Raw genomic sequence first — 132,264 nt, 5'->3', positions numbered from 1 at the left:
TGAACTGTGATGCATCCTAGGGTGTCGTGAGGGCCATCAGCCCGGCCACGAATAGTTCTGCCTGATGGCTGGAGTCAGGATGGAAAAGTGGACTGGGTCAGGGACGTGGAAGACTGATCTTCAGGTCTGGGAGGTCAGGCGGCTCTTAACAGGAGGGAGTTTGCTCAGAATGAAAGAGGCGTGTTCTTGGGGAGCTGTGAGAAGGCTTTGTCTTCAGCCTGCCCCTTCCCCCCACCCCAGCAGCTCTACAAGCCAGAGCGTGAGTGTTACAATTAATGTGCTTTGGTTATAAAAGTGATCACTGTTGATGAAGAACTTCCTTGGGGATCGGGAGGACAGAAGAAGGGAGGACAACAGAAGCTTCTCAAAGAATCTTAGGGGGCGGGGGGAGTTTATCAGGGAGAGGACGTGAAGAGGCTTCTGGACAGAAAAAAAAAAAAAGGGCTGAGGGAAGGTGCCTGGTTTGCAGAACAGTAGGTATTAACGATTGACTGTTCTGGAGTGGAGAATTTGACTATGGGGTGTGATGTTTTAGAGCTGAAGAAGTAGGAAAGATGAGGTCATCAAAGACCTCATACGCAGCGTCAGTGGCTTTACCATCTTGCGTGGCTGCAGCACCTGGACCAACTGCAGTGGCTCAGGAAGTTCATGCTGACCGCACGAAGGAGTCCTCGCGTGAAGATGCAGTGGAAACGGTGCTAGACAGCCAGCGGTGGGCTGGGAGGGAGTTACGGCCCTGGAAGTTTGAGGATGAAGCATCCTCAGGGCTTGAGGTTGGGTCATGAAGGGAAGTGAAAGACGGTTTCAACATTGGAGGTCAACAGTACTGGGATGTGTACAGAAGAAGTAGGCTTGAGGCTGGTCCAAGGGAGATGAAAGATGAGAGTCCAGGTTGGGGCATACCTATCTGAGGTGCTTACAGGCTCCTGGGTGGACAGAAATAATCAACAATTGTAAAAATGGTAGGAGGGTCATCCATGGTCATCGCTGTAGTAGCAACTGTTGGCAAAAACAGGATCTACCAGGAGAGAAGCCAGAATTGGAGACCCAAGGAGTTGCCCCTAAGGGGCATTGATATTTAAGAGGCTGGTTAAAAAACAAAAAAAGGCCACCAGGGACGCTGAAAAGGACTGCTAAGAGCCAGCAACATACCTGGGAAGAAGGCAACGTGCTTGAGGCAAAATGAAGAAAGAACTTGAAGGAGCACGCGTTAAACGGGTATATATTAAAGAAAGTTGCTGCTCAGAAACTGGCTACCTGATCCTTGCAGAAGTCCAAGCAAAAGAAAGACGTAAACCTCTGCAAGGTGATGGTGGGACAGGCGGAATAGATGTTGATGGGGTTCAACTGGATGGGGTTTGGTGGTTGATTAGATATGGGAGGTGAAGGGCAAGGATGAACCCTTGGTGGAGGCTGACAGAGGACGTGGGGGGAGAATGTCTGAGGGGGTTAGTCCAGGTGGATGGAAATGACCAGTGGAAACGGCCACTCTGAGGATTCAGGTCAGAACCGAGTTCCTACCCAAATGCTATAACTTGATAGTTGGCAGTTACTTAACCTTTCTGTTCCTGGTCTGCTGAATGAGAATGAGAACGTGTACGGTAAGTGAGGAGTCAATTTTTAAAAATACCTGTTAACCACACTCCTTAATATACAGTGGGCTTCCCTGGTGGCTCAGATGGTAAAGAATCCACCTACGATGCAGGAGACCTGGGTTTGATCCCTGGGCTGGGAAGATCCCCTGGAGAACGGAACAGCTACCCACTCCAGTATTCTGGCCTGGAGAATTCCGTGGACTACAGTCCATGGGGTTGCAAAGAGTCAGACACGACTGAGCGACTTTCACTAATATACAGCAAGCAACCTGTAACTTCACCCTGCTTCTCTTCTTTCCTCACTTCTTGCTCTCCTTTGTAGCAAAGTAACCCTTCTATTGACAGCTTGGTCCAGGAGTTGTCAGTTCACTGAAAACAGTTGAAATGGGGAGTCACAAAGCATTCACATTCATCCTGCAGTATTTTGAGGAAAAGTCAAGGCTTTTTTCACCGATTATAGATCCCTGAGTTCAATCTCAGTTTCTTTGCAAAAGCCAGTCTTATAATCTGGTGGTCTCTAGTTTCATCCTCTTTAAAATTGGAACAAGAACAGAACCTTGCGAAGATTTTTACTGGAGTGTTTTTCTATGTTTTACAGTTGCCTGGCTTGCCCCCAGACAGACAAGACTTTTTGTATCTTGCTGTTATTGCTGTTTGGGCATTCAGTCATGTCTGACTCCTCTGCCACTCCATGATGGTGGCCTGCCAGGCTCCTCTGTCCATGGGATTTCCCAGGCAAGAACCCTGGAGTGGCTTGCCATGTCTTCCTTGCCCAGGGGTTGAACCCAGGTCTCCTGCATTGCAGACAGATACTTTAGCATCTGAGTCACCAGGGGAGACCTCCCAAGTTTTTCAAAACATTTAACTAGGTTTTCATAGAAACAGCAACCCTTTTCTCACACTCATGGCTTGTTGTAATATTTAATTACATAATTACAAGATCTGAGATGACTGACCTAAGAAGGCTTGGAAACCGTTTGGGTTAAAAGTCATTTGGTGACAAAAATATGTGAACCGTACAAGAGTCTAACCCTCTATCCTTAATCATGTAGCCCACCCGGGGCAGAGACGGTGCATCTCACATACCGGAGCAAATGAAAGCCTCAGCGGGTATCTCCTCCCCCTTCCTGCATGGAACCTTCGCACCTGTGTGCTATCTCTTCTGATCCCCCCCACCCCCGCTGGCCCCACCCCTCATTCGAGGACAGACCCCTCTGCTGGTGTGACCTGAATTTCTCCTCCGGCACTCTGGATCCCTTTACACCTTTTCAGCCAAGTAACACTCGATGGCTCTCTGTCACCTGGGTCATCCTCTTCGACATCCAAGCATGTTCAATAAACACTCTGCCTCCAAAGGAAGAAGGAAAGGCCCCTCCGGCTCTCTCCCCTCACCACGCCACACTGGACTTCTCTAAGGACGTGTCTCCATGACCCTGGTGCCAAATCTGAGGGACAGTTTCCAGTCCTCAGCTTTGCCTGACTTCCCAACAGCATTCGTGTGGTTGGTTGCTCGTCCCTTCTCTGTTCCTTGAAGGCTTCTCCTCCTTTGGATCTTTCTTTGTGTATTTATTTGGCCACATTAGGTCTTAGTTGTGGCACGTGGGATCTCCAGTTGAAGCACGTGTGGTCTAGTTCCCCGACCAGGGATCGAACTTGGGCCCCCTGTATTGGGAGCACAGGGTCTTAGCCACTGGACCACCAGGGATGTCCTCCTTTGGTTTTTCATGGTACTAGATTCTGCCTCCATTGGTTTTAAGCCTTCTCTCGTTTGCAGGCTTATCCTGCAGTGACCTGTCCAAGCTCGTTGGGGCTACGTTCTCGCCCGCTTTTCCTTCCCGTCTCCCCGGGCAGTCCTGTTTGTGACTTCAGCCTCCGCCTCTCCCCCAGTGGAGCCACATTCCAGGCTTCTGAGACAGCGACCTCCTCGGCGTCTCCTCTTGGTTTCCTTGAACTGTGGTCACACCTCACGTCTTCAACCGCCTTGGACACTGACGTCTTACCAGCTTCCCTGTTGACTCTTGTGAAGCCGACAAAACAGGTGTCACTCCTGACCCATCTTTCAGGTCACTGATTCAGCCTATCAAAGCCTGGTTGATTTTGCTTCTGAAATAGCTCTTGAAACCTTCTCTACTTTTCTCCATTTTTTCCCCCACTATCTGTAGGCAATGAAGTGTAGTAGCCAAGAGGGTGGTCTCTGCAATTAGACCTCTGCGTGCCTCATTTTTCATCTGTACAGTGGGTGTAATAATAGTATCTGTCTCATAGGGGTCTCTGCAATTAGACCTCTGCATGCCTCATTTTTCATCTGTACAATGGGTGTAATAATAGTATCTGTCTCATAGGGTTTCTGTTAGGATTAAATGAGTGAACCCACACAAAGCAATTAGTGGGTATGTGGGGTTGGAGAAGGAAATGGCAACCCACTTCAGCATTCTTGCTTGGGAAATCTCACGGACAGAGGAGCCCAGCAGGCTTCATTCCATGGGGTCGCAAGAGTCGGACACGACTTGGCGACTAAAGCACCACCACTATAGTATGGGGGAATTCCCTGCCACTAATGCCCACCTGGACCTGCAGAGCAGCTCCTCAAATTCATTACAGTCCCTCTGCAGCCTTCTCCTTGTCACCAGAATAATCTTTTTGAAACTCAACTACGACTCTGTCGGCTCCTTGCATATAGCATGGGAATGGCTTCCCGTTGCCCCTAGAGAAAGGGTGGAAAAGCCTTAACACACTTGGGGACATGGCAGGACTTCACTCACCAGCTTCTCCAGCAGCATCAGGCACCCCTGCCTTCCCTGAGCCCACACTCTGCCCTGGGCCTCCTCTCAGCTCCACGATCACTTTGATCACCTGCACCCTTGTTCCCGCGTCCCTGCTCGGGCTCTCGCCCCTCCCCTGGTCTCCTAGTCATTTGTCCGGTTGCAGCTCAAAGTCGCTTTCTCAGGCAGCGTCTTTGAACACCACCCAGACCATTTCCAGGCAGTCCCTTGGTTACACAGAGTAGTCCTCCTCTCTTCCAGACAAGAGTCGGACACTTGGGCTTCCCTGGTGGCTCCGTGGTCGAGAATCTGCCCAGCATTGTAGGAGACACGGTGCGATCCCTAGGCCTGGAAGAGCCCATGGAGAAGGAGATGGCAACCCACTCCAGTATCGCCTGAGAAATCCCGTGGACAGAGGAACCCTGGTGGGCTGCAGTCCATGAGGTTGCAAAGAGTCGGACACGACTGAGCGACTAAACAACAAAGTGGATTTATTTAAGCTCCATTTCATTTTCCATATCCCCTCTGTTGAATTAATCAATGTAGCAGTATAAGATAGAACTTACAACTGCATATTCAATCTTTTGGTTGGAATCTGAGGGACTTAATTCCTGCTCTGTCAGCATCTCCTGAAAATGGTGGTTGTTTTGTTTAATCAACAAACGCAGAAGTGTATGTTACTGAGATGCTTAGTTTTCAAACCCCTGACTCCTGTGCGTTTTGTGTCCATAACTCCTCCATCCCTTCTGAGAAGGTCCAAGGAGCCCGTCGAAACGGTCGGAACAGCAGCTTCTGACCACAAGATGGCGTCAGATTTCAGGAATTAGCCAGAGTCCATTGCCTGTCGGGGTGTGTTCCTTTAAGAAGACGTTAAAGGGTTTGATAATTATGTGGCACCGTGTTTTGCGTCATAGGTATTTAGCTTAATCCCCTTTACCTAAAGCAGCTAAGTGAGCGTATAAATCTTTGATCAGACTGGAAGGGGAGGGGGGTTATTCATCACTAGGTCAGGACAGATGTAAACCAGGGCTATTCGGGCTGCCCAGGGACGTCTTTCCACTCCATTTAGAGCGGAGGCCAGCCAGATGACAATGTATTTACAGACCCTCCGATGAGGGCTTGAAGTCAGAGACAGAGGAGCCCTCCCAAACAGCGCCTGAACTCCACCGACAAAAGTGTGACTCCAGAAACCAGTCAGTTTCAGGAGGGGTGGGGAGAAGGATGCTTGGTCCAAAGGCCCCCATGTTTACTTGTGGGTGCAGCATCCTTACCTTGGGGATATGCCTTAGGACCATAAGGGCTCTGTGTAGATAGGAAGTGCCTTTGATTTGCCCAGGAGCCTGGCAGGCTGCAGCCCGTGGGGTAGGTTGCAAGAGTCGGGCACGACTTAGCTCACTAATAACTGCAGCTTAGCTAACTAAACAACAGCAACAGCAGTTTCATATCTTGCGTTCCTAAGCTCTGTGGGATTGAGGAAGGCAAGGAACATGTCACCCCTCCTTTATAAAAGAGATTGAGGTTCAAGCGGGTGAAGTAACTCGGCCGTGTGTGTGATGGTGCCAAACCCTGGACCCCCGCCTTGTTACTTAGAGAAGGGAAACTGTTTCTTTTTAATTTAAAGCATCCAAATCACCTTAGGTCATTCAGCACAGAGGAGAACGCGTAATGTTCAAATACAAACACGGCACGCAGCCCACACCTGTAAGAGCCTGCCCAGCGGGATAAGCTCATGGAGAAAGTCACCGTGTGTCTCCTTTCTCCTCTGCGCTCCAGACCACGGCCAGCCTCTGTGTCCTGAGGGCTGGCCTTCCTCACCTCAGGAGGGCCTCAGCAAGCTGGGCTCACTGGGGTTCTGATGGTCCAGCAGGGAGAGGGACCTGCAGTGGGTCAATGGGAAAGGGACACTTGGGGAGAGTGACCCAGTTGGCTTCCCGGGGACCAAAGGCCGAGCTGTGTGTCCTGTTCTCACGCAGCCCTGGGAGGTGGCAGGCCTCCGATGGGGGTGACCTGCGGGTTCTGGGGATCCGAAGGCTCGGCTCAGGGTTTGGAAAGTGCAGCCAGCTTTCCTCCGGCCACGCGGGGGCCGGGGAGTGATGCTGGGAGTGGATCTCATGGGGCGGATGGTGAGCATCTCAGAGGCAGTCCTGAGGGACTGAAGAGTGAAGGTTCCTTTTGCTGAGGTTCTGGCTCTCAGGGAGGGAGCTGGGTTGGCCTGTAGTGACTAAGACTGAATGTCTCACCAGCCGTGGTGGAGAGGCTCAGAGTCACAGCTCATTTGGTTTAGACAAAACAATGCAAAACAAAACATGAGACGAGTCTTGCACTGAGTGTTGTCACCTTAACCCATCCTTGCTAATGATTACAAGTAAGAACAAGCTTGCAGAGCTCTTCCCCAGACCAGAGACAAACACAGGGAGAACCCCACAGCCCTGGGCTTTCTTGTATCTTCCTTTGAATCTCACATCCTGGGTCCTTGCTCTGTGCTCTCAGACCCAAACGCGGGTCATTTTGCCTGGTCACCTCCTCTGGCCTTTAATTCCCCCCTTCCCACTCACCCCACTTCCTGGTTATCTGACCTGCTAGTGCCCGCAGAGTCACCAAGATGCTAAATGCAGACTCTGGGCCTCTTCCTCATTTCAGTTGACTTGACTCAGAGTCCCAGGCAGGTCAGAACTAAGAATCTGTGTTGTTAAATGTTCCCCCAGCCTTCCCTGGTGGCTCAGAGGGTAAAGTGTCTGCCTGCAATGCAGGAAACCTGGGTTTGATTCCTGGGTCAGGAAGATCCCCTGGAGAAGGGAATGGCAACCCATTCCAGTACTCTTGCCTGGAAAATCCCACGGACAGAGGAGCCTGGTGGGTACAGTCCATGGGGTCGCAAAGAATTGGACACGAGTGAGCGACTTCACTTTTGCTTTCTTTCCAGCTGTTTATGATCCTTTTTATTTAAAACCCCCAGTACTGGGTTGAATAGTGACCCTCCAAACTTTGTGTCCACCTGGGACCTGTAGATGAGGCCTTCTTTGGAAATAGGATCTTTACAGGTTAGCGTGAGGTCCTTCTGGGTTAGCTTGGGCCATAATCCAGTGACTGGTGTCCTTGAAAGGAGAGGGAGTAGCTGTTTGCAGTAGATGGGAACGCCTGTGTGCACGGCCTTGGTCTGTTGCGTTTCCGGAAAAGATTTCTCATGGTGGACATGTATTTTCGAACCTTGGAAACCCAGTGTACAGCACCTCGGGCCTGGTGTGAAATGAGTCCATCGCCCCGTCACCCCTATGGCTGTCATCCTCAGGGGCTGTCTCAACCCTGCCACTTCCTAGTAAATGTCAGATCCCGTTCCAGATGCATTAGCCAACCTGTTTCCCAGGTATTCAAATCCGTCTGGGCAGCTGCTTTTTACACTTTAGCAAAAGAAGTTGGTTCAAACTCTTAAGTACCATTGTTAAACCTCTGAGGCATGCTTTTGAATGACCCGAATGTACACGTGAGGAATTCAATTGAGAAAGTTGAGAACAGAGTACTCCCCCCAACAAATGTGTGGTTCAGTCAAGGGATCTTAGGTTTGGCAAGACGATTAAGGAGCATCAAGCATTTTCTGTGTCACAACGGTGGAAGCACATCATGCTCTTTTTTTGTTTGTTTATTTCTCTTGTTTATTTTTTCCCTTGTGTATGTGAGGAGAGTGACTCCTCTGGAAAAAGGTGCTTAGTCACTAAGTAAGTATCAAGGCAAAGCTTAGCGTTTTCTGAGAAGAGAATTACACCTGTGCGCCATAAGGAGAACTGAGGAGAGCTTAACATGATATGTAAATGTAAGGTGTGACTATGAAGTTACGCTACTTTGGGGGGCATGTTACAGAAACAAACTTTACTATCTTGTTAGATTTTTAGTCATAAAAAGTTTATGCTCCTGTTTGTGGAGAAGTACCTTTTCTAAACGATAGTTCAGACGCACCTGGAAACTTTTCGCATGTTGAAAAAGGGTGACTTCAAAAACTGCTTTCTCTGTTTTACCTCTATTTTTTTCAAACTCTGGGATATGGCCCATTAGGTAGATTGTGACATTATTTTAGGGTCACAAATAAGCTGAAATGTATGACATCACTGATATTTGATTTTTTTGATGACGGCGCCATGCAGTGTGTGGAATCTTATTTCCCCGACCAGGGTCAGAACCTGCAGAGGGAGGGAGGAGCCATAACTTCTGGACTGTCAGGGAAGTTCTTCTTTTTCCTCTTTATTGCTTTTAAATTTTACCTCCCATTTATTGTCATCAAATAAAGCTGCTTTTGGTAACAGAAGAGGTGGGGGATTCAGACCAACCCTCTTGCTAAAAATAAAGTAAAGCTAGAGAAAGTATAAAATGCAGTTTTAAAAATCATCAAAGAATCAACAAGGTGGAAGAAATTAATGACCAAGATCAGAGAAGACAGAAATCAAGAGTGAGGCTAGTATTGGGGGCCACTCTTGGCCTGGATCAAGCTATGTCATCAAATCATTTCTACAAGTGATTTTTCAAATACAAATGTCTAGCACACACACACATAAATTAGCATGGAAACACTTTTTTTTTTAACCCAGTAAAATATGTATCTGTGTGTGTGTGTGTGTGTGTGTGTGTGTATCAGTCCAAAAGCCAGCTTCTTATTCAATTGTGTCAAACACTTTCAGGGAGGCATTTCCTTCAAATCAGGAGGAAGGCAAGAATGCCTGTTACTTCTCCAGTTATTTAACATTGCATTGGAATGTTAGCTAATGCAACCAAGCAGGAGAAAACACGCTTGTAAGAGCTGGAAAGGAAGAGGCAAACTCTTTGTTGACAATATAATTACATATCTAGAAAAACCAAAAGAATCAGTGGAAAAGCACTGCAAACCATAAGATAATAAGGCAGCAGGACATAAAATTAGCCTAGTAAAATTGCTAGCCTTTGTAAATATAAACTATAAGCCACTAGAAGGTATAATGGAAGGGAAGACCCTGTACACAGTAACAAAATTTTAAATGCCTAGACAGAAACCTAGTAAGAAATATGCAAAAATAATAAGAAACCTGCAAAACACTAGTGAAAGATATAAAAAGAACTTTGAACAAACTGAGTAAAAAAAGCACCATAATCTTGAGTAGGGAAACTTAACATCATAAAGATGTTATTTCTCTCTAAATTAGTTTTATAAATTTAATGCAATCTCAATAGAAATTTCCTCAGGCTTTTTTTTTTCTGGAACTAGACAAGTTGATTATAAAGTTTATATGGATGAATAAACAACCAAGAATAGCCAGGAAATATTTGGAAAGAATATTTAATGCATAGCTAATCCTATTAGAGTTAGCAAAACATTTAACATCCTCTAAATTAAAACAGTGAGGTATTGGCTCAGGAAAAGACTTATAAACTAGTGGATCAGAATAGAATGCCCAGAAATATACATAAGGAAAATTTAGTATATGACAAAAGAGGCATTGAAATCAGAAGGGAAAACTGAATAGTACTGGGGCAAATGAACTTTGGTAAAGAAAAAGAAAAAAATTAGATCTTTTTCTCATAATGTATGCCAGGAGAAATTATAAATATATTAGAAATGTAAATGAAAATTAAACAACAACAAAAAAGAAAAATACTAGAAGGAAATATGGGTAAATCTTTTATGACCCCAAAGTGGAAACTCCTAACTAAAAAATCTAGACAATAAAAGAAATTTGACAACTTTGCAAACAACAAAATAAGTCACAAGATAATTGTTCTGTGGGTAAGTCATGTCTGACTCATGACCCCATGGACTGCAGCACGCCAACCTTCCCTGTCCTTCACTGTCTCCTGGAGTTTGCTCAAATTCATTTCCATGAGTTGGTGATGCTATCTAACCATTCTCACTTGGAGCATTCCATGGACGCAGGAGCCGGGCAGGCTACAGTCCAAGGGGTTGCAAAGAGTTGGACAACTGAGCGACTAACACTTTCACTTTAACAGTTAATTCAGTTCAGTTGCTCAGTCGTGTCTGACTCTGCGACCCCGTGGACTGCAGCATGCCAGGCCTCCCTGTCCATCACCAACTCCCGAAGTAATTACAAACTGGGAAAATTTCAACTTATATCACCAGGTACTTACTTAACCCACGTCTCCTGTGTCTTCTGCATCGCAAATGGATCCTTTACCTGCGCAGCCATCGGGGAAGCCTTAATATAATAAAGATTTCCTAAAAATTGAAAAGATCTACAACCTGACTTTTTAAAAGATTAGCAAAGGTGTGAATAGAGAATTCTCAGAAAAGGTACATGAATAGCCCTCATTCACAATAAGAGCATTGCATGTCAAAACTACTGAGATTCATCTCTCATCAGTCAGATTGAAAAAAAAAAACTCCCAAGTTTGACAATGTAAATTTTGTAAGGCTATATGAAAATGAGCACTTTCATACACTGCAACTGTGGACCCCAAATGGTACAATTTCTATGAAATGAAATTAGCATTATCTAGCAAAATTACATATGTATGTCCTCTTTGATCCAGCAATCATATGTCCAGGAGTCTATCTCAAATATTCAATTGCAAATATATGAAGACATATGCAGAAAGCTTTTCACCATGACCTTATTTGTTACAGCAAAAGGCTGGAACAACCCAAATGTTTCTCAGTAGAGAGTCAGTTAATAAGCTATGGTGTATCCATGAAGTAAAGTACTATGAAGTGTAAAAAGAAATGAAAAGACAACCCCCACTTCCTATGATGGAGTAGTTAGCAGAAAACTGTCTCTTCCACTGAGAACAACTGAAAAAGCTGGGAACAATTAAAATCGATGTATTTGAAATTTTCAGAGAGTCACTACAAGAACCTGAGTTGAAGGATCAAGACACCAGAGAGAGGAATTCCATGGCACCCCAGTGGTTAGGGCTCTGCGCTTCCACTGCACGGTGCACGGGTTCGATTCCTGGTCAGGGAACTAAGATTCCTTCATGGTGCGCAGCAAGATACCAGAGGGAAGGGAGACTCACTGAAGTGGGCCTCGCTTCCTGAAGCTGCTTTTCTCCTCTTGGCATCTTGAAACTCTTGGCGCTGAGAAAGAGGCTGAGAGGTTTGTGGAAGCGTCACCACTCCCAGCAGACTTATCGGTCTGAGGAAATAAAACCTGGAGCGCGGGGCTCCCACGTCAGCCAGGATTCCAGAAGCAAAGGTTCCAGAGAAAAAGGGAGGTACAGAGAAAGGAGCCTGACATTTGGTGGTTTTCACTTTGAAGTCCTTGGTGAATCTTAGTCACATAAAGTGAAAGGCTGAGACGCCAAGAAAAGCAGCTGGAAAACAGAGTGGAATTTTTGGCAGTCTTATGTTATTGTGGAGATAAAAATTGGAAACCAGGAACTGACCAGGAGGCTGCACTCCATAAATGCTGTAGGCTTTCAGCTGGGGTCCTAAGAGAGGGTGCCTGAGCATCAACCAAGCCTCACTACAACTCAGCCTTGAATCACCTTAGCTCCTGGCTGAACTGAGAAAAGCTGCCCGCCAGACCAGAGAGTGAACCTTCTCTGAAGTAAAATAACTTCATCCAGAGCTTTCTGTCAGGCACAGGGGTGAGCATCCCATCCAAAATTATCAGGATCCCAGATATAGAGCCAAGGGAGAAAAGCGAAACAGAATATACTCCACAGGTGTCCCAGATTACTGCCCTTACCAGACACAGATTTAAAAATAATTGTAATCAATGTGATCGAGAAAATAAATGAAAAAACCAAAGACTAGAGAGCTGGAATCAATATTTTCAAGGAAGCAAATAGAAGTTCTAGAATTGAAAAATATAATCAAAATTTGAACTAAAAAGTGGCATTTAACAGCAGACTGGACACAGCTGAAGAGAGGACTGATGAGCTGGACAGGCTACAGTAGAAAATAGCCTGACTAAAGAACAAAAAAAAAATTAAAAAGATGGAAACACAGAAAAGCGTACGAGACGTGTGACATGGTCTGTCATATAAGATGTTCTAGCAAATGGAATTGGAGTCCCTAAAGGGAAGAAAGAGAATGTAGCAGAAGCAATATTTGAGGAGATAATAACCAAGGGAATTTCCCAAAAGGGATAAGGAAATTTAAGTCACAGGATTAAACATTACAAAGAACCCCAAGCAGGATCAAGGCACCATATCTTACACTTTGGCACAACATAATCGAATTAATCAAGCAATCTCTGCGAGATAGTGGAGGGCAGAGGAGCGCTGCAGTCCACGGGGTCACAAACAGTTGGACACGGCTGAACAACAATCGAATCCGAAGAGAAATCGTGAAAGTACGTACAGAAAAAAGATGCTTTACTTTTTAAGACTAAAAGCTACTTCTCAGCAGAAATTATGGAAACCAAGTGATGAAACGATAGCTTTAAAAAACTAAAAGGAGATAACAGGCAGTTTAGAATTCCATATCTGGTGAAAATATCCTTCTAAAGAGGAGGCAAAACGAAGATATTTCCAGAAAAAAAAAAAAAAAGCTGAGGGTATAGATTCCTGTATTTCACAGGTAGACGTATTAGAAGAAATAGTAAGCGCAGTTTTCGTGTTTTGCATCATGACTGTGGTAGGTTCTCCTGATGCACTGAGGTACGTGATTCTTTTAATTTACTAATTTCTTGTTTAGGCTCGTTGCATCATTTGCATTCACTTAGACTATATTTCTTTTTTTCTTTTTGGTATTAAGATTATGTGAGATGAATTAGAAATGCATCTTTGTAGTCTGGAATATTCTGGAATAGTTTACTCACCGAAGGATTATTTATATCTTTTTTGATAAGACTCTTTAAAATCCACCTGAATCTAGTGTCGTATTTGGGGCTTGTACTTTGTAACTTGTTCAGTTTTTTTTTCCCCAAAGGATTAGTTTTCATGCAAGTTTCTGCCTCTTCCTGATTTTGATGATTTAAAATTTCCAGGAACTGTCCTACTTCATCCAGATTTTCAGACACATGGGCAGAATTGCATATAGTAGTCTTTCCTCTATACTGTGATAATTTCTCTTTTCCTATCTCATATTACAGATTCATGTTTTTTTTTTTTCTCTTTTCTTTCCTGCACACAGTTGCCAGGGATTTGTCTTTTTTGTTGGACCTTTAAAAGCAAAAATCTTGATTTTACTTATTAATTGTACTTTTTTGTTGTCTAATTTATTACTTTTGCTTTTATCTCTACCAATTCTTTTTTTCTCACTTCATTTTGACTTATTTTGTATTCTTAAAATTTTTGAGTGAAGATTAGTTTATTTAGTTCCTTAATTCCAATTACTTTTTTTTTGAGGTTCTTTATTTAAATGTGAATTTGAAGATAGATGTCTTCTCAAGAGAACTGAAAACATCATTTCCAAATTCCAACTGTGGTACTGTATGAATTGTTATCCCTTATTTAAGGAATCAGTCTGAGAGATTTCACGTGAAAATATGAAGTTAGATATACAAGAGAGAAAACAAGATTGTCGTTAGCCTTGTAAATTAGAAAGATGTGTCTTTATGAAAACATTAAGAAATGTGAATGACCGTGTTTCTCTTCTTTTATTCCTATTTGAACCAAGGATTATCCAAATTCCCATTTCCTAAAGTTGCTATTCAAAAAAGGAACACCTTTTCTGTTCCTTTTTAAACAAGGAACATCTTTCCTTTAAAATATCATCCTCTTTATCCCAAGTCTTGATTATTAATATTGCTTGTCAGATCTCATTCCTTTTTGACCAGCCAGTTCTCCAAGTTCAACCAACTTTGTTCAGAAACATTTACAATTTTTTACAATGTGGAAAAGCGATTCATTTCCATTGAAGAGAGCCTTTTCACAATTCCCGAAATGAAATTTGAGCTTACACAAAGAGAGCCTCAGACAGAAAGGGTAATTTTTCATAAACTACTGAAAATGAGATGCAGACTGGATGCTTGTCTGTGACCTTAGCCTTGTGGCTCCCGCCACGGAACTGAGGGGCTATTCTTCATTGTTCTGTGGCTCAGCCTCACGCATGAATACTTGTGTATGACAGAGGCATCCAGCAGGGCGATTCTTCACTAGTTTAAATTGTTTGTAGTCTCTTTTGTGTGTATAATTCAGAATTTAAACATCCCTCTAAGTGCATTTGTTTGTACGTTACTCGAGCTTCACACTGGGGCTTTGAGACGTCCCTGTGTACTATTTCTCTGTGAAATGCCTGCTTAGCGTGGATGAGAAGGCAGTAGTGGGGTGGAGAACATGACCCGAGGCCCCGAGAACATGCCCAAGGAACCCAGACGCCTGTGAGAACCCAGCGGGGAGAATGAGACGCTGAATGAAAAGTGGGGAGTTGGGGCAGCAGCATCGGGACGATACCCAGGACAGAGCCTGCTTTTAGGAACCGGACAGATTCGTGGGTGATGGGTGATCAGGATGAATTAAGAAGGAACGTGGTGGTTGTGTGCCTGGCAGGAGAGACACAGCGTGAGAAAGCTGGGAAGATGCGGGGGGGCTGGTGTGTGCAAAGGGGCTCTTCACGAACACCCGAAGCAAGCGTGGGCAGGATGCAGGGACTGAGGTTCCCGGCAAGGAGGGCCTTGAACGTCCCCCAGGTGGGCACTGAAGCGCCCCTGGGGGTGACCTGATCACACTGGGACTGGATGGAGGGAAAACCAACAAAGGTCCGTCTAGTCAAGGCTATGGTTTTTCCAGTGGTCCTGTATGGATGTGAGAGTTGGACTGTGAAGAAAGCTGAGCACCGAAGAACTGATGCTTTTGAACTGTGGTGTTGGAGAAGACTCTTGAGAGTCCCTTGGACTGCAAGGAGATCCAACCAGTCCATTCTGAAGGAGATCAGCCCTGGGATTTCTTTGGAGGGAATGATACTGAAGCTGAAACTCCAGTACTCTGGCCACCTCATGCGAAGAGTTGACTCATTGGAAAAGACTCTGATGCTGGGAGGGATTGGGGGCAGGAGGAGAAGGGGATGACAGAGGATGAGATGGCTGGATGGCATCACTGACTCTATGGATATGAGTGAGTGAACTCCGGGAGTTGAACTGAGGCAGCCCTCGCAGTGACGTTGCTGGTACCATGATAACTGGCATCAAGGGACTAGCCACAGGGATGATGGAAAGTGAATGAATTTGTGATAGAGGCAACATTCTATTACTCTCGGTCACTGGTTAGATATGGGGCCTAAAGGAACAGAATGACTCGTGATAAGCAGGCTTCACCAAGCAGGTGGCTGATGATGTTGTTCGCTGAGAAGGACCGCAGCCACCCAGGTCATCTGCAGAATGTGAGCAGAGCGCTGATGCATGCTGGAAGGCGTGAGAAAAGTGGAGACCACCCGAGAACCACACGGGACATCTCAGAGCCCCGAGCTGAGCGCCTGGTGCTGTATCGTAGGCTCCCATGCGCTATCTGTTTCACACATGGGAGTGTGTTTATGTCAGTCCTAACTTCCCAGTTGATACTTCCCTTAAAGAAGATGTGTTCCATATTTACAATGGAATATTACTCAGTCATTACTCAGTCCAGCTCCTGGAGTTCACTCAGACTCACATCCATCGAGTCAGTGATGCCATCCAGCCATCTCATTTGTAGAGATATGGATGGCCCTCGAGTCTGTCATACAGAGAGAAGTAAGCCAGAAAGAGAAAAACAATAATGTATATTTATGCATATATGTGGAATCTAGAAAAATGGTACAGATGAACCTATTTGTTGGGCAGGAGTAGTGACTCAGACGTAGAGAACAGATGTGTGGTTTTTCATAAGGGGTCCCCGCTGGTGGGGCTGAGTGGGCTTGTCCTGTAAAGTTCCCCTTGCCCTGCTCGCCTTGGCTGGGCCTGGGCCCCAGCCTGGGGTGAGGACTGGATTTTTCCCGTTGCCCCCTCTTCCAGCACTGATTCATGGGGAGGGCTTTGCTCTCAGTACCCCTGGTTGGTCCGTCACCCTGTGGGCTGACACTTCTTGTTACCTGTACGACTCTAGCTCCTAATATGTAGCAAAAAGCCACCTGGAAGATTTATTTACACACCACTGCATGTTATTGAGTTGAAGGAAGCTTAGCAGTCCATTCAGCCCTGTATAACTGCTTTTTAAGATGAGCAAGACTGATTCTTAAAATGGATAGCCAACAAGGACCTTCTGTACAGCACAGAGAATGCTGCTCCATGTGATGAGGCAGCCTGGACGGGAGGGAGTTTAGGGGAGAATGGGTACATGTATATGTATGAGTGAGTCCCTTTGCTGTGCACCTGAAACTCTCACACTGTTGTTAATTGGCTATTCCTCAATACAAATTAAAAAGTTAAAAAAATTACACACACACACACGCACACACAAAAGATGAGCAACTCAGGGTAAGAGGAAAATGAAGAGAGAGACAAGAAAGGGCCAGAGTATAGATGAGCTGAGTGGTATGAGGTCTGCTGGGGGTAGGAGGGAGTCTTGCCTTTGACCTTGAAAGTCCAGGGGTGGTAGCTGGGAGAGAAACACTCACGTTCCAAAGTCTACGAAGTTCCGAAGACTCATTCAGTAAATGCTTGGTGGCTTATAGCCATGCCAGGCACTATTTTTGCCTCTGAGATCACAACAGTGGGCGAGACAGAAGGATTCCTTCTCTCACGAGATCACATTAGGTGGAAGCAGACAGACTATAAAAGGCAGAACTATAACAGCTATTAATTAGAGTTCAGAGAGGATTAAGCGAAGTGAATGTACTTGAAGGTGGCCTGGAGGTGACCCTGAGGTCTGGGTGACAATGGGGAGCCTGATCTTGACCATCTGGGAGGGGAGCCCAGGGGCAGGGGGAGAGCTGGAGCAAAGCAATGACTTCGTCTTATTTGGGGACCAAAACACAGAGGCCTCCGTGGTTGGGACATGGAGGGGTCAGGGCGAGCATGGTCTGAGATGAGGTCAGAGGTCAGCAGCGATCACAGTGGGCTTTGCAAGTCAAGGTTGGAGTCACAGGGCAGAGAGGAGGCCTGGAGGGCGCTGGGCGGGCGGCTTCCAGGATGTGAGTCAGGTTTTCAAAAGGTCGCCTTCTGTGTGGTCTCTACACCATGGATGCGCCCGTGTGGAACGGTGAGCCCGGTCAGAGAGAGACAAATGTGGCTCCAATGAGGCCGACGAGCCGGGGTGAGACCCCGAGCAGAGAAGAGACAGACGGGCAGGGAATCCGGTGTTGTCTCGGTGATGGGGAGACCGGCTTGGGGTCTCCCTCCTGGAGGCACCCCCATCCACCTGCTGCTCCCCTGGCAGTGTTGCCTGTGATCACTCCACTCTGTCAAGCAGCTGTCTGATTTCTTCACCATATAATCACTGTTTCCCCCTTGCAACTCGTATGCAGTCTGTGAGCAGACTTGAGGAGCTATCTCTGCCACGGGGACGCAGCAGTGACAAGGTGGAAGGAAGTTCTTCCCTCCTGTGGGAACGTGAGGAACGTGGGGCTTTAGCTCCATCCACCTGGAACTGGGACTGCCCACCTCTGAGTTGCGAGCTTGCAGGTGTCACAGGGTTAGGGCTGAGAGAGAGCCCAGTAAGGGGCTTGGATGTTTCCAGGCAAGGATGACGCGACTTGCATCCATGAAGTGACTGGCATTCCTATGGTTTTTCCAGTGGTCATGTATGGATGTGAGAGTTGGACTATAATGAAAGCTGAGCACCGAAGAATTGATGCTTTTGAACTGTAGTGTTGGAGAAGACTCTTGAGAGTCCCTTGGACTGCAAGGAGATCCAACCAGTCCATCCTAAAGGAGATCACTCCTGAATATTCATTGGAAGGACTGATGTTGAAACTGAAAGTCCAATACTCTGACCACCTGATGCGAAGAACTGACTCATTTGAAAAGACCCTGATGCTGGGAAACATTGAAGTCCAGAGGAGAAGGGGGCGACAGAGGATGAGATGGTTGGATGGCATCACCGCCTCAATGCACATGAGTTTGGGTAAACTCCAGGAGTTGGTGATGGACGAGGAGGCCTGGCATGCTGCAGTCCATGGGGTCACAAAGAATCGGACATGACTGAGCGACTGAACTGAACTGAACTGAACTGAATGCCTCCTGCAAGAGACATGAATGGGTTCTAATCCTCAATCTTATCTTTAAGAGTTAACTATTTGATACCTGTCCAAGACCACATTTCAGGAAAGGGCTTTAGTTCCCCAAGGGGAGACTGGCAGCAGGAAAAAGGGACATCCACACTGGTCTCATACCCAAGCCTGGAAAAAGCTGCACCAAGATTGATCTGGGGCGTGAGAAAGCCAGGAGAGGAGCTGGCCCAGCCCAGCCCCCGGAGGGTCAGGAGTCTGTAGACGAGACCCGGCGATAAGCCCTGTAGGACAGGCCCCGTCCATCCTCCTGGGAGCATCTTGACCCCACAGAGGAAGAGGCAGTATGGATGCTTTATGCACCCCATAAACATCCAAGCTATTATATGCTCAAAATATTATACATGAACACATGTGATCTTAAAGATATTAAGTAAAAACAGAAGACAGGGAATACTTAAGGTCAAAAGGATGAGATGAAAAGTTAGAACCCAGATATTCAAGCTTCAGGTTACTAAATAGTTACTGACACTGGTTACTGCATTTGCCTTTGAACTCCTTGGCAGTAAAGGCAAAAGTGAAAACATCAGGTAGTTACAAAAATCTCATTTCCATGAGAAAAACCTTGTCTGTTACTCAGGAGAAACAAAACACACCCCGGCGTTTAAATATGAATACGTCTGCCGATAATTCGCTTACTGGTAATAAAGCTTTTCTTCCATTTAGCCTTTTGTTAGTTTTCTCTGTAATTGATTTTTACTTGTAGGAGCCATGGTTAAAACGTCTGTAAATGCTGGGATATGCTCAAGATCTGTGTATCAGGACAGGGAAGTAACAGGAATGTTGAGTTGTTTTGAGAGAGCACATGGGGTGATGTAACATCACAGTTATCCAAAACCATAGATTCTGAGTCCAGGGACTGAGGGCTTGGTCCAGTTACACCAACTCCGCATGGGAGTGCGCTGGAGCTGGCCCCGTGGGGCGCTATGAAACAGATTCTAACCTCAGGAACCAGCAACAGAGAAATCACTAGACTTCCAACAGCAACAAAAAAAGGCACTGCAGAAAATGATGGGAAATTGCTTACATAATGTGAAACAATGCGACAGTAACTTATGGACACTCAACCCTGCCCTTTGGAGAGATTTCAGGTCTTACTGTCTTTAAGGATTCTGCTAAGACCTTTTGTTTCAAAGGACTCCTCCAAATGTGGGATTAGTGGGGGGCGGTACTTGGAAACTGGATTCATTCACTCGGTCAGTTAGTCAGTCAACAAACCTGACTTGAGCTCCTTGTGTGAGCCTGGTCACGAGATGGAGAAGGGGAACTCAAGATGCTCTCCAGTCTGAAATGTAGAAGAGCACAGGGAGATATGCAGGCAGAGGCGTCTTAGTACAGCGGCGTGTTTGCAGAGCACTTAGGAATTATTTTCAATGCTTATTTTCACGTTGTCGAGCAAGGTCTGTTTAGGAACCCCTGTTTGCTGTGGCAGAATCTGGCAGAAAAACCAGATTGTGCTCTTGGGCCGATTTTCCCCACCAGACCACAAGGGGGTGCTGTGTGAGGCCACCCTGAGGGGTTCCAAGAGAACTCTGCTTTAGAGCCACAAAATGCAGGACCCTTACGCGAGAAATTTTGCCACCATCCTAGGAGGTGCCCACATGAAGGCCTTGCTCTCTGGGGTGAGGGGGTGCTGGCCAGTCACCCTGGGGGGACGTAAAGGACTCTTGAGGGACTCCTAACCACATCGGCGGCCTGGGACCCTTACTTGTCCACCCCTTCTGGGGAACTTTGCTCTAGAAAACTCCGCGTGGCAGGCCCGGACAGGCCCTCTTCTTAATGCTCCTTGCATTCCTTTTGTTTCTTGCTTATTGATTTTTCCTTTTGCAAACAGGATAGGGGTACCCACTACTCAAGGAAAACCTTCTTTTGTCAAAGCTCAGGCCTTCTAGTGTTGACTGGCTGTCTAGACAGAGAGGTAAAAATAATTGCCCCAGGGCAAGGACAACCTCAACTTCGGCGTCCATTTACATTTTTACATCTTCCTAAAAGTACACCTGCATCGTCCTTTGTCTTGGTGTTTTGACACTGGGCACGACCCAGGCAGCTGGCCCGTTCACAACCATCCTCTTTAGAGAATTCACCGCTTTTTAATAGGGACTTAGGGCCCTAAATCACAAAGGGTGACCCTGTCAGGCTCCCTGGGTCATAAAGAAGACTCATAAATGGTTCTTGGACGACAGGCCAGGGAGGGCTGGCTGCTCCCGGGAGTCTCACAGCATCCTGACTGCCCGGCTGGCCAGAGAAAATTACGGGTATGTTTTCACTGAACATCATTTCTTGCTGATGCTTGTCTGCCTGGAAAATTATCTGTGAGGAGACGGACTAAGGTGCCCTTTCTGTTAGCTCAGTTTTCTTAATGATAGTTGTTGGGGGATGGTTTAGACCATGACAGCTTTGGGTTGTTTTCCCCACTCCCCCGGCCCTCCAGCTACGGGGGAATTTTAGAGGCTGGTAATAGTCAGCTCTGAGATAAAAGTCAGTGTGTGCTCGGGGTTTTAGTTATCCCTTTTTAGAGGCCATCCCCCCCCCCCCCAAATGTTGGCCTCTACTCATTAAATCCCTTTCAAGATTGTTTTTCTTTTTTTTTTCAGCCACAAAATAAACCTGTGCCTACTTGTCCGGGACCTGGGAAGAAGGAAGGTGGGCCTAACATGGCCTCCTCCTGGTGCAGTTTTCATGTGTGTGTGTGTTTTTTTTTAAAATTATTGATTATTTTTTACTGTGCTGGGTCTTCATTTCTGGGCGTGGGCTTTCTGCAGTTGCTTTAGGCGGGCTGCTCATTCCTGCAGCTTCTCTTGTTGCAGAGCATGGGCCCTGGGGCTCGAGGGCTTCAGTAGTGGTGCTTCCTGTCGTGTTGGGACCTCCCCAGACCAGGGGTCCCTTGCTTGGCAAGGCGGATTCTTAACCACGGGACCACCAGAGGTGTCACTCTCTCGCCCTAGATTTTTCCCCAGCAGCCCCGTGTCCTAGGCCTGATGTGGATGGTGCGGTAAGCGTGGAGTTCACGCAGGCTGGTTCCATGGAGACGCCGAGACCGTGGTGCTTCCTAGGTCAGAAACGATCCACACCCAAGGAGATGCCACAGGAGGAACCCGCAGCCCGGCTCCCGCTCCATCAGATCCCCATCCAGCTCTTCCCGGACCGTGCTGACTCCCCTCCGGCAGACCTGGAAACTGTCCACGTCTACCTCTGCTCCTCCTTTTAAATCCAGGCTGCCTTTGCCTTTCACCTGGAATGGAGGAAAGAGCTTCCAAACTGAGCTGATTGGATCCACAAGCGACAAGGTCCCTCCTCTCGTCCCACACTTCAGAGGGCTGTTTTCAGAAGAGAGTGCATATTTGTCTTTATCACTGTTGGCCCCCTTTCAAGGAGCCTTCCCATGTATTAAACACCTCTTAATCTACGGCTGGATTGCTCTTCCCGTCTATACTGTGTTTTATATTTCTTTCCCTTTCTTGTGTCCAAGCTGCAAAGTCCTTTTATTTTGCAAACATCTCATATGACATATATACTATTAATACCAGGTATAAAATAGATCCCTAAGGAGAACAGACTGTAGGGCACAGGGAACTCTACTAAATGCTCTGTGGTGACTGAGTGGGGAGGAAAACAAAGAGGGAGGTGGTACATGTGTATGGATGGTTGATTCATTTTGCTGTACAGAGAAACTAACAAGACATCTCATTCGCACGCCTCTCAGCCGTTTGCGGGGGGAATAAAACAAAGATGAACTATCTGAATATCCTTGACCAGGTTTTCATAAGTGTTAAGAGAAAAAACGGAGAAGGCAATGGCAACCCACTCCAGTACTCTTGCCTGGAAAATCCCATGGACGGAGGAGCCTGGGAGGCTGCCGTCTATGGGGTCGCACAGAGTCAGATACGACTGAAACAACTTAGCAGCTGCAGCAGCAGCAAGAGAAAGAAAAAAATCTCATCTTAGGGTCAAAAAAGTTTCAGGGTAACGGTAGACAAGACAGGTTTCTCTATTTCGAGACTCCGTTGAGGCTTTACTCTGCTCCTGAGTTTCACTATGTGCTCAGTGATGTTTTCCAAAACGACAAGACAACAGCCTGTCTACTAACAATTTATTTCTCAAGCTATCTCCAGATAGAACTCTAGAACCTAGACTATCAAGGAGCCTCAAATAAATTTTTAGAATATCAATTTCTTGAAGTTCGTATTTGCTCTGCTGCCCCTTTGCTTTTTTTTAAATTCAATTCTAATTTTGTATTGGGGCGTAGTTGATTTACAAGGTCGAGTTAGTTTCAGATGTACAACGAAGTGACTCAGTTATGCATATAAGAGACAGCCACTCTTTTTCAGGTTCTTTTCCCACAGAGGCCGTTCCAGAGTGCTGAGTGAGTCTTTTTCGGCTCTTGGTCTCTCCCCAGCCCTCTTTCTGCCCCCATCTCCCCTCCTCTCTCCACTCTCCGCTTTCACGTCTTCACTGTCTTTCTCATCTCTTTTATCTCCTCTCTACCTCTTCTCCCGCTTGCTCCCCTTTCTCTTGTCTGAAAGGGTGTGAGCTCAGCGTGAAGCCCTGTCCCGGTGCGGTGGAGCCCCCCTCGCCTCTGCCCTGCCCTCCCCTCCTGCCAGCCTCAGCAGGCTCCCCCCACGCCCCACCCTCCATCCGTGCTGCTAGCCCTTCCTTTGCCCTCAGTCTCCTTCGCCCCAGAAAGGCTGTCTCCCCATCCTGCATCCCTCTGATGCTCTTTCTCCCTGAGTCCCGAGTCTTTGCCTGAAGCTTTCAGCTGAACATTGGTCCATCCCCTGCCTCGACTTGTGTAAAAGGTATGTTTACTTTCGGTTCTCAAACAAAGAAGAGCAGAGAGCAGGGTTCCCCTTCACTGCTGCCCCTTGGGTGCCCAGCGTGCTGCTGAGCAGAGATCCTGGCTGTGAGATGGGGGTTGCTGCTTGGACTGGGGCACCTGCCGTGTGATTGATGGACGGGGTGGGCCTGTCTGCTCTGCTCGGCCAGGCAGGAAACCTTCAATGAATAAACCAATCCTTCTTTCTCAAGTCCTCTGGTGAACGGCAGCGTTTCTTTCATCATAACTCTGCAAACACTGGGAAGAATGTAGATGTGGTTTATGGGGAATCATCAGAAGACCAGACCGCCTTTCACTGACCGGGGAGGAGGAAACCACGTCTGTCCCCAGGTGGGTCATGAACTAGCCCCGATGGGCTGTTTACAAAGCTGAGCTTTCCGAATGGCCCTTCTTTTGCAGGCCCTCCAGGGTTTCTGTGAGTCAGTGAACAATAATATTGATTTGAAATAATATCAATTCTATTAATATTAATAGAATATTAATAGAATTAATATTAATATTAATTAATTAATAGATTAATAGAATATTAATCATTAATATTGATTTGAAAACAATGAAACGTTAGAGTCGGTTGGGAAATATTTTTACCTCTTTTCAAAATCAACTTTATTCCTGCATGACTCACATACAGTAAAATGTACCCACTTAAGTGTATATTATGCAAATATTGGGGCTTCCCAGGTGGTGCTAGTGGTAAAGAATCTGCCTGCCAATGCAGGAGACGCAACAGACTTGGGTACGATCCTTGGGTCAGGAAGATCCACTGGAGAAGGGAATAGCACCCCCACTCCAGTATTCTCGTCTGTAAAATCCCATGGACAGAGGAGTCTGGCAGGCTACAGTCTATGGGGTGCAAAGAGTCAGACATGACCGAGAGACTGAACACATGCAGATATTTGCGTTCACATAATTACCCTAGGAATCGAGATGTAAATACAGTACTGTCCACTATGATAGCCACTCACCACTTGTGGCTATTTAAATTAAAAGTAACTAAAACGAAAAACAGTTCCTCAGTCCATCACATTTCAAAATCTTAATGGCAACATGTGACATTATTGGCCACTGTATTGGGCAGTGAAAAGTACAAATGCAGGCACATCTGATATAAAACATAAATATATATATAGCATTGAGATAAAACATATCCATCACACCCAAAAGTTCCTTTGTGCTCTTTTCCAGATAACTCCAAACTCCCAACTCTGATTTCAGGAAATCACAGATTTGAGCTGCTACGACACATTAGACCTGTGTTTTCTAGAGCTCCATATTTATATGCAGTCTTGATTCACCTGGCTTTTTCTCAGCATAATGATTGTAAGGTTGATCCATTCTTGATGTAAGATCTGTAATTAGTTCTCTCCTTTTTATTTTTTAAAATTAGTTAATTAATTTTGAGGGCTGCACCTTGCAGCTGGTAGAACTTTCCCAACCAGAGATCCAACCCACACCCAGTGCAGTGCAAGCATAGAGCCTTAACCTCTGCACTGCCAGGGAAGCCCTCATTCCATTCTTTTTACTGCTAAACAGGATTCCACTGTATGCAGAGACCACAGTTTATCCACTCACCTGTTGATGCCGTTTGGATTGCTTCCATTTTGGGATTATGCTAAATAAAGCAGTTAATTTTGTGGACACTTATTTTCTTTTTCAAAAAATTTTAAATGAAGTATAGTTGATTTACAACGCTGTGTCAGTTTCAGGTGTACAGCAAAGGAATTCTTATTTTCAGGTTCTTTTCAGGTTATTACAAGATAGTAATAACCTGTGCTATACAGTAGGTCCTTGTTAATGGACATAGATTTTCATTTCACTTGCCTAAATACCTTTGGAATGGCTGGGTTATATGGTAAGTGTATACTTAACTTTGTAAGAGATTGCCAGATTGTATTCCAAAATGGCTTTACCATGTTACACTCCTACCAGCAATGTAGGGGAGCTCCAGAGAACCCCAATTCTTACCGGTTTTTGTTTTGTTGCTGTTGTTCAGTCGCTAAGTCGTGTCTGACTCTTCGTGACCCCATGAACTGCAGCACGCCAGGCTTTCCTGCCCTTCACTCTTTTTCATTTGTCTGTTCTATTCAGTACTAAAAGAGAGTATCTCCAGCCTAGAATCGAATACTGTAATTCTTTTCTGTTTCTCCTTTCAGTTCTCTGTTTTTGCTTCACTATATTTTGCACCTTTGTGACTAGGTGCATTTGCATTGAGGAACATTTTGTCTGCTTTGTGAACTGATCTTCTCATGATGATGAAGCCCTCTTTGCCCAAGTGAATTCTGCTTTGTCTGCTGAGAAAGCCATGCCAGCTTTTCTTTTTAAAAATTAGAATATGCATGTTATATTTCTCTCTCTTTGCTTTTAACTTATCTGTGTATTTTTACTTAAATTGGGCATCTTTTAAATAGCATATAATTTAATCTTGCAGGGGGTGGGGTGGGAGGGAGGTGAGATAAATGTATGCATAGAGCTGACAACATTGTAAAGCAATTATACTCCAATGATGAAATAAACAATATATATGTTAATAAATAATTTTATAAAATATAATTAATTGATAAATACATACAATTAGTTTAAATTCAATATAATTTAAAATTTTATTTTTAAAAATAGAATTTAAATTTTAAAATTTTAAATAATTCAAATGATTTAATTATTTAAATTGAATAATAACATTAACATTAAATAATAACATTAAACCTGTGGCTGAGTCATGTCAATGTATGGCAAAACCAATACAGTATTGTAAAGCAAAATAAAGTAAAACTAAAAATTAAAAAAAACATTAAATAATAAGTAATTTTAATAAAATAAAATATAAATTTAGTATTTCTTTTTAAAAAAATCTAGTTTGAGAATCTCTGACTTGTAATTGGAGTGTTCAGACCATTTGTATAAAAAAGATAATAACCAACAAAGAATAAACTGTGTTCATTCCAAGTGTGCAGTTTGAGGAGTTTCAACACTCGTGTACCCGTGAAGCTATCTCCACAATTGAGAAGCTGGGCGTTTTCATCTTTGCGCAGATCCTTGGGCTCCTTGGTAGCTCGCCCTGTCCCCGACAGCGGCTGCCTGCTTCCTGCCACTGCAGTTTGCATTTTGCGGAACTCTGTATAAACGTGCACTCTGTGTGCACACTTCTTGTGTGTATCGAAACGACTCTGAAGCTCATTCATGTTGTTTTCTGTTTCACTTGTTTCTTTGCTCCTTCGTGTGTCTGTGTAGTATTCCGTTGTGTGGATATGTAACAGTGTTTATTCATTCACGTAGACATTTGCGTTGTTTCTAGCTTTGGGCTATTACAAATAGAGCTACTATAAACATGCTTTTTGTATGAACCTATGATTTTATTTTTCTTGGGTAAAAATTAATTCCTAGGTCCTATGGTGACATGAGGGCTTCCCCGATGGCTCAGATGGTAAAGCATCTGCCTTCAATGCAGGAGAACTGGGCTTGATCCCTGGGTTGGGAAGATCCCCTGAAGGAGGTCACGGCAACCCACTCCAGGATTCTTGCCTGGAGAAACCCACGGACAGAGGGGTTCAGCGGGCTACAGTCCACGGGGTCACAAACAGTCGGACACGACTAAGCGACTAACACTTTCACTTTTCTTTTCATGGTGTCATGGGGCTTCCCTGGAGGCTCAGTTTGATCCCTGGGTTGGGAAGCTCCTCTGGAAGAGGAAATGGCCAACTCCCTCCAGTATCGTTCCCATGGACAGAGGAGCCTGGTGGGCTACGGTCCACGGGGTTGGAAAGAATCAGACATGACTGAAGTGAATTAGCATGCACACATGCATGGTTTTAATATATTCATTAAACTAAACTTAATTAATACATTTAATTTTTTTTTTAACTGCCAATCTATTTTTCAAGTGTTTTGCACTCTCCATAGCAGGGTATAAGAGCTCCATTTACTCCAATTCCTCGTCAACAGTTGGTATAGCTTATCTTTTTACTTTAATAATTCTATTTGGTGGGTTTGTATTTCACTTACTTATTGTATATTCATATCTTTTTTTTTTTTTTTTTGCTAGCTGCTTGGCTTGTGAGATCTTACTTCCTGATCAGGGATTGAACCTATGCCCCCTACAGAGGAAGCTTGGCACGCTAACCACTGGACTGCCAGGCAAGTCCTTCACATGTCTACTTTTGTGAGATTTCTGTTCAAAATTTTTGCCCAGTTAAAAAATTTAGTTATTTGATCCTTATTCTAATACATATCTTGGGCTGTGAATGAAGAGAGTGAAGTCGCTCAGTCGTGTCCGACTCTTTGCGACCCCGTGGACTGTAGCCCACCAGGCTTCTCTGTCCATGGGGTTCTCCAGGCAAGAATACTGGAGTGGGTTGCCATTTCCTTCTCCAGGGGATCTTCCTGACCCAGGAATCGAACCCACATCTCCCGCATTGCAGGCAGACTGCAGGCAGACGCTTTAAGCTCTGAGCCACTGAGGTGGTACAAATATTTTGTTGCTGTTTGTGGTTTGACCTTTTGTTTTCTTAATGGTCTTCCTAGAAAAGTTTTAAATTGTGATGAAGTCCAATTTATCAATTTTTTATGATTTATGTTTTTTGTTCAACCTAAGGAACTCTTGTCTACCTAAGATGACAAAGATTTTTCTCCCGTCATTTTCTTCTAGAAGTTCTAAAGCTTCATGTTCAGGTCTATTATCCATTTGAGCATTTGAGTTAACTTCTATGTAGAGTGTAAGGTAAATATTCTGCTTTTTCCATGCAGAGATCTAGTTTTTCAAACACCATTTTTTCTTTTCCAGAAGACTTTCCATTTCCCAGTAAGTGCCTTGACACTTTCTTTGGAAATGTTTATAGATGTGGGAAAAGAGTATATTCAAGGTATAGTCAAATAGTTTATCTGTAACTATCAGTGGGATAGCAGAATGAAAGTGGGCCAAGCATTAAAGATAATTTATGTGGTTATGAATCTATTTTCATTGAATATAGTTTTCTTTTAAATATTTCTTGATGTCTATTCAAGAATGCGTTGAGCTCTTTGATTCTAAAATGACATCAATAGTACATTCACATTATGACAGCAGATACCATCCCACCTACCATTTAAATATTCAGGCTTCCTGGTGAAGAGAAGCCTTTTTTCAGACATTTGGGTTTGGTAATGCTCAAAAATTCCAGAATTTTCTTCAAATGCAATACATTCTGAAGTGACACAAAATGAGCGAATAGCTCTCAATTTTACTCAAAAATCCAGGTCTATAGTATTAATAAACTCACCATAATTCACCTTTCTATGTTAGGAGTGCCAAAATAAGCTAACATTTAACTGTGTGACAAAGAAAGAAATGGAAAAAGAAAACCCAAGGCCTATGAAAACAGACATCCAAAATTTTAATGATTTAAAAATAGCCTCTACATATAGTACGGGAAAGAGATTAACACAGATTGAACATTTTGGTTTTGATAACATGAAATGTCACCTCTTAGCATAGAACAAGTCATCTCCTAAGAAATACATGATACAATGAAATCTACAAGGACACTTTTTCAAACTCATTGCTGATTTTTAGCAACCCCCTTCCTCCACACACACTTGCTTGTCCTACAGCAATCTGACTTCTTTTGGCAGAATAGAATGTTGAGAACTACAACACTGGTTCTGAAAAGCACCTCCTGGATAAGTTTCACTGATTTTTTATTTAATCCCACTTAGATCATATATCCTTCTCTCCTAAATCCTCTCCTGTTCCAATAATTTGGTTGTCTAAAGCAAGCAAGCTTAATTAAGTCAAGGCATATATTGCAAATCAAACATTTTCCAGTTGACTGGAGTGGGATCATTAAATGAAAACTGGACTGACAAACCATAAATAACTTGCTTCTTGACTTGGTGATTTGTGAATACATTTACCCATTGGGTTGGAAGGGTTTCATCTGCCCCATGATGAATCCGATGGCTTGTGATGCGTTTGTGCTGTGCCAACCCCAGCATGTATCAGAGGACAGACTGTGGAATGGATGCTGTGCTGAGCTGGGGAACAGTGAATGAGCTGTTCATGGGGTCATTGGGCAGACAGAGCTGTAAAGCCTAGATGGGCTCCTGACAGCGGCTCTGAGCGCTGGGTGTGCGTGTGCACGTTTTAGGGAGGGTACAGGATCAAGCCACGACTTCCCCTAAGAGTAAGATTGTAGCCTGGCGTCTCTAACCTTTAGGTGATGGAGGAACTGGCCAGCTTCCCTCAGGTACCAGGGATAGCAGCACCGAAGAGGATGATGACAGTCAGTCAGAAAGGCCTCCACTTACATCTCGGGTGGAACCGTCCTTCTTTTGTGGATGATCACTGCCCAATGTGTTTTTAGGAATTCCTGCTGCAAACAATATGCTTTTTTGCAAATCTGAAAATGTCCTTTGGAAAATCTCATGGCCAGATTACTCATAAATGCCGATGATCAAAAAGCCCTGGGGATGGACTTCCTGGGTGGCCCAGTGGTTAAAGACTCTGAACTCCCCATGCAGGGGGCATGGGTTCCAGCCCTGGTCTGGAAACTAAGATCCCACATGCCACCTGGTGGGGCCACAAAAGAAAGTCTTTGGGGAACACATGGTCCCCTTTTGTTGGGACAGCGTCCTGTGTTGAAACAACCCAGCGCTAATCAGGAAGCGGCCTCAACACACGTGTCTCTCCTCTGGCACCTAATGTGTCAGAGTTTGGGTTAAGATATATCAAGACTTTCTGAAACTTTCAAAGAGGGTTTTTTTTCAACCAGAAGTGAGGCATCTTGCAATAACATGTCCGAGACGGCCAATTTTGGAGGGGCTTTCAAAAAGGAAAACAAGGTATTAACCCACCTCCTTATGGAAGGTGAACACTTGCAAACACACTGTACTGTGTGTCTCAGACTTGGGAGTGATAGGCTCGGAACAATCACGAGTATATGTAGAGCAATATTGCAACCAGCTGGTAGGTTTTTCTACAAAGAAAATGCAGCATTGGGAGGTGCCTCCTAAGGTGCTTCTTATCTCATGGTTCTTAATGGAATGTATCAGACAAACATCTACAAACGAACGTGAACACGTAGTCACACACATGTGGATAAGATTCTGTACAATTTGTGTCTCAGATGCTTATGTGTATACATAAGAACAACATGGGGGGGAAAAAGCCACACACCACCCCCCTGGAGTTCCCTGAATTTCTGAATGCCATCTAACCCATGAAATGTGAAAGTCTTTCACTTTTATACAAAAATATCTACAAAAATAGACAAGATTTACAAAAACCAGAGAGTGTTTTCCAGTTTTCCTCAGTAACCCAAGGCAGTGCTCCCTTTCCTGCGTCTCCGCTCAGAACGTGGCCATCTCCAGCAGAGAGCGCTTGAAGAGCTGTGCGTTCCTGGACAGGTCGGTCACCTGGTGGACCATCTCCTGCAGGGCGGGGGTACTGGGGTAGTGAAGCGCGGCCGTCTTGGTGGCCAAAACTATAGTCTTGAGCTGCTCGCACAGCTGGTTGCTGGAGTTCATCACTTTGTTGCGAACGTCCTGGGCGGCCACCTGCCGGGTCAGCGTGTCTCCGATGAACACAAGTTTGTGGGCACTGAGGATGACAAACTTGCTGTGGGCCACGAAGATCCTCGGGGGCTGCGCTGAGCTGAGGCAGCTGAAGAGCGCGTCGATGGCGTTGAGCAGGGAGATGCAGTGGGTCTCGCACTGGTCATAGTAGAAGCAGAGGAGCTGCCGGTCCTGCGCGCTCACGCCGCTGCTGGTGGTTGGGAGGCTCTGGGACGGCTTCCACTTGGACATGTCGTTCTCCACGGGCTTTGTGATTTCTTGTTCCAGCAGCTGGAACTGACTCAGCTGCAGGGGAGAAAAAAAGTTAGTTAAGGACAAGGCGGTGTGTGCCGAAGTGGAAACTAACCAGGGCTTGTAGCTGTAAGGCAGGGATGTTCATGTCAGGTGGTTTTTTAGATGCCAGGCCTTGTCAGCTTGCCTGGCTTTCCTGAGTTGTAAAATGCAGAGGTTGAGAAAGAGGATGCCTAAGGAATCCTCCAGCTCTGACTTCTGCAACTGGACACGATTGGTCTCTTCTGTCCTCAGAAGGGAAGGCAGGGTAGGGTTTCAACCCAGCTCCCTTGGACAGCAAAGAGATCAAACCAGTCAATCCTGAAGGAAATCAACCCTGACTATTCCCTGGAAAGACTGATGCTGAAGCAGAAGCTCCAATACTTTGGTCACCTGATGGGAAGAGCCAAGTCAATGGAAAAGACCCTGATGCTAGGAAAGATTGAAGACAGGAGGAGAGCGGGGCAACAGACGATGAGATGGTTGCAGTCAAATGCTCTACCACTTAGCTACACACCCTGATGAGATGGTTGGATGGCCTCACTGACTCAATGGACATGAGTTTGAGCAAACTCCGGGAAATAGTGAATGATACGGAAGCCTGGCGTGCTGCAGTCCTTGGAACTGCAGAGTCAGACACGAATGAGCGACTGAACAACAGTTACCTATGTCTTTACGAAGGTTAAATGAGTTAACATTTGCAAAGTGCTTAGAATAATGTTTGGTATTATGTAGGCTCTAGGTAAATGTTTATTGAGTGGTGGCCAGGGAAAAGCAAATGTAGGGATCTCTTTGTCAAGTCAGCCACTGATGTTGTTTGCTCCTTCTAGAGGAAAGCCTTGACTTTGTCCCTTTCAGACACTTACATAAAAGATAATCCATGACCCTTTTTTATTTCTCCTACTCTTTCTGTCCAGATTTATAAATGTCATTATCCAGCAACACAGGGATGACTAATGCATATAAATAAGGCTTCTCAGGTGACTCAGTGGTAAAGAATCTGCCTGCCAATGCAGGAGACTTGAGTTCGATCCCTGGGTCAGGAAAATTTGCTGGAGAAGGAAATGGCAACCCGTTCCAGTATTCTTGCCTGGAGAATCCCATGGACAGAGGAGGCTGGTGGGGTACAGTCCATGGCGTCACAAAGAGTAGGACACGACTTAGCGACTAAACAAGAAAACAGCAAATGCATACAAATACACGGGCACTGTGGAAGAGATCTTCTCTAAAGGATCTGAACACTGATTGGGCTCCTAATACCTAGACCCTCAACACTGTCTAAAGGGACCTCAGCCCAGGTCAGACTCAGTGTTACCTTTCTCCCTTCTCTCATTGCTCCTAGATGGTGTATTATTTAAAATGCAATGATAATAATTTCCAGCTATTGCACCAAGTGTCAGGAGAGACTCTCTCCGGCATGCAAAGACTATCCATCACTGGAGTTTAGGAGTCCGTCAATCTTCTGCCCTCAAATAGGGTTGAGCCTGAGCATGGCTAACCTCACCCAGCTTCTCCCCTGAGAAAGGCACAGTGAGCTTTCCTTTTCCTTAGACTCTGGTTTCTTCTTAGGAATTACTATGATTCCAACAAGTCCCCCAAAGCCCTGCAGTCTTAACTTGGCCAAACGCCAAAGCAAATATAAACAGCGTGATGCTTCAGCATAGTTAGCTTATGCTTTTCCAAGTATGTTCATAAACATATCATCTCATTAGATGGAGGGGAGAGGGATTTTCTCACTTTATAGAGAAATAATTGATGTTTGGGGAGATTAAGTGACTTGCCTAAGGTCGCATAGTTGATTGGTGAGGCAGCACAGATTGGAACTCTGGTTTCCTGAGTTCTGTGTGCTATTTCATGTCACTGGACACCATTTCAGTTCATCTTAAAAGGCCTAGAAATCCTCGATCCATTTCTCCCTTTTTTTATGCTCTTACATTAGCAATACCCATTATTATTTGCCGCACTCATGCCCAACTTTTGGATGAAAGTGCCTTGCCCGAAGCCCTTAGTAAATGGACTAGGATATATTTTGAAAACACTGAATCCTGCCCTCCAACCCTTTGACTGGACCTAGGATAGCCAAGCCATGGGCTTGTGTGGGAGAGACAGAGGGAGAGGGGAGAGGAGGAGACAGACAGACAGATGGATACGGCTCAGACTTTCCTTTGGAGGGTATTTTATAAACCACAGAAGGAGTTATTAGCTTAGGAAGCCGAGATGAAAACCTATCTACAGAAAAGACTTTGAGTGGCCATTTACGGGCTCTGTAAAAGTTCCAGGGAAGCCATATGAGTAGAGAAGCAGAGGAAACTGCCAGCAAACAGAGGCAAAAGAAGTCAATTTGGAGAGAAGCAAAGGAAGCACAGAAAGGAGATGGAACGGACAGTCCTAGTTCTTTCGGACGTGGCTCTACCTTCATCTTCTGCTCTTGAGCTCTCCCATTAAGGCTTTACTATAAAACCCACTTGCTTGGGCCAGTTTCAGTGGGTCTTGCTCCTTGAGACCAACTGCCTTAACCCAAACAGTCCTAATGTGTTAGACGTACAGGCTTGGCCTGGAAAGCTGCTATTTGAACAGAGTGCAGGTACACCCAGCTGGATCACCAAGGCCATAAAACCTTCTTTTTGTTCTTATACCGTATTTATGCTAAAGTGTACTGGGAGGATCCAAATCACGATCTTTTGAAGCCGTACCTTTCTGATTAAATGGGAAGTCTTTTCAACACTGAATAGTTTTTGTTCCGATTGAACATACCTGATGATGTTCCAGCTGCATCTTATTCTGTTTGATGATATTTTCTTTTTCCAAGAGCTCTTTCTGTTGCCTCTCGAACTCCTCCTTCCCCTATTATTTTTCAATGTAAAGAAAACATTACATCACCACTATGATTCACTTATGCTAACAGCTTCATTGACAAACATACAAATTCTCTGCTACTTTCCACTGCTTTGGAAACTTCCTGCACGACCGGTTAGGCCCTGTGAACCCCAGCTCTCATCCGGACTTCCAGAGTCACTGTGTAGATCAGAAGTGAAAACTAAGATCAATTTCCATATGGGGTGCCATGCTCCCCGCTCCACTTTACCATTTTTGTAGGACTATTCATGACCCCAACTCCCCCCAACCTCCTTATGCAGTGCTTTTTCTCAGGGTTCTTTTCTAATAGGTTATTTGCAAACCCATAAACCTCCTGCTCAGTTGCTTCAGTCGTGTCAGACCCTCTGTGACCCAATGGACTGTACCCCACCAGGCTCCTCTGTCCCTGGGATTCTCAAGACATGAATACTGGAGTGGATTGCCATGCTCTCCTCCATGGGATCTTCCCAACCCAGGGATCGAACCTGCACCTCTTATGTCTCCTGCATTGGCAGGCGGGTTCTTTACCACTAGTGCCACCTGGAAAGTCCCAAAGTGAAAGTGTTAGTTGCTCAGTTGACCCCATGGACTGTAGCCTGCCAGGCTCCTCTGTCCATGGAATTCTCCAGGCAAGAATACTGGAGTGGGTGGCCATTCCCTTTTTCAGGGAATCTTCCCCACCCAGGGGTAGAACCCAGGTCTCTAGCGTTGCAGGCAGATTCTTTACTTTCTCAGCCACCAGGGAAGCCCCTGCAGGTCTAAATGTGAGCCACATTACATTTCTAGTCTCCTCAAATTATGTGCAGCTCTACACCAAATTAGTATTTTCCAAAATGCAGAGCTGGTCAACCAGCTGGGTGAATGGCTTTTGTTGTTATCGTTTTGTTTGTTATCTTTTGGCCCAGCCACACGGCATGCGGGGTCTTAACTCCCTGACCAGAGACCGGAGCTGTGCCCGCTGCATTGGAAGTGCCAAGACTTAACTCCGGGACTGCCAAGGGGAGTCCCCGGGGAGGTGTTTAATGCCTCCATCTACTCTCACCCCACACTGTTCTTCAGCACAAGGTGTGGCTCTGCTCTCTCCTCCCCCTGCTGCACACAATGGAGAGGTGTTCAGTAATCCCTGGGACAATCCATGGCTGTCAGTCAAATGAAAAGAATAGCGGAATGAGATAGTAAGCCAAATTCTAAATAACGGATCTTGTAGAATGTTTTAACTCCCTGAACGGAAAGGGCAAGCTGTCATGATTCTGGGTCAATCTGGTAGGACTGTCACTTGTAGGAGGCAGATTGTGATGGCCTGATTTCCCATAAGCAGGTCAACTTCTAGATCAATTGGGAAATGCCCAGTGGTCTTCAAAGTAAGTCTACGGTAGGGTTAAGTTTCTCTGTGAGTAAGTACACACACACACACACACAGAGAGTACAGAGCTGAAGGTAACTTAGAAAATTTTCTAGTGCAGAGGGTTTTGAATCTTTTTTTCTAAAACATTGAAGCACCCCACTCCTCCTTTTTTTTTTTCTTCAAATTAAATATCCTGTAGAACCATATAGTGAAATGTGAATATAAGTGGAGCTGGCCTGACTATTCAAGGACCCAATGCTCTACTTGGGGCTTCCCTGGTGGCTCAGCGGTGACGAATCTGCCTTCCATGCCAGAGCCACGGAAGATTTGGGTTCGATCTCTGGGTTGGGAAGATCCTCTGGAGGAGGGCATGGCAACCCATTCCAGTATTCTTGCCTGGAGAATCCCATGGACAGAGGTGGCTGGCAGGCGAGGGTCCATGGGGTCACACAGAGTTGGACACGACTGAAGCAACTTAGCACTATTCTACTTGGGTTGGGGGTGGCTGGTCTCTTCCTGCTTGCCTGAGGCATATCAATCAGATCTAATTTAACTCTAGGCTTCACCCATTTGGCAAATGAGGAAGTCAGGTGAGTTTACGTAAGTTGGTGACACGGTCAGTGTCCTGGAAGTCTAGAGGCCTCTGGACCCTCACACCAGTGTTCTTCCTACTGGACACCACCACCTCCAGATTGTGAACCACTAACCGTGTTCCTGAACCTTTAACCGCGGTCTCCACTTCAACGGTCTAGTCTACATCTTACAGGGGTGAGCCCCAGGCCCCTGCATGTGAATATCGGGGCCTTAGGAGTCTGGAGTCTTTACCTGCAGGTGGACATAGTCATAATCATCCATCCAGCTCCTTTCAGAGCCATCGCTGCTGCTACAGTCGGGGGGCTGCTCCTTGCCCAGGCTGGGGGGCAGTGGTTTGTTGAGGGCAGGGGCCTTGTGGTCCCCGGCGGGCAGCAGCTGCCCCGGGGAGCCGGCGGGCCGGTCCTCGGTGGAGTTCGTGAGGCTCTCCGGCCCGCCCTTCCCGGGGCCGGGTCTGAAGAGGGCCTCGGCGTTGGTGCTGATGGTTGTGGTGAGCTGCTTGGCGTCGTCCGGCACGGTCTTGGCCACCATCACGAAGCGGTCCAGGCTGTCCCACTTGTTGTGGGGCTTGTGGACGGCCAGCACGTTCAGGGACCAGCCGCACTCGCTCAGCTCGTGGCTGGTCTGGCTCAGGATTTGGTGGGAGTCCTCCAGCCTCTGGAGCTCGCGCTTCACCTTGTGGTGGAGGACGAGCTCGGGGAGGCAGGTGGCGTTCACCGCGGCGCCCTGCGCGAAGTGCAGGTAGTCTCTGAGGGCCAGCTCCACCCTGTCCACGGCGGCGCGGACCCCGTTGACGTGCCGCTCCATGTGGCCGTAGCTCCGCCAGTCAGTGGTGACCAGCGCCATCAGGCTGGAGACGGCCCCGTCCAGGGCTTGCTGCAGCCGGAGCAGCCGCTCGAGGGCTGCATCAGGGTCCAAGAAGAGCCTTCTGTCCTGCGCCGGGGAAGTGGACAGCGAGGACTCCTTGGAGGTGGTGGAGGACGTGGACATGGTGCTCCGCGTGCTGCCCGTGCTGGAGAAGGACAGCCGGTTGATGCCGTCCACCACGTCCGCGGGGCCCTTGGCTTCCGGCGGCTGGTGCAGCGGCACGTCGTACACCCCGTCCCTCTCTTCCGGGCTGGCCTTCTCGCTGGTCTCTGCTGGTGCTTCCAGAAACTGGACGCCCCGGGGGATGTCGTAGGCATCGTTGTTCTGGGAGCCCACGGGTGGGCCCGGCTGGGGGGCCGGCTGGGTCAGGGACGCGCCGTGTCTCCGTGGGGCCAGCTCAGCAGCTCCGGGGGTGTCGCCGTTGTACTTAGGGTGCAGATCCTTCCCCAGGGGCTTGGTGCCCGTCGGGGGGATGTCGTAGACGCCCTCGGGCCTGCCCGCTTGTCTCATTGGAGGCGGAAAGTCATACTCTTTCTCCCGGAGCCCGGCCTCGTCTCTGTAGCCGGAGGGTGGAGTGGAGTATCCCTGGGAAGCAAGCGGACAAGGACGCTGTTATCTGCTGGGCTGGTCTAAGCGGCAGTGCAGAAACCGCGCGGTGCGTCCCACGAGGGCCTGCGGTCCTCGCGGGTGCTGCTCCCTCCCCTCTCCTCCAGGCACTAGGTGTTTCCCGAGGCTGCTCTCGCCCCCACCCTCTGTCGAGGGCGCCCTCCCCTGGACACCCCGCTGCCCTGTGTGGATCCTCCTGCCTCAGCTGCTCTCGGGGTTCCTGGACCACGTGTCAGGAGACCCGAGGTCTCCTGCCGGACCTGCCAGCGGGGGTGAAGCTCAGTCAGCTGCTGAAAGGGTCTGAGGTGCAGTTCCCTCTTATGTGGAATCAGGATAACTGTACTTCCTGTGCCGGCGTAGCCCACAGTGACTCCAAACTTGTATGCGTGTGCACAGCCTGAGTCATCTGTGACGTCCTGTATAAACATGAGCCATGTGACATATAGGCTTCCCTGCTCACTCAGTGAAGAATCTATCTGCCTGCGGTGCTGGGGACCTGGGTTCGATCCCTGGGTCTGGAAGATCCCCTGGAGGAGAGCATGGCAACCCACCGACGCCAGTATTCCTGCCTGGAGAATCCCATGGACAGAGGAGCCTGGCGGGCTACAGTCCATGGGACTGAAAAGAGTCAGACACGACTGAGCGACTACACCACCACCATAGGACATATATGAGTTGCTTGCCAAACAGAATCAATTGCTTTTCCTTCCTACGGGCTCGCCTTATTGACTGCCCCATTTTCTTATGGGGAGGGGGTTAAACATGAAATCCCTACAATCGTCTTTGTTGTCTCTTCTTACCCCCCTGGCTCCCCTTCCCTCCCTGTTCTTGCACACAAAGACAAGTTTTTTCCTCTTTGGATTATCTCAGTGTGTGCAAGCTTACACACACATACACCCACACACACGCGTGCGCGCTTTTGGTAGCTTCTGCAGTAGCTCACTTACCCCTTTGCTAGGAGGGATGTCATAGACCCCTTGAGGCTTTATCTCTCCAACGGGGACAGAAAACACGGGGCCCTTCACAGAGGATGGCGGGATGTCGTACACCTGGGGAGAAACACCTGAGTTAGCCAGCATGGAAATACTTGTCATTTTTATGTTTTCTTTTTTTAAATTTACACATCTATTTTCAGCCGTGCTGAGTCTTTCTTGCTGTGTGGCTTTTCTCCAGTGATGGCGCGAGGAGGCTGCTCTTTAGTTGCCATGCGGGGGGCTTCGAGTTTTGGGGGCTTTTCCTATTGCAGAGCCCCGGCTCTAGAGAACAGGCTCGGTTGTGGCTCATGGGCTGAGCTGCTCCATGGCACATGGGATCTTCTGGGACCAGGGATCGAACCCATGTCTCCTGCACTGGCAGGCGGTTTCTTTACGACTGAGCCACCAAGAAAAATCCTACTTGTTATCTTGTTATGTACTAAGCTTTTAATGATGGATATGTTTACCAGGTTATGTATTCCCTTGCTCTTTGGCTGAATTCTATGTAATAAAAATTGATGGAATTTTTCAATTTTGGGTTCTTTGACTTAGATTGAGTATAAAAATGATCTTAGGTGAAAAAAAAATCTGCACCGTGTGTACTTTATTATTTTTTAAATTAATTTAACGGTTTATGGCTGCGTCGCACAGCATGAGGGGATCTTGGTTCCCTGAGCAGGGATCCAACCTGTGCCCCCTAACCTTTGGATCTCCAGGGAATTCCCAACACTGTCTGTACTTTAAAGTGTAGTTTAAACTTTACGCTCCCTGAGAAAATGATAAGCAAGAAAAGCTTTGTGAGATCAAAGCCTCGAATTCCTTAATGAAGCAAATCCAGAAAACAAGTAATCCTGGCCCCTGGATAGACAACCTAAATAAAGCTTCACATGAAATGTGCATATTTTGTGAACTTCCCTTTCCTCTGGAGCCCAGAAGGAAAGCTGCCCCGAGGTGCCCCGTCCCCGGTGACGACCGTGTTCTTGGTACGTACCCCGTGAGCCGTCTGGAAAGGAGGGACATCATAGACGTCCTTTTGATATCTGGTCGGGTACTCGTACACATAGCCGTGGCTTGTCCTAACCGGCGTGATCACCTGTGGATGGCGAGACACGAGTTAACTTCCAAGCCGAGTCCTGAGGGCATTGCAAAGCCTAGTAATTAGATGCTCCGCCCCCATCTCTCCCCAACTAGGGAAAAAAAGGAAGAGGGAGGAGACCAAAGAAGGAGACGAGGAGACACCAGGCCAGTCAACTTCCAAGTCCCTCTTGAATCCCAGGGAGGAACCAGGCCCTGAAATCTCTCTGCCTTCCTCATGGTAATAAAATCACCTCAAAGGTGGTCAGACCAAGTCCTGATTCCCAAAAGGTACTTGAAGGGAGCTTCCTTTCTCACTTGCTTCAGTTGTGGCCAACTCTGCGACCCCCTGGACTGTAGCCCACCAGACTCCTCTGTCCATGGAATTCTCCTGGCAAAAATACTAGAGTTGGTTTCCATTTCCTCCTCCAGGGGATTTTCCTGACCCAAGAATTGAATCTGCATCTCCTGCATTGCAGGACGATTCTTTGCCCACTGAGCCACTGAGAAGCCCCCTTGAAGGGAGACTTGCGTTTAAAATATGTCCCAGATCAATCCTCTGGAGCACAGCATAATGAAAAAAAAGAAAAGAAAAAAAAAAGGGTGGGTGGGGGGGCTCTGAAACCATTTGTAAAGTGAATAATGTAAATAGAGTTGAGCCACTTAAAATTCCTCTCATACCTTCCCCAGGAAGCCTCTTCATCTGACGTGATTATGATTACAACTAAAATTCCATAGGCCACGAATTCCATAGGTTTATGAAACTAAAGCTTGCACACACTGTCCTGAGAAGCCTCCAGGAGCTTTCATGCTAAAGAATGAAATGCATGAAATACTGAGTCCTGGAGCTGACCAGGAAGAGAGTTCAGATCTAATCATTTTCCCATTTCCACCAGGAAAGCAAATGTCCAGACGGTGCCCACGACCAAGTGATATCAGATGTCAGACACACTCATCGCAGCCCAGCATCTGGAACTAATGTCAATGAAACAAACCTTACCCGCCAGGCTCGTATTTTCGTATCTACACGCCCCACTGTGTCCTAAGCATGGGTAGAGAAATGACTGGAACTTAAACTCCTTTGAAAATATATTTAATCCCCCACAGAGCTTCAAAATGACCAGGGTCACCCCTGTGGGGCAACATGCTAACAGCACCCAGCTCAGTATTGTCCGGGACATTTGTGAGAACAGACATCACAGATTAGGAAGAGCTGGTTGTTCCCTGAGAAACCATCATCGTTTATCCTTTCTCTAATGTGAAAACTCTGGCGTCAGGCTGCCTACGAAAGTATGCGAAAAATGCTCATATCCATCTTACCCTGAGATGGGTGGAACTCAGCCAAAAGCGCCAGTGCCCTTCTCCCTGGGGGCTCTAAATGCCTGGGTTCAATTTGCTCTTTAAATCCCTGGTGCTTGTAGCTGATTATGTCTTGCAATGAAGGTAAAAGAGATTAGCATGCAGCCACCAGCCCAGCCCATCTCTCCACTGCCTCGGGTTTAAAAAAGGAGTCTCTTGCTTTAAGGTTTGTTGGCACAGAGCATACAGAACCATTTCACAAAGTGGCTACTGTATCGTGCAGAGCAAGTCTTCCTTTTTAAAGCAGGATGCTGGTCGCTCAAGAAAGATACACTGTGTTCCCCATGCCTTTAGACGATTTTTTTTTTTCTTCACTCACTATTGTCCAGGAGAGACATGAAGTACCTTCTCTTCCTCTATCTCATCAGCTCCTCTATTTATAGTTCTGTTTTGGCTCTTTAATAGAACCTACTCACAACCCTGCTTTTGTTCAGTCTACAAGCTTCTAAGAGTGGATTCTATCCAAGGCTGCCAAGTTAGTAATAATGCTAATGGAAAATCAAGGCTGGTTATGCTGAAGGCCAGCCGAGGGGTTTCATCTTTAGTTTGAAAAATGGAGGGGGGCTGGGAGATAGATGGGGTGGTTCTTGTATCTGAAAATAGCCCTTGGTACATGTAAACAGGAGGCGCCGTCTCAGGAAGGCGGGTCCCCGGCAAGGCTTTGCCTTGCCTGTGCGGACGGTCCCTGGCAGAGAGCATCCGAGCTCCCCAGTATTTAACGCCTCACTTCCTGACAAATGTCACTGAACTCCTGCGTGCTCCCTCTTTCTCATTTAGAGGATGCCTGTGGTCATCTTTTTTTTTTTTTTCCAACTTTGCATTCCAAACCAGTCATTTTCTTTGTTTATGTATTAAAAGAAACAGATGGTGAAAACCACAGGGGCGAAAAGCCAACAAAATACAGCCTCCCTCGACGTGACCATCCAATTCACATCGGTTCTCAAATGGCACGGAGAGGGGACCCGCGCGTGCATCTGGTCAGACGCGGGCAGAGCATAGCGTGAGGTCCCCTGTGCCGCCTGGGAGGACGAGGAGCTGGACGCCTTCCCCTTCTGGACCGTCTCCTCCTCACCCCACTGCTTGGGTCACTTTCATGCCAATTGCGTGTTCTCTCCTCAGAGCAAAGTGCTGACTGTTCTGTACCTTACAAAGTATCCAGTTTTGTGGTTTAAAAGGCCAGTTTCTTTCTGCTTGACAAAGTACACAAAAACCTTTCTCTCCCAGGATCACTGAACCTCAACCTACAAGGAACACCAAGGTCTGGCTCAGGGGAACATACATTTGGAGCGAAATCTCCTGGGCGTTTGCACGGCAGGCAAGGCTGCCAGTGGCAAGGATGCCACTGCTCCACACAAAGGGTGTCTTAAAAACTAATTTTCTCAATGAAATCAGGTCAGGCTTTTCATTTCCTTTCTCCCTCCATTTGTTTTCCTTTCCTGCATTCCTTTCATTCTGCGTACGTATTTATAGTTACAAGGGCTTAGCCTTAGGAATTACCAAAGTGACCTCTTAACTCCTTAGTGATGGCACAAAGAGGGGGCAAACTGTGGGCTTCTCGAGGCTCTGTAACCAGCTGCACCTGAAACTGTCTTCCTGGTTCCCCTGCAGAGGGTTTTCTGTCTAGGCGAGAAATTCACCCTTCCTGGGATGTTTGTATACCTGTCATTCGTGTCAACTAATGGAAGAGTCTGAAGATGGATCTCTGAAAAGAGCTATGGAGCAAAGGGCAGACTGTATACCTGTAGAAAGGGACAGTCCATTGAGTAAATCTCTGAGGCTGGATCCCAGCAGGGGAGGATCAAATATTTGGAAACCAGGGTTATCTTAACTCACTAATAATTTTTTTTTTCAGATTAAAAAAAAACTTATTGGAAGACAATTGCTTTTCAATGTTGTGTTGCTTACCATATGACCCAGCAATGTCACTACTGGGGATACAGTCTGAGAAGACCATAATTGAAAAAGACACATGTACCCCAGTGTTCATTGCAGCACCATTGATAATAGCCAGGGCATGGAACCAACCTAGATGTCCATCAACAGATGAATGGATAAAGAAGTAATGGTACATATATACAATGGAATATTACTCAGCCGTAAAAAGGAATGCATTTGAGTCAGTTCTGGTGAGGTGGATGAATCCAGAGCCTGTTACAGACAGTGAAGTAAGGCAGAAAGAGAAAAACAAATATTGTCTATTAACGTACATATAATGAAATCTACTAATTCTGCTTGTAGAAAAAGCAAGAAAATGCTCAGGGCTTACCCTGTCCCATACTTTAGTTCGTGTCATTTTCTGCTTCAGATTCTGCACAGCATGAGCTCTTTAGAGATGCTATTAAGACTTCCATGTCTCAATTTTGAGACCCATGCATGCTGAAATTTGAAAGATGGGATGTGTGTGTCTAGGGTGGCAGTGAGAGCTAGGGGACACTGAAAACCACCAGGTGTGCAAGTCACTGGCCCGGGACGGAGCCCTGGGTCTGTCACCCATGTCTCTACATTCCGTTGGCCTGAGTTTGCACCTGTAGCAGGGCCCAGGCCTGATGCTGAGCTGCCTGTGTGCTGAGCAGGTCGGGGGAAGGGAGAGACAAGCTGAGATCCTGGGCCGGGAGCACAAAACTCCTCCCCTTCTGAGAGGTGGCAGCCAGTCCTCAGCTCCAGCCAACTGCCATCTTGAAAAAAACACTCCCTGGGTTGCCAGATCTTTCCAATTTTCACGAGAAGCCAGAAATCTGGGTTTTTATGTGATATCTGATTTTCAAAACTGGCTCAACTATTTCAAACAGCATCTGGGCCAACGACACGTGCCTCTGGCCCCCAGGTGCCAGTCCTAACTTTCATCTGTGTATTTCTTCCTCCCTCACCCCCCTCAGTCTGAGGGCAGAAGCCAAAAGCTCTTTACCAGCTCTGTGCTTTGGCGAGGCGGAAGCACTCCATTTTTCGCAGGCACCCTGTTTGCCACACCTCTGAGCTTTCACTCATGCTGTGGCTGTACAAGATGCTTGACTTTCTTTCCTCCTCTGCAAATTTTATTCACTTTTTGGGGTCAACCTGAGTGCCCCTCTCCCACAAAGCCCTTCCCAGACAAGATACATCTCCCTCCTTGGAACTGACTGTGTGTGTACTTACATCTCTAACAGTGCTTATCCCTTTAGGTTTGACTGTTTCAAACTATCTCATCCCTTTTCTTCTCATTGTCGACATGGAGACAGGGCCGAGAAAGTGCCTTGAACATAGTCGATCTTGGAAAAATGTATGGACTGAATATAGCTTCCCTCGTAGCCCAGTTGGTAAAGAATCTGCCTGCAATGTTGGAGACCTGGGTTTAATTCCTGGGTCGGGAAGATCTCCTGGAGAAGGAAATGGCAATCCACTGCAGTATTCTTGCCTGGGAAATCCGATGGGCTACAGTCCACGGGGTTGCAAGAGTCGGACACAACTTAGCGACTAAACCACCACCACCATGGACTGAATATAGTCACGAACTAAAGAAAACTCGAGACTTTCCTTAAGCAAAGGGATGTAGCTCTGCAGAGGGGAATTACAGAGGATGAAGCTGGTTTCCAGATAGGTCAGCTCTAGGATGAGTGGGACTCGTGGGAGGAGGGGCATGTCTTATCAGCCATGCAGGGCAGCGCTGTGCCAGTGGGGTGGCGAACAAAGCAGGGGGAGTCTTGGGTAGAGGTGACCAATCAGAAACCATGGAAGCATTTTATCACCTGCCCCACTCTCTGGTGGTTTCCCTTCCCCCAGTCCAGAGCCCACATGTGACCCAAACACCTGCATTCTTCTCAGCTGCAAGCCAGAAACATATGCGGAAGCTTTGCAAAAAGAAATGAAAACAAACTCTGCCTTTTACCTTTACATCAGAAAGAAGATACAGTAGAAAGGAACAGGGGTCATGCTTTCTCTAGTTCTGAAAACAGGAGACAGGCCCATGTCACATGAAACCTCGGACCGAAGGCCAAGGTCACACTGGGTCTCTGGCCCATTGAAAGGATCAGGTCTGACGAGGGGAGTGATTGAGAACATAGGCTGGACACAGGCAGAGCTGGGTGTGGACCCTGGTTATGCCGCTTAGCAGCCATGAGGGCATGGCCAAGGCATTTGCCCTTCTAAGCCTGTTCCCTCACTGCTGTTTAGTCGCTAAATCGAGTCTGACTCTTCTGTGACCTCACGGGCTCCTCTGTCCATGGGATTTCCCATGCAAGAATACTGGGAGTGGGTTGCCATTTCCTTCTCCAGGGGATCTTCCTGACTCAGGGATCGAACCTACGTCTCCTGCATTGCAGGCAGATTTTTTTACCACTTGAGCCACCAGGGAAGCTTGCTTCCTCGTTAGTAACACATAAAAGATAATACTTATAGGCTATTAGGAGTATTAAGTGACATCAAGTACATAGGGTACCTGGCATAGCATAAAATTGTAAGCCTCAGCTATCTTTATCATAATCGTTACCTAGGTTATGCAGATTTTACTTTTGGACTTAAATTGGGCACTAGGTAATTCAGATCAAGCATCCTAATGAAGACAGCTTTAAAAAAGTGAGGAGATAATATGAAAAATCCTCTTGAGGGTATCAAAAGTTAAAAGAGAGTAAAGAATTACCAGGTCAAAATAGAAAAGTAGAGAAGGGGCGACTTCCCCGGTGGTCTAGTGGTTAAGAATCTGCCTTGCAATGCCAGGGGTGCAGGTTCAATCCCTGGTTAGGGAACTAAGATCCCACATGCCGTGGCACCACTGAGCCTGCCTGCCACAGTGAAAAGGTCTCACGTGACGTGATGAAGATCTCGTGTGACACAACTAAGGTCTGGTGCAGCCAAATAAATTTTAAAAAGAAGACAAAGAAAAGGAAAGAAGAGAAGAAATTCACAAAGAGAGGCCTGAATTTTGAGGTTGCTTTCTTCTGGGTATTTGCTGACCTAAAATAGGTGAGAGGCTACATTGTGTTTTTTCAGCTTCTATGGGTGAGGGGACTTGAGAGCTCCTCTAGGTAGAAACCATGAAAACCATCCTCCAGTTTGGGTTGGGATCTTAATGGCTGCATGGGAAAGTAAGGATTAACTGGAAGAGAACCTACCCTTGTACAGGCCTAAGCTAGGTTTTAAGTCATCATGGTGGGCAAGAACATCTCAAAGCCTGAAATCAGACTTATGTGCGCTTGTGAGGCTGGCAGAGAGAAGTGAAATCCTCTCTGAAAGTACAGAACATCTTTATAGGGCTTTGATTATTTCTACCAAAATTTAAAAAAACACAATGTCCAACACAATCAAAGATAACCAGGAATGCAGGAGACAGACAAACGAAACAAGAACGAAACAGCCAATTCCTGCTTCCTTCCTAATAGGATCAGGATGTCTGGCCACAAATCTCAAAGCCACTTGCTTTCAAAATGTTACATGACTAAAGTGAAGTGAAGTGGCTCAGTCGTGTCCGACTCTTTGCGACCCCGTGGACTGTAGCCCACGGGGCTTCTCCATCCATGGGGTTCTCCAGGCAAGAATACTGGAGTGGGTTGCCATTTCCTTCTCCAGGGGATCTTCCTGACCCAGGAATCGAACCCACATCTCCCGCATTGCAGGCAGACGCTTTAACCTCTGAGCCACCAGGGAACCTCATGACTAAACAGTAGGAGAAAACCAAATTTAATCATCCTAAAATCGAAGTCATGTAGAAAGACACTGACCTTTGCAAACGTATAAAGTGTCCCCGAAGATGTCTTATGAGGCCGTGGAAATTTCAGACTAAAGCAGGACATGACAAAGACTTTGGCCCTGGTGATCATGAGCGGATTTACTGGGATTACTGTTTGACTTTGGCCATATCAGTGTCGCCATTGTCACAGTTATCACCACAGCACACAAGACACAACGGTAGGAAACCCCAGGAGAAAGCGTGCTTTGTGATCTTGAGAGATACAGAGATTTATCCAAGAGAAAGACAGCAAAGAACCTAATCCAAGAGACTTGAGTTTCTCCTCGGTGGATTTCTTTTCAGTGGGCTGGGTTTGTCAGGAGGCTCTCACGGAGAAGTGGGGCGCATATGCACGAGCAATGTTCAGAAGCAAAACGCTTCCTTTCCAGACAACTTCTGTTCACAGGGCATCACTTGTACCAATGTCTCAGCGAGTCTCCTTGGAGGCACTGCTTCCCGTGAACATCCCCTGAACCTTCTTAAAGCAGAGCTGGTGGGTGCTGGGGAGGGGGCGCAGCAGAGCAGAGGCCGTGAGGTTAGGGGAGCTTCAGCAAGATGCTACCCATTCAGGGGCCTCGAGCAAAGTGGGGAGAGAGCCGGCTGAGGCGCGAATGGAGGCAGATCCTGCCCGCTCTCAACGCGGTGAAAGCCCATTAATAGGGTCTCAGGCCCCCTCACGTTCTGCACTCCCTTGCCCCAGCCCTACGGCTCATGTACTTACACAAATTCTCATCTCCCTCCGCCAACCAACTCACGCTCCTGTTTTGACTCTTTCCCTCCTTCCACGCTCCCAGCAACCAGAAGGAAGAGCAAAAAACAGGAGAAAGGATACAGAAAATTCCTCCCGCTTGAGAGAAAACATTGGGCAGAGTGCATGAGAGCCCAGGCCGGGATGCGGAGGAGCACAAGGAACTTCAGCACCATCGGTCCTGTTCTTGTAGCTTTTACTAACTTTTTATTTTTTGATGTGGACCATTTAAAAACTAATTTTAAAATTTATTTATTGTTGGCTGTGCTGGGTGTTTGCTGCTTCGTGCAGGCTTTACTCTAGTTGGGGAGCGCACGGGCGGCTGTCTAGTCGGGGTGCGGAGGCTTCTTTCTCATTCTAGTGGCTTCTCTTGTGCAGCGAGGCCTCACGAGCACGCAGTGCAGGCTTTAGTAACTGCAGCATGTGGGCTCACTGGCGGCTCCCAGGCTCCACAGCTGTGTTGCCCGGCTTCGTTGCTCTCCGGCGTGTGGGATCTTCCCTGACCGGGGATCGAACCCATGTCTCTTGCATTGGCAGGCGGATCCTTCACCACTGAGCCACCAGGGAATCCCTGATGCGGACCATTTATAAAAAGTCTTTGTTGGATTTGTTCCAGTATTGCTTCTGTTTTATGTTTTGTGTTTTCGGCCACAAGGCATGTGGGATCTTAACTTCTCCGCTAGGGATCGGACCCACACCGCCTGCTCTGGAAGGTAAAGTCTTATAACCGCTGGATAGGCTCCAGGGAAGTCCCTTAATATTTTATTACTGTTATTGCCATTATTATTCATGGTTCTACAGTTGATGTATGTATTTATAAAAAATCACAAAATCGCAAAAATAGGATTTAAGTTTTAACAACATTAAAAAAAAAATAAGAAATTCCACTCGGAGGGGGTAGGAAGGAGTCTTCTGTAACTGAATCTCTGTGTTCCATGATTTAATTCCGTGTCCCTCTCTACAATCCAAAGCAACATTAGGAATGGTCTGAATTCCACAATCCCTTGCTTCCGATACCCAGATAACACCTCCCCGGTGGCACTAGTGGTAAAGAACACGCCTGCCAATGCAGGAGACGTAAGAGATGTGGGTTTGATCCCTGGGTCAGGAAAATCCCCTGGAGGAGGGCATGGCAACCCACTCCAGTATTTTTTCCTGGAGAATCCCATGGACAGAAGAGCCTGGGGGGCTTCGGTCCATAGGTTTGCAAAGAGTCGGACACGAATGAAACGACTTAACACACACAACGCCTCAGTAATGGACCAGTGGAGCTGACCCTTGAAACCAGCAGAGCAGGCATGAGTGTGACCAGCTCCTGGTGCTCTGCCCTAAGGCCTCAGCGAGAACTGGGCAGCCCAGGAGGTGCTCAGGAAATGTAACGGGTGACTGATGAGAAGTGAAAAAATGCCACAGTGGTTACAGCACATATTCACCATCTTGCTGCTAAGCACCAAAGACCGTCTGAATTCAAAAGCAGGCCTCACCGATTAGCAGTCGTCTTTTTGAATTTTCCTAGATATATACGGAAAGTAAAATTAGATGGCTTCCTATCTTTAATCCCTTGACACCGTGTTTTATTTATACTGTCTCTGGGACTTGTGCATTAACAAGGGTATTTCGATTTCAACAACTGCCTGTTGGAAAGGACTTATTTCACCTAAATGCCCTTAAAAAGCATTAACAGAGCCACCACAATATTTATTCTATCTTATAATAACCTCTTTGTCTTAAAGCCCATGGACGGTGTGACTCGTTCCCTTTAAAGAAAGCCCCAGGAAAAGAAACATCAGTATTATCAGTGCCCGCTCATGAGAGCTTGGATCCCATTTTCAGAAACTGCAAAGTTACAGGGGTTTGTCTGTTTAAAATACAAGATGACTTCTTGCTTTTCTCCGACTGGAGGAAATGCCACAAGTTGCCTATGCTGGATTTATTAATTCTCTATAAATTCTCTCTGCTCCGCTTGGGTGTAGCAGTGAGCTCATTTATTTACTTGCATAGCAACAATATAATGAAAACTGAGTCTGGCCTTAGAAATACACCCTCCTGGGCCGTGTCCATGGTTAACCCTTCCTACTGCTTCTCCCGTGTGCATCGAGAGCTCTCCTCCTGTACTTAGGGAGGTGATCAACTTTCCTTCAAGGACATGTGGATGTCTGGTTTTAGGCTAGAACGAAACCTTTTGCTAGCCACGTGAAAATCACGGCCGGGTCCTTTTTCCAAAAGAGAAAAATGTCACTGAAACTCAGAGGTGGAACGACGCTCTTGGGTCCTGCTCCTTTGACATGGTGTTTGGACGGCAAACAACTCTGTGCAAACAGTGGCCCGATTGTTAGACCCCAGCACGTCTCCCCGCTGCTTTCAGGAAGCGCTTTGTGTAGCAAGTGCTAAAGCAATATTTAGTTATGGAGTGACCAAGTGCCAGAGAGCAGCTAAGAGCATTTAAACGTGAAAGAACATGATGGGAAATGACGTCCGGTTTTTGCAAGTGTTTGAGGTCTTTCTCTGGACGGGGCTGAATACAGCCCACGACAGAGCTGGGCACAGCACAGCCATTTAAAATATATATATATATATATATATATATATATATATATATATATATATATATATATCCCGAGGCCTGAAATGTTCTTTGAGTGAAAACTATAAAAGGCGCAAGCATGTTGGTTCTTTTCTTGTCCAAATAAATTCAAAAATACACGAAGCACGAAATCTAGATTTTTGACTTGGATTTTTCAGAGAGGTGCTCACAGACTGCCTGAAAGGGATGTGATGATGGGAAGAGGGAAGGGTGAAAATTTCTGCACCCAGATGCCTCTGGGTACCATTTCCTCCTAAATAGGATGAAGGAAGATGTTGTGACTTAACTGGGAGAAAAAGGTGATGGCAGGTGGAGGCGGCTCACATGGCAGAACCTGGTGGCAGATCTGAAAGGCCCTGGCCCAGGGCTGTGGCAGGGCTGTTGTTTCAAGAGGCACGAGACCCATCAAGGGCCCCTGCCGAGCCCGGAGGATTAAACGGAAAATGGGCAGAACATGAGTCCCAGGATGACACTCTCTGAGCTCTTGGTAACAAGGCAGGCATGAGATGCTCCTGGCAAGTGTTCTCTGTATGGGACTAACTCTGCTGTCCCCCGGCTCCCCATCCTGCCCCCTACCCCGGTGCTCCTGTCTACTCCTTGCTCTTTAAGACATGGTTCTGCCTTCTAAGGGAGACTGGTTTCCAGATAAGAAGGTGGGTGGGATCCTAAAGGAAGGGTGTAAGAAGGACCTGCCCAAAGGGAGGCGTCAACTGAAACTGACATCAAAGCCCAGCTGTCTTTTCTTCTTTCTTAAGAATCTTAAGGCCAGGTCATGTAATTAAACTTTTCAAGAGACTAGGGAAAGAATCAGATGAGGATATTTGGGTCATAAAACTTTAGCTAAGACCATTAAGTGACAACCCAACCCTACTCCCCATTTCACGGCCGAGGGGACTCAATTCAGAGGTTATTCAGCTGGGGGATGACAGGGGCGTGCCCTCCCCCCCGCACCAGGCCATGGAGACTGCAGTGTTCACAGGCTTCACAGCGAACAAATGAGACGTTACCTCTCTAACTTCGGGCTTCCCAGGTGGCTCAGCGGTCAAGAATCCGCCTGCCAATGCAGGAAACATGGGTTCGATCCCTGGGTCTGGAAGATCCCCTGGAGGAGGAAATGGCAACCCACTCCAGTATTCTTGTCTGGGAAACCTCCATAGACAGAGGAGCCTGGTGGGCTACAGTCCATGGGGTTCACAAAAGAGTTGGACACGACTTAGCTATTAAACAACAACAACATCACCCCTCTAACTTCACAAATAAATACTCCTAAAAGAAAGTTACTTCCTTATTCGAGAAGCAAAAGTTGAGATCTGGGGAGCTTATGTTTTGGGGGTGCCCCTTTCACTGGCAAGCCGGTTCTGGGAGATTTGACTGCATCTGCTTAAATGAATTTATCCACTTGGAGTGATTTAAAGTCATTAGAAAAGATGGTGTTTCCAATGGCAGAGAAAGCCATCATGGCAGTGTTCTTGGCGGTATCAGGGTCTTTACAGCATCCGGATGACCTGCTCAGAGCTTCTAAGGGTCAGCCTGCCCTGGAGCAGGAGATCCTGGGTCCTTGACTCCGACTCCCTCAGCCTCCAGGCCATGCTCTGGATCCGAGGTGGCAGCCTTTGGAAATGACTTTCATTCTTTCTGACCAACAGGATGCTTTTTAGCACCCAGGGCTCTGGTGAGCTGGAATTGCTCAGGAGTGTTTAAATATGCCTCTCACTTTAGGGCTTGGCAGCATCAGCCATTAGCTGGGATGTGAAAGTCATTAGCTTCAGAGTCAGACAGACGTGGGCTCAAACATGAACCTGACGTCTTCCTAGAACTACGTCCATCAGCGAGGTCATGTCTCAGGCCTCAGAGCCCACCCCTGGAAAGTGGAGGTGGTGAGGAACGCCTTAGGAGGCTACTGGGGGGACTACATGAGATTATGTATGTAACATCCCTAACATGCAACCAAGCTCCGAGGGATCCCCGGTTACCCCCACTTTAGATCTAAAATGATCTTTAAAACAATGAGTAACTTAATAACATGTTCAAGGTTAATTGGTGGTAAATGTGAAAACAAAAGTGTGCCATGCTGTAAGGAAACCAAGGACCATAAAAATGATTCAAATAAACCAGATGTGAGTATGGCCTTGCTAAGGGATTCTTTGTTCCAAAAGCTGATCTACTGTGGGATCCCTTTAAGGGGAGACTCCTTGTGCTCTTCACACGTTGCTGGAGTCACAACTTTGAAGGAAGACATACCATCCTGAGTCACACCTGGGCAGTGAGTCATACCTGGGCAGTGAGTCACACTTAGATAGGAGCAGCAGCCTGCCTCTCTGGATGGTGGCCTGGACCATGAGGTTTATGGCACAGCTATTCAGAACCAAGTGCATTTCTTTCTTTTTCTCCTATTTTTTGGCTTTAGCTCCCCACCAGGGATCAAACCTGTGCCCCTTGCAATGGAAGAGCAGAGCCTTAACCACTGGACTGCCAGGAAAGTCACCCCGGTGCATTGCTGACTACACCTACCTCTGTAAGCACAATGTACTCAAACCAGTCTGCCTTTAAAGATGTGTTCAACCAATAGTGTCTCAATTTTACCATCGAATCACCAAAATTTATGTATTCTTTCCTCTACCTCACAAATAAAGCATTGTCTACTGGGCCAGACAATACACTACCTATGATGCTGACCCGTTCTCTCTGATAAGCAGTCACATAGCATGAAGTCATTCTAGAAGGACGAACACTACCTCTCTTTGCTTTGGTGTGAGTCTGTAAGAAGTGACTGAATCATTCCTAGAAATATGCATTATCTCTGAGCTTTGTAACCAGTTGCAACCGAGTTTGAAGGCTTTGGCACTGACTAAACAAAAAAGACCTTTGTTTGAAGGAGGTGTTACAATTTGCTCACCCCACTGGTGTGGGTGACTTGACGGTGAAGAAATACTTTTCATTTTTAAAGTGATGTCACAGAGTCCTTGAAATGCTCAAGGACCTCTAATTCTGTGTAAGATTTAAGTTAAAAAAAATTATTTGGTTGCATCAGATCTTAGTTGGGGCATATGGGATGTAGTTCCCTGACTAGGGATCTAACCTGAGCCCCCTGCATGCCTTAATCACTGGACCACCAGGGAAGTCCCTAAAGATTTAAATTTTATCTTGACTTTGAAGGTAGAGATTTTAGGTGAAAGTCCACTTTTCTGCATACCCCAAAGAACCACGTATTGAGGGGAAAATCATTAAATTAGAACTATCTTTATCTAGAAATGCACAATTCTAGAACAGGGTCATATTTTATTGAATTTATAAGTGAAGAAACTGAAGGTACCCTCTACCTTGTCAAACTCTGATTCTCCCCAATATTATTCAGGGTGTGTATGTATGGTTTTTGTGTGTGTGTGTGTGTGTGTGTCCATGTGTCTGTCTAGGAAGTGAACAAAGGAAAGTGAGGTGGAGTTCGAGTTCATCTTCTCTATTTCCTTTTAATCTATTTTCACTTGTTGGTAGACGAGTCATACTGCTAATAGCAGCTAGCTGGCTGGTATCTGAGTGCTGTCCTGGACAACCAGATTTCACAATGCTTCACATCCCAATAAGGGAAGTCCTCTGCCCCCTAACCAAAGGCTTTGTGGGGGTGTGAGCACGGGTGTGTGTAATTTATGATGACTCAGCGTCTAAGAAGGCACAAACATTGTAGCTTCAACTATTTATGGTTCTTATATTACCTTTCAAGGAATGGGCCTGGAAGACCTGGCTAAAGTCTTTGAATCATTTCCTGCCAATATTGGGCCATGTCTCATTGTGGAAGGTAGGAAGTAGTCCTTATAAGGATGTCGTCATGGGGTTTAGATAAATCTTTAAGGTTACTTGAGTTTTCTGCGTGCTACCCGGAAGCAGAACGTCCCCCAGCCTAGTCTATCATACACAGTATAAAGGTGGGCTGTTTCAATGTGCTTGACCACTACCAAGGTGGTAGTGAACTCGCCTGCCAGTACAGGAGATGTAAGAGACTTGGGTTTGATCCCTGGGTCAGGAAGATCCCCTGGAGGAAGGCATGGCAGCCCACTCCAGTATTCTTGCCTGGAGAATCCCATGGACAGAGGATCCTGGCTGGGCTACAGACCATGGGGTTGGTCTCAAAGAGTCGGATATGACTGAAGCGACTTAGCACACATGCATGAGCTCCCTTAAGATTAGGTGAAATTTACAACATATTTTGGGAGCCTCGAGAAGGGAGAAATTGCTGGGGTGCAGAGAAAGCTTCCCAGAGGAGATGAACATTGAAATGGGTTTTAAAGTATGAATAGGAGTTCATGGGTAGCACAGAGAAGGGAAGGTGGTAAATGGCAGCATACGCAAAGGAGGCTCCGTTCCTCAGTAGGAACAGCTTGGTTCTCCTCTTTCGAGACTATACAAGTCTTAACTTATCCTGTTGTCTAAACTCTCCAAAATGCATACAAGTTATGCCTTCAGAAAAGCTGAATGTGACCTCAGTCATGCTTCGGATGCTCACTGGTCGTGAACAGATAGTTATGATTACAGAAGACAGATGGTGACATTCTCCAAGACCCTCCCGGGGGAAAAGGACCGTGTATTATCTGACATGTGTCGTAACAGACTAACGCACTGGATGCAGGATCTGACTTGTGTGTGCTGGTGAAGGGGTGATAAGATCAGAGCCACTGTTCAGCTTATTTAAAGGTCAACTCAAATTAAATGCCTCCTTCCTTGCTTCTGCCTGTGCATTCACTCACTGGCTGTTATCTATGTGCTGATGGTTTGCTAGGAGCTTGGCCTACGCTGTACAGAGGCAGCCACGTCAGCCTGGATGGGAGGGCAGTCTGGGGGAGGATGGATACATGCATACACATGGCTGAGTCCCTTCGCTGTTCACCTGAAACTATCACAGCATTGTTAATCAGTTATACCCACATACAAAATAAAAAGTTAAAAAAAAGAGAGCCAGCCATGGCCTCTGCCTGCCTTAATGGAATTTATAATTTAGCCCAAAACTGATTTGAGAAAGATGCAAAGGAAATCTAAATCCACCAGTTAGAATAAAAGCGATATGTTCAAAGACTCAGAGAAACACACATAATTCCCTGTGAAGATCAGGCAGAAAATGGGTGAACTCAGGTGGCAGGTTTTGAGCTCTGAGGCAGAGAAATCTACCTCTTAGACCTTTGTAGACCTCGTGCTTTTAAAGTGTGGGTCTAAATCATATCCTCTAAACCACAGAGCCCCATATTAAGGACAATTTTGCCTTGAAAAAATCGAGGACACTTTAAAAAAATATAATTCAGCTTTTCAAAAGCTTGGACTATGAGTAATTCATTTAATTTAGAAATGCCTGTGAGTTCTTGGCAATCACAGAGCATATTTAGAAGTCTCTTGCAAAGTGAGAAGAATCTAACCTACAGATTGCTTTCACATGTAATGAAATAGTTATGACATCTAAATGGAACAATTTATGAGGTTGACATTGTGTTGTTTCTGGCACATTTGTCTAAATGTTTACTAATTTCTATTAATTTCTATTTTGCACTTTTTGTATTTTGGAGCCAAAATTTTTTATTCAGTGCTCCAAGGTTCCCGTAGACACTGGGCATTCTGCCCACAGTGCCTAATGGATATAGCGGCCCTGCACACAAAACCCAGTGTGAAAGAGACCAATGAAATTAAGTCAAGGTGTCAATGTGTATGGTTTCCAGGTAATCTGGGGAGTTCTTTCCACTCTGGGCAAAATTTCCGGAGAGCCAAAGAAAGAGCCACACAATCAATGGGAACAGCATATACACTAGCAGTGAAGTATTTGCATATTCAGTGCAGCGTATAAACTCTGAGAAAGGAAAGAAAAATGCCAGGGAGAGGCACCGGTTTTTTAAGGCCCTGCTCTGCAAATCCCTTGCCGGCCCTCTCCATGCTGTGCATCATTTCATTCTTACAGCAGCCCTCGCAGGGCCTTATGACTATTCCCATTTGACAGACGAGGAAACTAAAGTCTAAAGAAGTTCGGTCACTTGTCAAGAGATTTACAGCTACAGAGAAACAGAACCAGGAGTTGACCTCCCCCAGAGCCCAGGCTCTTTTCACAACACTCATGCTGTCTTCTTTCAGGAAAGGGTGGGGATGATATGATTTTCTTTCTTTCTCTAACCACTGATTTAATAAGTGACGAATGTCATTTTCTGTGGATGGGATGCAGGAAGTGGGGTGGGGACTGGAGTTTCCCAGAGAGCAAGGCTGAATTGATACAAGGCAGAATTCACTCTTTTTTTTTTTTTTTCTGAATGATTCATTAGTAGAAAAAACTCTGGTGGATAAAACTTCTGAAGCCCACAGGCTGTTGCAGCGTCAAGGAAATCTTTAACTGTGGAAAGTCCCAAATCACAGGTTGGAACACGTCCAGCCTCCTTCGTGGCCCCGTCACAGCTCGTCTCCAAGGGCAGTCCTGGACCACCTTCCTCGGCTATCCCAGGAGCTTCCCCAAATTCCCAGCTTCCCCCGGGCCTGGGAACCTGCATTTCAACTCACCTTCCCTCTCTTCCTTGCTGACAGGTAAATTTTAAACCACACTTCAGTGGTTTCAGATTTTGGAACTACACTTCAGTGGTTCAGAGCCAGATTCCACTGCCTCTTCTTTCTCTCCTTTAAGAGACTGCAAGGACTAGAGCGTAAGCCACCAGGAATGGCCAGTTCTGGGTTCACCACCATTTTGCAGCCAGGAAATTAAAAGGGAAAACTGGATATGGGGCTCTTTAGTTAAGTCAGGAAACGAGAACTATCCAATGAGAACTCACACAAACAAAACCCCTGCAGGGGGTTTATCTTGGTACATCCTTCCAAGTACTGAGATAAACTCTTGGGGCCTTGGCTGAAGTCATCAGTATGATTCTCACCCAGTGAGAAGCTCCTGAGTCAGAGGAGATTTGTTTTTTAACAAGCACAAAAAAACGTTTTGCTTTATTCTTCTAAATCCCAAAGTGACAAAGATACTATCAATTAGCTCCAGGGTAGCATATAAGTATGCCAGTATTTTTCTCACACTGAAAATTTGAAGGAAGAATGAGTATTTGTTTTTTTCCTACTAGCTTCAAAAATTGAAGAAAAATCTGTGGCCAAAGCTCAGACCAGATGGGTGTATATGTTTTTAACAAAATAAGTTAAAGAAAGAGTTAATATGTGTGTGTTATGGGAAAAAAAAATCATACCTCTTTCCCTCAAGTGTCAGGAATTAATTCAATGATTTTAAATTTTTCCATAAAAGATTATCTTCTCACTTTAACGTGAGAAAGCTGAGTGTAAGCAAAATTGTATTTCATGTCTCATTCTTTGAAATAATCAACCATAAAGTTACTTTTCAACTAGATACAGTAACAGACCATCACAGACAAGGATTCTGTAACTGAGGGAGATGCTGACATAAGTTTTTTTTAAATTATTATTCTTATTTGATTTATTTATATTTTCTGTCTATGCTACACAGCATATAGGATCTTAGTTCCCTGACCAGGGATCGAACTCTCGCCCCCTGCACTGGAAGGGGGACCACTGGACCATCAGGGAAGTCCTGATGGCAGTTTTTAAAGCAGCTGTTGGTACTCAGAAGATTAAAATGACCTGTTAGCAGTCAGCTCTCCCCACTACAACAAAGGAAGAAAGGAGGGAAGAAAAAAGGGGCGAGAGAGAAAGAGCAGGACGCATGGAGGGAGGGACAGGAAAGACAAGAAGAGGACAAGCCCACTCCCGTGGGGTACGAGCGAGTGGTCCAGTGGCAGCATGGAGGTGGCAGCCCAGAGCCAGTGGCATTGACGACTCGAGGTGAGGCCAGGGGTCTCACCGGGTGTGTGGCTGAGAAGAGCCCGGGCTATGCCTCCTGCCTCCGACGTGAACAGCCTCAGACCTGGACGGCTCGAAGCTCCACCCTCGGGGGTTTGTCTGCCCCTGTGCTCGGGAAACCTCCCCCAGGTTTGCAGCAGCATCCTCCACGAAGGGCTGGCAGAGCGTGTGCCCTTCCAGAATCCGACTTCCTCCTATGGAAGCACATGCCACTTGCTTAACCACTGATTTCAGAATTAAAACAACAACAACAACAAGTGCCCAAGGGTAACCTCAGCACCCCGACCTCCATCCAAGGGAAGGTGCGTCAAAATCTCTCCCCTTTAAGTGGACAGAGGGTTCAGGAGTCAAGCTGTGGAACAGTTACACAACGGGAAGAAGTCCCAAGTTTCAGACTTTTCAGGCTTGGGCCTAAAAAGGTTTGAGTCTGAAAATGAAAACACCTTCCTGCCAAAATAAACTGTGATGGACGCTCAGACCCCACCACCTTTCAGCCAAGCATTTCCTGTCCTGCCACAGCACCCCCACCTGCTCACACCAGCTCTGATGAGGGAGGGCTATTTTTAAGATGCCACAGCCAGGACCAAGAATGAGAGAAGTTATTTATTTATAGTTACACCTTTCGAGCATTCTTTCTCTCCCTTATCTCCAGGAAGGCATCATACATATCTCCTGGCTTGACTCTCCCTTTGAATTTAAAATCCCTGGGATAAGAAGGACTATGAAAGGTCACAGATGCCATCCATGACCTCTAGACTGGGATCGTCATCCTGGACAATATACAAGTTGGAAAACTGTTCACTCCTTGAGGAATCCATCCTACACCAGGCTTGAGCGACACCTGTGCTTACATTCGTGGCTTTGTAATTTAAAAGATTCCAACAGTAAATCCCCCTACTTTTTTTTTTTTCCCAACAGAGGATTCCATTATCATGCAAATAGACATTCCATTATCTACCTGGGATTATAAACTCAGACTCTTGTACTGGGTTTTTCGAGGCAGGGCGTATGTACACATCACGTTCTCCGCATCAGCAAGCTCTTCCTGGTGTCTAGCTGCATCCTTTCATTCATAACTCAGTGATCTTTTCTCATTCTGTTAAATGAGCCCCTTCTTAATACCAAGACTTCATAGGACCCACTGCAGATCCTTGGAATTTGCCAGTAAACCAAACAGAAACGCCCTCCCTTGTGAAGTGCACAGAAGTTTCATCTTCCAGTTGGCTCCTACTCCCACCCACCTCCACACACACACACACACAAGTTCACGGCCATTATTGTCTTCACAGCCGTTTCCCCACCTGACATTTGGTGTTGGCTGATGTCTCCCTGGTGGCTCAGATGGTAAAGCGTCTGCCTACAATGCGGGAGACCAGGGTTCAATTCGTGGGTTGGGAAGATCTCCTGGAGAAGGCAGTGGCAATTCACTCCAGTACTCTTGCCTGGAAAATCCCATGGACGGAGGAGCCTGGTAGGTTACAGTCCATGGGGTCGCAAAGAGTCGGACAGGACTGAGCAACTTATGCCCATGACTATGACGTCTCTCGCTACAGCGTAAGTGTTGTGGAGGCCACATTCCCTCTTGGATTCATCAGGCTATCACAAGCATCGAAACTATGCTAGATGCTTAAAACTCCTTCAATGGTCTACTTATCTCAAATTCTTATAGCATTTGGAATTACAGAGAGTGCTGAAGAGGTCTTTCTTTCTTTTTTTTTTTATTTAAGATTTTTTGATGTGGACCATTTTTAAAGCCTTCATTGAATTGGCTACAATCTTGCTTCTGTTTCATGTTTGTTTGTTTGTTTTTTCTTATCTGACAGGCACGTAGGAATCTTAGTTCCCTGACCAGGGACAGAACCTGCATGCACCCTTGCATTGGAAGGCGAAGCCTTAACCATTGGATCACCAAGGAAGTGCCCTCACCTTTTTTTTTTTTTTTTTTTTTAGTATGATGCCTTTCTAAATACCCTAGCTCCACTATTTTTACCCACCGCCCCAGGCATTGTTATAGGAACTACTAGAAGGACAAGAGGCTGGCTCTTCTCTGAATTCACTAGTCTCTGTGTTAAGTGAGTCGACCTTGAGGCTGATGGCTCTCCAGAACACGGTGGCTGGCTTCACCCACTCCCCCTTCCTTGCGGCCTCGACTTCTCGTGCGTTCGTGCAGCCAGCCGTGTGGTGTCATGGCCGGTGGGGTCATAATCGAGCTTTTAGTGAAAGGAGAGTCCTTGCTGCTTCACTATGCTTGTGCAAAGTATGGTGCCTTGTACTACTCAAGGGAGAAAGAGAAAAGACTGGACTGTGGAGTGCAGAGCCCACGTGTAAAAGCAGGTCTATCAGAAAGATGGGAACACTTGACGACGCGGTATAACCTGGCACAACTCGGGAACCTGTAAGGGCTATGGATCAACAGTACTTGGCATGGGGTGGGTGTTCAAGAAGGTTTTACTGACCAATGAATGGAAAAATGACTTCCCCTGTCAAAAAAAACGTGCAAGCTAGAGTATTCAGACATTCTTACTTCTTGGAAGATTTACTTACTTCTTCGACGGCTTCTTGGAAGCTCCAAGTTCTTATTTTAGGAGCACATAGACACATATTTTGATTGCAATGGAAAAAATTAAATAAGAAGAGAAATCCAGCTGTTGTTCACTCACCTTTTTACTTAGGTGGGGACCGTTAGCGCCCCCAGCGCCTCTCTGCCCTGAGGGTGGCACTTGATACACATCTTGTTCCTGGGTCCCATGGCCGGTGGGGACTTGGTAAATTCCCTGATTTTGGTAGGAAGGCGGCACTTGGTAGATGGTGTCTCGAGGGGCGCCCTGTGGGTTTGGTATTTGATAGAGCTTCTGTTGGCCAAAGGGCGGTGGCCCCAGTCCCGAAGTGGGCAGGTCCTGATTGGAGGAGGTCTCCTGCACTGGGCCAATCAGAAGCTTCACCCGGTTGCCGGGGACAATGCCCTGCCGGCCGTGTAAGGAGCAGAGCCACCATCCCTCCAGTCCTCCTGTGTTCTGCTCAATGACAGTCAGGATGTCTCCCTTGCGGAAAGCCAGCTCCTCGGCACACTCCGGGACATTGTCATACAAGGCTCGGGCCATAAGATTCTAGGCAGGAAAGAAGAGAGGGGGAACGCAGGTTAGCAGATGAACTGAGTCCCTGAAACACCTAAGCCCGTGCTCTGATGGAGAGGCACACTTCCTGGAAAGAGGAGGATCCAAACAATGGGCTGTAAGGAGAAAAACAGATGGTGCAGACAAAAGACAGATCCATACGTACTGTGTCTGCCACCAATGACATCAGACCGCCTCCCTGGAAAAGCTCGGAACACCACCGAGTGCTGTGTTCCAACAGCAGAGGCTGTGCCAAGGGAATTACGAGGAGCTCAGCAAAGGAGCTGGAGAGCAGTTCACTCTACAAAGCATTTTTCTTCCTTGCTCCAATCCAGCCGAAGGAAGAAAAATATATTCCAAGATATTCAAATGGACTGCAACAGACATTTTTTAAAAGTATATTGGAGGTAAAGAGAGTCAAAGAACATTCCCCCCAGACAAACAGCACAAATGGCGTTTATATCCAGTATTAAAATGGAAACAGAAGTACACTGATCTCTGCCTTGGCAGGCCTTAACAATTCATACTCTCAGTTGATCAAGAGGTCTTCGGATACAGGGAGACTCTACAAGCGGGGGATATTTCCATGATAATCCTGTGCAGAGTGCAGTGACGGTGGTCCACACCTCCAGACCCGAGCATGCGGAGCTCCAAAGAGGTTACCCCACGTGGGCAGGCAGAGGCCGCCCCGTCCCCTCTGGTACTTTGTTCCCACCTTTCCTGAGGGCCCCTCCTCACCCCGACACTTTATTTCCTCCTCCTTGAATCTCACCATTCACATCGGAAAGGCTCTGCCTTCCCCTTTCATGGGCCCCAGACACTTTCTCTCTTTGTGTGAAGGCCCGTCTGGCACTTTCAGTACGGAGCAGCCAGCCAAAGCAGGCATTCGGCGGGGAGCGGGTAGGCAGGACATGCCGACGTTCTTGGAAGTCTTTCAAAGGCTGGGCGATTTCATTTCTTGGCATCAGTCACGTCTCGAGGCATGAGGGTAGCCTTCCCCACCCCGATGCCGGCTCCTTCCCAGCACACACAGAGCCCTGGAACGTTGCAAATTCATCTCCAGCCATCGGAAAACTCAAAACGGTCTCTTCAGTGCTTCACTAGACAGTCGGGATGCCCTCGATGTTGGGGTGATGATGATCGGCTGCGGGAGAAAAGACTGCCGATTGGATGCAGTGTGCTCTGATGACATACCCGTGGAATTTGGGGCTGTTGTTGTCTGGATTTCTGCCCCCGTGTTTTCTTCTCTAAAAATGTGGATTTGATCTTTCAGCCTCCTGCTTTTCAGCCCTTCATCACTGACATGCACGCACCATCTCCCCCTGTACTATGCCCCATAACCACAGGTCCTGTGCTGTGGGTCTGTCCCCTGCTCAGTGGTTGGGGAGGTTCCTACTTTTACTCTGTTAACCAAGCTCCTCTGAGTACAGTGCAACAGCTTAACCTGAGGAAAGGAGATGAAGCCCTGGAACTCAGTGCCCAGGAAGTCTGGTGATGCTCTTTAACAATAAGACTGCAGTCCTTGTTCTTGACGGTTTTCTGATCCAGGAAGCCTGTAATGTAGACAGGAGGGCAGAAAAGGGAAGTTGAAGGATACTGAGGGGTTTGTGTTCCAGGTGAAAGTTGTACTTGGTATTTATATTCTAGGAAGCTTCGGGTTCCTTCTAACAAAGGTTCACACACAAAAAAATAGAAACACACAGCACTGTAACGTGATGTGAGGAACCATTTAAGGATGAGTCCTAACCCGAAAATCTCTTACGTTTCTCTTCTCCCATCTTGTGGGTGATCTGTCCTTGAAAGAAAATTCATTGAGTTGAAGAAGACAAGACTCTTTTCCTCTGTATCTAAATGATGGGAAGGAAATTCAGTCAGTTCAGTTCAGTTCAGTCGCTCAGTCGTGTCCAACTCTTTGTGACCCCATGGACCACAGCATGCCAGGCCTTCCTGTCCATCACCAACTCCCGGAGTTTACTCAGACTCATGTCCATTGAGTTGGTGACGCCATCCAACCATCTCATCCTCTGTTGTCCCCTTCTCCTCTGGACTTCAATCTCTCCCAGCATCAGGGTCTTTTCAAATGAGTCATCTCTTCACATCAGGTGGCCAAAGCTTCAACATCAGTCCTTCCAATGAACATTCAGGACTGATCTCCTTTAGGATGGACTGGTTGGATCTCCTTGCAGTCCAAGGGACTCTGAAGAGTCTTCTCCAACACCACAGTTCAAAAGCATCAATTCTTCTGTGCTCAGCTTTCTTTATAGCCCAGCTCTCACATCCATACGTGACTCCACCAAAACTGTCCTGAGGTGACAGAGCAGGGAGAAGGCTGACCACTCTGGACTCTGTCCCTTTCTCCGAGGCCCATGCAAAGACTGGGAATGGCTGGCAAGGAGGCCCTAATGCCTCCTGACATCAGGAGTGACAGGGTTGGAACCAGATCTATGGGAGTTGAGGGTCCAGAGCTTGATACTGGTGATCAAGAAGGGAAAGAAAAGAAACAGAACAGGGACTTCCCCAGTGGTCCAGTGGATAAGACTCTCCCTTCCAATGCAGGCGGCCTGGTTTCCATTTCTGACTGGGCAACTAAGGTCCCCTATGTTGCTCGTGGCCAAAAATCAAAAACAGAAACAGAGGAGACTAGAAGCGTGAAAGACCACAAGCCTTATTTGCATACATGAGCTCCAGGCATCTGGAGCTGGGCACGGCTGTGGAGCTCTGGGAGGCACTGAAGTGGAGCCACGGGCCACAACCAGCTCGAGGCGGCTAGCAATCCCCGCATGAAGGCTAGTCTAGATGGTCTCTGCCTCTTGCCCCCATGACCCTCCACCACCACCAGCTAAGCCGCACGTTCAGGTTTCTAGACAGGCTGCCAGAGCCGCTTCTCGTGGAAAACCCAGGGAGCCGCTTGTGGACGCACCGTGGGTGTCTTCTGACTAGCTCCTCCTCCATGCCCACAGAGACTGGGATTCAGGGAGTCCGGTGAGGCTCCCCTGCCAGCCTGGTGCCTCAACACTGAGAGTTCTTCTCAGCCTCGGCCTAACGGGAATAAGTTATTTACCACCTGCATGAGCTACAGGGAGCCAGCAGCCTCACACACAGAGGGGTTACAGCTCCTTCAGAGGACCTTCAGAGGACACTTGGACCCGGCCTCCCTGTTCCACAGATGAGGAAACACATCTGGCAGAGGGGACAGTTAATCATCTGCCCAAGGCCACACCTCGGTGGAGTCAGAGATGGGAACAGAACTGTAGTCTCTTGGCCTTCCAGGCCACCTTAGCTCTAGTTCATACTGTTCTGCAAACTGGGCTCCTTTCCATTTTACAGTAAAGCTTTGAAGACGACGATTCTTTTTGTCATGTCTAGGGAATAAGCCAATTCTTGGGGTTTGGGGTCTTGGCTGTGTGACTTGGGCAGATTACTCCCTTCAACCTTTGCACCAGAACTTCCTCATCTGTAAAATGAGAATGAGGATAATATCCCTATGTCATGGATTTGCAGTGAGGATTAAATGAGTTCATTCAAGTCAGTCCTTGAACATAGTGGGAGACTTGGGAAGCAGTGATGACTGTTTAATGTGTTGATGGTGCTTTGATGGTAAGCTTCCTAGTAGGTTACCTCCTCAGTTCACAATCAAGGGTTGGTGATACTATTATATATACTTTATACATCTGATGTTTCTCTTGCTCATAATTACACTTCAAGAGGATCATATCTTGAAGCAGTATTTCTCTGAATTAAGAATGAGTTCTGGTCACTGCAACCTCTTGTTGAGTATTTGCCTACAAACAACAAAAGTGAAATCATTGGTTGATTCAAGAGACCTTCTGAGACAAAGTAAAATAATAAAAGTTTCCCAGGTGACTCAGTGGTAAAGAACCTGCCTGCCAATGCAGGAGACATGGGTTTAATCCCTGGGTCAGGAAGATCCCCTGGAGAAGGAAACAGTATTCCATTCCAGCATTCTTGCCTGGAAAACCCCACGGACAGAAGAGTCTGGTGGATTACAGTCCACGGGGTCTCAGAGAGTCAGACATGACTTAGCGACTAAACAACAATGGTATTTCTGGAAAAATTTTATGAGGTTCCAGAAGAGTACCCCCCATCAGAAAATGTAGAAAAACATGGGCAAAGAGGAGCTTGACTTTTGAAAACACTCGATATGTTGAGGCAAGAATTTAGTAAGAAGATAATAGCAAAATTAACTTTAACCAGAACAGAAACCATCTCATTCAAAAGTGCACATGCAACTCACAGACAGGCAGGTGAAGAGTTAATGTCCCTGGCAAGGACAAGCTGGAGGGAACCTTTCTCTCACTGGTTCCTTAAAGGCCACAAAGTCAGAAGGTATCTCTGCATATCTCACAAAAACCCAGGCAAGACAGTTTGCCTGGTCAAGACCTACTGCTTCGCCCACTCCCTGGGATATTTATCTCCAGGGCAGGAAAGGTCAACACAGAAACACATCAAGGGAAGATAAGAGAGCTATGTAATTTTATATCCAGCTGGATGGTTAGCCTCCAGAGGCTGGCAGTTAGAAACGCGGCTAGAGCTTGGCAAAGCACCAACACAGTCGGGGCACAGAACTCGAAAGCCAGAAGAACATCAAACAATTACAGTCCAACTTGTTCACTTTACAAATGAGAAAAACGAGGCCCCAGAAGTTAATGATTTGCCAAGTCACCTGGCAAGACGGTCAGAGAGCTGAGCTAAGAATGCGGGCCTCTTGTCTCCAGCTCGAGAATTAGGATGGTATTTAATAAAGTCAGAGGCATGTGCTACAAAAGCTGTGGTTCTAATTAGGATGGGAAATCTGCATTTAGAGTCATAAATCCTATTTGAGGGACTCTAATTGTCTCAGCCTGTGGCGCTGACCCCACCCTAGCCTTACTTGAAACTGTCCTGGGCTTCTATGCTCCCCATCCCGGTTCTCCTTCTTCCCTTGAGCTCAAAACCAGTCATTTTCCTTCTCTTCCACAGGACACTAAAAAAATTTTTTTTAAGGTTTATTATTAATTTATTTAGCTGCATAAATTTATTTAGCAGCGCAACATGCAGGATCTTAGTTCCCCAACCAGGGGTTGAACTTGTACCCTATGCAGAGGAAGTGCAGAGCCTCACCCCTCAACCGCCAGGCAAGCCCCTATTTTATCCCCCCTTATCCTTTTAGTGGTCATGTTCCAAAAGGATCTCTCTTCTTTCTGAGCTCGCTCTCTACAGGACATCTCATTCATGCCGATGGCATCTAAACACCCAGGTGACACTCAGATCCACAGCTCCAGCCTCGATATTCCCTCTCCTCTCCAGTCCCGTACTTCCCATCATCTAGTGAGCATCTTCACTTCACATCCAAGTGCCAAAGCCCCCTTCTCCTGGTCTCTCTCAGTGAACAGCAGGCACATAGCTGCCCAAGACTGGAGCCTCAGAGGTTTGCTGAGTCACTCCACAACCCGAACCCCAATCAGCTGGGACCTGCTCATCCTCCTCACTGCCGCTCCCCGCTCAGGCCACCAGTGACTTATTTTTGGTGGGAAGGGAGGAGAGGGCAGGTACGGCAACTGCTTCCCAACTGGTTTTCTTGCATTCAACTTCTTCCCACCTCCAAACCCATCTTCCACATCACCAGAAGAGTTCTCTTCCCAAAGTTGGTTCCCTTTCTAGTTCTTGTTGATAGCATTTCTTGAGATCAAACCAGTCAATCCTAAAAGAAACCAACCCTGAATAGTTACTGGAAGGACTGCTGCTGAAGCTGAAGCTCCAATACTTTGGGCACCTGATTCAAAGAGCCAAGTCATTGGAAAAGACCCTGATGATGGGAAAGACTGAAGGCAGGAGGAGAAGGGGATGACAGAGGATGAGATGGTTGGTTGGCATCATCGACTCAATGGGCATGAGCTTGAGCAAACTCCAGGAGATAACGGAGGACAGGGGAGCCTGGCCTGCTGCAGTCCATGGGGTCACAAAGAATCAGACACAACTCAGTGACTGAACAGACTTGTACCATCCCATTCAAGACCAAGAACTCCTTAAGTTCAGGGAGGCTGTTCTTCCTTGGGCATTTTCAGAACCAGTGTCTGAAGCAAAATACTCACTCATTGTGTTTGCTAACTTGAAATGGATTCTGATTCTGGTTCTCTACAGAGAGGGTGAAATGGTTTTCTAGAGATGTCTGCAAGGTATGTGGTGGAGATTTTGGACGTGGGGAGATGAACTACCAGGACCTGAAAGATAAACGGTGCGTCCAAGTCACTAAGCCTCAGGGCCAGAGAACGTGGGAGGCGGCCGGCAGGAAAGCGCCCGCCCCGCCCTCTTAAAACAGGATGGGGCGCCTGCGTCTGCCACAGAAGCTCTGAGCAAACAGGAAGGCCAAGAGGAGCCGGCGTCCCCATCTGGTTAAACACAATGGTTTCTGTGAGAGCCTTTCTCTCCCTTCAGTGCAGCAACCGAGGTCTGCCGGTGGGTGACTGAGCACCATTCACGCTTTGCCAGAATGCTTGGCTGCTGTGATCCCAGGGTTCCCAGGCTGTACCTGAGGACTGGGAGGAAAATGCCCGGTGTTACAGCAAGTACACAGAGCTCTGGACCACACTGGGTTTCCAGACCCGCTCTTGCCTGCCCTGCTACCAAAACGTCGATTGCGCATTACTCCTACTGCCAGGGAAATGATCTTCCAAATACGGAGAGGTGTGACTTATAATTCCCATGACCATTTATGCCGTTCTCTGAAGAGAAGTGAGACACAATGACTGGTGTGTCATCCTCCCGTCCCTCCCCCCACCCCGCCTGGACGGATAGCATCATCAATGGCCCAGCTTCCTCTTATTATTCGGCTTCGTTCTATATTTACCACGCAGGAGCTCCTGCCAAGGCCTTGGGCCGCCACATTCTCAACAACGTGACTTTCCTGCGCCCAACCCCAGCCCCCCCCAAACTTTAGCCCTGGACTCCGGCAGGGACATGCGCACAGAGCAAAGGAGGAAACGGTCATGGTCAAGGAAATCGGTCCCCAAGGAAGTAGCTGGGGGATGAGCGTGAGCGAGGTCTCGGGACACACGGGAGAAGAGCAAGAGGATCTGGTGTCTTTAGTCTGCCGACAAAAATCAGCTTAGGTCTTTTCCATTCCAGTTTATTATGAGCTTTAGAATATGATGTCTTGTAATAACCTATAATGGAAAAGAATTTTAAAACGAATACAGATACACACACCTATGTGTGTGTGTCCATGGGATTCTCCAGGCAAGAATACTGGAGGGGGTAGCCATTCCCTTCTCCAGGGGATCTTCCTGACCAACCTAAGTCTCCAGCATTGCAGGCAGATTCTTTACCATCTGAGCCACCAGGGAAGCCCTGTATGATCCCGTGTATACATATAGCTTCCCAGGTGGTGCTAGTGGTAAAGAACTCGTCTGCCAGTAGGAGACTCAAGAGATGCCGGTTCGAGCCCTGGGTTGGGAAGATCCCCTGGAGGAGGAAATGGCAACCCACTCCAGTATCTGTGCCTGGAGAATTCCATGGACAGAGGAGCGTGGCAGGCTACAGTCCACAGGGTCGCAGAGTCGGACATGACTGAAGCAAGTTAACATGCACGCAAGCATGTAGATATATATATCTCCAACTCACTTTGCTGTAGAGCTGAAACCTAACACAATGTTGTAAATCAACTCTGCTGCTGCTGCTGCTAAGTCGCTTCAGTCGTGTCCGACTCTGTGCGACCCCAGAGACGGCAGCCCACCAGGCTCCCCCGTCCCTGGGATTCTCCAGGCAAGAACACTGGAGTGGGTTGCCATTTCCTTCTCCAATGCATGAAAGTGAAAAGTGAAATCAACTCTACTTCAGCTAAAAAAACAATCAGCTCCAGTCTGAGAGCCATCAAACCTCTTTGGCTTTCTCCTGCTCCCATCTTTAGGATATAGTGGGATGTGAGATTTCCACAAAGAAGGACACAGTCACGGTCCAAAACCCTGGATATCTGCAAAGTGTCTGGGTTTTGATTCCTGGAATACTTGGTTTAGACCTGGATTCTTTCATCAGATGACATCTGGAATGTGGAATTTTTTAAAGAGCTGAATCCTCTGGAGATTAAGTAGTAGATACAAGGCTTTCAGGTTTAGGAGTCAGAAGATATGATGCAGAGCGCATCTAAGGTTTTTTTCTCAGTAATATTTTTCCATTGCGACCTGACACACTTTTCATTAGGTGCCCTGAACCAGCTGCAGAACGGCAGTGTGACATCCCGCGAGGTGTCTAGGAATACTATAGTCCCTAGTCGTGTTTCCTGACCTCTGGGGAGAGTGTCCACCAAAGGTCCCTCTGCACTGGGACCGAATTTCAGTCAAAGATTTACATATCCTGGGAAGTGCTTCTGAACCCCTATGATGATCACAAAGCTCACACCAGTGTCTTGGACTTTCTCTGAATATTCATGTCATCTACTTGGCTCCAAGTTCTCACATCCTCTAAGATGTTCATTCCTGAATGGAAGGTCCTTTTAAAAAATGTGGCCTTGGGCACTCGTCTCCCAGAGGTGGTTTTTGACCTGCAGTGGCCCTGACATGCACGGTGCGGCTGTGCCCCGGGCATGGTGGCCCAGGAGGCGCCCAGGTTTGGTTCCTTCCACGTTGGCCTGCTCCACTTTGGTGAGGGGTGGTTCAGAACCCAGCATGACTTTGTGGTTCACAGACCAGAGGGGCATTAGTTCTTGAGAGCCAGTGAGAAGACAGACCTGATGCTCACTGCAAACCTGGATATTTTTAATTAATTTATTAATTTTTGGTTGCCCTGGCTCTTTGTTGCTGCACGTGAGCTTTCTCTAGTTGCAGAGAGCGGGGGCTACTCTTGGTGGCCGTGCTGGGGCTTCTCATTGTGGTGGCTTCTTTAGTTTCGGGGCACAGGTTCTAGGCGCATGGACTTCAGTAGTTGCAGCATGCAGGCTCAGTAGCTGTAGCTCTCAGGCTTAGCTGTTCCGAGGCCTGTGGAATCTTCCCAGACCAGGGATCGAACCTGTGTGCCCTGCATTGGTGGGCGGATTCTCATCCACTGTGCCACCAGGGAAATCCCAACAAATCTGGGTATTTGGATGTCAGAAGAATTTTTCTATGTAACTAGATTTTGTAACACGATATGGAGAGCATAGTTGAGATGAAAGAAGTGGTTCTTCAAGTGCTGGCTTTCTGCCTGCCCTGGAACAAATGCTATATATTTACCCCTGATTTTTGAGGTCGATGCAGGACAGAAATATCCACGGGCTGGGACCTGTTTACCAAGAAACCAATGGTGGCTGGGAGCAAATTCTCCGCTTCAAATAAGAAAAATGGGAAACAGGTTGTCAGGTGGTGTGGGTGTGCAAGTAAGTGTGCGACTTCACAGCCAACTTCTATTGCTTCTTGGCTGGCTGTGGAGGATGGGTTTGATTGCTGACATTAATTGAGAAAAATAAATCAGCTTTTGCTCACAAGTTTGATGATATACATGTGTCTTTATGAGCTCAATTCTCTGCTCTTTTGTGGTTTGGGGATTTTTTTCGGGGAGCTCCTGAGGGTCTGAAAGAAGGTGAGAGAACACCCAGGTTTCTGTAGGTACTCAGAACCAGTAGTCACCCATGGCTTGACCAGACCCACCAGGCTAGAATTTTAGACTGAGAAGGAATCCCAGAGATCACTGTAGCCCAAGCTTCCTGTTTTACAGCCCAGAGGGTCTCCTATTAGATAAGCAGCAAAGCAGATCTAGCATCTGGTTCCCTCTTAATCTCGGATTTTTTTTTTCCTGCTGGACTAGGGTGTGCTTCCTGAGAACCTTCTCCATCTTAGAATTGAGTACCATTGCTATTAAGCCTCAAATGCTGTAAGCATTTGTCCCAGGTTGCCTGGTTTTGATAGATTTAAGCATAGTGTATTGGCAAAGGATCAAAACCATGGGGCAGGCACAAATGCTTTTCAGGGTCTGTCCCTAGATAAATCTGACAGGCGCCATATAATGATGACGGCCTGACACCCACTCACCCAAAAGATAGGTTTTATTAACAGCAAAACAACCATCTGGATTTCAGCCAACATTACAGTGTTGGCACCGAATGACTTCTATTTGCCTGTCTAGACAAATCCCTCTAACATTCAGGTACTTGGGGAAGTGAAATGAGAATTAAGTCATAAATGAGTAGGGGACTCTAGTCCACAAATATTACAATAGAATTCCCCCCAACTGTATTAATTCCCAATAGTCAAAACACCCAAGTTGTAACATCTAATAAAGCATATTTCAAAGAAGGGAAAGATCTTCCTATTTTTACATGCCCATCTATCTTATCTTCCTGCATCAAGGTATGCAGTCCCCAAGGTATGAAGTTATATCTAAATCCATGAATGCATATATATGTACATATGCTATCAATCTTTGCCTCCCAGCCAGAACACAGCTGATGCAACTTGGGTGGCACCCCTCACTGGAACTCTTAGATGACTCCTGACCTAGGTTTGAGGCCTGATTGTTATTCTCCTACTTAATTTCTTAAGTCCTCAAAGAGTTTTTAAAAAATGGATTTGTACACGTGGTTGAGCAGGTATATACAATCAGAGACTGTCAGCACTGCATTTGCAGAGTTGCCTCAAGAAAGAATCTTTAGATGCTGAGAAGCTAATCTTCGCTTCAGGTGATATGTGGCCATGTTCAGAGGCATTTTTGGTCGTCACATTGCGTGTGCGCATGTGCGGATGTTATTGGTAGCTAGTGGTCAGAGGCCAAGGATGCCGCAACGCACAGAACAGTCCCCACAAGAAGGAATTATCCACCCTCAATGTCAGTAGGACTGCGGGGGGGGAGGGGGGGGAGGGAGGGGAAACCCGGACAGAAGGATGCACGAGACATTACTAAATCGATAGAGTCTAATCTCGGTCCTCATCTTGTCAGATTAATGACAATGAGTCACTGCCTTTTGTGCCTCTGTTTCCCCATTTGCAAAGTGGGGATAATGCACTTGTTCTTTATAATAACATCAAGAGGAGTCATGGAATTATATATGCAAAACACTCTGACTTCTTCAGAAGAAAGGGTCTCTGTAAAATCAAAGCACAGTTATGATTACTGCACTATTATGAGCTCATGAAATTGCATCTTAAGAACTGCACTCCTCCCCCTCAAAAAAAAAAGAAAAAAAATTCCTCCGGGGAAAGAAAACAAACCAGAATGATCTCATCATGATTACACCTGCCACACCAAAAAAACAGACACAGTTCAGAGAAGCTAAATTCTTTCCCTCCAGCAACGAAGTAAGCTGCGTCTGTAATTAAGATCTTAATAAGGGAGGGCGGGAGGCTGGATGCAGATGCCGCAGGCTCTGAAGCGCAGAGCCATCCCACCAGGTTTCAACAAGAACAATGGAAACACAGCCCCGGTCACTGCTTCTTGCTCTCTCAGGTGTTCTCTGCATGGTCCCTATTTCAAAGCGGTCTTGCCTTCATTTCTTCACTTCCACAAGGAGAAAGAAAAGGACCATCTTATTATTTACAAGTAAATGTGTGTGTGCTCAGTTGCCAAGTCGTGCTGACTCTTCGCGACCCCAAGGACTGCAGCACTCCAGGCTTCCCGTCCCTCACTGTCTCCTGGAGTAAAATGTTATGTTGTAGATATTATTTAGAAGTAGATTATGAAAGGTGTGCCAGAATCCACTTTAGAAAAAAAAGCCCCGAGGCAATTTTCTGATACAAAGCTGGAAAAACTCAGATAGAAAGCTGACCTAAGGCAAAGGAGATAATGCCCTGGACAGCCGATTGATCTTGGGAGCAGCTTGTGTTTAGTGTCCGGAACAACCACGTGTAAACTTCCCAAGATGGTCCCCGTTTCAAATATCCTTCCCGGGGTTAGACCATCTGTCCCATGTTGGGGTCTGTGAAACACGGATATGTACCCACAGAAGGGAAACATATTTTAAACTAAAAGTAAAAGATAGACATCTAAGTATGTATCTTGTTAATGGATCTGCCTGCATTGAATTGAGGATATAGGAGGAAAAAAGACAGGTACTGATAAGAGTCTTGGATTTAGTCAACAGACGTGTTCTCTCATTGGCAAGGAATCGAGGTCTGTTCCAAGGGCATCCGGGCCTCTGTGGGACTGTCGAGCCGTCTAACTCCACCGTGGACGCCCCTGGGCTATGTCCTTATCATCCTTTTCCCGGTGCTCACTGCACTTAGCAGCTCTGAGTGGGAAAGGATGGAGAATCAGAGAAGAACACGGAAGTTCTATCCCAGAGGAGCACTCAAGGGAAAAGGGACTTCGAGATGGTTTTCTGCCAGTGTTCTTTTGATGGTCCTGAAGCGGTGCTGGTCCTCTCAGCCACATTTCCTGCTGCTTCTAAGTCACGCCATGAATGACAAGCAACAACAAGCAAGCAAACAAAAAAAAAAAACCAGTGACGACAACAGGCTCGTCGACAGATCACTAGCACGTCCTGTGAGGAGGCTGCAGCGCCTAGAAGCCCGCTTTCCCGCCTCCACAGTGTGCTGGCTTGGCTGGTTACAGCTATTCGGGGGCTGAGAGAGGGAAGTCCAGCTCATTCTTTCAGTAGAGTGCAGAGCCTGGGAACAGAGAAGCCTGAGGCCTGAGTCAGCCCCATCTTCTGTGGGAGTGAGGTGCTGAGTTCCGGGTAAACACGCCGACTACCACAAGTCAGTGAGACTACGGCTAATTCATACAAGAGACAGCACTGGGTTTCCACGTAAGTAGAAGAAGAAGAAGTTAGGAAAAATGCTGTCTAAATACACACTGCTTTACTTAAATAGAAAGATCTGGTTCAAATCTGAGCTGTATATGCTGTTTGGTGATCACAACTTAGAGTTGCACAAATAACCCCCCCTCCCCAACACACACAACTAAGGGTAAAGAAAGGAATGAAATTTAAATTAAAAAGATGCTATTAAGCATTTTTCTGCCATGCTTGCACTTTCACGTATTCAGGGTTGCCCAGTCTTTACTTCTGGTAAGCATAAACATCAACATTCCACGTAAGGAACAACTTTGGTAACATCTTATAACTATTACCTTGACATATTAGAAATATCAGGAGGAATTCTCATCTGCAATGTACATACCAAGATCTACAAAGAAATAAGATGTCTTCAAATCAGTAAACCCAGCCTTTGAGGAAGGATCGTGAACCACCTACCTAAATACCATTTAGCACAACTCATGTACTAAATTAATTGGGGAAGAGGCTGAGAGAAGGGACTAGTCTTTTTTGTTTGTTTGTTTTAAAAAAGAATAAACTGGAATTTAGTGGTCCATGATGTCTGTGTGTGTTCTCAGCTGCTCAGTCGTGTCTGATTCTTTGTAGCCCCATGGACTGTAGTCCACCAAGCTCCTCTGTGCATGCGATTTCCTCTGTGCAGGCAAGAATAATGGAGTGGGTTGCCATTTCCTACCCCAGGAAATCTTCCTGACCCAGGGACCAAACCCTGGTCCCTTGTGTTTCCTGCATTGGCAGGCAAATTCTTTACCACTGAGCTACCTGGGAATCCCAGTCCATGATGAGACCTAAGCATATGTATTTAAAAACACTCCACTGGCAGCTTTATTGAGTTGGCCCAAAAGTTCATTATATATGAAAGATATATGGAAAAATCCAAATGAACTTTTGGCCAACCCAATATTATCTCTATAATTAGCTGCCCCTCCCCACACCCCACCTCAACCATGAAAAATCACAGTCACATGCCATCACTGCTTATATTTTCTGGGCAGTCTGTTCCACCTTCCTCAAAGTGCATGCCTGAATTCACCTAGATCACACTGTCTGCCTTTCGAAAGAAGGCACTGCTCTTTCCAGTGCGGAGTGGAAAAGGTTACCAATGAAGCATTTATAGTAAAAGGAAAATTGCTCAGGAAGACAGTATTGAGTGAGAGTGAAAAGCTGGCTTAAAACTCAACATTCAAAAACCTAAGATCATGGCATCCGGTACCATCACTTCATGGCAAATTGAAGGGGAAACAATGGAAACAGTGACAGACTTTATTGTAGGGGGCTCCAAAATCACTGCAGATGGTGACTGCAGCCATGAAATTAAAAGATGCTTGCTCCTTGGAAGAAAAGCTAGGACCAACCTAGGCAGCATATTAAAAAGCAGAGACACTACTTCGCTGACAAAGGTGTAGTCAAAGCTCTGATTCTTCCAGTAGTCATATATGGATGTGAGAGTTGGACGACAAAGAAAGCTGAGTGCCAAAGAATTGATGCTTTTGAACTGTAGTGTTGGAGAAGACTCTTAAGAGTCCCTTGGACTGCAAGGAGAGCCAACCAGTCCATCTTAGAGGAAATCTATCAGTCCTGAATATTCACTGGAAGGACTGATGCTGAAGCTGAAACTCCAATACTCTGGCCACCTGACTCGAAGAACCGATTCATTGAAAAAGACCCTGATGCTGGGAAAGATTGAAGGCAGGAGAAGGGGGCGACAGAGGATGAGGTGGTTGAATGGCATCACCGACTCGATGGACATGAGTTTGAGCAAGCTCTGGGAGTTGGTGATGGACAGGGAAGCCTGGCATGCTGCAGTCCATGGGGTGGGAAAGAGTCGGACATGACTGAGCGACTGAACTGAACTGTAATGTTCCCCAGGCGTGTGGAGTCCTCTTTTACTAGTAAGAAATGCCGCAGGGAGATAACTGGAATGTTCAAAGTAAATAAGAGGGAAGTGGGGTTGTTGACAAAGTATAAACGGGGTTTTTTCTTTTTTTAGGGGGACCCCTTTTCCATGCCCACGTTCTTTGCAATCATCCATTGCCTAGGTAACTGGTAGCTATTTTCTGCATTTTAAATTGAAAAGAGAGTATTTCTTCCCAGTGGCCCCATTTTGTTTATCTTGGCAAGAAGGCTTGGTAATTAAGTCTATACGTTACTGGAGGGCTGGGATACAGGGGCTGGGATTTCAAACCAATTTGTTTAGGTTCCTTTCTAGCCCTAAAGTGATCTAAAAACAGATCATCAGCACCTCTAACCTTATGCCTCTGTCACTCTGACTCCAGTAGGATAAGGGATGTGGTTTACCCTGAGCCCTACTCACCTCCTGTATCAAATCCACCTCTGATTCTTTAGTCATGACTTTTCTCTTTTTTTCAGTAATATTTTTGTTATGGAAAAGCAATTCTAGTGAAGGTTTTCTCTTACATTTTAACCTATACAGTGCGTCTATCAATATCCCTATATATGAGTATATTCTGAATATTTTATATATCTTATAAATGCATCGTACCATAGCTGCCATTTTTAAATGCCTACTATGTGCTAGAAACGGATGATTTTCAAATATTATACCCTTACAACTATCTAATGAGACAGGTATTATTACTCCCATTTTATAAATGAGGAAATGGAAGCTTGCTAAAATTATACTGTTAAAAAGCAACAAAAGTGAGATTTAAAACAAAATCTATGTTCTTTCCAATAGGCCATATGGGGAAAATTCTTTTAATAGCTATTTGTGTATTTCATGTAATCCAACATTCAATTCAATGTTTGTTGAGTACCTCCTATGAGCAAGGGCCTATAACCTCAGGAATATCAAATCTTATTAATAACAATGAAGATACCAAAGCACTAATATATTAGCAAATGGGGACACAGGTGAGTTGGTACACCCTAGTGTCTGGCGACCGCATTTCTACAAGACACAGCCAGGCCTGTGGAATATTTAATAGTACTCGATTATCTTAACATAGTAAATAGGGTTTTGACATAATACAGGTTTTGAGTCCACGCTATCCTTTCAACATCTGTTGGGTATATACTTATATAAGGAGAGCTGGGGCCTGCTAGGATTGTCTATTTCCAGTGCAGCCACGGTAAACACCTCTCCATGCAAAACATCTCACTTCAGCTTTAGAACAATCCACGAGGCCGGATTAACCCTAGTTTGGTGGTGGTGCTCCCTCCCTCAGTCGTGTCTGACTCTTTGCGACTCTACAGACTGTAGCCTGCCAGGCTCTCTGTCCATGGGATTTCCCAGGCAAGAATACTGGAGTGGGTTGCCATTTCCTCCTCCAGGGATCTTCCTGACCCAGGGATTGAACCTGAGTCTCCTGCATTTCAGACAGATGCTTTACTGCTGAGCCACCCTACAGATAAGAAAGCTGAGGCTCACAGAGCTTAACTTGCCCAAGGTTACAGAGCATCGAGTCACAGGAAACAGAAATGCCTTTCCCCAAACCCCACGCTCTACTTTGCCTCTACTGCAAGAACACCTAAGACCAAGTCCCCGTCCAGGCCCCAACACACAACAGATCCTGGATCATACTTTTTATTCAAGGGCTTGCCTATCAATCTGCCTCTATACAGATAAAGGGTAAGTCTCTCATATTGAGTGGGGCTTACCTAAAGCTGGACAGCCCCAGTGGGCAACCTTGGTGAATTCCAGGTATCATTTAGATAGTGATTTGGTTGAAAGGGGTTAATGAGTAAGGCAGTGCTAACAGAGTAGGGCAGAGGTGAAAAATAGAAAGCCTACTGTAGAGATGATAGGAGACAAAGGTTTAGGCTTCTGATTGTTGCATAGAGTGGATGGATGAGGAGACTTGACTTCTAGCAAGTACAGACGAACCAAATCATGTAGGCACAAAGAGACAGGAGCCAATGAATGGGAGCAGCAAGGGACCACGATTTTCCATAGCAGACTCAGAGGAGAGCAGGAAGACAGGGGTACAGAGAGCGCTTTGAGTGTGTCACGCCTGTGTGGGTGGGGGGAGGCCAGCCCTCTAGAAGTCTGGTACTGGAGAAGTATAATGGATGCTTGAATGAAAAAAATGAGAGACAATGAGGTCATAAGGGCACAAAAGGGGAGTGAATTGGCAAAGAGGCTTGAAAACTAGAGAGGAAGTTTCTTTAGAAGTTGGGGGCGGGGGTGCAGACAGGAAGCCGCCGCTGATGAGTTCTTAGAAGAGGACTGATGTACACCCCAGCAAAGAAGGGGTGCTTACGGAATCTTTGTTACGTGCATCTTGCACACTTGGTGCTCTCAGAACACCTTCAGTCCCGTAAAGACTTTGATCTCCAAGCAGGTAAGTCATTTAGCTCTGAAAATGGGCTTGCTCAATCAGTGAAACAATACATAAGAAAACTGAAGTTTTTTCAAAGCATCTTTTGTTGCTTTGAAATCTCAGATGGGATTTAAAAAAGAGGCAGGGGGCAGGGTGTGCAACACACCGTTCAGAAGCGTATAAAACGTTTTAAACCAAAATGGCAAAGCCAGGAAAGAATCAGGAATTACATATAGACTGTAAGTAAACAGGCTGACTAAATGGAAGACACTCGGATCACATCTTCTCCAGCCACTCTGAGAAAATAAAAACATTTCCAAAGTCCCCTTGAAAGCTTTTCGTTAGTACACACTTTCTGCTTTCCCTAACCTACCTTACCCACATTCAGTCAGAACCCAAGAATCTGGACTTCAGAATGTAGTTTTCTTATTTGTAGTCTAAGTTTCATCTGTAATTTTCTTCAATCAAAACATTCAAGAATGAATTTGTTGAATGGCAGACTAGATAAATAATTTAGAGTTTCAGTGTACGCACACAGGATACAGAAATTTGGCCAAGCCACAAAAGCTGCTCAGCTATTAGAGATCAAACAGCCCAGGCCTGTGGGGCACTTACCAGGCCTGGGCCTGCACAAAGTGGGCGGGGCCTCTGCTCAAACACAGCTGTGCATCCACCTCTCAATTACCCTCCTGGCAGAAAGTAGCAACAACCCACCTCCAGACCCTCAGGAGGGAGGCCTTCACTGAGCACCATGGCCACTGAGGCATAGCCCCCTCACCCACCTCCAGTATTGCAGAGCATGCTGTGTATATTCAAAGGAGCTTGGGGAAAATTCTTAATAAATGAAGCCCCCCATAATTTACTGATTAGAGAACTCCAGATGGCATCCTTTAAAGAGCAATGGAACCTTAAGTGCATATGAGAAGAACGGCTCCCTTCTTATGAACAAATAAAAACACATACAATGTAACCAAAATAGACCCCATATAGGCTAACCAGCCCCAAAATTCACCAAAGTAATAGCTTGTAATAGCTTGCATTCCACCGTGCTCAAGATGACTATAAATGCATAGCTGGCTGACTTGGAACTATGTGTAAATTCAAAATGAGTGGAGGCTTGGTTGTTCTCTAGTTATGATCCCTGAAGTAGCCAAACCAGATAATCTGGTTAAAAAAAAAAATCTTATAGTGACAGGATTATAAATCTCTCAGTGAGCATTTTTAAGTCTTAACTGAGCTAAATTTATATTGTTTAGAGCAACAGAATATCTAAAAGGTAATTCCCAACTCCAGGGTTTTACAATCTAATAATTATCTGGCTTTACTACCTAAGTGGCTTCAATGCAATGACTGTCAGACACTCATTTCACTTTGCTTTGTAGGGGCACTGTTTAAAAAAAAAAAAAGAACCTATTCTGCAGGGATACTTCGAATGACATAGAGTCTTGAGCTACATGGGAGAAGAAAAAGCAGTCACACAGGACATTTTAGGAGGTCACAGATAGTTCTTTCTTTAATAGTGGTTTAAAGTCACAAGTTCTAGAGCCAGATCACCTTGGTTCAAATTCCAGCTCTGCTACTTTCCAGCTGTGTGGTTTGGGATAAATTACCTAGCCTCTCTGAGCCACAATTTCCACATCTGAAAATGAATATAAAGTATTAATACTACCTCATGGAGTTAATTGGGAAAGCTAAATATGACAACCCTGTATTGTCATGGTGAGTCTTAAAAACTGTTATTTATCATTCCTCTACCTTTGTGTCATCTCCTCTACTTAAAATAACAAAATCTCCTCCTGAAATAGTCCATTATTAAAAAAGAGAAAATAGATTTTGTAAGAAAGGGAAAGTAGATTGCTTCAGCTATTGGTTCCGTTTATACTCACCACAAGGTGTCAATCTGTCATTTGGTTAGTTGGGGAAGTCAGAAGTTTTGCTGGTAAAGATGCCCACAAGCTAATAAAAATCATATCTTCACAGCATTTGGCAGCGTGTTTGCCAGCAGAGAGGCAGGGTTTCCCCATGAATGCCAACCACAGTTCACATCATCAGCTGCCATGATGTTTTCTTTCCACAAAATAAAACTAAACATGATGAGGTCACTGAATAAAAGTGACTTGAGACTTTTTGTCACTTTCCAGACTGCAGTACTCTATGCTAAAAACAGCTATTTATACTTTCCAACAATAAATGCAGGAACACATTTTCTCCCCCACCCCACCCCCGACCTCCCCCAAGGTTTTTATGAATCTAAAGGCATTTACAGTAGGAAGACGAGGGCAAAGATTCACTGAAGGCTAAATAATATGTGGGGACTTAACATTAGTGATATCTTATCACTGTTCTAAATAAAGGAACTGTGTAAATACCAGTGGACCATTTCAAGAATGAGAGCTTTCCTGCCAGGTAGAAGGATCTGCCTCCGGTTGTATCCTAATGTCAAAAATACTAAGAATCTTCAGGATTATCCATCTCTCTGATCTTTCCTATTGAGGCAGAAAATGGAAAGCTGATAGTTGTGATAATTGATACCCCTGGCCTTCAGAGGGTTCTAACCTTTTCAAGGAGAACTATAACTCATGCATCACAATAGATACTTTCAACAGTTAGATTTAGAGCTATTGAACATGATTTATAGCTTTTGAATAAAAGGCTTATCACGGAGGTTAGCCAGTGGCTATTAGCCAGGACTGAGGATTTACAACCTCACATTTAAGAAAGGATGAGCCAGAAGCTGGATGATTCAGAAAGAAGGCAAAGTAGCTCTCAGCTGGTACAATCCTGCAGGTCAGACAGGTAATTCAAATTGCCAATCCCCGAGCATAAATACCTTGCCAAAACGCATCTCAATAGCAGTATCTTTGTTTAAACGTGCTAACGTAACAATAATGCTCAGTCTCTTTTTCAGTCCTGTGGGACTCTTTGCGATCCTTTGGACTGCAGCCCTCCAGGCTCCTCTGTCCATGGGATCTTCTCAACCCAGGGATCGACCCTGTGTCTCTAGGACTGTGTCTATTCCAGAACAGAAGTGTTCATCCTCCAAGGAAAATTCACCTTCGATTCTGTGCAGTCAGCTTGAATAGGGGTCTCTGGAAGCTGCTAGCCTGGTTAGATGGAGGCAACTTAGACAAAATAGTATATTCTAAATAAGTTATAATCCTTTTTCCAGGAATAAACACACAAATGCATGGGAAAACAGGCTGCTGAGCGTCCTGACACTCTTTTGAGTTTCAGAGACAATAAACTGGATGGAGCCTTCAGACCCTCCGTCCATTCAAACGCCATGAAAGTATTTCCAAGAAATAGCATATATTCAGTTGGTTCTGAATCCAACATCCTTTATGGATATCAAAATCCTCCATCATCAGCTGTATAATAGTACCTGGAAACTTTAAGTTCTCCCACTAAAATTATATATGGCAAACTGCTTCCCAAAGCGAACGCTTTAATGCAAAGGATGAAAACTGCTTGAAAATAGCCAGCCTGAGAGACTTAGCACTTTTGATTCTTCTCTTACTACGGCTCCGGGGGCGTGGGGGTAGTGGAGGCTAGGCCCCGGGACCCGGGAGTCCTGAGCCCAGGCGCGCTCCCCTTGGAGTTAGACGCCCTCCGATCTGCAGTGACTGCCATACCCCGGCGCCAAGACCGAGACCGACGCCGGGGAACTTGCAGCGGGGGTGGATTGGGCGCGCTGCGAGCTCCCGGCGTAGGTCTCAGAGGCTGGATCTCTGCCTGCCTGCTTGTCTGGCAACCCGGTGATCCATCTCAGAACCCCTCTGGGGGCACAGCAGAGGAGTTGTCACAGTGGTGGACACACACATACACAGAGAAACCTTCTGCATAAGTCACTCTTACCTTATACTTCATCTCGGCAGCGGTGAACTGAGCCGTTTTCCTGTACTAGCGAGACTGCCCTAAGCACCGGCGAGCCCGCCCCTCCATCGAGCGCTGGGCTTAAATGCAAGCGAGGACCGCCGAGCTTCGGGCCGCTTCTCCGCGCAGCACCGACCTCGGTACCGCTCAGCCCGCCCAGCCTCTGAGCTCACTGTTTTCGTCCCGGCCGGCAGAGCACGGAGCTCGTTTGCATATAGCCTCGCCATTGGCTCGCGGGCCAAGGTAACGCGGACGCCCCGCCCACCCCGAACTCCTGGAAACTGACAAAGAACTTGTAATGCGATCATTTATTTTTACATTGTCGGAGAGGGTGGAAAAGAAACTCGGGAACCTTCCCGGAATCCTACCAAACCTTATACTTCATCTACCCCGAACCTCTACCAAAACCCTGGGAAGAGGAGATGAACACTTAAAAAAAATTTTTTTTAAAGATTAATCCGAATTTTAAAGAAATGGAATTCACAAAGCAGTCTGACAGCCATGCGACCTAGCAACTCCTTCATAAATCCATTTCATTCCAAAGCCATTCACCTCACAAGCTCTACATGAAACGAACTCAGGGAACAAAAGGTTTTCTGTCTCCGGGGGGCCCCTTTTTACTAACTACCCCTGCTGCTATCTCTCTCTCTCCCTTTCTCTCCTCCCTCCCCTCCCTGTCCTTGTGGCTGTTTGCTTTTTTGTGTGTGTGTTCTTTTCAGTGTTCAAAGTACTTGCAGTGTCAGTCTGCAAGGCGACAGAATACAATTCTCCCTCAGTGAAAGGGAACTCTGGAGCTGGGCACCAGGGATTCCCTGGTTGGCTTCTCACCCGGGCCTCGGGGAGCTGAGGGGTCAGCTGCATTCAGAGACCTCCTCTGGCTTTGTAGAGGATAAAGCTTAGCTGTGACCTCTTCGATGGGGCTGGCCAGTGTGCCCGCCCCATACATCATCACTGTTCACCAAGTACTGCGTTCTTTGATGGCTGGCATTTCTAGCTCCAGCTTTGAACACTGCAGTTTTTCCTTCTGACCTCTGTCCTGAAGATGACCCATTAACCCACCAACACTTATTATCTGGGGAACAACGACCAAAAAAATGCCTGCTGTTTGAGAAAGTTGGTTAAAAAGACCAGTCTTCTCTCAGTAACGCATGGAACATTTGGTTCAGCTTCATGCTTTCTATAGAGAGAAAGATCACCCAGGAGAGGACAGAAACGGCCACCTTCAGCAACTCTTCTGAGGCGTGGAGCAGTGAGGGGAAAATTCTTTTTCATGGGACCTCAGGATTGAGACTTGGTGAATATAGACAATGGCTGTCCCTGAAAGGGATGGACTCCAACCAGACTACATGACTCTGATGGAAAAACTCAGCCCTTGGTGTGTTTTTTTTTTTTTTTTCCCGACCAGGTTGGATGAGAATCAGTTTGATTTTTTTCCTTCCCAATTCCCAGTGGATTAACTTATGAGCTAAGCAAAAAAGTACAGGAGAGCAGCTGTCCTACAAAAGGGGTTTCCGGACACAGTTTAAATAAGAGGACCCCCCCACCCTGGACAGGACTCCTAGAGTGCCACACCCCACCCAGGCCCAGGTGATCACGGCAAGGTTGACTCACCGTTTTGGACCTCCACTAGGCCTCTTTCCCTCATTTAGCTTTAGAGGGAAAATGAGCCTGAGTGATTTTGCAAGGTCCTTCTGAACACGCATTAAGCATGTGACATATGATGCCGCCATGGACAGAGGAGCCTGCTGGGCTATGCAGTCCACGAGGTCATAAATAGTTGGACACAACTGAGAAACTAGACAGCATAATCCACACACTGCAGGGACCTTCCTAACAGTCCTACAGACTCATGGGACAGTCACTAGCTTGCGGGAAATTCTTCTTTTGGTGTCTGCCTGGATATGTCACAGGCCGTCTCATCTGTAAGATGATGAGTCTTTGGCCTCCAGGAGATCTAGATAACATTCCTTTGGCTTCCTCAGCAGTAAAGCTGAATCACCTCCTGTTTCGTTTGATGAACATCATTGAATAGTGAACACGATCTCACCTCATTTTAATGCTTTCGAACAGTTTCCCAAAGCATAGCTAGGACTTTTTCATTCTCTAGGTAAAAAGCTTAACTCACCCCAAGTGGCTCTCCTGCTTTCCGGCTTCTGTTCTATACAGAATATACCTGAAAACCTACCTGAAGTTCATTTCAAGGTGGTCTGGGTCGCTGCCTTGTTAGTTACATATATATAAAAAAGCACAAAGGTGTTACAGTCAGGTAAACGTGTGTTAGAATCTCAACAAATTTCTAACTTGCTAATTTTGGCGTTCTGAAATGTAAAATAGAGAATAATACCAACCTGCTAGGGCTATAATGAGGATTAAATGATATCATGTGGATAAAAGTGAATAGTCTGGCACATAGTAAAACATTAGTTTTACTCTGAAATTAAAAGATGCTTGCTCCTTGGAAGAAAAACTATGACAAACCTAGAGAGCGTATTAAAAAACAGAGACATCACTTTGCCTATCAAGTTCCGTCTAGTCAAAGCTATGGTTTTTCCAGTAGTCATGTATGGATGTGAGAGTTGGACCATAAAGAAGGCTGAGTGCCGAAGAACTGATACTTTCAAACTGTGGTGTTGGAGAAGACTCTTGAGAGTCCCTTGGACTACAAGGAGATCCAACCAGTCAATCCTAATAGAAATCAGTCCTGAATATTCATTGGAGGGACTGATGCTAAAGCTGAAACTCCAATACTTTGGCCACCTGATGCGAAGAACTGACTCATTGGAAAAGACCCTGATGTTGGGAAAGATTGAAGGCATGAGGAAAAGGGGACAACAGAGGATGAGATGGTTGGATGGCATCACTGACTCAATGGCATGAATTTGAGCAAACTCCAGGAGACAGTGAAAGAGAGGAAAGCCTGGCATGCTGCAGTCCACAGGGTTGCAGAGTCAGACATGACTTAGTGATTGAACAATAACAACAAAACCTTAGGAAATGGTTGCTTATTAGTATTATTTCCATTATTATTATTTTAATATTAAATTTATTTTGTATTATTTTATGACTATATCATATAACATCATATATCGTTATATATATATAATTATATATATATATCATTATATCAGTATTCATGTTATATGATATAAATTAATTTAAAATGATTAATTATAACTATTATCACTATTAGACTATTATCAATATTGTTAAGTGTGGTGGGCACTCAGAAGAAGCTAGAGGAATGTCCCCACCTCTGTGGCACCCCATCCCTGGGCAGCTTTCTAATTTAACAAACATCAATTCAGCACCTACCACATGCCAGGGGCTGTTCTGGGAAAGGAGGATACAGCAGCCCAGATAAAGATCTTACTCTCAGAGCTCACAGTCTGGTAGGAGTTGGAGGACAACAGTTTAAGGAATATATTATACAATTTTGAAGTGGTGGATGCCATGAAGAAAAATATTGAGCAGGGAAAAACCACTAGAAGGTGGGTTCTCACAGGTTCCACCCTCATAGACCAGGGTGGGTGAGGGGTGTTTCATGTTAGAGATAATGGTCATGCAAGCCCCTCTAAGGAGTTGATATGGAAGCAGGAACCTGAATATTATGCGGGATCCACTCTGAGATCTGGGGAAAGAACCTTCCGGACAGAGACAATGACCCACGGAAAGGGCCTGAGATACCAGTGAGCTCGGTGCGTTCAAGAGCAAGCAGGTTAGTATGCTCAGAGGGGAGGACCCACAGGAGGGATGGAGAGAGGGTGGTGGCAGGGTTTGGATTTTCTCCTGAGTGTGACAGGAAGTCACCGGAGTGTCCTGAGCAGGGAAGCAAAGGGTCTAGCCCTCTCTATTTTTACCCTTGGTTTGTGTAAGTCCTCATGCACAGCAGACTACTGAAATACTGAGGCTTTTCCTCATGCAACTTACAAAGTGCTGAAACTGTTACTTTGTTAGTGTCATCTGCTATGTTCTCTTCAAAACAGCTTTGGAGAAACACAAATTCTCTCAATGAAAGCAGAAACAGCCCCCTCTCCATCTACTAAGTGAGCTTTTGGATGCAGAAATAACTGTTTAAATTGTGCTGTATAAACACTGGCGATTGGTTTATGCAGCCACCCTCATGCTCCCTTGGATGGCTTCCCAAAGTGGTCCAGGCCCCCGGGCCTTGGACACTAACCTGTCTCTCAGCCTGTCGGTCTTGCCACCTGGCTGCCACCTGTGCCAAGGGCTCTGCCCACCGCTCCCCCGACCCCCGCAACCCCCACCCACCAGAAGCTCGTGCAGGCCTGAACGAGGGAAATGACACAGGGGCCGTCCAGACCATTTTCCAGCTGCCACTGGGCACTGGCGTGGATGCAGCAAAAGTCAGAGAGGGTGCTGGCGGGAAGAGGCTCTTCCGTCCACACTGGGAGGAGCTCACGTGGCTTCTCTCTGAGAGTGAAGGGCAAAGCCCAAGCCTGTGAGGGAAGGGAGCAACCTAGTGAGTCACCCGGTCTAGCCTGGGGAAAGGAAGACGAAGCTGCCGCTCCAGGGGGCACCCTGCTCGAGGAGGATCCTAACCACAGTCAGCGCTTTAGGTCAGTCTGCTGTATCTCCTGTCTGATTTAGTCCAGCCACAACTTTCAGTTTCCCTGCCTGAAGTCTCTCCCCGCTCTGGTCTATATTCCACATCGCCACTTGCTTAATTTCTAGAATACAGAGTCGATCATGTTACTACTATATTTAAAAGCCTTTAAAAATACTCCAGTGCCTTAAAAATAGAATCCACATGTATCGGCATGGACTATGATCCGAGCCCAGCCTCCCTTTCTGGCCTCATCTCCCATCGACATCCTCCACACGTTGGGGCAGAGTGGGGGAGGGGGCAGATTCACTGAATCTGAGCCGCTTGTACTGTCCTGACTTTACACAGACAGTTCCCTCCGCCCAGAATGTCCTCCCTTGCCTCTTCTGCTCTCCAACCCCGTCCCAACACTAACTCTTTTGTCCTGCGTTGTCTACACCCCCACCCGGCCCACCTCGCCTTTTCAGAACGAATTCCTCCCTCCTTTCACTATGCCCCTATTGTGCTTGGACCGAGGCCCTAGCAGAAGGCTCCTCCCCGCAGTGTCCTGATGACTGGGTGATATCTGGGTCCCCCGCTCCCAGGTGACCTGAGTTCCCTGCAGGCTCATACCTTACAGGATCTGAAATGCCTTCTGAATGAATAAGAGGACCAAGGCTTCTTAGAAGAATGTTGTTGACTTGAGGTTCTGCCTGTTGTTTAGGAGGAGAGGGAGGGAAACTCTTGTTTGAAGGTGGGACTGCTCTTTCCATTTATTACATGGGGAGCTTCAGACCAGCTCAAGGCCTGCTGCCTGTCCTGGCTCTTGGACGCAGGGCAGTTTGATAACTACAGCTTTTTATATGACCTATGAGCTAAGAATAGATTATATACTTTTAAATGATTAGAATAAAATCTAAATAAGGATGATATTTCATAAGACAAGAAATAATTACATGAAATTCAAATTGCAGTGTCTATAAATAAAGTTTTATTGGAACAGACACATCTGTTTGTTTACACGTTGACTTTCAGCTGCAATAGCAGACTTGAGCAAGTGTGAGCAGAGGTGGTGAAAAGCTGGAAAAATGTATTATCTGGCCCTCCAGAGAAAAAGTTTGATGACCCATGCTCTAGAGCAGTGCAAGATACACACATTGCAGAGTTCTTCCACATCTCCTGAGACACAATCTAGAAATACTCACTCTAGAGCCATCTTTTACCATTTCTAGTTTGATACCAGTTTTGTTTTTTGAGAGTCTACATTATGCCAGAGTTATTTCAAGAAAATAATTGGCAGCAGCAACTTTTCAATTCCATAAGTCTCCAGAAACTTCTCCAAACAAAGATGGGTCATTGGGAATTTTCTGCTACAGCCCACTGATCCCGGCTCATTCAGGGGTCTGTACCTGGAAACTGTCCCAGGTTCTAGGTCCTGTCCTGGGCAAATCACAAACATTATTTCACTCAATATTCACCTAACGAGCCCTAATGAGGTGGGTCACAATATTCTAGGTTTACATGTAACAAAACGGAGACTTGGAGAGCTTGTTCAACCTACACAAAGGTCCAAGCAGGCAGGGGCAGGTCTGGCATGTGAGCCCAGGCTTCTTGGCTCCTTGGTTTGTGTGCTACATGCTACCAGGAGTCATCTGTGTGCTTTGGTTATTTGAGTCCCATTTGTGAGATCAATAAATTAGCATCTCCATCCTAGTGGGACTAAGCCTAACTGAGGAACAAGTACGTTCTCCGGTTGTGAATAAGGCTACTAGCGTACACAAAAACACACACAGATCTTACTAACTCGTACTTTCAAGTCTGTGTGTGTGTGTGTGTGTGTGTGTATGCATGTGGTCCCTCTTGCCCAGACTGCCTTCCTTTCATCCTCTGCTTACCTACATCCTGTCTTCCCTCCAGTTTCCACCCCATCTTCCTCATGGAACCTTTTCCTACAAAGTCTCTCCTTTGTTGATTCCTCCAGTTCCCAGTGTCTCTCATCACCTATGATATGGGTCAGTGCTTCTCAATCTGACCTCCCTTAAAAGCCAGTTGCGACATTTCCATATTTACGTCAACAAAAGGAATTTGCAAGGCGTACTAGCATACCCTCTTGATGTTCAGTAATTGCAGTAAAACATGAAATGCCACATTGGTTAAGTGCCATCGTGCATAACGCAGTGTGTCATCTGGAAAGAAACTTGGAGAAACTGGCAGTTTAAGACCCAAATGGGAAACCCAAGGACTCATTAGTAGTTAAAAACAAATCACAGCATCTTGTTTTCAAAATGACCAGTGTACCTTTGAAGCGCAAAGTCCAGTCTGCTGCAGCAGCTCTGTGCCCAGCCCCTTTCACAGGACACTTCACTCAGCTTTCTATGCACGTGAAAGAAAAATAAATGTGGAAATTTCATCCTTGTGGGGGAAAAAAAAACCAGTTGTGGATGCTTTGGCTTCTCCCCTCTAAGTTGGATTCAGCAGGGCTGATGGGAGACCTTGGTACCTACACATGAACAGAGATCCTCAGAGGATTCTACACACAGCGTTGCATGTGGAGCATATCACTTAGTGCTCAGTTACTGCTTGGTCCTGTTTCACCCTTGAGAATGCCTTCTCCACAGTGAGATTTTTAAGCAACTTGTAGACGTAGAAAAGGATCCCTTTCTGCAGCTGTGTAGGTCATTGCATCGCATTCTATGTCTTCTCAAAGCCCTATGTCTTGTCCGCGCACCAAGCCTTCACTGATGTCAATTTGGAAAAAAATAAGCTACTGTTCAGCAGGCAGGGGCAAGAACACCTCCCACTCTAAGCAATCACTGCCCCTCCCTCCCTTTTTTGTCTGGTTAGGGCTTCCCAGGTGGCGGGGTGGTCAAGGATCTGCATTATTCCGACCCAGGGATCGAACTTGTATCTCCTGCATTGGCAGGCGGATTCTTTACCACCAAGCCATCTTGCAATCCCTAGGCCCCTCTGAGTCCTTGATAAATCTTCCAAGAATACATGTAACACAGTGTCACTAACATGCTACAAAGACTCTTGTAAATGGGTGATGGTTAATATCTTGACTTGATTTTTGAAAAACGTGTGCAGCTGCAAAATTTCTATACATACAGAATACTGCTATTATAACTTGGGAATAGTTAATTACTATCTTTCCCGGGCAAAGAACTAAAAAAAAAAAAGTAACAGAATAAATTATATGTTAAGTAAATCCACTTAACTCTAGGGAAATATGACAAGAATTTGTGAGGCTCCATCTTAACATTTAGTATGTTCTTTATACGAAAGGATTTGGGGGAGTTAACTCAGGAGTGAAATGATAAGCAAAGTTAGAAACACATAATAAAGATTTAGGTTTATTTATCGTCGTAAATGTGCAAAGGCTTAGATTTCTACTATTTGTATGTATCCAGCTGGGCAGAGGAATGAAGTTCAGTGGGACAGAAGGAGTTTTTCACAGTAAAACTGTGCAGACTCCTGCCAAGGGCTCCGTCCTGTTTTCCCCAGCCTTGAGGTGTTCTGTTCGTGCACGTTTAGTGTGTCCAAATAAACGATTTGTTATATGAAACTGTCATGGAAATCTCTTCTGCTGGTAGAAATTTGGACTGTGGGCTTTTACATAGGTCAAGGTGATCTGCCAAGACCAAATAAACAGACGTGCTGTGACTGGGCGGAGGATGGCCTCTGCTCTCTCTGAAGGCAGGATCCAACACAGTGATATGCTCCATGGTGTGCATTCAACTGGTGTTACTTAGTCACTCAGTTGTGTCTGACTCTTTGCAGACTCACGGACTGTAGCCCACCAGGCTCCTCTGTCCGTGGGATTCTCCAGGCAAGAATACTAGAGTGGGTTGCCATTCCTTCTCCAGGGAATCTTCTTGACCCCAGGATCGAACCTGAGTCTCCTACATTGACAGATTCTTTACCACTGAACCACCGGGGAAGCCTAAGAGGGGACAAAGGCTCCATGGTTCCTTCTTGGTAACTTCTGTTCTTCCTTTGTATATTCTTAAATTCGAAAAGACTTCCTGACCTCTCCTTGCATCCGTAGCGTCACTGTCTCTGTGCCCGGACATGAGAACACGGCGTGTTGTGCTAGAGCTCTGGCCACCCCTTCTTACTCTCCCCGCGTTGCTCCCGTCCAGGTGCGACGGGCAGCAGCTGGTGGACGGCCTGCCCTACATTCTCGGGTGGGGTTGGATGCTCTGTTTCCGGTCGACTCCTGAGCTTTACCAATCTCTGGACGCATGCACGGGTGGCTAAAAGTCACCCTTCCCATCTGGCATCCAGCGAGGCTCAGGGTGGAGGTGGGCGGAGAACAATGGAGGGAGCAGGGAAATGAGAGGGTTGGCACAGTGTTTCAAGCACTGAACAGTCACTTAACTGGAGGCCCCGGATAGATCATTTCAGGAGAGGCCAGAGAATGTCCAGCAGGCCCCGTCCCCAGGCATCTGGCCCATCTGAGCAGACCCTGGCGGCCGCCAGCTGGCGCTGAGGAGCGGGCCGAAGGAATCTGAGCAATGCAGGGCCTGAGGTCGGTGGGGGGTGGGGAGGAGGAGGGTTGGGGGGGGATGGAGGAATGTGCTGTTGAATCCAAGCTTTTGAAGAGTTTGATTCATTTTAGAGAGCAAACAAAGCGCTCCAGCTATCAGCGATCTTTTATTTTGTCTGCTGGAGGAATGCCTCTCCAGCGTGGGCCGGAGCCTGGGCGGCGGTGGAGACTCCGGCGTCCACCCTCGACGGGCTGGGCGAGTGTGGCCGGCACACTCTTTCCTGGCCACTGAGGCTGGAAAGAAACAGCAAGCAGCTCTCTTCTCCGTCAGGAAAGCCAGGAGAAGCCTAGTGAACTGGCACGTGCAGGACCTAAAGGTTCACTCACAGCCCTGAGGTTTACAGATGCTAAGTAGCCGTTCCCTTAGCTTAAGTCTTGGCACCCTGAGATTTAGACCAGAAGGTGTAGACAGGGAGGGGAGGTTTGCAAGGGTTTTCCAGCTTTGATGGCCTGTGATTCTCACGATTCAGGCTCTAACCAGCCTGGGAAGCTCCTGGTCTTCGGAAGGGTGGAGGGTTGGGAGAAGCAGCCAGGCTGTGGCCCTCCCGTCCATAGAAGCTGGAGGCCATGCGCTCCCCACCTTGAAATTTTCCCATCTCAAGGTTGCTGTCTGTCTTCAAAAGCCAAACCCCATGCAGTCAGGTCACCAGGAAATGAAATCCTCCCACTTGAAGGCTTCCCTAGCGGCTTGGATGGTAAAGCGTCTGCCCGTAATGCAGGAGAGCTGGGTTTGATCCCTGGGTCAGGACAATCCCCTGGAGAAGGAAATGGCAACCCACTCCAGTACCCTTGCCTGGAAAATCCCATGGATGGAGGAGCCTGGTAGGCTACAGTCCATGGGGTCACAAAGAGTCGGGCACAACTGAGTGAACTCACAGTGCCTGACAGCTCTGTGCTTTCCATCCTCCCCATCAAGGAGGGGAGGACTCAGCCCCAGGACTCAGGTCCCCACCTCTCCGTGCTCCCATTCCCACCCCTGGTCTTTCGAATCCCCTTCTCTACAAGGATGTTCACGCCTTCTTCATCCTCAACACAGATCCATGGTTCCTTGTTCAAAAACCTGGAGGCCAGACGAGCTGTGGAATTCTGAGTATTTCAGCTTTTCAGGACCGATTTCACGTCTATTTGGCATGCAACAGGACTCCCAGGGGGACCCGGCCAGCACACCGCACACAGATTCATTCATATTTCAGCAGACGTGTGAACGTTTGGACCAAAGTGGGTGAATGAGGAATATGCACCACTTTGAGCCAATCCAGGCAGGTTTTGCTCCCAAACAAGTCATGAAAGAATGCTAAATTTTTGTACTTATAATCGTGGGTGAACGAACCTGGACCACTGACATACTCCCCAGCTTCTTGGACTCTCCTAGGCCACCTCTCCTGCCCCCGACTCCACGCATGCGCTCTTCTCTCTCTGTCACTTGCTGCCACCAGACACTGAACTGCCCAGTCCCGACCCCCTCCCCCTGGCCTCTGCCTTTGACACCCTCTCCACCCACCTGCATCCAGGCCGGTGTACCCCATGCACATGCTCCCTACTGTAAAATCGCGGCCTTTTCCATTCTCAAGCCATCAGGCTACGCTTAAAAATACATTACTAGAAAGACAGAATGAAAAAGACTTAGGAAGTACAAGTCTTGCTTATTGTTACTATTATGTTGCTGTTCAGTTGCTCAGTCATGTCCGACTCTTTGCGACCCCATGGACTGCAGCACACCAGGCTTCCCTGTCCATCACTATCTCTCAGTTCATGTCCATTGAGTCGGTGATGCCATCCAACCATCTCATCCTCTGCCACCCTCTTCTCCTTTTGCCTTCAGTCTTTCCCAGCTTCAGGGTCTTCCAATGAGTCGACTGTTTGCATCAGGTGGCCAAAGTATTGGAGCTTCAGTATCACTCAGCCCAATGAATTTTTAGAGTTGATTTCCTTAAGGATTGACTGGTTGGATCTCCTTGATGTCCAAGGGACTCTCAAGAGTCTTCTCCAGCACCACATTTGGAAAGCATCAATTCTTCGGCACTCAGCCTTCTTTATGGTCCAACTCTCTTGTTATTACAAATGACTCCTAATGTCTGTCAGACTGTGAAGGGCTCACTCTCAGCTTCACTCTTGGTGTGGGCCTGGGTGCTGTGTGGACTGGGTCTGCAGATGGCGTGGCGTGAGGCCCTCACCCTCCTTTGCCCAAGTTGGTCATCTGTGTCCCTCTGCTCCTGACCTTCTCCTCCACTTGCTATCTTGAATGGCCTCCTCCTTCAGCCTCTACGGCAGTGGGCTCTTCCTACTCTTCTCTCACTGATGGGTACAGTTGGTACCTGGTCCTTGGTATCCAGGGTTCTGATCCACGAATTCAGCTAATCGCAGATGGTGTAGATTTTTCTATCCAGCGCGGGTTGAATCTGTGGATATGGAGCCCATGGATAGAGCATCCTCGGATTCTGGTATCCACGGGAGATCCTGGCGCCCATCCAGGATACCAAGGGAAGCTACACTTCTGTCTTCTTTTTCAGGCAGGCTTTCCCCAGGGTGCATCCTTCAGTATTTTCTCCTTTATCTGTCTTATCTTCTCCAGTGACTTCTGCTCTCATTTCTGCGTTGATGACAATCGCATACCCTGGCCTGTGTTCTGAATTCCAGACTCTCATTTCCTCCTGCACCCAAGTATTCCAGAGGCTTCTTATCAATTCCTCCTATTCGCATATTGTGACGGTTCGTTTTGGCTTTTAATTTTTTTGTAGATTGGAGGATAGTTGCTTTACAATATTGTGTTGGTTTCTGCCATTGATCAGCATGAAGCAGCCATAGGTATACATTTGTCCCCTCCCACCTTCCACTCCATCCCACCCCAACTGTCACAGAGCACCAGGTCTCAGCTCCCTGCGTGTGACAGTTCATTTTCCGTGTTAACCTGGCTAGGCCACAGTATCCAGTTATTTGGTCAAATTCTAACCTAGATGTGTTGTTAAGATACATTTTAGATGAGAATGACATTTAAATCAGTAGACTTTGAGTAAAGCAGATAAGGCTGCATGTAGGTGGACCTACCTAATCAGTTGAAGGCCTTAAGAATAAAAAGACCAGTGTCCCCCAGGAAGAAGGAATGTTCTTCCAGATGGCCTTTGGACTGAGCTGCACTGTCAGCTCTTCTCTGGTGTCTACAGCCTGCCAGCCTCCCCTGCAGAGTTTGGACTGGTCAACCTTTACAGTCATGTGAGAAATTCCTTAATCAGTCTCTCTCTGCACATGCACACACACACACACACACACCCTGTTGGTCTACTGGTTCTGTTTCTTGGGAAGACCATGGCTACACATCCAAGAAGCAAAGATATTTGAAGTAGAGGGATGATGGGAACTCTGATCCTGCTGTCTGCGCCTCTGCATGCAACCATGCCTGAACTCCAATCTTAGCCTGAATGCTCAAGCAATAAATACACTTTTCTGCTTCACCTGGTTGGGGCTGAGCTTTCTTCACTTGCAACTGCAGTGTCCTGACTAACCTTCTGCCAGAGAGTATTCTCCTGAAGCGCACAGATGATACGTTATGCATTGGGCCCCCACGTGGCACTGCATTTAGAATCTTCTCAGTCTGCGTGTTGCGTTAACGCCCAACTTGCCCTTGAGCTACCAGCTACCTTGTGATATTGTGTCTGAATGAAAGGAGGAAGACAGAAATGACAGAAAGGAGCATTTCCCCTTGGTTCCTAAGAAGGCAGAAATAAAAAGGAGACTTATGTGTTAGGAAAATTCCACTGGGAATTTGGTGACCCAAATGAGAAGCAGATCTACCCTTTTCTTTCAGATTCATTGATTTAGATACACAGATTCACCAGTGAAAGGAAGAGCAAGGCAGAATTTTATTGTTAAGTGTGGGGTAGCAGTATCTTGTCTACCTGGAGATCCATATAAATGTTTACATCACATTTCCTTTGCCAATTAACTTATACTTGTTAATCACAGCTGAGATCTCATTCATTCGTCCACCAGGGCTTAACTAATTACCCAACAGAATGCCAGGCTCGGTGGAAATTACAAAGATGTATAAACACTCACACGCTGCTCTTACTTCTTAAATACCTATTACGGTAGCTGCCAAGGGGACTTCACGAAGATAAACGTGTAAAAAAAAAAATCACACCGTAAAGTTATGTAAGTTTCTATTTTAAAATCATCTGGTTCTAATTTACTAAATTTAATGCTTTAGAGTCAATGCCAAAGTGCTACATTTGATTTATGGAAATACTTCAGCACATTTTTCCATCGCACTCTTGTACAATATATTTACTGCCCTTTTGTTATGGTTAGAAAGATTATGGACCTTAGAAAAAGCCCTCTTTACGAGCTTGCTGATATTTTATTATAAAATGCCGTAAGACAGAGTAAGAAGTCTAGTAAACAATAATACTCACTTAGGAGCATTCCACATGCTTTAGCTTTTTTTTTTTTTTTTTGGTATATATGTATATAAATTTAACAGAGAGGTCCATCTGGAAAATGGATGCTTAAAAACTTTCACTTTATGCCAAACCACTTCTTTTCATGGCAGACAAGTACTATGGGACGGGGGAGAGAAATTTAAATAGCAGTCATATTACGCTATGCTGCCAGCAAAATAATAACAACGTTAATACCGAAGGATAAAAAGATGCCAGAGACACAGACTTCCATTACCCCAAAGGGGGAACCTGCAAAATATCCCAGTGAAGTGGAATATAAGAATATGACATCTGTACCTCTCTGTGGCTTTCCAGGCCCTGGGCTTGACCAACTTACCTGGCACCGTAGTTTGGCAACTACCCTATGGCATTTTATAGAAAAACCAAGGCCTCGTGCCAGCCTCTTCATTGAAACCTCCCGGATGTGCTGTGGTTTAGCCAACAAAGTCCGCCCTGAACTTTCAAAGTGGTATTTAGGCCCGTGCATACTCATTTCGCTTCTGCTGTACCTCCGTTTTGCTCAGCTTACAAAACGAGAGGTTTTTCACTTCACATCCACATAAAACAAGATGTTGGCCTAGGAATTTCCCCTGCGCCTTGCAGCGCTGTGCTTCTTTCAAACAAAGAAACCTCATCTTCTTCAGAGTTTAGACAGATCAAGGCAATGGCACCCCACTCCAGTACTCTTACATGAAAAATCCCATGGACGGAGGCTGCAGTCCATGGGGTCACTAAGAGTCAGATACGACTGAGTGACTTCACTTTCACTTTCGCTCATTGGAGAAGGAAATGGCAACCCACTCCAGTGTTCTTGCCTAGAGAATCCCAGGGACGGGGGAGCCTGGTGGGCTGCTGTCTATGGGGTCGTGCAGAGTCGGACACGGCTGAAGTGACTTAGCAGTAACAACGAACAATTGCAGAGACCAGGCCAATCGACATGTCTTTATTCCAACAGGCCATCTTCACGGCAGGTTAGAGGAGCCAGGATACAGGTATTCATAGAAAGGCATGGGAAAGAGTGTTGTGTGACCACCGGGTTCCAGGGCCCCGGATGACTATACCCTGCATCCCTCGAATCAAGATGGGGCCAGGGTATCAACAGAGCAGACTTGTCTGCTCTGCCCTGTTCTGCCTGGATTTGCTTTCCCAACTCCTCTGTCCTGGAGACCAGTCTTCCCACCTCCCCTTGAGAACACTGTAATAAGAAATGAAATTAAACAGGCAATGACCGCATAGTAAAGACAATACTATGATCTCTTACTCCTTCTAGGTTCTTCTTTGGAATGTCTCTTTTTGCACCTCTTCAAGTTCATCCAACTCCTCCCTCATCCCCAGCTGAAGTCTCACCTTCTCCCTGAAACATCCTCCAGTCTCTATGGATGAGTCCTTCTCGTGAATTTGTGCCAGGCTCACTTCTGGGCCACCTCCTATAACACTGGCGTCCTGGCACCACTGTGTATGACTTGCGACCCTCTAACTATGCCTTGTGTGTGGCGAGTGACCCTCATTTGCACAATGGCTGGTCTTGGAAGCAGGCAATCCCTTATCTGACCCAGGCAATTTACTGAGACACAATTCACATACCCACAGCTCACCATTTCAGAATGGACTATTTGGTGGCTTTTAGTATATTCGCAGAATTATACCACCATCATCACTATCCCACTCCAGAACATTTCCATCACCCTGAAAAGAAGCTCCACGCCCATCAGCAGTCATTCTCCACCCCTCCTCCCCACCACTCCAAATCCCTGACAAGCACAACCACCGTTCCAGTTTCTTTCTAGCAGTAACAATTTATCACTGACTTCATGCCTTTCTTTCTAGGTGCAATTCCAAAGGCTAACACAAAAAGAGACGAGCTATGCAGTTTTCTGTACGCATCTGGAAAGATGGTGTCAGTTGTATGAACTGAGTGCTTGTGAGAGAATACAGAATGATAACAACCAATAAATGGTGATTCAATTTATAAAGGAAAAGCAGAAGTTGGGAGGTGTTGGGAAGTGAAGTCTTTAGAGCGAGAGGAGAAGCAAGTTCTCCCAGAGGTAGGGAGACTGTTGTTTGTATTGACCATAAAGAGGTCTTACTACGTGCCTGATAGTTAATGTGTATGTCTGTTCTCAGTTGCTCAGTTGTGTCTGGCTCTTTGCGACTCCATGGACTTGTAGCCCACCAGGCTCCTCTGTCCATGGGATTTTTTGGCAAGGATACTGGAGCGGATTGCCATCTAAGGGTATCGTCTAATCTCTGTAACAACCAATCAGATAGGGGTTAGGAATCCCATACCAGAGATGAGGAATCTGATCCTCAGAGAGGTAAATGCCTTGCCCAGGGTCACACAGCAAGGGTTTCATTAAGAGTCAGCAGGTTTCAAATCTCATGGATAGGGCTGAGGACAAAGTGCTGAGTACCTAGAATGACATTCATTCAGTTTTTTAAATTAATCACCCAATAGGTCAGTCAGTCACTCAACAAACATGTATTGAGTCCTATTGAAGGTTAAGTTTGACTGAAAATGATAGAAAAACCCTAGATGGGTGGGCTTAAAAAAGATAGAAGTTAATTCTCGTTTATTAGAAGTCCAGAAGAAAGCAATCCAGGGCTGTTTGAGGGCTTCATAAAGTCTGCAGAGATTTAAGTTCCTCCTATTGTGTGCTTTGCTATCCTCAATACAATGTCCAAGGCAGCTCAGATTCAAGCCATCACAGCCTCCTTCCAGCCAGCAAGAAGAGAGGCGTGAAAAAAAGGTGCCTCTTCCCTGAAAGGTGCCCGAGGACAATTTGCGGATATTCTATCAGCCAGAATCAGTCACATGGCCACACTTAGCTGCAAGGGAAGCTGGGAAATGTAGTCTTTATTCTGGGGAAGAGGAGAATGGGCATCCGAGGATGACAGTGTCAGCCACTAGTACCTACTAGGTAAACAGTATAACTGTGCATAGTACCGGTGTGACAACTGCTGAATGTGCACACATTAGGCTTTGTCCGCCTGTCAGAATAGCCCTCTGCTTGTGGCAGATACTCATAACAGGCCGAGAGGCTATATACCGCATGACCCTCCTGCTGTGTGGAGGTTGCACTCTGTCTGCTGCAGTGGGCTTCCTCCCAGCCTCTGCTGTCAGTCTGCCCTCCTGCTGCATGCTGACACAAGTGTAGAGGCCCTTGTGAAGGGGCTCCTGCCAGGACCCGATCTTTCCCAGTCTTCTCCAAACCACAGAGGTGTCTGGACCACGAGCCCTCCCTCTTCCTGTGACTCCGCGGGGAGAGGTGCGCACATGGATGGGTATGGCCAAAGCAGAGCCAGACCCCGGCCCTTGCGTGTGATCGAGAGAGTGGGAGGGAGGGAACAGCTGCGACTGGGAGGGGAAAGGGTCCCTGCTGCTCCATCTGCCAATTGGCCATTGTCCTTAGAGGTCAAGGACAGCACAACGTCATAACACTGGTGAGATGTTGGCTCTGGATGAGTTAGAGCCCCATGACAAGCACAGTAGCCGAAGCCCACATTTAACTAGACATGCCATGAAGATGAGACAATCGTACGCTAGCCTTGCTGGAATCCCTACTTGTCACCCTTTATTAGTTACCTCCTCAGGGTGGCTTCCAGAATCTCTACTTTTCCTCTGCATCACAGAAGGGGAAGCATCTCTGGGCATCCTTAACCACCAAAGAGGACAGAGATGATGTTGTACCCAGAATCCGTTCCGAATCTACGAGGAGGCTTTAGCTGACGGTCCTGCCACCCACCCCCTCCCACCTGCTTCATCCAGTCCTTCCTCCCCAGATCCCAGAAAGACCCATTAGTTGAGTCCAGCGACAGTCTTTGAGCCTGACTACAATTGTTCCCTTGGGATAAAGGGATAAAGGTGTTGGCAAAACGTGCTGAGATTCCGTAAGTAGGCACAGCAACACCCTCCCATTCCTCCAAGCGAGGCTTCTTTAAACTTCACCCTCTGCCCTGGTTTCAAAGTTCTCATTTGCAAATCAATTTAATAAGGCCCCAGGTGGAAATCTCTGACTAAGAGTATTAAAATGGTTCTTCTGACTAGATTGGGGAATAAAACCACACACCTGCAAATTCCTTACTACCTTTAATTGTAATCTTTAACTGCCGGCCAGTGCACCATATTTTAATTTCTCTAGGTATTGTGCCTGGATTTTCCACCTGTGGAGACAGAATTTTGCTCCTATAACAGGGCTTAAGGAGACAATGGAGTATGGGATAAGGCACTGTTTGAGTTTTAAAGAAATATAACATTTGATGGAAAGAATAAATGCAATCCTATAAAAAAATTAAAGCCTTATAAAAAACTGGTGGCCTATTATTTCTTTCTCTGGCTCTTAAGTCTCTCAACATGGAAATGTCAGTTCAAGCATAACTAATATGGCTTATATTTCAGGGGAGATAAAGGTCTGGGGCAACAATAAGGATGTTACGTGGTGGTGGTTGCTTTGTTTAAATCACCTTCCTGGGTCTTTTGTCTTTTAGTCATGGGACACCTATGATGGGGACATCTCAGGGAGGTTGGTATTAAACAGAGAGCAGGAGGATCTTGGAGGCTGGGCAGTCAGGTAAGGAGCTCAAATCCACAGGGTAGTGGAAAACACCAGCTTTGCAGTGGAGAAGTTGTGTCCGGAAGAACCAGCTCCCATGGTTCTCTCTCCTCTTTAATGTGGGAAGGGTGCATATTAGGATCCTGGTGGCTCAGATGGTAAAGGTTCCGCCTGCAATGCAGGAGAACCCGGGTTCGATCCCTGGGTTGGGAAGATCCCCTGGAGAAGAAATGGCAACCCACTCCAGTATTCTTGCCTGGAGAAGTCCATGGGTAGAGGAGCCTGGCGGACTATAGTCCATGGGGTCGCAAAGAGTCGGGCAGACTGAGCGACTAACCCTTAGCACTCTGGTGGGAAAACACTGAGCCTGCTCATCTGCTGTGGAAGCGACCTACACAGGCCTCCCCCATCGGATCCAGGTCCCCCACTGATGGGTTTGTGACCCATGGAAGTCTCAGAGACACGCTGGGGCGTTAGGAACGGAACTAAAAGGGGAAAACAAAGCAAAACGAGGGCTTGGCCTGGTTTTGCTGAAGAATGTCGTTCTTTCCCGGTGTTTCTACAAAGAAGTAACTCTCACACTCAATTGCCTCAGTCTGACTAATTTTTTTGTGGGTTCATCCCAGGGTCTGTTTTCTGCGGGCTCTGTGTTGTTATACACCTCAGCCTGAGTCTGTGTGTGTGCGTGTGTGTGTGTGTGTGGAGTGGAGGGTGAAGGGCAGAATTCTCCCCTTTCCTCCCGCTTTTACTTCACGTAAACACCTCCCCACGAACCCGTGTGCTTTGCTCTGCCCCAGTGTGAGGCTATGTTATCTGACCTGTGAGTCACGGGCTGAAACGTGTGAGTTAGAGCCTGATCCTGAGGCCTGGGTGTGGCAGCTCCACCCCGGCTAGATCCTCAGATTTGTCTTTGGGCTCTTAGCTGCGGCAGTGGAAGCCTCTCCAGAAACAATGGTGCTGTCACTTTTTACCAGCCTGAGTGTGTTATGAACTTCTTGGCCCACAGGCCACTGAGAATATAGACAAATACAAAAATCGGAAAAGGGCTCTCGAGGGTCTAAGAAGGTGCCAGTCAAGTGAGAGAGCAGCAGGTTCCCACTGAAATATCAAAACCGGCTCTGGTTTCCCCACCTCGCGGTAACTCATTTATCTCTGTTCGCTTTGTAAACTGTGTGCTAACATACCTCTCTTTGGGGCCTTTCCTTCCCTTTAAATGGAGCAGAACAAATTGACACATGCACACAGACAGCCCCCACGCCTCTGCGCACGCACGTGCACACACACACACACATACACACACACGCACAGATACAGACTAAAACACGATTCAGTGCCGATTGGCTTTAAAGACCCTGGAAGTTATGCTTGACCTTTCCCAGGCCTCCTGGAAGTACCCACTTCCATGGCCAAAGAAACACCCCAGCGATCAGAAAGCAGCTGCTAGGAAGTCGACATCTTTGTTCCATGTCCCTTATACGATCTGATTCTACAGAGCCTTCCGCACAGGCAAAGCATTGCTATCTTAATGTGCAAAGTCAGAAATGGAGAGAAGTCAGAGAGAAACGCATTCCTGGCCTGGCATAGTTCTATTTGCCTTAAAAAAGTTCTGCCTCTCAAATGCATGTCTTGTTTTGTGTGTAAATTGGTTTTGTATCCTGGGGTCCAACATATCCGTTAAAGAAAAAAGAAGAAATAAAAATTAAACAGAGAGCGACGATAGGAATGTACCCCCCACCCCCCTCTATTTCAACACAGAAATCATTCTTTTAGAAAATTGAGCTTGAGCAAGATGTTTCTGATGCTTCCTGATGGTCGCCTAGGAACAAAACATTATCGTCTGAGGCAACTGTAGGGACAGAAGAATGTCTAAGTTTGTCTTAACAATCTCAGATTCTTGCAAACAGCCGAGTCCCAAGGAAGCCGGGACATATCTCGCAAGAACCTCTAGGACAAGGGATCAGATTATGGTCCAAAGAAAATGTAGAGAATTCAGTCCTAATAGGTTCTCAGGGCAACATCCTATGTTGGTTGTGCTGTGTTCACACGTGCACATGGTCCCTTAACTCAAAAACACTTGTCAAATCAAACGGAGTTTTAATTCTTGTTAATAATAATAATAAAGTTTCACCTTGCAGGATTGTAAGGGAAGGAAAAGACATGAGGAAATTAAACAAAGCCTCCCCAGTTGTGAGCATCTGGCCTCCTCAGTCAAGGTCACTGGGAGTAAGTGTCATGTAGCAGTCAGTGTTTCTGAAGGGAAGATGTGATCAGAGCCTCTGTCTCATTCTTCACTTTTATTTCCTCCTCTTTGAAAAGCCATACATCTCCAGAATGTTGCCGGAGAATTTACGCGTTTTCTTTTCCCTGCACAACCCCATTTGATTGTGAATTAAATCCTGAACTTTTCGGTTTTGCATATTTAAAGTGTTCAAAATGAATTTCTGCTTTTCCATTCTTGCATGTATAATTGTATGTGTGCGAAACCATTATCTCTAAATCTGTAAGAAGATATAAAGACTATGAACAAAGTTCACTGCTTTCTTCTGAACACAATAGGCAGCAAGACAGCTAGGCATCTAGGGCAAGTGTGATGGCTGCACCATCCAAAGGGCTTCGCACACACAGAAAACTAGACCCACACCTGCCCTCTAGGATGGCGATGATTCAGGTGCTGACGCAACAGCCACACAGACAAGCCCGTAAACACCGGGAAGGAATTGCATTCACATGGTCATTCTGCCGGCATTCGTGTCTCTGTGTGTCTGTGTTTGCTATTTGGAGCTACTGACTAATATCACAGCATCATCAACTAGACGGCAGAAGCATGGGGTTAAGGTTGTTAGGTGAAATACAGAATAGGCTCCATTTGAAGTTCAGGTAAATAAGAATAATTTTTTTTAGTATATCCCATGAGATATTTGGGACATATTTCTACAAGAAAATATTTGTTGGTCTGAAATTCAAATTTAGCTGGGAGTCCCCTATTTTTACTTCCTAAAGCTGACAACCTTACCTGCAGAGAAATAGTGTTACTGCTCTGACAGCCATCTGGAACAAGAGGAGAAATCCCAAAGATGATCATAGCTTATTTTTACATAGAAGATGCTCACAATATACCTAATTTCTCTCCCTCTGTGAAGAAAGCACCTCTTCCCTTCTACATTCTGGATCCTATCTCAAGAGCTCAACTGGGCAGAATGTCACTGGTATGTGTTATCTGAGAGTGACTAATTGAAACTTTTTCCCTAACGCTGGACTTTTAACAAGTGGCATTTCAGTTCAACAAATATTTATTAAGCACATACAGCTTTGCAGAAGAGTATGCTAGGCTGAGTCTCTTTTCTCCAGAGTTTAGAATTCAAAGAGTATGCTAGGCTGAGTCTCTTTTCTCCAGAGACTAACATGCCTAGGATGGATGCTAATTAAACTGTATATTTGATAATTAAATATATGTTTTACATATTTAATTTAATAATTAATTTAATTTAAATTTAATAATTACATTGAAAGGTACAAATAGGGAGCTCTAGAATCATACAGAGAGACAGGTAAGTTTTGTAAGCATGGGAAAATGAGAGAAGAGTTCACACAGGAAAGAGTGGGTGTGACTTCCCTGGAGGTCCAGTGGTTAAAACTCCATGCTCCCAATGCATGGGGCATGGGTTTGATTCCTGGTTAAGGAACTTAGATCTAGCATGCTGCATAGCCAGCCAACAGTTGGACAGAAAATTCTAAGAGGAACCACTAAAGAGACAGAAATAAGAATGTGTGGTCAAGGAGAGTATTCTACCAGGAAGGAATGATTTATTTGCTTGTTTGCTCAGTAGGTATTTACTGAACACCCATGCACACGTCAATGCAGAACTGCAATTGTGTAAAGAGCTACGAAGAAGAGGTAAGTGGTGCCATGATGCAGTGAGCGAGGTGGGACAGGATTTTGTGAGGGAGGCAACGATTGAGCTGAGCTCTGAAGGGAGAACAAACTGAAGCAGGGGCCGGGAGGAGGAGGACACTGAGGCAACTGAAATGGTATGTGCAAAGGTCCTGTGGCAGAAATAAGCAGGAAGCCTTCAAAGAACTGAAAGGAAGCCAGTGTATGTGGAGCCCAGAAAACGTAGTTGAGAGGCAGGATACAGCTGGATCCATGCAAGGCCTTTTGGGATCTGTTAAGTAATTCCATCTTGATCTGCAGAGCAAAAAGGAGCCATTCTATGTGTTTATGTAGGAATGTAGCATAATTAACTTTGAGTTTGAAAGAATCACCCTGACTGAGCTGGTGAGAAAATTGGAGGGGAACCAGACAGCTGTGAGGAGACCAGTGAGAAGGTAACTTCAGTAATCTGAGCAAGAACCAAGGGACACATGTATTCTCCATCTTTCCCGATGATTTTTTTTTTTCCACTATATTTTGAGAGGGATCTGGGAAGAGCATCACTAGGCCTCTGATCACACCACAGAACATCGGGGTCTTGATGACCAGCCAAGTGAGAGGAATTTCATAACTCACTGTGTGTGGTTATTGCTGAAGGTGGTCTCAGACCTGTTCAACAGAGTGCCTGGGGCTGTCCCGGGCCTCAGGAGTGGTGGGATGCAGGAGACTAACACCCCTGCTGGCCTTAGGGGTTTGGAACCTCCTTTCTCACACCAAGCAGCTGACAAAACACAGCCCCCACTGCTCCAGCAGGAGTCTTCCTGTGGCGTCCTTCAGGGAGCTAACATTTTCCCTCTCCCATTGGTCCCTTCCCTACCAGGTGTATTGGTGGCAGAGGGCAGAATGGTCCTATAACTCTTGGTAAACTCTTGGAACCTCTCCAACCCTCTCTAAAACCACAGGAGCACCTCTGCTCCTGTTGGCTGCACTCACCAAACAATTTTCAGGAAGAGCAGCTGGCATCTGTTTCAGGGTGTTCTTTGGTATTTAATTTTTACATGATGTATATAATTGTCCCATGGGGTCACAAAGAATCGGACACGACTGAGCAACTGCTGCTGCTGCTGCTGCTGCTGCTAAGTCGCTTCAGTTGTGTCCGACTCTGTGTGACCCCAGCTGAACAATATACAATTGCTACAAATTGTGGATTCAAAAGGGCCTTTGCAGCAGCCTTGGAGGATCAGTGATTATGAGTGGATTTAGGTGAATCACATGTTGTGCAGACTCGGAATGGCCCCCATGTGGATTTGCTGAATGGGGATGGCTTATTTGCTGACTGGTCCACTTTCACTCACCTTCCAACTTTGCCGCAGGCTGAACCTCCCTTTGAGTAGCAGTGGTCAACCTCTGCGTCTGTGGGACAGGAGTTCACGGATGCCAGGAAACAAGGTAAAATTTCGAAGTATGATGGGTCAGGTTGCCTCTTAGACCCCAGGGAAAAGGCAAAGGGGGGCCGCTGGACTCCTGGCTCCAGACCAATCCCCTTTCAAGGGGCCATAAACCACGTGGATCTTAGTAGACCCTGCAAACGAGGCAGTCCAGAGTTTTTCCCCACTACCACTGTGGACATTCTAGGTGGGATGGCCCTCTGTGGTGGGCTGTCCTGTGTATTACAGGATGTTGAGTGGCATCTCTGGCCTCTACACATTGGATGTCAGAGCACCCCTCTCTCCAGTTCTGACAACCAAAAATGTCTCTAGACATTGACAAATACCCACTGAGGGGGCAGACTGACCCTGGTAGAGAACCTCCGGTGGATTCCATGTTCCTCATTTATCTAATAAAGCAGGACCTGGGCAAGGAATAATGCCTCTTGAAGGCCCACGATTCCAGGTGACGACGTGGAACAACCCTAGGGTCTCTGGACTCCTGATCTGGCTCAGTCTCCTAATCAGACCAATTTTCTCAACTGTGCTTTTTTCTGTCACTCTCCTTCCTCTAGACGCTGCTCTTTACCCTTCCCTTCTGTTCTAGTGTCTCCATTTTTTAGGTCCTCTAGCTCTTGAGGTCTGCCAGGAAGCACTAAGAGATTTGCAAGGTCAAGTTCCAAGCCAACAGAAGAGCTGGTGTCAGGCACAACTCTCAACAGGATGAGAACTGAGGCTTTTCATTTCTGCCTGCTCCCAGAGCACAGAGCACTAGGCACAATGTAGATGGTTGGGAGGTGTGTGCTTTCATTGAGGAGCATAAAGATTTCTTTTCAATCCCTTGTCTAGTGATTAGTCAGTGTCTGGAGGCAGGAGAAGGGGATGACAGGATGAGATGGTTGGATGGCATCACCAACTCAATGGACATGAGTTTGAGCAAGCTCTGGGAGATAGTGAAGGACAGGGAAGCCTGGCGTGCTGCAGTCCATCAGGCTGCAAAGAGTCGGACACGACTGAGCGACTGAACAACAACACAGACAAGTGTCCTATGTCCATCTGTTGCTCTTAAAATGGAATCTTACAGCCTTTATTCACACTGAGATATGAATAACCAATAATAACCACAAATAAGAAGTTTCCGCAGAGCGGGCATATCCTGAAAGAGACAAAGGCCAGCTGGAAGAGGCTCTGTGGCAGCTGTGTACCTGGTAGCACTGCTGTAGCACCTAAGAATGGGCCTTTTTTTTTTACATGAATCGTCAAAAACCAAAGTCCACAGTGAGTGCAGATGAACTGAAACTTCACCCCAGCATCTTGTAGCACACATGGCAACTTCCCGGCATAACTGCATGTTTACAAGACTGGGGCCATTCAGCTGTGAAATGCTCTGAGGCCAGCACGTGCCTGCCAGCGAGGCTCAGGGGCTTCATCCGGCCCCCCACGGCCTGCACATCAGCATTTTGTCACAAGAGAACAAGATGAGAGCAGAGCTCCAGCACCCTGATGGGTTTTGCTGTAGAAGGTGTGAATGCTCTTCTCTGAACTTTGCTTACTTAATGATTTAACACGGTTGCTATCAAGAATTTGAAGGGAAGTGGTTTTGTGGGTTTGAATACATTTTTTACATTTAACTTTTGGGTCACTCGCTTATTGGTCTAAAGCCCCATTTAAAAACTTTTTTTGGGGCTATTTGATCAGCTGTGAAAGCCAGCTTGCCATCTACACCCTTTCCCTGGCATCTGGACCAAAGGTTGCAGGTTCTGAACCATCCAAAGCCATGCAAGTGGTGACAGCCCATGGGTGATGGTGCCCACACTTCCCCTCTAGAGAGCATGTGGAGCTGAGTGAGGTCATGACACCCTCCGAAGGGGTGATGTCGATCTGGGTGGAAGGGCGCAAAGTCATCAGTTGATCAGGGCTGATTGTGTCTCAAAGCACGATAAGGCTGCTGAGTGTCTGGGAAAAGGGTTATTTATTACTTCATTGGCTTCTGGCATTGCAGATGGTCCTCTGTAGTAAGAGGAGCTGCAATGTGAAACCAGAAAACGCACCCATCATGTCTCCCTGCTGGCACCCTAGTGCTGCTGCTGTTTTTCTTGGGGGTCCCGGGGGTCTCTTTGTGCAGCACTGTAGGGGACCTGGAAACATGACCCAGCTCTGGGCAGTTCATGCGATGGACCCAGATGTGGCTTCTAGGTTAAGAGGGACACATGCATGGCTTTTGTGCTCCTCAAAGTGAATGTCCCTGCCTCTCTTCACCCAGTGACCCCAAGTCAGCTGAGAAGGCTTGTAAAATAAGGCCCTCTGGCAGGATGAGGGCGTCTCCCCTCGCCTGGCTCTGACAGCCTTGCAGGAAGAACTGTGTCTGTCAGCGAAGGTGTTCCCGGGCGGCACTCCCTGCCTAGAACCTGGGTATTCAGAAGCATTTTCCAGTTAATTTAAGCTTAAAAGCCTTCTGCCTTTAAAGGCCACCTTGAAAGAAGGACAAAAATGGCGAATTCCAAGTTTTTTTAAAAGGCAAGTTGTTGTTTAGATTGTTATTCATTATGTGATCATATCCTTGAAAAGAGCAGGACCCTAAGAAACTTGATGTAAATGGTGGATTTTGAAAGTATCAGTCCTCTTCCCTGAAGTCAGGCACCAAAGGGGTGTCTCTGCAAATGATTTTATGAGCATGTATAATCATCCAATCTTAGAGCTCTAGGCATGCAGTATTATTAGCAAAATTGACGGCTTATATAGTGGAGTTCTGTTTGTATGCTCTTATTCAAAGCAAAAAAATGACACCTTGCAAAAATAATGCACAAACATGCGCAGTCTGAAACATACTCTCTCCCCTTCACTGGAGTTAGAAAAACAAGTCAGATCTTTAGCATATTGTTTTAAGATAGACAATAAACTGTGGAAAATTGTGAAAGAGATGGGAATACCAGACCACCTAACCTGCCTCTTGAGAAACCTATATGCAGGTCAGGAAGCAACAGTTAGAACTGGACATGGAACAACAGACTGGTTCCAAATAGGAAAAGGAGTACGTCAAGGCTGTATATGGTCACCCTGCTTATTTAACTTATATGCAGAGTACATCCTGAGAAACGCTGGGCTGGAAGAAGCACAAGCTGGAATCAAGATTGCCGGGAGAAATATCAATAACCTCAGATATGCAGATGACATCACCCTTATGGCAGAAAGTGAAGAGGAACTAAAAAGCCTCTTGATGAAAGTGAAAGAGGAGAGTGAAAAAGTTGGCCTAAAGCTCAACATTCAGAAAACGAAGATCATGGCATCTGGTCCCATCACTTCATGGGAAATAGATGGGGAAACAGTGGAAACAGTGTCAGACTTTATTTTTCTGGGCTCCAAAATCACTGCAGATGGTGACTGCAGCCATGAAATTAAAAGACGCTTACTCCTTGGAAGAAAAGTTATGACCAACCTAGATAGCATAGTGAAAAGCAGAGACATTACTTTGCCAACAAAGGTCTGTCTAGTCAAGGCTATGGTTTTTCCTGTGGTCGTGTATGGATGTGAGAGTTGGACTGTGAAGAAGGCTGAGCGCCGAAGAATTGATGCTTTTGAACTGTGGTGTTGGAGAAGACTCTTGAAGTCCCTTGGACTGCAAGGAGATCCAACCAGTCCATTCTGAAGGAGATCAGCCCTGGGATTTCTTTGGAAGGAATGATACTGAAGCTGAAACTCCAGTACTTTGGCCACCTCATGCGAAGAGTTGACTCATTGGAAAAGACCCTGATGCTGGGAGGGATTGGGGACAGGAGGAGAAGGGGACGACAGAGGATGAGATGGCTGGATGGCATCACGGACTCGATGGACGTGAGTCTGAGTGAACTCCGGGAGTTGGTGATGGACAGGGAGGCCTGGTGTGCTGCGATTCATGGGGTCACAAAGAGTCGGACACGACTGAGCGACTGAACTGAACTGACCAGCTATTGGGGATTCCCAGGTGGCTCAGGGGTAAAAAATCCACCCGTCAATGCAGGAGATGCAGGAGACACAGGTTCGATCCCTGGATCAGAAAGATCCTCTGCAGGAGGAAAAGGCAACCCATTCCAGTATCCTTGCCTGGGAAATCCCATGGACAGAGGAGCCTGAAGGGCTACAGTCTGTGGGGTCTCAGAGAGTTGGATATGACTGAGCAACTGAGTATGCACAATGAAATATTAAAGTCAGCAACTAGCCATCTTTACATCAAGGATAAAGGCATTGAGAGTCACATCAGTAAGATTGGAACTACGAGGGATAAGAGCAGTTGGTGGACTGGATGGTATGGGGTTAGCAGTTCAGTGACTGCTGCTTTACAGCAAACACACACACACACACACACCATATTTATCTTGCTTTTCATCAGCTTAGTCATTGTTGAGTTTATTCATTCATTCAACTTATACAGAGTCCTTTTTATTTGCCATGTGTCAGATAAGGCATTAGAAATCCAGGGATGAATCCACTACAGTCATTGCCCTCAAGGAGCAGTTAAACTGCGTCCTGTCTTTTACAAACTGCACCCAGTTTATAATTTTAATTTTCCTAGTTAAAAATGGAGACATACTACCTGTCAGGTATGACTATCTTTGTGGGAACAACTGGAGAGATGATAGGAACGCAAATGACAGGAAATCCAGGATGCATGGGGGTTGTTCATAACCTACGCCTTGTTTTTATCTCATTTTCTCTGCTTCCCCTTATTCTTGCTCCACTAAAATCCCAAAGGAGTGAAGCCTGGGCAGTGAAAGATCATGCAGGCCCAGTGGTGAAGCTTGCAGACCACCACACAATCGTTGCTGGGATATGTTAGAGTCTTGTCTTATCCTGAGGATGTCTAATTTGGAACTGATCTCCTTGGAAGAAACCTCCACCTTAACCACCTCCCAAATTTCTCAACTTCATCTGATTTTGAAACATCATCTTTTTAAAGAAATAGACAAAACAAAAGCCTCAAGTATGCTTGAATCTTCCCCAGTGTGGAAGTCTGGTGCAGGACATGTGTCCAGACTAGATTCACACAGGGCTGTGGTTTGCTGAGGCCTTTTGTCTTGCAGTCCCCTGGCCTGGGTTCTATTTGCTGTGGGTGACTGGTAAAGAAGCTCCTACTTTCAGACGGCCTTTCAGAAAAGGGCAAGAGGAAATTAATAAGTAACTTTCAAACCGAAAGTGCCAAAGAGGCTTTGCTTTCAAGATTTACTTTCTTTGGCACTTTGAAAAATTCTGGCGGCTCTCTTGGTGACAGGTTTGTGGCAACATTCTCTTGGCCTAGGTAAATGTTTGCTCTTTTTTTTTTCCCTTCCAGATTGTGCAATTATGGGTCTCAATTCCCTCCCTGCCCAGAGGTGGAAATATGCCACCTGCCCTCTGAGTGTAGAAGAAGGAACATAGGGACTCTGCTTCCTGGATTCTCTGTTTGAAACAAGTTTAGGAATTTATGTGTGGTTGGAATGGGGAGTTTTGACGATTCTGGAACCTGCATACCACCTCACATTTCCAATTTGGCTTCAATTGTAATCCCAGGATAGGGCTGTTAGAGGAAAGCATTTCCATCCAGAGAGCCCAGAAAACTGAAATAGAAAACTCTGAGTTAAAAACATAATATAGATTTGCTGAAAGGCTAAAATAAGTGAATGCCCAGAAAATATGTTTGAGGAGGAGCAGGGTAGAGAGAGAGTCCTGGACTCTTCAGACAGGTGTGGTTTCTTACATCATGACATCTGCTTTTTGTGAAGGTCACAGATAAAATCAGGTGACATTTTCACATACAGAATTATGCTACACATAAGTTATTTATTACATATAATTAATTTACACATTAATGTGTAAACTGTGGGCCTCATAAAATTAGATCGAAATGGTCCTATAGAAATTAAGTTATTCCATTTTTTCCCATGGTATTTCTATGAAATCTAGGATAGCTGATGTGTTAGTAGAAAATCTAAAGGAAATGAACACTAAATCCATGGCTGATTTTTAATTCTCACGATTTCATGATATGCACAGCAATTGCATTTTTGGTTTTGTTTGAGTCCATTTCAAACCTATGACACATATTTTCCATGTTGGGTGTATGTATTCTGGGTAAACTATCATTTAAAAGTTTAAAATCATCTAGATCAAAAAACCAGGTGGGATTTTGTAGCTTTCTGGGGGTGAGCTGGGGTGGATGGGGGTGATTCTGATTAAATGTAAAACAGTTCAAAGAAGTTCAAGAGTCTGGCCTGCACGACTAACAGTCTGCAGTAGATATTAGAAATCCAGACAGACTAGAGGCAAAATGCCCTCTCCTCATAGACAGACTGTATTCTAACCTCCAAGGACTCTGCTCATGCAGTCACTCTCTCAGTTCAACTGTCTCTGCCAGCCCAGACTTCATTGCTTTAGAGAGCAGTGGAAAAACCCCCTCCCAGGGATGACTGTATCAAATTCACCATGTGTTTAATCTGTCTGGCACGCTGAGGGCCCTCTCAAGTCGTAGAGAATGCGGGGCGAGGAGAGCCGTCTTGGGCTGCAGCGCTTGCGTTTGGAAAGTGAAAGCAAGTTGTTATTTTCTCCTCCTCAGCTCACATTCCTGGCCTTGGATGGCATGAGGTCATCATTTGGTTGGAATGGAAGAGTGTGTGTTAAGGTCACACATGGATAAGTGTCATTTTTGTCTGGGACACCGACCCAGGGAGTGTGTAACCTCCTGAGGGATGGAGTCCCATCATTTATACAGAAAGTTTAAGAGTCCTAACTAAAATTTTGATTCATGGTTCATTAAGCCTAAACCTTTGCAATCCTAAGTCAAGATGGCAGACGGTTTTGTTTCCCTCACAGTAATTCCTGCAGAGCATCTCCCAGTCTTTCTGGGCTCAGGTTCAGACTTACCCGCTTACTAGCTGTGTGACCTGGGCAAATTCCTTACTTCTTCTAGGTCTCAGTTTGGGACACGGTGAGGCTTTCTTTCCCCTCAATTTTTTATTCTTTTCTTTTTTAGTAGTCACAGTATTTAATGCATTGCTTAGAAATGCGTGCGTGCTAAGTCGCTTCAGTCGTGCTGGACTCTTTGTGACCCTATGCTTAGCAACAGAAGACTCAGTTAATATTTGTGAAGTGAGTGAATCAGTGTATGAATGAACAAGTCAATGAATAAACCAGTTAATGGGGGAAAAGCAGGGACTCTAACAGTACCTTTCTCCTAGGGCTGTTATAAAGATGGAACAAGACTACTTCTGTAAACAACTTTAAGCACTGCCAAGTACACAGGAAGCTCCCCTTTAATTATTATTATGAGTAAATTCCAGATCCTGAGGTTTCACTGTTTTTGCTAGTCCCTTCAGTTCAGTTCAGTCGCTCAGTCGTGTCCGACTCTTTGCGACCCCATGAATCACAGCACACCAGGCCTCCCTGTCCATCACCAACTCCTGGAGTTCACTCAGACTCAGTTCCTTAGGCATCCTTTTTTCCCCTGAGCCCTGAGCACACTAATAGAATTCTCAAGACACCCCCTTTATCAACATTTGTTCACTGAATACCTCTACGGGTAGGGTATCTGCTTTGAGAGGTTTTTTGACAGAATCTAAAAAGACAACTATTCATACAGTCTGGACTTTTCATGTGCTAAGATGAAAAATGCAGTCAAAATTCAGCAGGGAGATGGTGAGAATGAACTGGAATAGAAGTGATACTAGAAGAAGCTGAAAGATAGGGATGCACTTAACCCCAGAATGTCATCATGGAATCAAGGATAATTAATCTTTGGTTATGTATGATTTTGGAATGAGTAGAGATATTACGAGTATATAAGAAGGCTTCCTTGGTACCGACTAGAGACTGATTTTGAAGCTGAAGCTCCAATACTTTGGCCACCTGATGTGAAGAGCTGACTCATTGGAAAAGACCCTGATGCTGGGAAAGATTAAGGGCAGGAGGAGAAGGGGGCGACAGAGGAGGAGATGGTTGGATGGCGTCACTGACTCAATGGATATGACTTTGAGCAAACTCTGGGAGATAATAAAGGACAGGGAAGCCTGGCGTGCTGCAGTCCATGGGGTTGGAAAGAGTCTGACACGACTTAGCAACTGAAGAGCAATAACAATAAAGTGCTCGAGGAACTAGGAGAGCAAGGTGGCCCAGAGGGTGGAACTCAGTTGCAGATCTTAAGTGGGAAAATGAAGCAGAAAGAAGACAGGAGGAGAGAGTAATCGTAGTTTATCCAGGGAGAGGGCAGGGAGTGATGGCTCTGTGCATTCTGGATCCAATGGGAAGAGAACTGGAAGGAGTGAAAGAGAAGCCAGCAGAGATCCCTGCATGTGGACGGTGGACAGTGGAGACGAAGGAGGGTCTGCTCCAGGCCTTGTGATGGGGGGTGGAGGGACTCTGAGCCCAGCACAGGCTACAGAAGCGGGAAGAGCCGCGCTTGAGCTGGTAGTCCACCACCTCCACCATCTGATGGGCAGCAAAGGCCTTCAGGTGATTGGAGCAGGAAGGTGCAGCCTCACTAAGGGATGCCCCAGAGATGAGAATCCAGGAAGCTCCATGGAGCCATAGCGCCCAGGGTCCAGTGGGCTCAGAGGTCTCCGCTGTGGGAGCCGGCTGTCAACTCTAGCAACAATCCTGGGGTGGGGTCTATGAACTCAAGGGAAGAAACGGTTGCCTGAAAATTGAATCTCCAGCCAAGTTGTCCTCAGAGTATGAAAACAGCAGACAGCTATCATCAAGGTTTCAAAAGTGCAAGAAATACAGTCTCAGTGGGTTCTTTTGACAAGTAAAAACTGTCTTGAAAGACAATCCAGCCACAAATAAGTGAGATACATACATCTCACATATGTGTATACACACACACAGACACACAATGGAATATTACTCAGCCATAAAAAGGATGAAACAATGCCATTTGCAGCTACATGGATAGATCTAGAGATCATGCTAAGCAAAGTAAGTCAGAAAAAGAAAGACAAATGCCATACAAAAGTGACCGTTGCTCAGTTGTGTCTGACTCTTTGTGACCCCATTAGTCCATGGAATTCTCTAGGTCAGAATACTGGAGTGGGCAGCCTTTCCCTTCTGCAGGGGATCTTCCCAACCCAGGGATTGAATCCAGGTCTCCCACATCGCAGGCGGATTCTTTACCAGCTGAGCCACAAGGGAAGCCCAAGAATACTGGAGAGGGTAGTCTATCCCTTCTCCAGGGGATCTCCCCAACCCAGGAATTGAACCGAGGTCCCCTGCAATGCAGGTGGATTCTTCTGCAACTGAGCTATCAGGGAAGCAAATGCAATATGATGCCGCTTATATGTGGAGTCTAACATACGACACAAATGAACATATCTGTCAAACAAAAACAGACTCATAGACATAGAGAATAGACTTGTGGCTGCAAAGGCCGGTATGGTGGTGGCTGGGGCGGTTAGCAGGTGCAAATGAGTGTATACAGGATGGATAAACAACGAGGCCTTACCGCACAGCACAGGGAACCATGTTCAGTATTCTGTGATAAACTATAATGGAAAAGGATATGAAAAATAACAGACATGAATAGCTGAAGCACTTAACTGTACAGCAGAAATTAACACAACGCTGTACATCAACTACACTTTGAAAAAGTCAAAAAATTTAAAAATGAGTTAAAGAATTCAGGAACCAAGAGGCTGTGGATTCATTTAAAATGGAACTGAGAGCAAATAACTATAGGAAGTATGGCTGAGGAAGAGAACTTAAAAGGTCATATGTAAATATTATAGTTAATCAAATTGGGGATGGTAAGAACAGGGGTAGGAGAAAACTATAAGTTAACCAACTTCCTCATCTTTCCTGTTAGGGAGTTAGTGCACGCCATTCAATGTTGAAAGAGACAGTTTAAAAACAACAATAATTCTAGCTCTTAAAATTTTGCCTCAAGATTTTCTTAATTTAGGGAGATCTTTTAAGAACCAATCTCTCTAGTGGTGAAGAAACATTTATTTGAAATGCATCGATTTCTTCAGTTTTCAGTGTCTTTCTCATGAGAAAGTTAATATAATTCTTGTCATTTAAAACTGCATAGGTGGAATTCTTTTTCTTTTGTAAATTTCAGCAGGGAATCATGGGATTCATTCATCTTGGGCTGTTTTGTAGAAGAACTTCAGTACAGAGTCAGGCTTTATACCTGGTCTGTGTTCATGAAGGCTGTCTGGAAGAATACTCACCAAAGATCAGTAATAGTTATTTCTGCAAGGTGAGGTTTGGGGTGATTTTTAAATGTTAGTTTAAGGGTTTCCCTGGTGGCCCAGTGGTAAAAACTACACCTGCCAACGCAGGAGACGCGGGGTTTGCTTCCTGGTCTAGGAAGATCCCACACGCCGTGGAGCAGCTAAGCCGGTGCACCACAACCACTGAGCCCGCGTGCCGCGCCACAGCTACTGAAGCTCACGTGCCCTAGGGCCTGGGCTCCGCAACAAAGGAACCCTCTGCAGTGAGAAGCCCGCGCCCCGCAGCTAGATGGTAGCCCCCGCTCGCCGCACCGAGAAAAAAGCCCGAGCAGCGGCGAGATCCCGAGCCGCCAACGACACATTTAAAAATTGTTTCCAAAAAAACTTCTCTATTCCTTGAATTTTTGGAGAGTACACGTTGGGCTTTAACCTATTCTTTCAGTGAATCTACATTTAGAGCTTTCAATTTTAGTTTTCCAGGATGTGTGAATGGAAACACTTTTCTTTAAGAACTCTATCCTGGGATACCAATTGAATAGATGCATGTATTATTCTTCACCAGTAACACTGGTGGGAAAGTCCTAGAAACAAAAGTTGGTCATGTTTTACAGTACGAGAGGCAATTCTTCTGTAGGGCTTGGGAGTGAGGAGTTGGGAGAGAGGTGTCATGGGTACAGATGAAATGTGTTTATTAAAGAATAGCCTAAACCAGCAGTTTTCAACTGGGGGTGATAGTGCATCCCCCCCACCTTCCCCACCCCCGCCTTAGGGGAAATTTGATTATTTCTTCTGGGGACATTTTTGTGGCAACTAGGGTGGGGAAAGTGCTAGTGGCATCTAGTGGGTGGGGTCCAAGGATATTGGTTAACATATTAAACACAGAGACAGCCCCAACAATAAAGAGCTATCTGGCCCCAAATGTTAACAGTGCCAGGGTTGAGAAACCCTGCCCTAAAGTCTTTGAAAAGTAGCTTCTAGAGAGACAACTAATTCACTCACAAGAGGGAGTCTGGAGGCAGAGGATTCTATTTTGGAGATAAAAGAAGTTGGGTTTAATCTCTCTGGCCACTAGGGCTTTTAGCCAAATACGTCTTTAAAAACAAACTTTCTGTTCTTATTGGTCTCTAATTAGTTTTCAGCTATGGGATTGATTCATTTGTCACCGAGGAATGAAAAACTGCCAGTGAAATCAGTGGTCTAACCAAGGGCAGATGTTTCTAGCAGTACCTTGACTGAGTACAGTGGTACTCTTGATGAGGATGAAACAGGAGAGTGAAAAAACTGGCTTGAAATTCAACATTAAAAACCCAAGATCATGTCATCCAGTATTCACAGTAAATAGAAGGGAAAAAGTGAAAGCAGTGACAGATTTTATTGTCTTGGGCTCCAAAATGACTACAGACAGTGACTACAGCCGTGAAATTAAAAGATGCTTGCTCCTTGGAAGCAAAGCTGTGACAAACATATTTAAAAGCAGAGGCATCATTTTGCCAACAAAGGTCTATATAGTCAAAGCTATGGTTCTTCCAGTAGTCATGTATGGATGTGAGAGTTGGACCATAAAGAAGGCTGAGGGCAGAAGAATTGATGCTTTCTAACCGTGGTGCTGGAGAAAACTCTTGAGAGCTCCTTGGACTGCAGGGAGATCAAACCAGTCAATCCTAAAGGAAACCAACCTTGAATATTCATTGGAAGGACTGATGCTGAAACTGAAGCTCCAATATTTTGGCAACCAGATGCGAAGAACTGACTCATTAGAAAAGACCCTGATGCTGGGAAAGACTGAAGGCAAAAATAAGGGGGCAATGGAGAATGAGATGGTTAGAGAACATCACTGACTTAATGGACATGAATGTAAACAAACTCCAGGAAATATCGGGGGACAGAGGAGCCTGGCATGCTGCAGTCCATAGGGTCACAAAGAGTTGAAGACAACTTAGTGAGTCAACAACCTTGACTGAGCTGGCCTCTGATCTCATTCCTACAAGCCCAATCAGACCATCTGAAGTCTCTGAGAAGCCAGGTGATGGCCCAGCTCAGTTGCATTAAACAGGAAGTTAGTACAGGAACATTGGGCCATCTTGGTATGGAATGAACCACCTTCTCCTCACTCACTGTAAGGACCGTCCATCGCTGTGGATCAAGAGCATCAAGAGATGGGATTGGAGATAGCTTCCACGGAGGAGCAATTTTGCTTTCAGCCCAGCAGTGTCTACAGCATTCACACCAAAGAAAATCTGGACTTGCTGGCATTACCTGTCTGTCCTATAATTATAAACAGCCCTCCCATGAAAATCTCAGCATCTGTAGCTGCTGCCCGCAGTGGCTCTTTCTGAAGTCAGTATCCCTTGATGTCAATTATTTTATTTCAGGCACAGTCATTTCTCTGGCAGTGCTTCCTGAAAACGTGTCTTTTCAAGAAAACTGAAGCTGGAAATGGCTTGTGACATGCCATCCGACTTTATCAGGCCAAGAACAAATGACTCTCGAGTTTATTAGATGCCAGATGAGCTGATGAGCTGAATTCTTGGGCCGAAGCTTTGATGAGGTCTGACGCCTCTGCAAAAATAAGAAGTTACCACTTCCTTGGTGGCAGGGGTGTAGTTTCCCAATACCTTTTATTAATAATAATGCCTTGGTACTTGTCCTGTGACTTGACTCTAATGCACATATTTTAAAAATGTAGAACTGGTTTTATATGCGTTTGTGCTCTGTCCTTCAGTCGTGTTCCCCTCTTTGCGACACTATGCACTGTAGCCCGCCAGGATCCTCTGTCTAACAGGATTCTCCAGGCAAGAATACTGGAGTGGGTTGCCATGCCCTCCTCCAGGGGGTCTTCCTGACCCAGGGATCAAACCAGCATCTCCTGCATTGCAGGTGGATTCTTTACAGATGAGCCACTGGGAAGCCCGAGCTTTATGGTGAGAGAGTTAGTCGCTCAGTCATGTCTGACTCTTTGTGACCCCATGGTCTGTCCATGGAATTCTCCAGCCAAGAATACTGGAGTGGGTTTCCATTCCCTTCTCCAGCGGATCTTCCAACTCAGCGATCCAAGCCGGTTCTGCATTGCGGGCAGATTCTTTACCATCTGAGCCACCAGGGAAAACCCTTTATGGCTTTATGGTAGCAGAGAATCTTTTGGTACTGGAGAGCAAGTTAGCATCGAGGGCCGTTAGAGGTACTGGCTTTCAGTGAAGTATGCTGATTGCTGCATATATTGTTAATTTACAACAGAGATCTTGGGGTGGGGGAGAGAAAGGGGGGTGTGTAGAAGTAACACGAATGAGCTAGTGTGAAAAAAAAAAAACTATTACAGTGTCTATTGAGATATGGATCTTATCTAGGGGAGAAGAATGCCTTCCTTCTATATTCCATAAACTAATTATATTTGAATATAATATCTAAGGCTTATAATAAGGTTTATTTCTAAGCAAATGCCATAACAATAGATTGGATTTAAGTAGAGAGGTGTAAAAAGGGAACCATTTGACCCCTGAGCCTTCTCCCAACAATGCCTTTGACCACAGCAGGCGGGTCTCAGTAGGTCTGAGGTTGGAAATTTTGCATACAATTTTTAGGAACAAGTTATGTTACATATGGGAGAATCTTAGAGCTTACTTAGTTCCAAAATAAAGCCCTTCCTCCCGTGATAGTTCCTCCCATACTTAGAAAGTATGAAAACCACTAGGATAGTGTTCTCTAGTCATATTTCAGAGAGGAAGCTTAAGAAGAATCCTAGGGCTCAGTGTATGTCCCTTGTCCACGCAAGGACACATTCTTTAGCACCTTTATCTAGACAGACCCCACGTGGTCTACCAGTCTTTTGCAGACCAGACTTTCCCCACGCAAGCTGCAATGTAATTGCAAATTATTGCAAAATGATACTTCCTTGACAGGGATTTATGCATTTCCTATGTCTCTCAGCACGTATTTCAAAAGCACTTCAAAGACTGTTATTTCTGGCTGTGGATAAATCTGCATTTTGTGTTGCTTTTCACTAGATTTTCTAAGGGATCAATGTTCCTGATTTTATCCTTAATTTGGATTCATTTATCATCATCTTCCGGAGAAGGCAATGGCAATCCACTCCAGTACTCTTGCCTGGAAAATCCCATGGACGGAGGAGCCTGGTAGGCTGTAGCCCATGCGGTCAGAGTCGGACATGACTGGGCTACTTCACTTTCACTTTTCACTTTTCATGCATTGGAGAAAGAAATGGCAACCCACTCCAATGTTCTTGTCTTGAGAATCCCAGGGATGGGGGAGCCTGGTAGGCTGCTGTCTATGGGGTCGCACAGAGTTGGACACGACTGAAGCGACTTAGCAGCAGCAGCAGCCGCAGCAGCATCTTCTATGGCCTGACTCTCCAAGTATTAATTTAACACTAAAGATCAAACCAGTCTATCTTAAAGGAAATCAGTCTTGAATAATCATTAGAAGGGCTGATGTTGAAGCTGAAGCTCCAATCCTTTGGAGCATTTGTAATGTTTGGAACCTTAGGTATTTTATATTACCAATAATAGAGATTTCAGTTATCATATTATTGGGTTGGCTATAAATACTCATTATGGAAAAACCCAAATGAAATTTTTGGCCAACCCCAAACATTTGAATAGCACTGCACTGTGTATGAATCATTTTCACAGGGAGGCTATTTTGCCATTCGATTTTCTACTGGATACAAGGAATCAGGGGAGGAGGCAGAACAGTACTCATTGTCTCCATCAGCCCTGGTGCATGTACCCAGCTCACACACCTGCCCTGGGATCAGGCAGTCACAGCCTCACCTCTATTCTAGTCTCTTTCCCTGGCCACTGGGGAGAAAGGCAGTTGTACATGACATGTTTGAACCATTCTTGTGAGTCTCTGGAGGACACAGAAGTAAGCATACTTTGAAGTATTCTATATATTGATCTTACAATTTAACTCTCAACTGAAAAGCTTATTTTTCCAATTTCTCAATTATTCTACGGCAGCTTTCAGGAGCTCCCGCACACTCAAGACATGAGCAGGTATGTCAATTTCCTAATGCCAATTATGATGCATTTATTCTTTCTCTGTGACTTGTCTGCTGTCTGGGACACCCCTTTTTCAGAGCAGGACATGTGTGCATCAGGAATAAGTGTGGTATTAGAGAAAATGAACTTGAATTCATGTTTGGAGAGATATTTGGCCTTAGGCTTTGAAAAATTTGATGCAAAATTCCTGAGTTGACAATACACCCTTCCAGTGTCCCCTTCTGGTTATTATTTGGCTTTCTTCACAAGTTTTCAGGTAGGGATGGCATGAAATGCCAGCATTTTGTTTCTTATGAGAATAGTTCCTCAAGATGAACCAACAGAGTGGCTCCAGACTAGGACAGAGTTTCCTACAAGGCCTGAGAACTAGGTGGGCATCACACCCGCACGACTGCTCAGTCTGATCCATTGCATTTTGAATAGATTAGGTATTCCAGGGGATACCCTAAGCACATCAGCATTTTGGTTGATGGACACAGATCAACCTTGGACACCCCTGGACACCCCTGGATACAGATAAGAGTAAGTTTCTGGGATCCCAAAGCAGAGCATGAAGCTCCTAGAAGGACCAACCTGTGGGATGCCGCCTAGCCCTGGCCCCATTGCCTTTCCCACCTCATCTTCATCTGATCTCTACAGGTTATACATCAGTCTCTTCTGTGTGATCGGGCTGAATCAGCTCCTGAAAGTCTGACTAATTCTGGCACAAAGAGAAAATTTATTTATTTATTTTGACTTCTAGGAGCAAATCTTGGAATGTGATGATACAAGGCAAGTGGTTTAACTGCCTGGCTGGTTTCCCCTTATTAGCAGCTCTCTTTCCTTGCCCTCTAGCTGAAACAGACTTCTAATGAAAAAATACAAAAGAAGGTATTAATATTTTCTGGAAAATTCATAACAGTGGAATTAGTTGCTATTCTGTTTGCTGTAACAAGGTAGAAAATGAAAACTGATCTTCAATTAATTTACATCAAATTAATTTCTGATTTGAAAACTATAAAGTAGTGATTTTAATATTGGATGTCTATCAATCAAGGTAAACAATAAAGTCAGTATACTTATAAAAGGCATTCATTTGTTAACACAAGAGGAATAAAACAGCAGCTATATAAAATAAGACTGAGTTAGAGTTGTTGACTTTTAATGACAATAAAGAATTTTCCAGTGTTTGGCAAAAAAGGATTACATTTATTTTTATTTCATCTTAGTTCCTTACCTAGTTTCAGAGATATTTAAGTCTGACTGAAATTAGGAGGAAGAATTTTACTTATTTATAAGAAAGTTCAATAAGGTTGAACATTGAAATTAGAGTTTGTGAACTTAAAGAAAGGGCCCAAATTCTTAAGATCCCTTATCTTGCAAAAGTGCTGTTCTCTTTTAGTTTTAAACTATTTAACGCAAGCCCAGGAGTCTGATTTTAACTGTATTCAGTGAATCTAACCCATGCTGGGCAGATTCACAAACTGGTATCCGATGAGGCTTTAGGGCTGGGGGAGACGTTTGGTGATAGCATTGCAGGATATGCTTTCGGAAGCCCTGCCCCCAGAGTTCTGCTCTGTGCTCCATTTGGTTAGGCCATGGGGCATTCTGGTTGCTGGGAACAACCTGAACAACTGATTTCTGACCTTCTCTGAAGCCTTAGGCTATTTAGAGAGCTGGTGAGAGCTTTGGGGAGAAGATTGAGAGACTATCCTGCTTGTTTTGGTTTGTTTTTATTCCCAGGGATCTACTCATATTACGATGACAAAATGGATCACTTATTACTGGTGTGTGCCAGGCCAAATATGGAGGTGATACTCAGGACAAATTACTAGACTTTCCCCCCTAAGGATGTTCCTGAGAATAATCTCTTTACTTCCTCAGCTGCAAGCCTGGAGTAAGCTGTAAAAAATAAACAAACACACCCTATTGATAAACAAGGAGAAAATGAGGTAAGAGGTAAGAGGTGTGCCATGGGGCTCCTTCTAGCCTTCTGTCAACTTCAATTAACAAGCAAAGCTCCAGTGCTCATTACCCTGAGGTTACAACCTAGTAGATAGTTATTTAGCTGCTCTTAAGGGGAAGCCTTAATTATAGCATCACCAAATGCAGAGTGCGGCTTTCTCTCCCTCCCCCTTCAAAAGTGCCAGGGAGACCAACATATCTTCACGTTGTTCTAATTAAAAAAGTCTCCAGTGATCTCTCCATCCCCCGGCATTTCCGACCCTCCCAGGAATAATAGCAACAAGTTTTCTCCCTAAAATAAGCAAGCAGACATTTTCAGGACAGTTGGAGACCTTGAATTGTCTTAGCCAGTTTATTAGCCTCCAGGAAAGTCTTGAGCACTTCACGTCATCCTGAGCTGCGGCAGCCCTTGTAGTGTCAAGCCTATGTTTCACAAGCTGAAACTCCTGGAGGTTAAGTGGCTACAGATAACATATTAGTGCTACTCATTTATTCATAAGCTGAGTGCCTACCATGGTGACCGGGCTTTCCAGGTGGCTAAGACAGTAAAGAATCCACCTGCAATGCAAGAGACCTAGGTTCAATCCCTGGGTGGGGAAGATCCTTTGGAGAAGGGAATGGCAACCTAGTCCAGTATTCTTGCCTGGAGAATTCCATGGACAGAGGAGCCTGGCAGGCTACAGTCCATGGGGTACGCAAAGAGTCAGACACGATTGAGCCACTAACACACACATACCATGGTGATTGGTTTTGAAAACACGAAGATGAAAAGAACACTGCTCTTGCCTCCGAAAGGTGTTCCATCTAGTTGGATAGACAAACCCAAAGAGATACTTAGGAATCCAAAAAAGGCAGTCGATTTAAGAGAATTGTTTGAGGATTTCAGGGAAGGCTTCTAGAAGGAGGTAATACCTTAGCTGAATATTGGTGAAAAGAGAAACTATGAGTTAGATGACAGAAGGGAATTGGGTGGCGGGGGGCGGGGGGGGGGGGCGGTGGGAGAGAGCCTTCTGAGACCAGAAGCTGGTGATGCAGAAGCCAAGACAAGCTGTTGAGCAAACAGCAGCTGAGCAGTGCTCGTGGTTGGCATATTCCTAAAATGGTAGGATCCTTGACTGATGCCTTTTCCGCACTATGGAGTCACCGGCAGGGCAGGAAGGCCTACGTGGGCCATGCTGGCCCGTCTGGGGTTGCAGTGTGATCTGGTGGCAGAGCTGGATCTGAATCTTAACAATTAGCAGATGAAATCCAAGCTCTCGGGCTTCTGGGGGGAAAACTAGTCCCCCAAGAGAAGGGCCCATTGGCGCCTGCAGAAAAAGGGGCCCAGTGCGGAGAGAGGGTCAACACACCCTAGAACGGTAAGAAGTCCTGGTAGAAAGTCATCTGATTTATTTCCAGCCCTGTTTTATGTCCATCTGTACTTCTGTGTTTGGAAGGAAAAAGGCAGAGTCAGGACACTGTGACACCAGTCATGTTACGACTAGATCTGGAGCGTCATTCATCAGGGAAGTTGTAGGTCATCTGTTCCAACACTTTAATTCTCCCTCCATCTTCCTTCCCTCCTCCCCAACCTCACTGAACCAGTCTTTCCAGCTGTCCTTGGAAGGAAATAACAAACACGCGTATAGTTCAAGTATGACAATACCATCCAGAGCTGTGTCTGGGCCTCTGCTGCTGTGTAAACCAGGCTCGTGTATCGTAAAACCGCAACGAGCATCCCTGCCCTTAAAGCCTGTTTCCGTCTGGTTCTCATATTGAGACACTTCGCCACTCTCATCTTAGGTGGCCCCCCCGCAGAAGGGCGGCCCAGGGAAGACCTGGAGAGCCGGGTCAGGACCCGCTCCCCACCTGCTTCCTCCACTGGCCCTGAGCTGGGCACTCAGCTCACCTCCCTCTCTCCAAGCTGAAGACACGGCCTCCGCACATCACACGGTTGACCCCTTCTGCGAATGCAACGAGCCAGATCTGAGCACGCTCTCCATTCTCACCTCTGTCCACACTGGTCACAATCTGCACCTCCTCCCACCTGCCCAAGCTCCGTGGAAGGAAGTGGGGGAGGGGGACGGTGGGTGGGGGGGTGAAGAGAGGGGAGCAGTGGGGTGGAAGGATCACAGGGAGTGGCTGATGTGACATGACCTTTTAACACTCAGCACTCCCCAAAGCTATGATCGTTTTCTCAACACGTGCTCAGTCGAGCAGTCGTGTCTGACTCTGCGACCCCACGGACTGTGGCCATCCAGGCTCCTCTGTCCCTGGGATTCTCCAGGCAAGAATACTAGGGCGGTTTGCCATTTCCTCCTCCAAGGAATCTTCCTGACCCAGGGATCGAACACACATCTACACACATCTCCTACACCTCAGGCAGATTCTTTACCCCTGAGCCACGGGGGAAGTCCCATGGAAGGAATTGGGGGCAGGGGTGATGATACAACATGACCTTTTAACATTCAGCACTTCCCAAAGCTGTGACTGCTTTTTTAATAAATGAAACAAAATGATCATCTCCTGCTTTTCAGATTTCGTGCTACAGTTGAGCGCAGGTTGACCTAGATGTGTCTCCGTAGTTTGTAATGTTTTATGTTGATTTTTATTGGAGGCACTGTACACCAGATGGGATCTTAGTTCCCCCACCAGGAATCAAACCCGTGCCTCCTGCGTTGGAAGCACGAAGTCTTAACCAGGGGACCACCAGGGAAATCCCTGCAATGTTTTAAATTAAGGTAGGATGTGTGTGTGATGGAGCTGAGGCTCCAGTATTTTGGCCACCTGATGCGAACGGCCGACTCCCTGGAAAAGTCCCTGATGCTGGGAAAGATTGAGGGCAGAAGGAAAAGAGGGCGTCGGAGGATGAGATGGCTGGACGGCATCACTGATGCAATGGACGTGAACCTGGGCAAACTCCGGGAGATGGTGCGGGACAGGGAGGCCTGGTGTGTTGCAGTTCATGGGGTCGCAAAGAGTCGGATAAGATTAGAAGACCGAACATCAACAACAAGGATGTGAGAGCACCAGGTGGAAAACGAGAACCCCACCGTCTGACGAGGTGGTGTTTACCTCGAGGTCATGAACTGGGGAAATTCTGTTTTTTACTAATGGCAGAAGGTATGTTTCCTTCCTCCCTCCCAACCCCGGGCTGGATCTTTGGCTCCTCCTTGCACTGGCCTTGGCTCCCACAGACCCTCGAGATGTGTGATCTAGGTGTAAGAGCCCCAGGAAAGAGGCTTGGGGAGGGTTCTCCAAGTGAAGGAGAGAAAAGCCATGCCTGGGGGCTGCAGTTGGAAGCGCTGTTTCTTTCTTTCTAGCCTCACCCTGTTCGCGCTTCATTTCACATCTGCAGCATGCAAAGGAGAGCGCTGTTGATCCACACAGATACTGGACTGCTATGCTGCTTAGCTGGTCTTCGTAACTGTCTGCTTGATTCTCATTTCTCTTCCCTCCTGGTTTGCTTAATCGCTTCTCTCTAGACCCTGAGGTTGTTGATCTGTTCAAGCCAGCAGGCTGACTCCCACAGCCGTGGGGCCTGGGGAATGAATGGGTCAGTCACACAGGGCTCTTTGTTTTCCAGGCTTCGTTATTAACAGATCATCAAAAGGACGACTGGCCTTGTGCTGGGGTATGGAAAGATAGCCCTGTTGCTTAATTGTTGCCTAATTTAACTCAGCCAAGGATGTGGTTTCTTGACAAGGTGAAGTTTTGTTGAAAGGGGTGTCTGAGATGATGATGTTGTACATCAAACAGCCATATGATTACCTATTCACCTTTCCTTACAAGTGTATTTTATAATAGCTATACTCTTGAAAATAGGTATTGATGTTAAAATTTTATTTTACTTATTAAATTTTTTAAATCGGAGTTTAGTTGCTTTGTAATGTTGTGTTAGTTTGTGTGGTGATATATGTATATATAGCAAAGTGCATCAGCTCTCTGTTTACATATATCCCCTCTTTTTTGGATTTCCTTCCCATTTAGTGTTTCCTTGGTGGCTCAGAGGTTAAAGCGTCTGCCTGCAATGCGGGGGACCCGGGTTCGATTCCTGGGTCGGGAAGATCCCTTGGAGAAGGAAATGGCAATCCACTCCAGCACTTTTGTCTGGAAAATCCCATGGACGGAGGAGCCTGATAGGCGATAGTCATGGGGCCGCAAAGAGTCAGACACGACTGAGCGACTGAACTGAACTAGGTCACCACAAATGACTGAGTAGAGTTCCCTGAGCCATACAGTAGATTCTCATTAGTTATCTATTTTATCTGTGCTATCAATAGTGTACATATGTCAGTGGGGTATATAGTGTCAAAAGTGTATATATGAAGTTGAAAATTTTAAAAAAATTATGGTAACTACTAGTGGAGAGGTGTTATTTAAGACTGGTGAAATGAAAAAGTTGTTAGTAAGTGAATAATTCTCCTTTCTTTTAGTTTCTGTAAAAATAAGTACACCGAAAGTGAAAGTTAGTCGCACAGTCGTATCTGACTCTTTGTGACCCCATGCACTGCAGCCTGCCAGACTCCTCTGTCCATGGGATTCTCCAGGCGAGAGTACTGGAGTGGGTTGCCATTTCCATCTCCAGGGGATCTTCCCGACCCAGGAATCTAACCTGGGTCTCCTGCATTGCAGGCAGATTCTTTACCAACTGAGCTACTAGGGAAGCCCAGTACACCAAAGGTTGAATTAAAGCAAGGGCAGGCTGCACTGTGCCCGTGTCACACAGAGCCCCCGAGGCTGAGGCATGCATACTCATCTCTGTCTGCTCACTTGGACTGCCCTTGACGTGGTCCCCGCTGGGTGCCAACCCGAGGCTCCTTTTCCTGCTGGCCAATTCCATTCTGCCAGTGACTCAGCATGACGTCATCCACATCAACGCTATCAAGGCGGGATGGGTTCTAGGGCTTGTTGCTACAACTGCAGGCAGGATCAACACCCCGTGACCGGCAGAGTACCTGTCAGCAGTGCTCAGCACGTAGTTCAATATGGAGTTGTTCCCTGGAAAATGACTGTCCCTCTTGGACGAACTGACCCCTCCATGGATGTGACTCCCAAGTCTGATTAGAAATCTGCATCCAATGGCTCTGACCCCTTGTGCTGGGTCTGTTCCTTCTTTAGTAGCATTTTCTCAAGTGGGGCCCAGAGAGGACTTGCCTGCACTAATGGCCAATGACACTTCCATATCCAAATGTGCTTCCTCCCTGCGTAATAATCACTTTCACTTTAAAGTGTCTTTATCTTGACATCATCTCGGGAAGATCCCCTAGAGAAGGAAATGGTAACCGACTCCAGTATTCCTGCCTGGAGAATCCCATGGACAGAGGAGCCTTGCGGGCTATAGTCCATGGGGTCGAAAAAGTCGGACACAACTGAAGCAACTTAGCACAGCACATTCTTATCTTGACATCACCTCAAGACAAATCTTCAGATACTGATGGATACATCTTGAATATATTTGTGGATATGACATGAATTCAAAATTTTAATCAATGAACTAGATTTGGAAATGGGAGACATCTTTTGGCCATCAGAGTTATGTGTATAAACACAGAAATGAATTAATAAGTATAATTAAAAAAAACAACCCTACCAATACCAATGAAATGGAAATTACCTGGAGAGAAAACCAGCCTTGACTAAGGGAAATGTCTAAATTATAGTTTTAAAATGCAATTCAGTTATTATTTATATGCTAATTGACATTCATTCTATTCTGGCCTGCGTTATTAGGAGTGTGTGTGTGTGTGAGTGTGTGTGTGTGTGTGTGTATGTGTGTTTGTGTGTGCTGGATCCTCCCTCCTCTAAAATGTAGGCTCCTTGTTGTTTAGTCTTTGCAACCCCTTGGACTGTGGCCTGCCAGGCTTCTCTGTCCATGGATTTTTCAGGCAAGAAAACCACTGGAATGGGTTTGCCATTCCTTTCCCCAGGGGATCTTCCTGACTCAGGGATCAAACCCATGTCTCCTCCATTGCAGGCAGGTTCTTTTCCACTGAGCCACCAGGGAAGCCCTGAAAGCTCCTTACAGGTAAGGATTTATTCAACCCCCGGGACCTATGCGGAGAAGGCAATGGCACCCCACTCCAGCACTCTTGCCTGGAAAATCCCATGGATAGAAGAGCCTGGTGGGCCGAAGTCCATGGGGTCACTAAGAGTCGGACACGACTGAGCGACTTCACTTTCATTTTTCACTTTCTTGCATTGGAGAAGGAAATGGCAACCCACTCCAGTGTTCTCGCCTGGAGAATCCCAGGGACGGGGGAGCCTAGTGGGCTGCCGTCTATGGGGTTGCACAGAGTTGGGCACGACTGAAGCGACTTAGCAGCAGCAGCAGCCGGGACCTATGTGTCCATGAGCACGGCTATTTCTGCTACTAATGCTTCTGGCCCACTTACCCCAAATCAGTGATCAAAATCCTGCCAACTCACACCTCACCAGGCATCTTTTAACTTCAAGCTCCTTTTAGAGGCATTGGCACCACCACTGTGATACTTCTGCTTTAGGGCACTTACATTCTGAGAGAGGAACAGGAAGGGTTTTGTCTTCTCTCTGTCTTTACTCAGAAGAACCGAGTAGTAACACCTGCCAGGCTCCTGAGGGGGAGTGGAGCCAAACAGTGGTATACACAGTATAATAACACAGTGTGTGCATGCAGGGTGCATGTGATGGGAAGCATGAATCCAAAGGAATTTGAAATGAACATAATGGAATAATGAGGATGAATAGTTCCATTAAGTCTAGTCGAGGAATATCTGGGAAAAAAAAACCAAAACCCTATGATGATGGGAAATGAGGCCAGGGTCACGGCAGGGTCTTCAGTGCAGCCAAGCCTGTGTATTAGCGCCCTACGAGAACGGCCAGACGTGCCCGGGCGTGAAGCTACAAGTTAATCATTTTCATTTGCAATGTGGGGTGGTGGCAAAACGCAGGGAGGAAATGTCACGCAATGTGGATGTCTATGGGAAAAGCCACTGTCGCCCTGAGCACCCCCTCTCATCCCTTACACACAGGGGCTTCTGCCTAAGCAGCTCAGAACTCACAGGGAGTGAGACTCCAAGGGCGGTCTTGTAGGTCAAATGCAAACACACCCCAGAACGGCAGCTTAAGTAGAAAGTGGGCGATGGGGAAAGACTACAGTCTTTATTGGATGAAAGGTCAGCATTCACGGGGAAGAAGAAAGAGGTGGTGTCTGGGGGTGGGGAAGTGATGGAAGAGGACATTCCAAAGTACGCTGCCCGGCCAGGCTCAGGACTGGGTTTCAGTTAGCAAAGGAAGGAAGCCAGGAACTCTTGCTTTCTGAAGCCCAGGGGCAGGGGCTGGGAAAGAGGCCCAGGTGAGCGCGTGAGAGATGGGCTCGGCCAGGAGCATGAACTAGTCCACGGGGGCGAGGGGCTTTATGCTGAGCCCTGAAAGACCCAAAGAGCTTAGGACCTTAAAAAAAAAAAAATCCAACTGGACTTTTGCTTACTTTTGCTTAAGGCTTCCCTGGTGCCTCAGATCGAAAAGCGTCTGCCTGCATGGCGGGAGACCTGGGTTCGATCCCTGGGTCAGGAAGATGCCCTGGAGAAGGAAATGGCAACCCACTCCAGTACTCTTGCCTAGAAAATTTCATGGATGGAGGAGTCTGGTGGGCTACAGTCCATGGGGCCTCAAAGAGTTTGACACGACTGAGCGACTTCACTGTCTTTCTCTCTTTTGCTCACAGCCATTCATAATCATCTTAGTTTGCTGCGAAAGGTCTGTGGGGATTGGCACTTTTCTCCCAGGAAGAGAGTGGTTTGAGGGGCAATTCTGACTCTACAGCTGATGCTAAATCCACGCTAGGGCAACAGGGACTTTCTCCAGCGCCCTGCAGTTTGTGTAATCGTGAATAACGGCTACGTGTGCTGGTTCTCCTCCGTTGGCCTCCCCACCCACTCAGGTTCCCTCTCTTCCGCTTTCAGCCCAGCTTTGCGCCCTGGGAGGCTGACCGCGAGGGCTGCCTCCCCTTCGCTGGCTGGCTTCTCAGCGGGTTCAGAGGTTGGAAGGAGAGAGACCCCAGTGTTTCTGCCCTGCCTGCTCCTCGCTCTGTATCTTTGGCAGCCGCCCCATGTCTCTCTCCAGCCTGAGCTTTCACTGGATCCTGGTATCACCTCTGCTGCCCTTGCCCTTCCAGACTAGACTGGGAACACCTTCCCACCGTTGCCAGTCTCTGGGAGTCACGACACCCCTGGTTTGCTCGCTTAGCCCTGCCTACACCTCCGGCTCAACACCTTGACCAAACCTCGAACTGCGAACACTAACTCTGCTGAGTGTTGTTATGAGCCAGGCTTTATTCACGAGGCCAAGGCACCGAAAGGTTAGGACGTTTGCCCAAGGCTGCCCAGTAAGTGGCAGAATCAAGTCCAGACCCCGGTATCTGAACTCTCGGCTCCCAAGTACTTAACCACTGATTCATCCTAGCTCTTTCCCTAGCTTGAGTCACTTCCTTGGAGCACAGCTGAAAAAATGAGAGCATGAATTCAAAGACCTCTAAAAATGCATGCCCCAGAGATTCATATACTAAAGCTTACTCACAGGAAAATCTCTCAGATCACAATCCCCTCTTGTTTTATGCCTAATTATGACAGGCTATCAAATTTCCCATCACAGTGGTTCTCAGCCTCGGTTGTACAAGAGAATCATCTGGGGAGTTTTAATCCGTCCCTATGCCCAGGCCGTGCCCTCAACTGAATGCTTCCGCAACACTGCAGATGGAGCCCAGGCATGGATAATTTATTAAGCTCCCAGGAGATTTCAGCATGCCGCCAAAATCTGAGAACCACCGTCCTGACCCACAGTGGCAGTTACTGGAAGGCAGGGTTATGAGTGGGCAGGCCTGGTGATACAAACAAGGGGTAGCAGCTGGCAGCAGTCCAAGTGGAGAATGGAGAGGAGCCACGGAAAGTTTGCACAAGAACCAATGACAAATAAAAAATAAAGCATTCATTTAGTCAAACTGCTCCTAGGTCTGAAGACATTGTTTTCTTGCTATTACATTCTAATAATGGTCTGGAGTCACTTTAAAAGGTAGAGTTATCGTCCATATACTTTGTTTAATGAAGCAAAGGGACAGGTGTACCCTTCAGAAAACTTTTAACCCTAAAGATTACATCAGTGAAGTTATTCTTAAAGTATCTGGAAGATATGCTTAAAACACAATATTTCGGATTGATCTGTAGATGCCAAATAAAGAAGGAATTGCTATTTGACAACAAACATTTATCAAAATTTATCAAAATACACTTGCTGACCTTCAGCAGAAGCTTAGCTCACCTGCTCTTGATTCGTGGTCACGGTTGACATTTTTACATTTTTTGGTCCTAACGTGGTGTTTGGCCTTGGTGGAAACCGAGGCTGCTGCCAGTGGCCGGTCCTTCTGGAGATGGTCGGCAAAGGGAAAATGCAGGCTTCGTGTGTCTAAATGTCGGATGCGGTCTCCTAGTTGTTATTGTTGGTTGTCCCTTTTGGACTGGGGTTGGAATATTCCACCAGTCTGTTCCTGATGGCAGACCAAACAACGTTTATTCCTTTCTTATGTTTCTCGTGGCTGGTCTTCTTGTTTACATGCTTGGCTGCACAAAACTGATGTGGGATGTGGTGATGGTTTGCACGCTGCTGAGCGGCTGCCTCTGGTCCACTTACTGTGCCCCGATGGCTCGCTTCTCCCCTCCCCTTCCCCATGCTGCCCACCCCGAGCTCAGAAGCAGGGCCACTGACCAAGGGGAGATTCGACAGTTGCCGTTCCATACCCAAAGAGGACCCTCTTCTCCTTTCATCTGCCTCACCCCTGTATCTCTGCTCCCACTAATGCCTCCCCGGCACCCCCTTGCTCTCAAAGGGCCCTGGTGCTCTTTTTTTTTTTATTAGCTCACCATGAAAATACAGATCCAGCCCAGTTCACGAGGGGAACTTTGGGGTGTGGCTCCTGGGGACTGTCTTACAGGGACAGCCTTGCACAGACAGGCCCTGCCGAAGGTCTCATCCTAGGCGCTGGTGACATTTGGGGCCACATTGTCCTGGGGGGTGGTCCTGTGCATTGTAGGATGTTTCCCAGCATTCCTGGCATCTACCCACCAGGTACCAGTGGTATCTCTTCCTCCAGGCTGTGACAGTGAAAATGTCTCCAGACATTGCCTGTGGTGGGGGTGGGGG

At 46.3% G+C, this 132,264-nt stretch overlaps 1 protein-coding gene and 1 long non-coding RNA gene across 3 annotated transcripts; one reads left to right on the top strand and one right to left on the bottom strand.

Annotated features, from left to right (window-relative positions):
• Positions 1-28,593: 28,593 nt before the first annotated feature.
• NEDD9 (neural precursor cell expressed, developmentally down-regulated 9) lies at positions 28,594-81,788 on the bottom strand. Of its 2 annotated transcripts, XM_069563066.1 has the most exons (7): positions 81,582-81,788; positions 60,255-60,701; positions 39,299-39,400; positions 38,281-38,382; positions 36,095-37,312; positions 33,823-33,912; positions 28,594-31,083 (listed from the first exon to the last, which is right to left on the bottom strand). In XM_069563066.1, the coding sequence occupies exons 1-7, from the start codon at positions 81,591-81,593 to the stop codon at positions 30,574-30,576; spliced, it is 2,481 nt and encodes an 826-aa protein (XP_069419167.1). In that variant the 5' UTR covers positions 81,594-81,788; the 3' UTR covers positions 28,594-30,573. The 2 variants fall into 2 exon arrangements, with proteins under 2 accessions (XP_069419167.1, XP_069419168.1); XM_069563067.1 differs by lacking the exon at positions 60,255-60,701 and having other exon boundaries at positions 81,582-81,764.
• Positions 81,789-86,032: 4,244 nt separating this feature from the next.
• On the top strand, positions 86,033-106,606 carry LOC138425319 (uncharacterized). Its single transcript, XR_011251170.1, has 4 exons — positions 86,033-86,176; positions 103,505-103,572; positions 104,922-104,997; positions 105,583-106,606. It is a non-coding gene; the product is annotated as an uncharacterized lncRNA (long non-coding RNA).
• Positions 106,607-132,264: the final 25,658 nt, after the last annotated feature.

Source organism: Ovis canadensis, chromosome 20, assembly GCF_042477335.2.
Source record: "Ovis canadensis isolate MfBH-ARS-UI-01 breed Bighorn chromosome 20, ARS-UI_OviCan_v2, whole genome shotgun sequence".
Taxonomy (NCBI): Eukaryota; Metazoa; Chordata; class Mammalia; order Artiodactyla; family Bovidae; genus Ovis; species Ovis canadensis.
The sequence above is the reverse complement of the archived record's forward strand: the minus strand, read 5'-3'. Positions and strand labels throughout refer to the sequence as shown.

What these genes read in the sequence shown, in the direction of transcription:
- NEDD9 (XM_069563066.1), bottom strand. An exon ending in CTTTCCAGACGGCTCACGGG is followed by an intron (nt 38,383 to 39,298) that starts GTACGTACCAAG and finishes GTTTCTCCCCAG; the next exon opens with GTGTACGACATCCCGCCATC. An exon ending in TGCAGCTGGAACATCATCAG is followed by an intron (nt 31,084 to 33,822) that starts GTATGTTCAATC and finishes TCTCCCCTGCAG; the next exon opens with CTGAGTCAGTTCCAGCTGCT.